General features: G+C 42.8%; 1 long non-coding RNA gene across 3 annotated transcripts; it reads left to right on the plus strand.

Annotated features, from left to right (window-relative positions):
• Positions 1-18,568: 18,568 nt before the first annotated feature.
• LOC132405364 (uncharacterized) lies at positions 18,569-115,348 on the plus strand. 3 transcript variants are annotated; one of them, XR_009515833.1, is made up of 5 exons: positions 60,358-61,766; positions 83,840-83,996; positions 84,873-85,019; positions 86,506-86,671; positions 114,219-115,348. It is a non-coding gene; the product is annotated as an uncharacterized LOC132405364 (long non-coding RNA). The 3 variants fall into 3 exon arrangements; XR_009515835.1 differs by lacking the exons at positions 60,358-61,766; positions 83,840-83,996 and adding an exon at positions 18,569-18,781; XR_009515834.1 differs by lacking the exons at positions 60,358-61,766; positions 83,840-83,996; positions 84,873-85,019 and adding an exon at positions 85,996-86,103.
• The last annotated feature ends 28,831 nt before the right edge of the window (positions 115,349-144,179 follow it).

Below are 144,179 nucleotides of genomic sequence, written 5' to 3' on the forward strand. Positions count from 1 at the left end.
AGGAGAAAGAGGAGGGGACCCAGAAGGAGGTGATAGGTGAGAAGAGGTAAGAGGCCACAGTGGGGAATAGAAGAAGAGGAGAGGGGGAGGGATTTTTTTTAACTGGAAGGAGAAATCAACATCCAGGTTTTGCTCCTGTAGGTGGCCTCATCATGGCACGAGGGTAGGCCATGGACTGACGTGTCAAAATGGGAGTAAGAATCAGAATTAAAATGTTTGGCCACTGGCAAATTCCACCATTGGCGGATGGAGCAGAGGTGCTCGACCAAGTTGGCTCCCCAACTTACAACGGGGGTCACCAATGTAGGGGAGGTTGTATCGGGAGCCCCGGATACACCAGCAGTTTCTGTGGTGAGGTGTTGCCTCACCTGGAATGACTGTTTGAGGCCCTGATTGTAGCCCTCTGGCGGCTTATAGGGATAAGTTTTAATTATTCTGGTTTAAATGGGTTTATTTGGTTCCAAAAGCTGGAAATCTCATTTAAGACTATAAAAGGAAAACATAGAACTAGATCTGAAAAATCTGACTGATGAGATGCTCCTTATTTCAGTCCTGATGTTGTCCTAAATATCCTTTATGCCACTTTTTGCCTAACTCAAAAGGTTCATTTTAATTCTTTCTCCCAGTTGATTTAAATAAAAAAGAGCTGATTTTCTGTGACAGTCACCATCAACACAATTAATTGTGTTACTCAATAACAGTGGTAATGGAACATGGAAACCATTTGATTGTTGTGAGTTTTAGATAGTAGCACTCTTGTTATATCACAGTAACAGGACCTCCATTTCAGTCAAAGGAAAGAAAAACTAATCTTCAAAAAATTATATGTCTATATATGGACTAAATTCAAATGAATTAAGCCTGGTTATTCTAAACAGGGAAATTTACTGATCCAAGTTGTTTACTTACTAAAGGCTGCACAAGTTGACTTTTTCAAAGATATGTTTCTCCAAAGATATGTTTCCTGTTTATACAAAGGGCTCTATTTGTACTAAAGCTCCCATTGTATAGATTATCACCTAAGGATTGGAAAACAGCTGCCAGCTTTAGTATGTACAAGCTGTATAAGTATGGGATAAATTATGCATTATTTTCATTAGATTGGTTCAATAAACAATATGAATAAAATATGTATAGCAACGTTTATGTGTCTTTAGTATTCATAGTATCAGCAGTTTTCAATTTTCATTTGGCTTTGCTTTACCTCAGCTGATTCAAATGATGTCAGATATCAAAAGTGATTTATAATTATTTTTGTTGGTATATGTCTGTCCTGAAAGACAATGGGTGACGATTATCATCATCACAAGCCTGGGCGGAAGGTGTGGAGATCCTGAGATCCAAGATCCCCCCTCCCTCTCTGCCTCACCAGTGTAGTCCAAAGGAAAGCTTGTGGAACAATACATTTAGCACCAGCTCTGCTGCAGGAGCTGCCGGAAGGATGGTCAATGACATCCGGCTGCCTGAGGGGTTCCACTCCAGATTTGCTGTCTAGGTTTACTCCCATAGCCTTCGTCTCTCCTGAGGCTGCCCACAAGGCAGTGGAGTTATATTGCACTTTAAATGCTGCACATTTTCCCCAAAGTGCACCGGAAATGCAATTTTAGAAACATTAATCATGCTACATATGGAGGCAATAAGTAAGTACATACAACTACTTGACCAAAGGGGCAAGTTTGAAGGAGCACTTTGAAGGAGGAAAGGGAAAAAACATATAATTTAAGGAAATACTCCTGGACGCTAGGGTTGTGGCAATTGAAAGATCAGTGAACAGTGATAAAGTGATTGAACTCAAGTGGGCAGAATTGGAGGTTAGCAGATATTAATTTTTATACTTTTATGTGTAGAAGAGGGTCCTAGGATTACAATTACATAATTCCCTGGAAATATCATTACAACTAGACAGGGTGATCTTTATCAATCAGGGCATTGAGTACAGGACTAGGGACATTATGTTGCAATTGTACAAGGCCTTGGTGAGACAGTACTTGGAGTATTATGTACACTTTTGATTGCCTGGTTGTAGAAAGGTGTCACTGAGCTGGAAAGAGAGCAAAGATTTATGAGAATATTGCCTGAGTGAAGGCCTGAGTTATCGAGAGAGATTGCGTAGCCTAGACTTTATCCCTTTATCTGAAGGGTGACCTTATAGAGCTATACAGAACTAAGAGGGTCCTGAGGCATTCATACAGAAGATGGTGCATATTGGGAATAAGCTGCCAGAGAAAGTGGTTAAAGCAGAACCAGTAACAGTGTTTTGGACGCTATTACCTCTTACAAAGTGAAACCAAGCGACACCGGTAACATAAGGCATCGCTCACTAATGAGCTCTATGCCTTCTATCCTCATTTGAAACATCAAAACATGGAGGAGCCATCACAGACTCCAATGGCCTCCGATGACCCTGTGATTTCCGTCTCTGAGGCTGATGTGAGAGCATCTTTTAGGAGGGTGACCCCACGGAAAGCATCTGGCCCAGGTGAGATACCTGGCCGAGTACTAAAGTATTGATCTACTGGCTGGAGTATTCATCAATATCTTTTAGCCTCTCACTTCGGCAGTCTGAGATACCCACCTGCTTGGAACAGGCTTCAATTATACTGGTGCCTAAGAAGAACATGTTAATAAGCCTCAATGACTAACACTCAGAGTACCTACACCCATGGCAATGAAGTGCTTTGAGAGACTGGTGGTGAAACATATCAACTCCTGCCTAAGAAGTGACTTGGATCTGCTCCAATTTGCCTACCTTCACAACAGGTCCTCAGGAGATGCCATTTCATTGGCTCTTCACTCAACCCTGGAATACCCGCACAGCAAAGGTGCATACATCAGGATGCTCTTTATGAAATACTCTCAAAACTTATCAATAAGCTTCAAGACCTAGGCCTCAAAAACTCCTCGTGCAATTGGATCCTTGATTTCCTCACTTGCGGACCCCAGTCAGTTTGGATTGATAACAACATCTCCTGAGCAATCTCCATCAGCGCAGGTGTACCACACAGCTGTGTGTTTAGCCCCCACTCTAATTGTGACAGGGAGGCTTCACGGAGCTCTGTTGCTACATTTAAGCTTGCTGACAAGACTGCTGTCGTTGGCCGAATCAAAGGTGGTGTTGAATCAGAAGGGAGAAAATCTGAGCCACAACAACAACCTCTCACTCAATGTGAGCGAGACCATGGAGCCGGTTATTGACTTCACGAGGAGGAAACCAGAGCTCCATGAGCAAGTCCTCATCGGGGATCAGAGGTGGAGAGGGTCAGCAACTCTAAATTCCTCGGTGTTAGCATTTCAGAGGATCTGGCCTGGATTCAACATGTAAGTGCAATTACGAAGAAAGCATGGCAGCGCCTCTACTTCCTTGGAAGTTTGTGAAGGTTTGGCATGACATCGGAGACCTTGTCAAACTTTTATAGATGTGTGATGGAGTGAGTATTGATTGGTTGCATTATGGCCATCAATACCCTCAAAATGGAAAATCCAATAAAAGTTGTGGTTACGGACCAGTCCATCATGGGTGAAGCCCGTCACACAATTGAGCACATCTACTTGGAGCATTGTCACAGGAAAGCAGCAGCCATCATTACGGGCCCTTACCAGCCAAGCCATAACCTCTTCTCGCTGCTGCCATCAGGAAGAAAGTACAGGAGCCTTAGGACCCACACCACAAGGTTAAGGAACAGCTATTACCCCTCAGCCATCAGGTTCTTGAACCAGAGGGAATAACTTCATTAAACTTCTCTTGTCCTATCACTGAACAGTTCCCACAACCTATGGACTCCCTTTTAAGGAAGATGGAAAAGGGGAGAGGGGGGAGAGGAAATATTTCACCTGCAAGTCTATTGGGGTAGTCTGTGGTATCCGGTGCTCCTGGTGCAGCCCCCTCCACACTAATAAGACCTGAATCAGATTGGGGAACTGCTCTGCTGAACACCTTTACTCTGTCCACCACAAGAGGCAGGATCTTCCAGTGACTACCCAATTCAATTCAAATTCCCAGTCCCATACTGCCATGTCTGTCCGTGCATCTTCTTCTGCCATGATGACGCCAAGCTCAGGTTGGAGCAACAACACCTCGTATTCTGTCTACATAGCTGCCAACCTGATGGCAGGGACATTAATTTCTCCAAATTCTGGTGATTTCTTCTACCTCTTTCCCCCACCTCTCTCTCTTTTCCATTTCCCTGCCCTCATCACCTGGCCTTCACGTCCCTCTGCTTCCCCTCATCCTTCCCTTTCATCCATGGTCTACTGTCTTCTCCTATTAGATTCCTTCGCCAGCCCTTTACCTCTTCCACCTATCCCCATCTAGCTTCTTACTTCACCCCCCACTCCCCCACCCACCCACCTTCCCCCTCAGATAGTCTCACTTACAACCCGCCAATTTGTACTTCTCCCCTACCCCCTCTCCCCCACCCCCCAGACCTTTTTATTCTGGTTACTGTCCCCCTTCCTTTTCAGTCCTGATGTAAGCGTCTCAGCCTGAAACATTGACCTTTCATTTCCCTCCATAGTTGCTGAGTTCCCCAGCATTTATTTTAATTCATTGAAATCCAACACTCCAAGCCACACTGCCCAGCAACCCATCGATTTAATCCTAGATCAATCACGGGACAACTTACAAAGACCAATTAACCTACCAACTGGTATGTCTTTGAACTATGGGAGCAAATTGGAGCACCTGGACAAAACCCACACAGTCATGGGGAGAACGTATAGACTTTTTACAGGCAGCAGTGGGTGTTGAACCCGGGTCAATAGTACTGTAAAGCGCTGTGCTAACCCAGGGGTCACCAACCTTTTTTGCACAGCAGACCGGTTTAATATTGACAATATTCTTGCAGACCGACTGACAGGGGTGGGTGGTGGTGTTGATCTCAACCAGAATACAGCCATACTCGAAGGTGGTTCCTTATGTCCAGTCTAATCTGCAGTTTAGTTATCGTGGCTATCAGCACTTGCTTCTGTCCTGCTTGCTCACGGTTTTTCTGCACAAAAAACTCAATGGGTTTGTCTTTAAGTGCGGGGTGCTTGGAGTCAGGGTGCCAAAGCAGTTTTGAGGGTTTCATTGCCTCATTAGACAGTCTCCGGGCCCGAACTCCAGCCTCCCGCCCGGCCGCTCGCCACCAGACGCCTTGGCCAGGTGCGGCTGGTCGTGGGTGGGGTGAGTGGACAAGGTCAGGGCTGGAGGTCCCTGTGCCGGGGCTGTGGCGGTTGCAGTCTGGAGAGAGTGACTGACCGAGCGAGCAGTGCGACAGGGCACGTGCCTGCCCCCCCCCCCCGTAGGATCTATCAGCCGACAAAAGTTTGGCTCGAGGGGTAACTTTCAGTAGATCGCAGCGAGGTAGCTGCCCTGCTACTTACGAAACCCTGAGCCCGAATTAGGTCCTCTGCAAATATTTTAGCACTGGGTTCCCCATAAATATTCGGTGAGCTAAACAGGTTTAGAGGGGGCGCCCGTCTGTCCGCGCTCCAGGCCAGTACCAACAGCACATCTCACCAGCCCCGCGAGGCGGCCGGTTACCTGAGGCCAACCAGTAATCCCTGGCGCTAGCGAATCACTGCGTTTAGGCGACTGATGACCTCACGTGTGTTCAAGTTCAACAGTGAGCATGACAGGGAATGAGGAAAGGTGCCACTGACTCATATAATTTCATATCACCAAATCGTATCGTTTCCTCGCCGCCCGGTAGCACATGCTTTGCGGCCCAGTGGTTGGGGACCACTGTGCTAACCAAGACACTACTGTGCCACCTTTTGTGTGTTAATGCTTCAGATTTCCAGTATCTTAAGCCTGTCTTGAGTCAACAATGTTTTAAAGGTATTTAGAAAGCTGTATAGATAGGAAAAGTTTCAAGGGATGTGAGCCAAACATGGGCAAATGGGACAAGCTTGGACAGGCATCTTGCTGGGCCAAAGGGGCTACTTCTATGTTATATTACTCTTCAACTTTGCAGTATTTGGAAGTCACTGAGAAGTGCAATAACGTGTTGCCTGTCTCTAATTAACCCGCATCTAAGAAATGAGTCATCCACATTAAGAGCTAGACAGATCTCCAGCCCTGGACGACGTTATTGAACCAAATGGATTTTTTTGATGCCATAAGCACAAGGAAATCTGCAGGTACTGGAAATCCAACGTGACAAGATGAACATGGTTTCAGATTATTATAACTGAAGCTGAGATTCGAGAGACGCATGTTCATAAATAGTGACAACACAAAATACAAAAAAAAGACTAGATTATGGTTCTATTGAAGATTGCTAATATATTAATGCATCAGTATTTTCTGTAGGCTTACAAATTCTCATGCCACCTAGACAAAATAGTTCCATATTGAATTGTCCATTTGGATTCAGAAATGGCTTGCCCATAGTAGACAGAAAGTAATGGCTATTAGCTCTCTTTGAAGATATTTAGGAATGGGTTGTGTCACTGTCTTCTCATTGGTGAGTGGCACATAAATAAGACAAGCAATTTGTAACAGCAGTGTTTGATATGGCTCAGATCTACTTAGATAATGGTATTAGCATTGCCTCCAGGACTTAGCTCCTCAACACTAGTTACAATTGGCATGTGTTACCTGAAAGATAATTTAATATTTAGAGGAGGAGGTTCTGGGGAAAAATAAATGTTTTACTAATCATATAACATTTGGTCATATTTCCAAACACCTTCTTATGAAGATTGATTTCTCTTGGGGCCATAGAGCACAGAGATGGACTCTACTGTATGACCTACTGAAATCTCACCAACCCTCATATACCTACTTACACTAATCCCTGCATTTCCATCAACTATCCCCAGACTCTACCACTCACCTAGACTCAGGCAGGAATTTACAGTGGCCAACTAACCCATACATCTTTGGACTGTTAGAGCACCTGAAGGAAACCCATAGGATTACAGAGAGTATGTATGAACTCCAGGTGGGCAACGCTGGCGGTCAGGACTGAACCTGCGTTTCTGGAGCTGTGAAGCAGCAGCTCTTCAAGCTTCACTCTACTGACTTCAGCACAGCCCAAAGATTTACAGACATTTTAAAATATTTTTTGAAGTATAATCACTGTTAAAATACATGAAAAATGTATGTAACCATGTACAGTAATCAATATTTTGTTTAGGAACCAGGGAGAACTCCTTTGCTATTCTTGAAAGTAGGCCTATGGAATACTTTGCACCCATGATGTAAAACCAGTCTCAGTTTAACCTGAGGAATCAGTTCCTTTTGAGATCTGTGTCATGACTTTGGGCTCAGATCTCTGAAGTGAGATGAACTGATGACTGTGTGACTTGTAATCACTGATCCTGTGCTAACACAATGCAGAAATCCACACATTTTGACTTAATCATAAGAAGGTATTACCGTTTACAAACCAGTGGATAAATCACTTAACTTTACATTCCCGAAGAAATGTTTCAGGATGAGAACTCAGGAATGGACCTTGATCACCTATTTAAAATTCACAGTTTCCATGCCGTGAGAAATTTTCTTATTCTAGTTGTCATAAAAATAGGTCTTAAATTCATCGGTGATCTATCATGCTGTTGATATTGTTACAATTCCCATCTTTCATGTGAATGTTGCAACCTACAGCCGTCCATATGAGTGCTACAAACCGTAATCCCTCATGTTAATGTTACATTCCAAGACCATAAGACCATACGACATAGGAACAGGATTAGTCCGCTTGGCCCATTGACTCTGTTTCACCATTTCAATGGTTCAGTGATTCCATTTAATAGCAGAGAATGTATATAGAATACACCCTGAAATTCTTACTCTTCACAGACATTCACGAAGTAGAAAAACTCCAAGGAATGAATGACGAGCCCCAAAGCCCCCTTCTCTCTCCCACACACACATAGCAGCAAAGCATCAACCCCCCCACCCCCACTTATTCCAGCAGAAAGCATCAGCCACACCCCCCCCCCAACATCCACCATTCAGGCATAGCAAAGCCTCCCAGAGACCATGATCTACAGTCCAACAAAAAAACCACTATCCATCTCAACAGACGCCCCGCCGGCTCTCTCTCTCTCTCACTAACGAGGGAGAGAGAAGTATCCCTTCTGCCACAGTGAGAGGGTCGACCAACAGTTCTCTGTTTCGATGTTACAGTCTGCAGTGTCACTTTAGAGTTCTCCCGACTCGAGAATCAGCAACAAACTCTCTCTCGCCATCGAGAGTGCAATCCAACAGCCTCCAGCAGCCATACCCGCGGTCTCGGTGTTCTGATCTCCTGCGCAGCTTCATTCGGTGGCACCAGCGAGGAATCGATCATCCACAGGGCTGCAGAGCTGCACCCTAAAGGCACGTATCTTCCCGGCCACTCCTGGAGATGTCGAAAATGGTAGGTTCCTCGGCAATCTCTGAGGGAAGGAACCCCCTCCCCCCCCATGAAGAACTGCTGTTTGAGTTCAGCTATAGATCATAGATTCTGACAGGACCCCAGCCACCTCAAAAAGGAAAGAAGAGAAGAATTTGAACTATTTTGCAGATAAACTCAAAAGAAGTCGTCCTCTTGTGCCATCTTTAACTACTCCCTCTCATCATCATAGTTGATCCATTCCTCTCTGAGCCCCAATCTCCTGTCTTCTCCCCGTAATGCTTTATCACCTGACTAGTCAACCTCTGCCTTAAGTTACACAATGACTTGGCTTCCACAGCCACCTGTGGCAGTGAATTCCACAGATTCACCACTCTCTGGCTAAAGAAATTCCTCCTCATCTCCCTTCTAAATGGACGTCCCTATATTCTGAGGCTGTGCCCTCTGGTCCTAGACTTCCCCTAGCATGCTCTCCACATCCAGTCTTTTGAGGTCTTTTAGCATTTGATAGGTTTCAACGAGTTCTGCCTCACTCTTCAGGGTTCCAGATGTTAAAGTGATGATCCATAACACCCATAGTAATGATATTACCCTTAATGCTTTGATTGAATGCAAAAGCCAATAACACTCTATGTTATGTTGCAATGTATGACACTCCATCTTAATATGTAATTCATAATCCTCAATGTTATTGTTATAATCCAAACTACTAAATGTCAATGTTACAATTTATAATCATGGTGTTAATTTTAATTTCTATAATGCTTTTCTTTCATGTTAATGATAAAATCCTGATAAAAATGATAAAGTATAATGCCTCATTTTACTGATAAAATCCATAATGTCTGGTGAAAATGCATATTTATTATGTTGTTGTTCCTTACCGTGCCTTGTGGCGCATCAGGTGGCAACCTTGCCATTTCTTTAGCGATTGTCTGGTTTTTACAAGGCTGAGATGCTCGCTTGACGCTGAACCCTGAATGGATGGAAAGTGTGCAAGGAGCCAGCCAGATTCGAACCCAGTGCAGATGCCACTACACCACCGGCCAGCTATTAATTATGTTACATATCAAATATTATCAAATCACACTTTATTAGTACTAGGATATTGCCCCATTCCGAGTGATCTATTGAAGTCTTCATCCTGGATCTGTCTGTTAAAGTATGCAGTCCACGGATATTCCGATAGAATTCTCTCTAAGGCAGGTCTAAACTTTGAGTATGAAACACCAGTCTTCCCAAGCACCACTAGTTCCCTGTTCTCCTATTAAATTTACAATTCCCATTCAGTTTCAAATCTTTCCCATTAAAGAAGTCCAGGCACATAGCTTACTGTATAAGGGGAGTATTAATTTTTTTCCAGTATTAATGGAGGAGATTGATATTTTAAGATTTGAATAGTCAATGTAAACATAACATTCAATATGGGAATTAACATGTTTTATCTCTACTCTTCTTAGGTAAAATACACACTTGGTTTGAAATGTGTTGATTCTAATCCAGTCGTTTGTGCTAGAATAGGATAGATTGAGCTTTTATTACTTCAGAAGGTCAAGAAAATAAATAACTTCTGCTTCTACTGGTCTGACAGGGAATCTGGATGTTAATATTTCTATTGTTCTATAAATGGATCAGGAAGGGGAAGTAAGTTGTGTTTATATTGGCTTATAGACAGACCTGAAAGGGAGCTATGGCTATGCTTATGTGGGTCTGAAAGTTGAGTTACAAGGATAGAGTTTGTGCTTATATTGGTGTGGAGCCCAGTATGGAGAGTAGGCATTTTGTATTTATTTTGGTTGGGTGCCTGTTCTGGAAAAGTGGGCAGGTTGTGGTGTGTTTGTTTTGGTATTATGTGGCGCCAGTGTGTAATACTTCATGTCAGCAAAATGACAGATATATTACACACCTTGTTTTATGAATACTACATATTAACTGATTCATGACTGAAGCAATGTCTTAATTCAGAGTAGGATTTCATTCCAACACAAAGCACCAGCAGCCATGGATACAGTATAGTTTGAAGATGAACTGAACACTACATTTATTTGCAAGTTTGTACCTTTCAGGGCAGGAATTATCAGCACAGAGAGCCATTAAGGCATAGTCTACTGATAGCAACTCCATCGACAGAGCAGAGAATGGGAATAAGCATTGTCGGGTAAAATTGTTCGACTGTGGCACTGTCCCTACTGTATTAATCCCTCCCCCTCCTGGCTTCTCCTATCATTTCAGATTTCTCCCTTCCCCTCCCACGTTCAAATCTCTTACTATCTTTCCTTTCAGTTAGTCCTGACGAAGGATCTCGGCCCGAAACGTCAACTGTGCCTCTCCCTATAGATGCTGCCTGGCCTGCTGTGTTCCACCAGCATGTTGTGTGTGTTGCTTGAATTTCCAGCATCTGCAGATTTCCTCATGTCTGCTATAGACTCTATAGATCTGCTGAGTATGCCCACAGGAAAACCAATCTTAGAGTTGTATATGGTGATATAAATGTTCTTAGATTATAAAATTTTCTTTGAACTTTGAACTCTAATAGCACTATTTCAAAGAATTATAGGAGGGCATCCTGGCCAATATTTATCCCTCAGTCAACATTGTTAATGCTGATTATTTGGCTGTTTGAGGGTCCTTTTTTGCAACTTGATGAGGAAATGTGGCCATTATTAGAGATGACAGTGTTTGTTGCTCATTCCCTAATTGCTCTTGAATTGTGCAGATCTGCGTCTGTGTGACGCAGGTATTTTTACAGCTCAATTGAGGAGGCCACCCTCGGAGTGGGAGAGCAACACCTTATATTCCATCTAGGTAGCCTCCAACCTCAAGGCATGAATATCGGTTTCCCCGTCACCACCTTCCTTTATTCCCCACACTGACCTTTTACTTCTTGTCTGCTGTTACCTCCCCCTGGTTCCCCTCTTCCTTCCCCTCCTCCTACGGTGCCTCCCCCTCTCCTATCAGATTATTTTCCCTCCAGCTGTTTCCACTTACATGGCTTCACCTGTCACCTTCCATCTAGACTTTTCCCCTACCACCACCCCCCATCTTTTTATTCTGGAACCTCCCCCCTTCCTTTTCAGTCTGAATGAGGATCTCAGCCTGAAACATCAACTATCTATTCTTTCCCATTGATGCAGCGTAAACTGCTGAGTTCCTCCAGTGTTGCTTTGGATAGTGCTAATTTGGGGGTTACTGGGCAGTGTTTTTCTCATGGACCTGCTGCCCTTGTCCTTTCAGCTTTCAGAAGTCATCAGTTTGAGTGAAATTATTGAAGAACCCTTGACAACTTGCTTCAAGGCATCTTATACAAAATGTGTGTTGCAACCATGGTGCACCAATGGGGAAGGGACGATAGAGTGCCTAAGAAACAGGCTGTTTTAACCCAAATGGTGTTGAAGGTTGCTGCAGCCATGATATCTAGTTAAGTGGAAAACATTCAATCAAACTTCAGACTTCTGCCTTTTTGATGCCAAAATGGGGTTGAATAATCAGTCACTGCAGAACATCCAAATTTTGGTTTACTCTTGTAGCCACATTGGTGATATGGCAGCTCCATAGAACTGTAGAAACAGATGCTACAATCTGCCTTGTCTATGCAAACCATCAAGCCTACCTATACTAATCCTATCTTCCTGCATTAATTCCATATTCCTTTTAACCATGTGTAATTCAAGTATCTGTCCAGATTGTTCATAAGTGTTGTTAGCGTTCCTGTTTGTGGTCATTGTCAATCCAAGAATGTTGATGGTGGTTGATATAATAATAGAAATTCCATTTAGCATTAAGGGAGGTGAATGGATTCTTTCTTGTTGGAGAAGGTGCTTGTATCAGTGGTATTGCCCACTTTTCAACCTGATCCCTAAATGTTATCCAGATCTTTCTCTATGTAGGAACAGATTGTCTCATCAGAGGAGCATCGAATGGAATAGAACGCTATACAAACATTAATGAACTAGTGATGGAGGGTAGGTTGTTTTGAAGAAACTGAAGCTTGCTGAGCCAGGGACAGCCCTTAAAACTTCTCTGATGTTCTAGTGTTCAGACAATTAGTACTCAACAACTATAAGTATCTTCCTTCAAGCCAGAGATGATTCTGGCCATAGGGTGTTCTCTCCTGATTGAATATATCTTAGTATTACTATGGCTTTTTCATTCCACATGCATAATTTTATTGATGTCAAGGACAGTCACTCTCAGCTCAACTTTTATTTCAGCTCTTTATTGTAAGTCGTTCAGGGAAAGTGGGCTTTGCAGTATTTAACGTCCTTGAGAGGGTTTGTTGCAAGTTTTTTTTTGCTTGAACGGTTGCAGTCATTGAGGTGTAGGTACACACACAATGCTGTTTGGGAATGAGTTCCAGGATTTTAACCCAGCGATAGTGAAGGAACAGAAATTATTTCCAGGCATTCACCTTTAGACAATGGTCATATTGTGGTCTGGAAGTGAGCAAGTCTCATAGAACATAAACTCTGGTATAATAGGACTTTTATAGAGATAGATAAGGACTCTGGGGGAAGAAACAGGGCCTCAATATACTTGCTTTCTATACATAATTATTTTGTCTGTGTGTGAGCAAAATGAAGTTTAGAAACTATATAAACAATGACAAGGGATACTGTATATAATTTTCTGTGGGTTTCTGTAGAAAACCAGTCTCTTGGGAAAAGTGTTTAAATGCAAGTTTTATCCCAAGTCTTTTGCTTCTTTTTGCAGCTATGTGGATTAAAAAAGTGAAGACACAAACTTCTAATTTACCGTGAGTTTTCTGAGAAAAAAGCACATTTCATATGGGGGATTTGAAATGGATTATTTTGAAGGGGCTCTTCAGAATTAAGGTGATGTTGGATACTAGGAGGAGGGGCAAACGGTCTAGTTCTTCAATAAATGGTTTGTCAGTCAATGGGAGCTGAACCTTGTCATTAAAATTAATCCCTATGGTGGGAATGTTATTGACAATATTGCATTAAATGCAATAAATAAGCATCTATTTAAAGTTTGCAAAAGCTTCTGTTTGCACCAGTCCTGTCTTAAGAGGTGGCCGGTATAATGGTGACCAAGTGGTTAGCATTATATTTGCATTTTCAAAAGACCCTTTGTAGGATGCCTCATAAAACAGTGTGAAAATACATGTTTCATTACATTTCAATTGCATTCAGAGATATCTACAAATTGGTCTAACAGTCTGACACTGTAATCAGTTTAAACAGAGTTGGCTCTTGAAAGGTTCCAGTCCTTATGACTTAATACACCCACGCTCTTTATCAATTGGCATGGCTGTGATCTGACATCAAGGTTATGCCAATATGCATTAGCCATCACTGAAACCAGGAAAAATAGCCAAATATCGTTACTTACAAACTCATGGAAAGAATGTGAATCCAGAAACATTTAACTTTTCGAGGAGTAAATCCTGAAGCAGGAAAATGTACTTAGCCCTGGATGGAATGCCTATAAATTAGTAATTACATTTACATTTCCAAGGTGGTGATCACACTGAGCTTAAGATAGCATTGCTGTTCTAAGACCAACCTGTGGCAAATAATTAGGTGTGGAAGATGGCCCATTGATGTAAATAGCAGTAGTATGCTGTGTTTAACACTGTCAAGGTATCAACCAAGCTTACCACCTGTATGGTAATTAACATTTGTTGTGTTCAGCGGACTTGACTGTTGAACGTTACGATTCCAAACACTTGTTATCATCCGTTTTTAATTTGTACATCAATAACAACCCACCAACTCAACCAAGCTAAACTGCAAAACAGTTGCCCAAACGGAATACATGCTTATGGAGGTTTGTTATAAATTCCGATAACTCCATCTAGATGATGAGAAAACACCTGTCTCTACATTTTCTTTGGGAAATGGTTTTGCAAGAGGAACCTTGGTGTTTCTTTCTGTGAAACTACATTTGGGTTGAATACTCTCTAAGTTGCTTCAGATTCTTTTTTTGAAGCATCATTATTTTTATAGCAACCAAGATTAGCTTGAGTAAGATTGAATGGGGTTAAAGTCCATTATCAAGGATGTGATTTCGGGTACTTGGGGGCACATGATAAAATTAGCCAAAGTCAGCATGGTTTCCTTAAGGGGAAATCTTGCCCGACAATTCTATTGGAATTCTTTGAAGAAGTAGTAGGCAGACAGTGAGACTGCTAAACAAGATAAGAGCCCTTGGTATTACAGGAAAGATACTAGCATAGATAGAAGGTTGGCTGACTGGCGGAAGGCAGAGTGGGAATAAAGGAGCCTTTAAGAGTTGCCTGCTGGTACCTTGTGGTTTTTCACAGGGACTGGTGTTGGGACGGCTTCTTTTCATGTTATATGTCATGATTTGGATGACAGAATTGATGGCTTTGTGGCCAAGTTTGTGAACAATATAGATATAGGTGGAGGGGCAGGTAACGTTGAGGAAGCAGGGCCTTTGCAGAAGGACTTGGAAAGATTACGAGAATGGACAAAGAAGTGGCACATGGAACAGTGTAGGGAAGTGTATTGTCATTCACTTTGCTAGAGAGAGCATAGACTATTTTCTAAACAGGGATCAAATTCAGAAGTCAGAGGTGCAAAGGAAGGTGGGAGTCCTTGGGAAGGATTACCTAAAGGTTAACTTACAGGTTGTGTCAGTGGTAAGGAAGGCAAATGCAATGTTGTATTCATTCTTTCCAAAAGGACTAGAATATAAAAGCAAGGATGTATTGCTGAGGCTTCATAAGGTATTGGTCAGATCTCACTGAAACCTTTGGAGTATTGAAAGGCCTTGATACAGTGGATGTGGAGAGGATGTTTCCTTTCGGAGGGAAGTCTAGGATCACTGGGTACAGTATATTTAAAGCAGAGGTTGAGAGGCTCTTGATTAGTAAGGGCATCAAAGGTTATGGGGAGAAGGCAGGAGAATGGGATTGAGAGAGATACTAAATCAACTTAATTCAGCCCCCATGTCTTATGGTCTTATGTTGGCCACCTGCTGAAACATACAGTCACTTAACAGTTAACATTAGCCTTGTAATATAACCTTAATTATTAGTGGTGATGCGAGCCTACTAACTTATCAGTGCACCAGACATGGGTTACTTGGTTTAACAAAACTTGTGCCCACTTTTAGAACTTCTGCAAATCAGTTCATGTTGTTATTTTGCTTTTTCAATTTCTTGAACACCCCTGACCTTGTCTGCTGGAGACTGCAAGACTGCTATTAAAATGATTTCACTGTTTTAGGCTGGGGTTAATGTATGTTTGACTAAGGAGATATGCTTTCTCTTTGAAAGATTGTTCAGACAAAGAAGGAGACTGTTGTACTATGATATGGTGTTCAGGCCTAGGGTCTTATACTCCGGAAGCAGATTCTATCTTTCCTTCACAGTTGAGTGTTAAAAACATAAACTCCAATGCCTTCCGACAGGATGGGATTAACTGTAGCCTCAGGTTCTATATTTTTAGTGAGAGGCATATGGTATATGGTCTATGCTGTAGACTGTGTGTTTCTGGCAGGTTTAAACATGAGGAGGAAGAAATACCATCTGCTTTCACTGGGACAGCCCAGACCTGATTCACAATGGGACCATCACTGGTAGGGATCTGATCTCGCAGTTAAATTGTCAGATATTCAAAACACATCGCTAAAACAGCATTGACAAGTTCCATGTTCTCACTCTTCACCATTACAGTGATCCTGTCAAAAGCACTGTTAATTACTTTGTTCAGTATATAGCTACGTAGCTATTACACACTTGAAATCTCCCTAACCATCCGCTGCTGTTAGCACACCAAGCTCTTTAATCTGATCACAAAGTAAACTTACTGTGGGTTGAGAATTCAAACGCACCTCATTATTGATATTTGCAAACATTCACCAGGTCATTTCTGTCAGTGTCACCCTAAATATTAGCCAGAGCCGTATTTGCACATTATCAAGTACAGTTTCAGAATCAGAATCAGGTTCAATATCTCCTGTATATGTTGTGAAATTTGTTAACGTAATGGCAGTACAATGAAATACGTGATAAATAAATACAGAGAAACAAACTGAATTATATTCAGTATATATATATATATATGTCTATTAAATAGTTAAGTTAAAATAAATAGTGCAAAAAAAAACAGAAATAAAAAAGTAGTGAGTTCAGGTTCATGGGTTCAACGTCCATTTAAAATTCGGATGGCAGAGAGGAAGGAGCTGTTCCTGAATTGCTGAGTATGTGCCTTCAGGCTCCTGTACCTCCTTCCCGGTGATAACAGTGAGAAGAAGTTGTGTCCTGGGTCCTGGGAGTCCTTAATAATGGACACCACCTCCCTGAGGCACTGCTCCTTGAAGATATCTTGGAGGCTAGTACCCATGATGGAACTAGCTAATTTTGCAAGTTTCTGCAACTTTCTTTGATCTTGTACAGTAGCCCCCTCCCCCCAACTTCCACGGTACATTTGTGGAAGTTTTCGAGTGTCTTACGTTGACAAACCAAATCTCCACAATCTCCTAATGAAATATAGCCGCTGTCTTGCCTTTTTTACAACTGCATCAGTATGTTGCAACCAGGTGAGGTCCTCAGAGATATTGACACCCAGGAACTTCCCCTGTGTTCCCCAGTAAATAGTCATTACTGTCAGCAAATCAGGAATTATCTATTTGGATACTACTTCGAAGTGACAGCGGGGATTGTTAAGCCACAGAATACAACATCGCTAGGTATGGTTTGGTAGGACCACTAATGATTGAGTTCTAAAGGTCATGGCTGCTGTTCTGGATTTTCTTTTTGACGATAGTTGCAAAAAATAAATTAATTAATAAGTAATACAAGCAATAAAATACACATGAACTGCCTTTGTCAATTTACCTAATGCAGATGCATGTCAGATGCAGCTGCTCAACACAGAATTCTCATGAAGTGCTGGGTGCAAACCATTATGTTCTATAGTCCCCGTCATCCAACATGTCTCCTGCACCACTGTAGCCATGAGAGGAAGCTGGTTCAATGAGATATGAAGGAACACTTGTTAGAAGCAGTACCAAAGTGCACCTTAAATTGAAGTTTACTGGGTTTAAATCCAGAAATTCCCCAAGCCCTATTACACTGTGGGTGTATCTTCACCCAATGGCTTATTTCGATTCAGATTTATTTATCATATGTACATCAAAACATACAGTGAGTGTGTCATTTGTGTCAGCAAAGATTTACTGGGGGCAGCCCACAAGTGTGGCCACACATTCCGGTGCCAGCATTCTATATCCACAATGCCTGGTAGAACAACACAGAACACAATGAAACAGAACACAGAAAAAATAGAATATCAACAGCAAAATAATTTTGCTTCCTCTCTCCACCCTCCTCCCACCCACCTCCACACATGGACAGTTCTTCATCTCCAGGTCAGACCTCCATTCTCCAGGCTTCAGCTATTGGGCTTTGACTTCTAGACTTCTGATTGGCCTTTGGGCTTTGGACTTCAATATCGATACCTAGACTAGCCACTGATGAGACGCCAAGCTCCAAGCTCGAACTCCAGACTGGCCCTTGTGCCTCCTACTGGCATGGACATCCAGTCCTGAGAACCATCCACAGATGTCCTTCATTACCCTTCCATGCGGCTGGCCTTCTAGCGTGGAGTGTAAGTTCAGAAGAGCAGCTCACCACCCTTGTTTAAAAGAGGAAGAGGGGGGAGCAATAAATGGTGGCCTTGTCTGCAATGGCCAAGCCCCACAAATGAACAAAAAATTGTTTTCCTGTATTTCCTGTGGTTTGTGGCATGACCGAAGCTTGCACTGGGATTGGGAACATTGTAAGGTTAGAATGCTGTTAGTGGAAATTATTAATCACAATCTATTTAAGTGCAACTGGTTTGAAGTGATAAGGGTCAGAGCTCTGGGCGATGTGGTGAACACTGTAGAACCCCCTTTCATGCAATCCAAAATACAAGGAATCAAAGAAAAAACTAGAGAAAATTGAAAATATAACAAATAAAACCTCATCTACTTGAAAAACTTTTCATTGCAATGTTTGTTGAAAAGGATTCTGAATTTGCGTATGCAACTTGTAAAATGCTTTGTAGATCTCTGAGTTTGTTAATTACAATTGACTGGACAGTTAAACAGCAACAGATTGTTGAAAAGCAAGTTGTATACAGGGCACTGTGTCAAACCTCACCGAATCAGAAAATTCTTACAATAGCATTCCCTTCATTTTATGGTTTATGGCTTTATAACAGCTGTCATAGTTGAATAGGATCAATTCTGCAGCTGTTGCAACTTAATTTGAAACATGCACAGCCCATCTGTCTAACCCTACAATCTGTCTACTTGAAAGCTAGTGAACCCACAACTTGCTGACATAAAACCCAGTGAACCCCTTGAACCTTTCCCACATGTGACCCAATGAAGCCTGCATCCTGTGCAACACACAACCGAATGAATCTATTCACGTTGGAAAAGGAATGCGGAGCTCCGTTTCCTTTCAACATGAGGTAAGTAGGAGTTGATATTTCACGAGTGAAGCCTGATACCAAGCATTCTTTCAGAAAATTTGACTAGTTGCTTCCTGTTGTCAGTCAGGCTTCAGCCTTTATGAACAGACCCAATGAATTACATCATTCCCTGTTAATGCTCCAACTGGAAAGTTTGCAAGGAAACCTGAACTTTGTTGATCTGTTGTTGGGCACTACCCGAACCACTCGGGCTTACTCCTACATGTTAATCTTGGTAGTCGGTAGTGAGTGAGGTAGTTACATAGAAACCCCACACTCTGCTTAAAATTACACCAAACTTTTGCGCCCACTCCACAGTAAAAGTGCTGGCTGCCTTCCCCTCCCCACAATAAGGGAGCCCATATCTTTCCCCAGCCACAGAAAGAGGCAGCATCTCCTCACGTCACCGGGCTCTCTGGCTGAGTGTCTGTGGTCCCCCACCCACCCCCCTCCCCATGGCAGTCACAGAAAGGGAGCTGCTCTCGTCTCACCTGGAGGAGTTGGTGTACCCCCTTCCTGCAGTGAGATGCTCAGCTTCCCCATCACCCTCCACACACATTCATAAAACACACATGCACAACTGCAACACTTAAGAGGCTTTTAGATAGGTACCTGGAGTGAATGGCTTGGAGGATTACGGGTCAAACACAGGCAATGGGGATTAGCAGGGAGGAGACTGAGGTCAGCATTAAACAGTTAGGCAGAAGGTTCTGTCTCTATGCTTTATGATTCTATGATTCTATCCAGTCTCTCACACACGCGGACACACTCCACACACACATGCACCACACACATATACACACGCACACACCCACACACACATGCATCACACATACACACGCACCACACACATGCATCACACATACACACACCCACACACACATACATCACACACACACGCACCACACACATGCATCACACATACACACGCACCACACACATGCATCACACATACACACACCCACACACACATGCATCATACATACACATGCACCACACATACACATGCACCACACACACACACACACACACACACACAGAGTCTCCACTCGCTCAATCAGAGAGCCCTACTCTAATCTCATGACCATCACCCCCCACCAGTTGAAACCATGCAATATATTTGTATATACAAAAATATCCAATGCAAAAAGCAGCTTAAGCCCTTGTTCATAAATGGCTTTATATGCAGTGGGACAACAAAGTGATCATTGGCCTATGAATCAACCCCTTCTCCCACATCCTTCACATTGCAGTAAAATTCCTGGGCAAAAACATCCTGTTCGTATAATATTCACTATAAACAGGGCACAGGTACAAGTGAGTGAATCTCAAAATCTTCCTATAAACCCCACACTCCAATAACAATTATTACAATAAATAGCCTCACATTCCAGCAGCAGAGCTGGTTTAAGCCCAACAGCAAGTACAAGCCCATGGTGCATCTTGGACAAGTGAGAAAATGCACCAGCACAAGATAATACAGTAAGCCTCCACTGATCCACAACTCCTGGGATCTGGCTCTGCCAAACTAGCAGATTTCCTGATGATTGGTTGCTCCTCTTATTAACGGAACGTGCCTTCGTTTCACTTTTTTACTTTACATAGACATGTAAAGATATGGTAAAATATAAAAGGAACAGGATATACAAGCACTCTGAATCCTGGTTCTGACTCAGTCTGCACTGCCCACTTGTGCTCTGGATCCCCGCTCACACTCTGGATTAGTGAGAGAGCCCCCCTCTGAACTGTCAGAATTTCCCAAAAGAATCTGATACCAAACGTACAGAAGTTGCATGGTTCCAATCAAACCCCAATATCTGAAATATGTAAAGCAAAACCATGTATGTCACAACAAATACATTTTAGAATATTAACTACATCTATTGTGATTAAATGGTAACACATCTAGAGTTGGTAATACAATGCCTCTTACAACACACAACAAGAATTTCAGACTTACATAATAAGTGGATTTGAGTGCTTTAATCAGTAAACAGATGTCTCATAGTGACTGTGAAAGCTGGATATTAATTCAATACTAGCTGAGTGTCAAGGGGATGTTGGCAGAGCATATTAAAATCAGGCAATAAATACAAAGAGACAAACAGAATGAAAGAGAAAGAATGTAGGCCTGAAGCTTCGGAAACACTTTGCACTTGAGAAGGCTTGTGTACAGTTGGATTAGGTTATTGTTAGTGTCAGCCCTGTCTATGGCATTCAGCGACACCAAGAGATTTATTAAAAAAAGGAGGCTGCCTGGATAGACCAGTCACAGACAAGAGATTCCATGACCTGCTTGATTTTCCCAGGCTAGTTGACACAATGAAGTTGTACATCTTTCCCAGTATTCTCCTGTGTGAGGAAAACTTCCATTCTGCAGCTTTGGGGGAGGGGTGGAGATCTACAACTCTATTAACTGCAACAATGTTTTCACTTGACATGTGAATGAAAGGGAGGAAAGAAAAAATGATACTCTGTGCAGTGTGATTGATAAAATACGTGATTTGTGCTGGTGTGCAATTTGCAAATTTTGATCATGAAATGACAGGATACATTATTTGACAGGGTTTGTCAGTGGGTGCCAGTGAACCCCTGGTTGTGGGGGAACCTCAGAGCATTCACAATAACTTTGTTGTTCTCAACCTGCCTCAGCCACGCATCTCAACCATCTCCGAGCTGTGATGTCCAGCCTACTGTTGTTCATAAATGTTAATCACTCTATGAGGTTTGACAGAGCAAAGGATTAATAATGTTTTGAAATTTATGTAAATGAAGGTAATGAAATTCACCCTATGGTTTGTAGAATAATGGAGCAAAAAAACAAAATGCTGCAGGAACTCAGCAGGTCAGGCAGCATCTCTGGAGGGTTCCTGAAATTCTCACCTGCTTTACGAAGACCACACTCTTGTACATATCAGGCTGATTGTGAGAAGTTGGCAGTGAATTGATTGGGTCTCCTGCACGCAGATGTCTCTCTTTTTCACGCGAGCTTTGAGCGCACGTGTTTTGGTCTTGGCGGACCTGCTTCATAGCTCCTTCACTGTAAGTTGCTGGCGTGCACCCTTACTAACGTGGCCTGATAAAAACATTTAATCCTGGTACTCCAGTAACTTTCTTGCTCTGCACATATGTAACATTTTGACAAGGATCAAAGCAAGAAGGGCCTCTCTGCCCCAAGCACCCAATCCATTTTGGGCCGCAGCAATGGCAAAACCGAGCTCTGGAACGTAGCTGCAATGGAAGACTCCCTTCCTGGACTAGGTAGGGCTCCTAGCAGTTGTAACACCAGTGGCAAAGCTGGAGGGAGGAATGAACCTCAAGCTGCACCGCATGAACTTGGGAGAACTCAGATGGACATACTTCAATGCACTGCACCTATAGAACGAAACTGAACTGACAGACACATCTGAGGCTTTGGACAAGGTTTACGAGATGCAGGGCAATGTATTTATGGTACACTTCAGGTTCTCACAGTTGTGACAGAGCTCCAGCGAGAACGTAGGTGATTTCATCACCAGACTGAGCCAGCAACGCAGGAATGTAAGTACAAAGATATTCCCCCCAAGCAAATTCAAAGAAGCGATACTCATCCAAGGGTTGATTATTGGAATCCAAGACCAGACAAAGAGAGGCCATGCACAGATTCAGCCACCCCAGTGCCACTGGTTTAGGCATTACTGGAGCAAGAGCCTGCTCTTGAAAACCTCAATACTTGCGGTAACAGATTCCAACCCACTGCCTACCATGTCCACAGAGGCCACGTCCGTCTCTACAAAGACGCTTTCTCTGTGGGGAAAGTCAAGTCCAGTGATCTGATTGCAAGCATCAAAAGACAGCCTGCTGGTTCTGTCAGAAGGTAGGGCATCTCATCAAGGTATGCCTTGCTAAGTATGCACCATGAGAAAATGGCAGAATGCAACCACTATCTCCACGCAAAGAGGCGGCTGGGGTGAAGAAGTGGCCATTATTTTCCAAGCCTATGTCTTGGGCCACTGAAACTAGCCTCCTTACCTGCTCATAATCACAGTTGGCAACTAGACCATGAGACTTGAGCCAGATTCCAAAATTCCGACCACCAAACTTGTTATTCACCAAGGGGATCTGTTTCACTTACTTTTGCATCTGGTTAAGGGAGGCCGACAGCTTAATTTGCTGGGCAGAGATCAGATTAAAAAGATGCCATCAGTGTTGTCCAGCATGAACTATACTGGGGGGGGTACCCTGCATTGAATTCTCCATTACAAAAGCACTGATGGGTTCTCCAAGCTTCCACTTTGTGTTAAAGAGAACTGCCTGCCAACACGTTACAAGGCCCACCCAGTGCTGTTTGCGGTGGCCCCAAAGGTCCAAGAAGAACTTGATCAACTACAGGGAGCAGAACTCCTACAGCCAGCTTGTCTAGGAGATACGATATGCACACCAGGCCATGAAAGTTTGATGCCAGAGACAAAGTTTCCATGTACATCTCGCACGAGGAAAACGGGCTACTGGCTGTTGACTGACATTGTCACAGTCAAGTAGCAGAGCTGGAGCTGACATGTGGACAAATTGTTAGACAACATTTGGTTCATGTACACCAGCGAATTGACGGGGGACCCAGGGACGTTACAGAAGCTTCCCCTGCTGACGAAGCCAGCATCCCAGCAGATGAACCAATGGATGTTTCACTAAGAGATTCACAGCCCACTGCCCTCAGCCTCAGCTAACCAGGAAGGCACAGAGGGGGAGGCTGCCCCACACCCCCACCGCGGAAGTCCATGAGGTTGCGCCGGCTAGTTGTCTGCTACCGAGTGGGACAGGCTTTTCATAATTGTTCTCAGTTTACCTCACTTCCTTCCTTCCTTTGCTCTGCCTACCTATGAGGGAGGGGGAGGGGAGGGATGTACGGTGGCAAGCATGAATGATCATGCAGTGAATCAAATGGGCCTCCTGCGCGTGGCGGGCTCTCTGCTTTTGCGGGGGTTTTCGAGTGCGCGTGTTTTATCTTGGTGAGCCTGGCTCATCGCTCCTGCGCTGTAAGCTGCTCAGCTTGTATCATTACTCATATGACATTTAATCCATTGTTGTTTTTGCTCAGCATTGACATTACGATCATCCCAGTTCCTAGCAAAGGTCACGTGGATTAATGACTAGAGCCTGGTGACACTGCCACCCACCATCAGGAAGTGCCTCGGAGGGCTGGTCTTTGCATGCGTCAGTTCCAGTATCCCAGACCACCTCGACCCACTGCCATTTGACCACCACCAAAACAGGTCAATAATGGATGTCACATGCCTGGCCTTATACCCATTTCTGGAGCTAGTAGAAGGTAAAGGCACCTACATTGGACCATTGTTTATTGACTATATGTAACACCTGTGTAGCATCAGTCTTATCACATATGACTAGTCACTGCACTCTTTGAGAAAATGGAATTACACTAGGTGCTAGTAGGGCATCAGAGGGATGCAGGTACCTGAAGGAGGCAGTAAATAGAAACCACACAATTCTGGAGGTCATGTTTTCTTTATAAGAAGAAAAAAACAATATTTGCAAAATATTTACATGAGCCAGAAGAATTCCAAAATTCCTACGTTCTGTTTAGGTTCCAAATCTTAGATATCAAACCAAAACAAATTCCTTTTTAATTAGAATCAGAGAGATTACTTTATTATTCTAATCTCTCTAACTAAATAGATCTAGTGTTATTCCTTAATTAAAAGTTTACAGACTAAACTTGCCTTTTTACTTATCCCTAGTTAGTTCGTAAACCAAATATAATTCCGATTCTCAGGTATTATAGCTAACTTCAGTTTCAGTTCTAGGCAGTAAATCAACAAGTTGAAATTCAAATTTAAAAATTATATATACACAGTTTAACTCCTTTCTCGATAATTCGCCAACATCACAACTTTTAAATAAAGTGAATCTCATTCAGTCACTTATCAAAGTCTTTGCAAAAATAATCAATTCTTGCAGAAAATCAAATTCAGATTCTTCGAATGAAAATAAACTTACACATCCAACCATATTAAGTCCTCTGCCTCATTACGCATTTCGTTCCCGCGCTGGTTCTTCAGCTTGGGTGGCTCACCATCTTCTTTCTTAGTTTGTTGGAATGAAATAGTTTATCATCCACAGGAAGTCAATTCACAAACTTGTATAAAAACTTGACCAAATCCCTTGGTTTGATTTTACAGAACTAATTCCCAGCTACACAGTAGGGATTTTGGACATTCATCTCTGCCGATATTACCTCGTTATAGCTGCTGCGTGTTATAGCCATAGATTCAATAAATCTCTTATTGTTATTGTCCCTCCTCCAGGGGTTTCACCATGAGGTTTTCAAGTTAGTAGGGTAAAGATACTACTAATTCCACTCTTAACAGTTCACGTCTTCAGCTTCTAATCGTTGCTGCGTTTCTCTCCTTGTCCATCATGTATCCACCCCACCTTGTCCACTCCCATAGCGTTTTGTTCAAATTCTCTTTTTTTTAATTGGTAAACCTTGTTTTTATCCCTCCACAGGGAGAACTTTCTAACATTAACACATTGAGTTTAATTAACTTGGGTTACATATAGCTCTGCCTTCTGTAATTCCAAGCAAACTCATCACCAAACACCAAGACCTGGGAATCAAAACTTGCATCTATATCTGGATCCTTGACTTCCTGATTAGCAGCCCACTGTCAGTAAGTATAGGGAACAACACTGGTGCACTGATCCACAAGGCTGCGTCCTCTCTACCCGCATGACTGCATGGTCGTATTTTACTCTAACTCCATCTACGTTTGTGGATGATACCATTATAGTGGGGTATATTTAAAATAACAATGAGTCAGGGTAAGGGAAGGAGATAGCATGGTAACACAGTGTCATGACAACAACCTTTCCCTCAATGTCAGCAACACAAAAGAGCTGGTCGTTAACTTCGAGGGGGTGGGGCGGTACACATACTTCTGTCTACAGTGCTGACGTCGAGAGGGTTGACAGCCTCAAGTTCCTAGGAGTGAGCATCACCAATTGCCTTTCCTCATCCAAATGTGCAAATACCACAGCCAAGAAACCTCAGCGACCCCTCTATTTCCTCAGGAGGCTACAGAAATCTGACATGCCCGCATCGACCCTCACCGATTTTTACCAATGCAGCAAAGGAAACATCCGATCTGAATGCACAGCTCAGCATGGCAAGAGTTGTGGAGGCAGCTCTGCACTTCACAGGAACCAGCCTCCATTCCATAGGCCCCATACTCCTTCTTGCCTTAGTGAAGCAATCAGCACAATCAAAGACCCTAGCCACTCCAAGCATTCTCCCTTCTCCCCTCTCGCATCGGGCAGAAGATACAAGAGCCTGAAAGCACACACCACCATGCTCAGGGACAGCGTCTACCCCACCATTATAAGACCTTTGAATGGTTCCTTAGTATGATAAGGATGGGCACTCGATCTCCCAATCTACCTTGTTATAACTACTTGCATTGCAGTTTCTCTGTAACTATTACTCTTCAGTTTGCTACTGTCTAACTGCTACCCCAATGCGCTGTGTAGTGAATTGATCATTGTCAACAATGTGCAAAACAAATTTCTCACTGTGCCTCAGTACATGTGACTATATGTATATAACCAATTCCGAAATGGACAACTGCATTTTGAGCTAAGACCTATCATCCAGATACTTGAAGCGTCAACTGCTAACTGCCCTCTGCTCATGCTGCTTGACCCACTGAGTTTCAGCATTTTGTACTTTTACTTCTCCAGATTCCAGCAACTCCAGTAGTCTCTTGTGTTCCCATAGTAATATACTGCAACTCTCTTCAAAGTGAACAGTTGCGATAACTTTATCAGCAAACAAAACTGAACACAGGCACACATAGAGAGAGCAGTATTTGAGTGACATTTTAATAGAAGAGTTACTGAATGAGACAGAATTAGGAAGGGGTGAAGCCATGGTGTAACTGGGCATCAGATTTTGAACTTTTAAATGAAGGCATTGCTTTACCCAGGGACAATATAGATTATCTATGTAGGTCATGGGTGAAAAAGGCTTGGAACAGGTCAGTCAATGCTTTGATGGCCTCACCTTTACAGAAAATAGAACAATAAACTCTAGCCTGAAGCATCTTGAGGTAACGAAAGCATGGAAGGAAATTTTAACGGCAGGTAAACTGGACAGGGATGGAGATAAGGCTGGGGAAAATAGTGGAGAATAGTTTAACAAGATGGTTGGCTACAGAAGGACATTTGAATTATCTTTCTAGATTGATGAGCAATTTCTGCAAATAAAAGCATGACATTACCTAACGTAGTCCATCACAAATGACGGAGACTGGTTCCTACAGCAGACTAGTTCCTATTGTTCCTACAGCAATTCATCCATTGGACAAGTCGGCAGAAATAATTCACCAATGGACAGAGACCGATTAGGAGGATTCGGTTTGGCTTTCCGCATGGCACTCTTTTAGTATTCTTTGATGAGGCAACCAAAAGGGCAGATGAGGGTAGGGCAGATTATCTTGTCGAATTGGAGTTTAGCTAGGCCTGATTTAGCATGGTAAGCTAGTCTGGAAGGTTTTGTCCCGTGAAATCAAGATGATTAGTTATGTGGATTCAAAACTAGCTTTGAGGTAGGAAGCATAGGGTGGCAATTGAAGGGTTCTTCTCAGAATGGAGGCAAGTGACTAGTGGTGTGCAGCAAGGGATGGTATTGGGAACCTAGTTATTTATATAACTGATTTGGATTTGTATATGCAAGGGTTTATCAGCAAGTTTGCAGATGACATGAAGTTTAGATGAGCTGTTTTGTTGATAGTGAAGAAGATTATCATGGATTACAGGGGGATCTTGATCAGTTCAGGAACTGGGCCAGAAAGTGGCAAGTGGTTTTTCAAAGCAACTAAATGTGAGGGGGTACATTTTGGAAAGTCAGACCTGAGTAGGACTTATGCAATGAATGGTAAGGTGCTAAGAAATATGGGAGTACAGCAGCTTCTCCACTTCCTAAGAAGATTGAAGCAAGCAAGGCTCCACCCTCCCCAGCTTAACTGTGTTTTACAGGAGCACCATTGACAGCATCCTGACAAGTTGCATCTCCATCTGATATGGGAGCAGTCGAGCATTGGACCAGAAGTCTCTACAAAGATCTGTGAGAACAGCTAAGAGGATCATATGGGTCTCCCACTGAGAACATTTATCAGGAGCAAGGCGTTCACAGGGCCCTTAGTATTATTACCGATCCTACCCATCCATCCAGCATCTCTTTGACTTTCCATCATTAGGCAATATTTAATATTAATGCATTTTAGTTTGTTATTCATGTGTGATTCATTTGTAGATTTTATCCTTACCTTCATAAATTATCATGCGCTATGTGTAATACTGTGCTTTACCCCCTGGTTCGGAGAAATGTTGTCTTGTTTCTATATACATTATAAACATGTACATAGTTAAATGACAATAAACTTGACTTGACAATTGTATAGTTTGTTAAAAGTGGCATCACAGGTAAACAGGGTGGTGAAAAAGATATTAGCATGCTAGCCTTCATCACCCAGGGCATTGAGTATAACCTCATGTTGCTTTTGTATAAGGGGTTGGTGATTTATGAGCATGTTGCCAGGACTAGAGGTCCTGTGTTACAGGGAGAGGTTGGCCAAGCTAAGTCTTCACTGCTTTGAGCGTGGGGAAATGAGGGGTGACCTTATAGAAGTAATTAAAATTATGAGAGGCATAGAAAAGGTGAATGTTAGCTGTCTTTTCCCCAGGGCAGGGGAGTCCAAAACTCGGGTGAGAGGGGAAAGTTTTAAAAGAGACCTGAGGGGCAACTTTTTCACAGAGAGGGTGAGGGTATATAGAGTAATCTGCCAGATGAAGTGGTTGAGGCAGGTGCAATAATACGTATGTGGACAGAGGGACCTGGAGGAACATGGGTTGAAAGCAGGACATTGGGACCAGCTAGGGCAATGTGGTCAGTGTTGGCTCATTTGGCCATTGGACATTTATCCATGCTGAACTGCTGTCTGACTCCTACTGAACTCATTGGAGGAAGTGGAAGTGAATGATGCTTGATGTTCTGTAAATCAATGTCTTGACACCAATGTGTGTCCCCTTTCCAACAATGTGCAATGAAAATATCCTTCCAGATGTTCTTTCAATGAGAAAAGGAACTGGCTAGCAATAGGCTTCATTAATACATCCTTCACTGTCATCCCATCAGAGTCAGAAGAACGAGCAGCTAACAGTGAGACAGAGACTGAGAAGTGGTTAGCACATTGCTTTACAGTAGCAGCAACCCAATTCAATTCCCACCACTGCCTGTAAGAAACCTGTACGTTCTCCCTGTGACCACGTGGGTTCCTCCTGGGTGCTCCAGTTTCCTCTCACAGTCCGAAGATGTTACGATTGGTAGGTTAATTGATCAATGCAAATTGTCCTGTGATTAGGCTAGGAATAAATTTGGGTGTTGCTGAGCAGTTTTGCTCAAAGGGCCAGAAGGGCCTAATCTACACAGTTTGTGGATAAAAATTTAAAAAAGGAATGACTCTACAAAGGAAAATATTTTTATAAATTTGATCATGAGCGGAGGAATAGTCTTTCCAAATGTTCCTTTGATAAGATTGCTCTTTGAAAAAAAATACAAACCATCTTGAATGTCCATGAAAAGTAAGGAACTTTAAAAATTCAATCTAAACACCTTTGCTAGGATCGTACTGAACATTGGCTGTGATGGAAGACAGTTGAATGTATTCTCGACTTCCCCAGTTTTCATCGCAATATACAGTGGACTGACTCTGATGTATCATTGGCTCTTGTGACTGTGGATAACTCCTGTTCTGACACATTTCTAGCTTGTTGGAAGGACGCTGGGGTGTTCAGCTAGTGAAAAGCAACAGAACAGCATTATCAGTAAGAAATTTTGCACGTAGTGAGTAGGAATCTTTCTGTTTAAGTAATTTAAGCAATTTGCAGATGGTGTCTGGTGTCAGGAAAGCTCTGATGCCCAGCAATAACACTACAATTTTTCATTGCTATAAAGGAAACATCCTATATATCACAACAGTACATCAATTATATGATGAATATTGGCATGCAAGTTCAAAAACAACTCATTATCTTTGCTACAGTCTGAAATGGAAAAGTAGCGTAAGGCTTTAGGAGTTATACTTACTGGGATTGTAGTTGCAGTTTGAATGACACAACTTTGGTGCGTGCCTGCCTTCCTCGGGTACTATAGTTCCAATGATATTTTTAGACGCATCTGCAGCCTCAGATTCTGGAACGAACACTGGGACTTGAATATGTTTATTTTATGAATAGAGGCCTCTCAGAGAAAGTTGATGTTTCTTATTCATCCCTGGTATCCCGTGAGTTTTTTCTTAGTCTATGCAGTGAAGGAAGCTTGAAGAAACTTGCTAGGCCACTCTGGAGGGTATTTAAAAGTCAACCAATTTGAGTGGATTGGAGTTAGATAAAAACCAAACAAGGTAAAGGATGAAGGTTCCTTCGATGAAGGAGATGGGATAATTAATTGGATTCTGACGGCAGTCAGCAAGGGTAATTGCTACTTTCACTGACATAGGCACTATTGAACAAGTTCTCTGAATTCTTAAAATGGCTCTGCAGTCTAAATAGTATTACATTATAATATCCTTTAATGTTACATTATCACATTCTGACTACTGGTGATGGAATGCCACCTTCTACTATGAAACCATGCCGCCCTCCACTCCATAAAGTCATACTGGGAAATTACTTCGGATCTTTTGCTGATTTCCCATCAATGTAATGCCATTGGTTTTCGACTATCCCCTAATATTATCGTTTGAAGATTCCAGCTCTGCATCTTCGTTATCCATCAAAGAGCCAACATCTTAATGGGAGGAGAAAAAGAGAGAAAGAAAGAGAAAGTATTTCTAAAAAGAGAAAATGAGATATTCAAAATATGTATTAGCTTAAAAAGGTCTGGGGTTACGTTGCCCAGCCACTTTATTGTTATTCAATCAATGCAGGGTTCATGTGTGAGAACAAACTCTGTTCACCATAGTTTTGTGATGATCAGATCTGCATTCTAACTTGCTCTGAAGTGAAGGGCACACTGCTTAAGCTAATCAACATAATCTTTTCTTGATTCAGTTGAATGGCAAGTTTGCTCAGTCATGGCTGAACAGACTGAGAATGGGGGAACACTGTCTCACAAGCAGGATAAACAGCGAATCAAAGTGAGAATGCCGGGACCTCTGACTGTTCAGGCGATTCCGCTTCTCTCAATCCCCACCTCTCTTGGAGAGGAATGCTCATTAATTCCAAACAAGAATCCTGTGAGGTCTTAACTGGCAGCATCTCAAGAGCATTCCAGGCATAAAAAGAACAAAGCTGTGGTGTGCTGCAGAAAGGAATGTGTTATTACCCAGCACCGACTGGGTCTGTCAAGGAGATGCTGGGTAAACAGCTCAATCTGTTAAATGAGACACCGACCGCACTTGACAGGTAGATATACTTGCAACACCGGCTCAATTCCAGTGACACCTATTCATATCACATTTTCCTACCATATGAAGATGCCCACTGCTGAACATAACCTTAGGAGTATATATTTGGCTTGGATTGTAAAGGAAATTGGACAACAGTGAATTGACAGACAATTTTATTGCCTTCAAAAGTAAGAAAATTGACAGAGTGAAACAGGCTGCCAATCTACCATCATTTGCACTGACACACAAAGGTGAATATTTGCCCCCTGATGTATACAACCAACACTGTTCAAGTGTGAGCAACATTATTCCCTAACGCACTGCGCCTCCTCTTTCCCATTATTTACATATGAAAGCAGTGATGATCATAGCAAAGAAATCCCTCCATGTATAAAGCACCTCTTTTGGCTATATTTTGAAGTATTGGATATTGAGCTGAGTTTCCACAATGGGTTGCCTGCCATGAGTCATGAAATACAATCAACATGGTGGATCAGATTAGAATGCAACCAAAAACGCCCCAAGAGGAATGCTTCCAAGATAACCCCTCCTGCCCTGTATCCACATCAGTCTCCCACTCCCTCAACCCATCTACCCCACCCTAATCTTAAATCATGTACAACTGATTTTGCGGCTTAATCTGGACTCAGCATGTGGCCTCCAAGCCTCTCAGTTTTCTGTTGCTTCCAATTGATTTGGCTCATTGTTAAGTGCATTCAATAAGTTTTCGGATGAAGTACATTTTCTGTCATTTACCTAAGTATTCAAGACTAAAGGAGCACTAAACTCGCATATACATGTTATAGGATTGCTTGTATCTACTGATAAGTTGCCTACTATTGACTGCAATTTCTCAAAGAAGTATTTAGAAGTTAATTTCAATTGCTTTTCACAAGTCAATTTTAGAACTGGTAAAAGAGCATCCATTGTTTCTGTGTTTTATCTGAACTCATGCCCTCATATTCTATCCCCCTTCGTTCAGTCCCTTCCCACCTACATCCACAAAACTTCTCATCGCCTCGATCTCCTCAGCAACTTTCAATTCCCCGGTCCTGACCACCATATTTTTACCATAGATGTTCACTCCCTATACACTTCAATCCTCCATCAAAAGTCCTCAAAGCTCTCCACTTCTTTCTTGACAACCGAACTCCCCTCCAGCACCACCCTCCTTCATCTTACAGACCTGGTCCTCACCCTGAATAAATTTTGCTTTGGCTTCTCCCACTTTCTCCAAACTTAAGGAGCAGCCATGGGCATTTGCATGGGCCCCAGTTATGCCTGCCTCTTCACTGGCTATGTAGAACAGTCCGTGTTCGAAGCCTTCCCTGTTATACCCCCCCCCCCCAACTCTTCCTCTGCTATATTGACGACTGTATTAGTGCTGCTTCATGCACTCATGCTGAGATCATCAATTTTATCAGCCTAGCTACCCTGCCCTTAAATTCACTTGTTCCATCTCTGGCACCTCCCTCCTCTTTCTCAATCTCTCTGTCACCACCTTGGGAGACAAACTGTCAAAACAACATCTTTTATAAAACAACTGATTCCCACGGTTACCTCAACTATAATCCTTCCAACTACATCGTCTGTAAAAATGTTATTCCTTTTTCTCAGTTTCTTCACCTATGCCACATCTGTTCCCAGAATATCAGAGACGTCCTTCTTTAAAGAAAGAGGTTTCCCTTCCGCCACAATTGATGCTGCCCTCACCTGCATATCCTCCATTTCCTATACATCTGCGCTCACCCCATCTTCCTGCCACCTTCATAGCGATAGAATTTCTCGTCTTTACATACCACCCCATCAGCCTCCACATCCACCACATTATCCTCCCCAACTTGCACCATCTCCAAACGGATCCTACTACTGAACATATCTTTACCTTCCCTCCCCCCCACCACTTCCCACAGAGATCGCTCCCTTTGTGACTCCTTTGTCCATTCGTCCCTCCCCACTAATCTCCCTCCAGGCACTTATCCCTGCAAGTGGCCAAAGTGCTACACCTGCCCGTACACCTCCTCCTGAACCTCCATTCAGGGCTCCACACAGTCTTTCCAAGTGAGGCAAGACTTCACCTGCAAATCTGCAGGGGTCTTCTATTGTGTCCGGTGCTCTCAATTCAGCCTCCTCTCCATTGGTGAGACCCACTGTAAACTGGGAGACCACTTCGTCGAGCACCTCCGCTCCATTTGCCGCAAGTGGAACTGCCCAGTGGCCAAACATATTAATTCCGATTCCCATTCCCATTCTGATGTGTCAATCCATGGCCTTCCCTTGTGCCAAGATGAGGTCACCCTTAGAGTTGTGGAGCAACACCTTATATTCTGTTTGTGTACCCTCCAACCTGATGTCATGAATATCAATTTCTCCTTCAAACCCCCCACTTCCTCTGTTCCCCCACTCAGAGCTTTTCCTTTTCTCACTTGCCTATAACTTCACCCTGGGTCCCCCCCTCTTTCTCTTTCTCCTACTCTCCTTTCCTATCAGATTCCTTCTTCTCCAGCCCTTGACCTTTCCCACCTACCCGGCTTTGCCTATGACCTCCCAGCTAGCACTTTCTCCTCCCCCCACCTGGCATCTTCCCTCTTCCTTCTCAGTACTGAGGATGTGTCTCAACACCAAATGTCAACTATCTGTTCACTTCCATAGATGCCGCCTGACCTGCTGAGTTCCTCCAGCATTTTTTGTGTGTTGCAAATGATCTAGCTGTTTCATTTGGGAAAAAAGTGCAGTCTCTTAAAAAAGGTCAGGGAAATGTTGGAAGCAGGCCATTCCTTTCCGTTGCCTGCTTACCCATTGGGGTGTGATGCAAGGAAGTGGCTGATCATGGCTAATCACTGTGATTACAAGACCTCATGGTAACATTGAAGGAAGCTGCTATGAAGACATTTAGGGAAACAAAGAGGGAGATTGAATTTTGGCACATGAATTGAGTAGGAAATTAAACTAACCAAGAGTGGGGAGTCCATTTGGCCTCAAGGGCGAAAACATTTTAAAAAATAGGCAGCTTGAGTTGTTTCAAGGAGGGAAAACTGTCTGCAGATATGGGAAGGAATCCAAATTGTAATTTACTGATGAGGACTCCATTCTGATTTAGGAGATTTGGTTGAGTCAAATGATGAAACACATAATGATGCACAAGACTCTTCAAAGCAAAACCATTTGAAATGCATAGTATTTAAAAGAGGAAAAGACAAGTTAAGTGTGATTGCTGGATCTGGGCTCTTTTGGCTCACATTCTGAAGCTACTTAAAATTGAAAACTATTTTCTTTATGTACTAAAATCAACATAATCTTGGCTAGGTAATCTGCTCTTTGAATTTGCCTGCCTTGGGGCCTGGCACAGAGACAAACGTGATAATAATCAAGCTTTGTCTTGTCAATGTAGCAAACATATCCAGTTCAGTTTACTGAAGCTCCGTCCTGTAAAACATTTTTGCTCACAGTTTAACATGATGTATCTGTGGTCAAATTCTTTCTTTCAGACATTGGATGAACTCAGTACAGTACTAACTTATTGGTCCTGCCAAATAACCTAATGAAAGCAACTGGATGTTGCTAATTTATAGTCTGATCAATGGAGTCTCTATTGTATAGACTGAAAGAGCCACTGGTATTTTACACAATTTATATTAGGCTTGAAAGGCAGATTTTTATTTAATTCTGGAAATTACAACAATTAAAGTATTAACGTTGTCTTTTGGTGGGACAGGCAGAAATTGATCAGTTACTGAGTTCAGAGTTACTGTTCCACTTCAGAAATTTTTAAATTTTTCAGCATTCAAGTTGCAATTTTGGCCATTTCAGATATTTTCCTTCCCAATGGTGGAGTTAGCTAGATGAAGTTATAACAAACTGATATCTCCTTATCCTTTCAATCTTATTCCAGAAGGCTAAATTTTCACCTTTGCCACCTGAGACAAAGTCTGACAGAGTGAATGACAGGCACTGCATGTAACCTATCTGGGTTTTGTTTCACTGAAATAGACTGGATGAAAATTAAGTAGGTTCTTTAATAGGTGCAAGACTCAGCCTATTTACCACACAGGTAGTGAAGACAAAGCTACTTTTCATGCCTCAGTCTTTTGTATTGCCATTTTTATTAAAGCCAACTCTTAGCTATAGGCCAGCTTTTGCTCGTTGGTTAGTTTGGCATATTTATGTGGTGGGGTGGCTGGTACCAGTGATGGAACTGGTTGAGTTTACATCTTTTGCTGCTGTGTAGGAGCCTCCATACCAGGTGGTGGTGGAACCAGTCAGAAAGCTCACCATGGTATACCTGTAGAAACTTGTTATCATCTTTGGTGGCATCCCAAGTCTCCCAAAGTATTATAACCGCTGTTGTGTCTTCTTCATAATTGCATCAATATGGATAGATCCTCTGAGATGTTGAGGTCCATGACCTTTCCGTAGGCAACCCCTCAATCAGGACTGGTCACTGTTCCCCTGATTTTCTCTTCCTGAAGACCACAATTCATTCCTTGATCTTGCTGGTGTTGAGTGCAAAGTTGTTATTGCAACACCACTCAATCAGCTAATCTACCTCATTTCTATACGCCTCCTTGTTGCCATCAGATGTTCTGCCAACAACAGTGGTCATTGCGAATTAATAGGTGGTGTTTGAGCTGTCCCTGTAGGGAGTAGAACAGTGGGCTAAGCATGCATCCTTGAGATGCACCTGTGCTGGTTGTCAGTGAGGAGCTGTTAGTACTGATCCATACTGGCTGTGATCTCCCAATGAGTAAGTCAAGGATCTGTTTGCTGAGGGCACTATGCAATCAGGAGACATGACTATCACCAACAATAACCTGGCAAACTTAATCTTGGGAAAACCAAACAGTCAAAAGTGTCCTCAAGTTTACAACTCTCTATTTAATTTGAGGCATCTGAAAGCAGGAGGTATGGAGTTGATTTCAGACAAAGGTAGTTTTTGACAAGCACCTAGGATCTGATACAGATCAGTTCATTACTACCTAGCAACTTTCTGAAACTGAACCAGACACTTTACAAACTTGGTGTCATATTAGACACCAAGCTTATTTTCAGTCCACATATCCCACTTACTGAGGCCACCTGAACATAACTTTGTACCTGCTCATTAGCTGCTGAAACTTCATCAATGCCTTTGTTATCTCTAGATTAGACAATTCCAATGGACTCATGCCCGATTTATATTGTCCTAACTTTCTGTAAACAGGATTATGTAAAACCTTGCTGTCCTTGGCATATTTGCACAGGTCTATTTGCTGTCCTTGGCCTATTTGCGTCACCCCTATGCTTGCTGACTGATGCTGGATCTATCTGAAACAATTACTTTGCTTTAAAGTTCTCATCCAAGTTTCCAAATACCCCCAAGGTTTTGCCATCTCTTTCTTTCTCCAGCCCTACGGTATAACTGCACTTTCCCAATGCACAGTTCTTGAGAATTCTTGTATTTAATTGCACTATTTGTGGCATTTGTGGCTAAGCTGCCAAGATCCCAAGCTAAAGAGTTCCCGGACAAAATTTCTCCATCTCTCTAATGCTTTTTCTTTTTCTCTGTGATCAAGTTTATGCATATCACCATTGTTATCTGATGTTCAAGACATCAATTTTTTGTTTCATAATGCTCCGGTGAAATGTCTTTAAATGTTTTTGCTCAGTTAAACATAATGTGCAAATGGAATTCCCTCCAGGAGGACCACAACCTTGTTGAGCTTTGGAGGCTTGTGTGCCTCAAGAACCTGGAGAGCTACATTGGCTGGAATCGGGGCTTTATGCGTTGGCTCTTGGTAGGATCACCCAGGCCAAACAGGTGAAAGGCCAGACTAAGAGTCTATAAACCTGTCCTCCAGGTTTCAGGGTTCAGCACAGGGCTAGCAATCCTGACTGGTCAAACAAAACTGTTATGGAAACAGCAATGAAGAATCCTTCTACATCTGAATGCGACAGTGTTCCTGAGTCTCCACCCAGGATTTGCATGAATGACAGTAAACCTGGAGGAAGCTACTGACATAATGAAGGATGCCATGAATGTCGCTGGACAGAGAGGACCTTCATTGTTGCCCTAAACATCAGTAATGTAACATGCATAAGATGAAAGAGCAAATGGAATTTTTTTAAAGAGAAAAGGAAGTTAACAATACTGAAGTGAGTCCCTTTGTTTAAATTCTCAGTCCTTGTGTTTAAGATAATTATAGTGAATGCACCTGTATCGCTGTGCAGTAAATGGAAAACCAAAATGAAAACATTGGTAAATTAAGGAAAATATAATGTTTGAGGTTAGTCATGTTTAATCCTTCTGTTTTTCTCTCACAAAACAATAATTAAAAAGATGCTTGGAGTTTGAAAAGAATCTTATAATCTGTGTTGAGTTACCCTGCCTGTTCTATTGTTCATTCAACAATTCCATTTTTATATTCTGAAATCCAAAGTGTGGATAGAGAGGGAGTTAACTGGGATCACTGCCGCTTTTTGAAAATGAACATTCATCTTGTTGTTTGAAATGTTTCTCTCCTCTCTCAAAAACAGCAAATTCACTTTAAAATGCAATTCATATTTCTCTGGATCTTTCTACAGTCAGGACCTGAAGCAGTGACTATACAAATATAAGGAACTAAAGATCCCTCCAAAATATCTAGCATGATATATCCAAATACAATGGATTCCGGTTAATTGAAACACATCAGGACCAGTACTTTTTGGCCCAATTAAGCGGCTGCCCCAATTAGGCTATGTTTCATGGAAGTAGTTAAAAAGATGTATAAAAGACAAACTACAGTTTAACTAAGTAACAAATTATGTATTTAAATGAAATGTAGAAGTAATTAAAACACTATCAATACTACCACAGAACTATAAAGCTGGGTATTAGTTCCCTTTGGTTATCGATGGACAGATCACACTGCTGTGTTCTTTTGATTAACTGGAAATGACCAAAATCAATGCAGACACGTAGGGTAGATAATCGACTGTAGATAATTCAACAATTGCATCTCCAAATCTTCATTTTCATTGTCACGTTCAATATTATTGCCAATACTTTCAAATTCTCCTTAGTTCCTTTGACATAGTGAAACCTGTGTGGATTGGTGATAACATCTCCTCCTCGCTGACGATCAACAATGGTGCACCTCAGGGGTGTGTACTTAGCCCACTGCTCTACTTTCTATATACACATGACTGTGTGGCTAGGCATAGCTCAAATACCATCTATAGATTTGCTGATGATACAACCATTGTTGGTAGAATTTCAGGTGGTGACAAGAGGGAGTACAGGAGTGAGATAGCCCAATTAGTGGAATGGTGTCGCAGCAACAACCCAGCACTCTACGTCAGTAAGACAGAAAAGCTGATTGTGAACTTCAGGAAGGGTAAGACAGAAGAACATACACTAATCCCCATAGAGGGATCTGAAGTGGAGAGAGTGAGCAGTTTCAAGTTCCTGGGTGTCAAAATCTCTGAAGATCTAACCTGGTCCCAACATATCAATGCAGTTATAAAGAAGGCAAAGCAGCAACTATACTTCATTAGGAGTTTGAAGAGATTTGGTATGTCAACAAATACACTCAAAAACTTCTACAGATGTACCGTGGAGAGAATTCTGACAGGCTGCATCATTGTCTGGTATGGGAGGTTGGGGGGAGCACAGGACCAGAAGTAGCTGCAGAAGGTTGTAAAGTTAGTCAGCTCCATCTTGGGTGCTGGCCTACAAAATACCCAGGACATCTTCAGGGAGCGGTGTCTCAGAAAGGCAGTGTCCATTATTAAGGACCTCCAGCACCCAGGGCATGCCCTTTTCTCACTGCTATCATCAGATAGGAGGTACAGAAGCCTGAAGGCACACACTCAGTAATTCAGGAACAGCTTCTTCCCCTCTGCCATCTGATTCCTAAATAGACGTTGAACCCTTGGACACTACCTCACTTTTTTAATATATAGTATTTCTGGTTTTTGCACTATTTTTAATCTATTCTATATATGTATACTGTAATTGATTTACTTATTTACTTATTATTATTTTTTCTTCTATATTATGTATCACATTGAACTACTGCTGCTAAGTTCACAAATTTCATGACACACATACAGGTGGTAATAAACCTGATTCTGATTCTTAAATCATTTCATTTTCACTCCCAGATGCTTCTGTCAGCTCCAAGCCTGATAGCTTGAAACCGAAGTGAGCAAAGCAGTTCTGAAATTTTTTACAGCTTATTCCTCTCCAACTAGCAGTGATAAAAATCACTGCTTTTTGAACACGAGCTCATATAGCTGGCGTTATTTCTAAACCGCTTGCTCTAAGCACAACGTCATGTCAAACGGCCAAGAAAGTGCATGCATCTGACGCTCGTTAGAAACTGTTCAGCAGAAGTCGCTGCCCGAATTAAACAACATAGTCTCCTAAATAAATGTAGGGAATTCTGGCTGTTTACTTGATTAGTTTTTGTTCTTTAAGAGTTGTCCCAAATAAGCTGCTGCCCCAATTAACTGATGGCCAAATTAAGCAGAATCCATCGTATTTATAAATCCATTGAAGATTACGGACCAATTGTAGGAAAATGGGGCAGGTACAGGAAAGCATAGTGGCCAACATGGGCATGGTGAGCAGAAAGAGCTGTTTCTTATTGATATGACTCTATGACCTATTTGCTTAAACTTACAGCTATGTACTACATACATAATGAGTCAGAAATGCTGCCAACATTATTCTTAGTTCTGGGTTTTTTTGTAACAGAAGATTTAAGTAAGTAACTTCTATTTCAATTGCTTCTTTAAGAACACAAGAAATAGGAGGGACACCTTCAAAAGGGTGAAATTGTGGTGGCACAGCTCGATGGATACGAATAAATATTCCCCTTTCAGCTGAGAATCACATCTGCATCCAAGGTCCGTACAGTTAATAAAGATGTTTTAATACGATTGAACCATCTATCACTGCTTAATCCCAATGGAAATAGTGCCGATTACGGCCATAATATCCTCGCTAGGAGGACTCCTCGTTAGAAACATGGCTGTAGCTCGTGGCTGCAAGTGAGTTTTTGACTACCATTACTGACTATCTTATTAGCAAACATGCAGTCTCTGGTCTATGAAATTGACGATCTCAGAACCAGCGGTACTACATCAGAGAGACATTAGGACAGGATGTGTCCTCTGCTTCACGGAATCCTGGTTAACCCCTTCCCTATCAGATGGAGCAATTTGAATAGACGGGTTCACAATACATCCTCAAGACAGGTCAGTCAAGTCTCTAAAAAGCAGAGGTGGAGGTGTATGTCTAATGATCAACTCCTCGTGGTGTACCTCATCGGTAATGTCCCAATTTTGCTCACCAGATCTGGAATATTTCGCAAGTAAGTGCCAACCATTTTACCAGCATGAGATATTTTAGTGACTTCTTTGGTAGCGGTGTACATTCCACCTCAGGCCAATGTCAAACACGCTCTAGATGATCTGAGTCATGCCATCAACATGCATGAAACAGCGCACCCTAACACCTTCACCACCATTTTGGGGGAATTTAACCAGCCTGTTTGAAAAAGTCACTAAATAATTATATTCAACAAATTACTTGTAGTACCCGGGGAAACAACACACTGGACCACTGTTGCACCACCAACAAGAATGCCTACCATACTATTCCACACACCCACTTCGGAAAAGATTGATCACCTGGCTGTACTTCTACTCCCTGAGTACAGGCAGAGACTGAAGCGCGCAGCACCAGTAGTGAAGACCAAGAAGGTCTGGACAAGGGAAGCACAGGAGCGCCTACAGGACTGCTTTGAATCGGTGGACAGGACTGGATTCAGGGATTCATCTTCAAATCTGAATGAGTATGCTGCAGTGGTTAACAACTTCATAAAAACCTGTGAAAAGTCATTGGATATTCTCAAACCAAAAGCCGTGGATGAAACAGAAGGTTCATCATCTGCTGATCTGTGGTATTTATCCCACAGATAAAATGTGGTATTTATGTGGTACTTGTTCCATCCCTTCCCACCGATCTCCCTCCTGGCACTTATCCTTGTAAACGGAACAAGTGCTACACCTGCCCTTACACTTCCTCCCTCACCACCATTCAGGGCCCCAGACAGTCCTTCCAGGTGAGGTGACACTTCACCTGTGAGTCGGCTGGTGTGGTATACTGCGTCCGGTGCTCCGGGTGTGGCCTTTTATATATCGGTGAGACCCGACGCAGACTGGGAGACCGTTTCGTGGAACACCTACGCTTGGTCCGCCAGAAAAAGCAGGATCTCCCAGTGGCCACACGTTTTAATTCCACATCCCATTCCCATTCTGATATGTCTATCCATGGCCTCCTCCGTTGTCAAAATGAATCCAAACTCAGGTTGGAGGAACAACAGCTTATATACCAGCTGGGTAGCCTCCAACCTGATGGCATGAACATTGACTTCTCTAACTTCTGTTAATGCCCCTCCTCCCCTTCTTACCCCATCCCTGACAAACTTAGTTGTTTGCCTGTTCTCCATCTCCCTCTGGTGCTCCCCCCCCCCCACCCTTTCTTTCTTCCGGCCTCCCGTCCCATGATCCTTTCCCTTCTCCAGCTCTGTATCACTTTCGCCAATCACCTTTCCAGCTCTTCGCTTCATCCCACCCCCTCCGGGCTACTCCCCCTCCCCCCCACTACTTTCAAATCTCTTACTATCTTTCCTTTCGGTTAGTCCTGACGAAGGATCTCGGCCCGAAACGTCGACATCGCTTCTCCCTATAGATGCTGCCTAGTCTGCTGTGTTCTATCAGCATTTTGTGTGTGTTGTTGTTTGAATTTCCAGCAACTGCAGATTTTCTCATGTTTGCTCTGTGGTATTTAAGTGTAATGACCCAAGTCCGTACAAAGAACACAGGTATGACTTGCGTAGGGCTATTTCAATAGTGAAGAAACAATTCTGAGCAAGGTTGGAGGCAACATCGGATGCACAGTAACTCTGGCAGGGTTTACAGGACATTACTTCCTACAAAGTGAAACTCAATAGCATGAATGTCAGCGATGCTCAATGCTTCACGACCAGAGCTCAATGCCTTCTGTGCCTGCTTTGAGAAGGAGAATATAACTGCAGCTGTGAAAATCCCTGCTGCACCCAGTGACCCTGTGATCTCTGTCAGAGGCTGATGTCAGGCTGTCTTTCAGGAGGGTGGACTCTCATAAGGCAGCAGATCCTGATGGAGTACCTGGTAAGGCTCTGAAAACGTGTGCCAACCAACTGGCAGCTATCTTCAAGGACATTTTGAACCTCTCATTGCTACAGCTAGATGCTCCCTCCTACTGCAAAAGGGCACTATTATACCGGTGCCTAGGAAGAGTAGTGTGAGCTGTCTTAGTGATTATCGCCCAGTAACATTCACATACACAGTGATGAAATGCTGTGAGAGGTTGGTCTTGGCTAGAATCAACTCCTGTCTCAGCAAGGACCTGGACCCACTGCAACTTGCCTATTGTCACAAGAGGTTTACCGCAGATACAATCTCAATGACTCTTCACATGACCTTAATCACCCAAACAATACAAACACCTACATTGACTACAGCTCTGCCTTTAACTCCATCATTCCCACAATTCTGATTGATAAGTTACAGAACCTGGGTCTCTGTACCTCCCTCTGCAATTGGACCCTCTACTTCCCAACTGGAAAACCACAACCTGTGAGGATTGGTATTAGTAACTCCTCCTCAATGGCAATCAACACTGGTGCACCTCAGGGATGTGTGCTTAGCCCACTGCTCTACCGTCTCTACCATCTGTATACCCATGACTATGAGGCTGGGCATAGCTAAAATACCACCTACAAATTTGCTGATGATACAACCATTGTTGGCAAAATCTCAGGTGGAGACGAGAGGGTGTATAGGAATGAGATATATCAACTAGTTGAGTGATGTCGTAGCAACAACCTTGCACTCAGTGTCAGTAAGACCAAAGAACTGAATGTGGACTTCAGTACAGGCAGAATGAGGGAATACAAACCAATTCTCTTAGAGGGATCAGAAACGGAGAGAGTGAGCAATTTCAAGTCCCTGGGTGTCCAAGATCTCTGAGGACCTAACCTAGTCCCAACATATTGATTCAACTATAAAGAAGGGAAGACAGGGGCAATATTTCATTAGGATTTTGAGGAGATTTGGTTTGTCACCAAAGATACTCAGAAACTTTTACAGATGTACGGTGGAGAGCATTCTGACACATTGCATCAATGTCTGGTATGGGGGGGGGGGTGCTACTGCACAGGATCAAAAGAAATTACAGAAAGTTGTAAAATCTTCAAGGAGCAGTAAGTCAGAAAGGCAGCGTCCATCATTAAAGACCCTCAGCACCCAGGGCATGCCCTTTTCTCACTGTTACTATCAGGTAGGAGGTACAGAAACGTGAAGGCACACACTCAGCGATTCAGGAACAGTTTCTTCCCCTCTGCCATCCATTTACTAAATGGACATTGAACGCATGAACACTACCTCACTGTTATTATTTCTGTTTTTGCAATATTTTTGAATTTAACTATTTAATATGCATATACATAGTCACTGTAATTTATTTATTTTTCTATATTGTCATGAATTACATTGTACTGCTGCCGCTAAGTTAAGAAATTTCACGACATATGCCCGTGATATTAAACCTGATTCTGATTCTGATTCTAAATTCACCTTCTCACCCAACCACCGTCTGTCTCTTCAGTCCCTCAGATACTACAATTCATTCAGTCTCAGTCGAAAGTGTAATCAGGGAACTCAGGATTCACAGCTTAGCTCACGAGTCCCTGATGTTGAACATTTCAAAGATTTGTCTCTCCCTTAATGAAGAAATACCTTCTTCTTAGTAGATATCAGTCCCCTTATCCTGCAAGTCAGTGTCCTATTTCTGTTCTCTCCACATAAGAGAAACAACCTGTATCCAATAATTCATCCTGTCCGTCTCCTTTTATTTTTACCTATCATTCTTCAGAGGCACAGTGGTAGAGTAAATGGCCACTGCACATTGCCCCAGTTTGTATATGATGATAGAATCTGGTGTTGCTAGGGAGAATGGAATTAATTATCGTAAATGGGTATTATCGTAAATGGGTGGTTGATATTTAGTGAGGACTCAGTGGGCTGAAGAATCTGTTTCTGTCCCCTATAGCTCTCTGACCCTAAACAACAGAATGCAAAGTCACTTCCCCCGCCCCATCCCCCATTGGCCAGTTCGTATTCGATAAAATTGTGAATCATCCAATGTCCATTTTGCCTCCCATATCATTTAGCCCCCAAATGTTCAAATCTCTGTGTTTCTGAACTTAAAATAAGATAAACAGTTGTGTATCCACTGCCCATTAACTATAGGCACCAAGAATTTACCCAGAGAATATATTTCTCAGTATCTGACCCCATATCCTGTGACCAGCTGTTTCTCCATCAGTTTGAGGGAACATGCACTGCGGATTCCCATGGGTCAATGGAGATACTATGTTTTTTGAGACTTGGAAAACGCTCTTGAGGTATTCATTTTCCCGAAAAAAAATCCACGCACAGCATGCATTATCCCACGACTTATCCGAACTTGCTACTTGGTTGGTCGATATTCCGGCTCATTTTGGTTAAAGTTATTTTTCATGTTTTATACCAAGTATGTATGGCATTTGTTAGTCTCGTGAGACCATGGATCTGCGCCTGGAAAGTCCTCTCCAGGGCGCAGGCCTGGGCAAGGTTGTATGGAAGACCAGCTGTTGCTCAAGCAGTAAGTCTCCACTCTCCATGCCACCGATGTTGTCCAAGGGAAGGGCAAGGGCCAATGCAGCTTGGCACCAGTGACGTCGCAGGAGTTGCCAGAGTGAAGTTGAAGGCAATGTCGGACTGCCTTAGGCACTCCAGCTCCGGATTTGTCCTCAGGGTTTACTCCCAAAGCAGCAGAGGTTTGACATCAGAGTTTTCCCTCTCTTAGATGGACTGCCTTCCTAGTCTGACGAGTTCCATCTACCTGATTTATACCCTACTTATACCAGGTAGGATTAAGAATATCAGTGACCTCGGTGGCTTCTTTTCTGAAGCAATAAGATGCAAAGGATCACAAGACTGTTTTAGACTTGTGATAGGAGGGTGATTGGGGATTGTCAATTAAACTGTTTTTGGTGCTATAGTTTGAGGAGCTCTTTATCAATTTAAAGGATATTTACCATCCTCCTCTGGGTATGAAGGGTGACAGTCACTTAAAGTACTTGATGTCTCATTTCACTGTGAAGAGTACTCACTGTTTAGCCGCTGCTCTTCTCAGTGTGAAATACCTTGTGTGTTGATAACCGTACTCATACCCAGACAGAATTTAAAACACATTTCATTCGTGAGTCCATGGCACTTCACTTTCAACAACGAGCAACATGCATCTCTTAAACATGCAGATGCTGGAATGTCCATAGCAACACACACAAATTGCTGGAGGAACTCAGTGGCTCTGGCAGCGTCTATGGAAATGAATAGATAGTCAACTTCTCAGATGAGACCCTTCTTCAGGATAGAGAAGGAAGGGGAAAGATGCCAGAATAAAAAGGTGGGGGGGGGGGAATGAGGCTAGCTGGAAGGTGATAGGTGAAGCCAGGTGGGTGGGAGAGGTAAAGGGCTGGAGAAGAAGGAATCTGATAGGAGAGAAGAGTGGACCATAAGAGAAAGGGGAGAAGGAGGTGACCCAAGGGGAAGTAATAGGCAGATGAGAAGAGATGGGTTAGACTGGGGAATGTGGAGGTTGGAGGGGGAGGGAGGAATATGTTTACCAGAAGAAGAAATACATATTCATGCTTTCAGGTTGGATGCTACCCAGACGGATATAGGGTGCAGCTCCTCCACCTTGAAGGTGGCCTCATCTTGCTCACCTTGGCAAAAGAGGAGGCCATCAATTGGCACTTTGGAACGGGAATGTGAATCAAAATCAGTATGTTTGACCACCAGGAAGTTCTACTTGTGGTGGATGGTGTTTCTGTGTTTTACAAAGCCGTCCACCAATTTACAACAGGGCTTGCCAATAAATCTCTTGGTGGATCTGGGGTGGGGGCTGCTTGGAGATTCAGGCAGCTTTCTCAGTTTGCAGTTCCACTTTCAGAGGTTTACAAGATAGGAGACAGCTGGTATCTTTCTTCCAGAGTCGAAATGTCCACTATTTAAGGGCATGTATTTAAGGTGAAAGGGGAACACTTGAAAGAGATGTGTGGGACGGTTTTTTACACAGAGAGTGGTGGGAGCCTGGAATGTACTACCAGGAGTAGTAGTAAAAGCAAATACAATAGAAACCCTTAGATAGGCATGTAGAGTATATATGCAAACAATGGCAGGGTATAGACCATTGCAAACAGAAAGGATTAAATTAGCTTAATTAGCTTGGCAGCATTGTGGACTGAATGGCCTGCTCTTACGTTGTCCTTTTCAAGGGTCTACGATGAGAGGTTTCTTTGAACTTAACTTTCTCACCAGCTTTCTCCAAGCCAGATATCATCAGCTTCCCATTGAAATATTTGGCTCCTGGTATTTGATTCGCAAATGGCAACGTTGGCATCTGAGCCTCAGTGGTCAATGTGAAATACCTGACCCACCGAAGGGAACTACAAAACCTCCCACCTGCATATTATACTCAATATGGGCAAATCTTATGAATCTTAACTAAAGGTTTAGTAAAGAAAGACAAAAAGAAAAGGGCCCATTTTAACTAAACAGTCAAACATGCACAAGTTGGAGCTCATCTTGACCTTCTCTGTCACTTACGCACTGGGCCTTCAGTCAACGTGAAAGCTCACACCACCTTCTGAATTTCGCTTGCAATCCATCTCGGACAAACGCGTAGTATCCTATGACCGGTTCTCCCCAGCGTCTTCTCTCTTACCTCGCCTGCCGAACCAGAAAGAAACCAAGACCAACCTTAGTGTCCCTCACCAGAGAAGCCTCCCCTCAGCTCCACCCTCCTAATGGGATGGCATTTCTCCTCATCCCTTATCTCCAACAATAATCCAAACAAGCTGAAAACAGAACTGGCTGCTTTTACAGAACTGCTAAATGAAATACATACAGCATGACAGTAAAAATATGGACCAGGGCATTACGCTTGGTATGGTCTGCGTTGTTCCTTTGAACATTGGAGGTATGCTCTGTCGATGCCAGAATGTGTGGCAACAAGTGCGGGCTGCCCCCAGCTCACCTTTGGGTGTGTTGCTTGTTCACTGTATGTTTTGATGTACATTTGATAGGTAAATCTAGATCCGAATCTGAATCTCATTGAATTTTGTGAGGTGAAATTTAGGGCTGTCCTCTGTCACATTTGTGTGAATCATGTCCAGTATCAGAATTCAAACAATCACTGACGCTGGAAATCTGAACCCTGCTGAAAATACTCGGCAAATCTGTGGTGAGAGAAGCAGAGTCAAGTTTCAGGTCAATGGCCCTTGTCCAGAGCCAGAAAGTTAATAAAGCACGTATGTATTGCATTCCAGAGGGTTGTGGAATGAAAGGTGTAGAGAGGAGGTGTGAATGAGGGGCTGGTTGTCTAGGTTACATAATTACTCTGTGCTGTCCAACTAGCAGGTGAAAGATATGAGATATCCTGTATATCAAGATGGCACCTGCATACAACACTCCTTTGATTGACGTCTTCTAGATAGATCATGAAACCATCTTTTTCACTTCCTTTATGACTTTTACATTTGTTTCTCATCTTGAATGTGATTCTGAAACTGTTGGAGCCTGTATTTTTCTGTTTGGAGATCTTTTGGGGACTTCATTGCTCTGCAGTCTCCAAGAGGATTCTGGGAGGCAGAGGCAAAGTGGCAGGCAGGCTGCAGCACGGGGAGCAGGCCGATGCTTGACTTCAACTTGTCGATTATGCTTCTGTTGTTCACCAATTAAAGCAACAAGGGTGACTGAAACGTCAAGGCAAGTGCGGAAGTTTGGAGATCGTTTGGGTTTTCCAGTGCTCTGCAGCCTCCAAGAGGACTCCGGGAGGCAGAAGTGACATGAGCGAACCTCATGAAGGGCAGGCTGAGGACGGGGTGCAAGCCAATGTTTGGCTCCATCTTGCCAATTAAAGCTTCCATTGATCACCAATTAAAGCGACAAGGGAGATTGAAGCATCGAAGCGAGTGCAGAGGGTGAGAGCCATTTACCTGTCCTTTTGATCAGCTGCTCTGTATTGGAGAGGGGAGAGGCAGCCGTTGCACCCAGAGAGTGTTGTCCAGGTTTCTTCCTGAGTTTTGAATGTGTACTTGGACTGTAAAACCCCATTTTTCAGTCTTACAGTTTTTATATTCTGTTTTATTTTTTGCCTGATCTTCTCCATTTTTTTTGTGCAGGGATGGTATTTGGGGGAGGGGGTCAATGTGCTTGATCTGTTTTGTTTTTTTTTCGCAGGGAGGGGATTTGGGGGTTGATGTGCCTGTTCCGTTTTTGTCATTTCTTTTTGCAGGAAGGTGGGATTTGGGAGTTGGTGATCGGGCTGCCTTTCCTTTCTTTCTTGGTTTAATGGCTACTCAGAGAATTGAAGAATTTCAGAGTTGTATACTTTGATAATAAATGAACCTTTGAACTTAAAGAAACAGCAGAACATGCAGCAACCTGAGACGCAGCCGCTGAGATCCTCAAACCAAAAAAAAACTGGAAATATCCAGTGGGTCAGGCAGCATCTGTGGAGAGAAAACTCATAATGTTACAGGTGAATGATTTTTCTATCAGAAAGCTGGCCAGTTTTGACACATGCTGGTTATCTTAAATCATTGAATCCAAAATTGAGTCCCAAGGGCTACAATGTGTTGATTTGAAAGATGAGGCATTGCTCGTCAAACTTCAATTACGTCGCTTTGTCACTTCCCTTTCTTTCACTGGCCAAGCATGCCTAATATTCCATTACAGCCCAATTTCCAAGCATTCCTTTCTCTATGTGGCTCTGGAATGTTTTAAATCTCCCAGATCTTTACTTTTAACTGGGAACTCTTTAATGATTCTCTGTATATGAATTTTTGCCTTGCCACCAGAACAACACAGTTCTGATTGAAGTCACTAATGACATCTCATTTCCTTCATTTTCACCAACGTAATCTGTCTTTCATCATCTCTCTCAGTCTGGTTTCATGCTTTGCCACAGTTCACCACATCAGCCTCATCCAGACTCCAGCAGAAAGGATCAACACAGAATTATGTTTCCATCCTCAACTATCGAGTTTAGCTGTTCACACTCCTGCAATGTTAACTCCTTCCTTTTTTTAGTTCCTTTGCTTCTGAACCCTCAGCCGTGTTAGTTAATGATTCCAGAGCACTCTTAGCTATCTCCCTCATTTTACCTTCGATAAACTTAAATCATCCAAAATTCTGTTTCCATGTTCGAACTTGTATCAGGTCCCACTTATCATAATTCCCAAGCTTGCTGACCTCCAGGGTCTCAGTTAAGCTACCTTCTTCATCTCATGTCTAGCAGAATTCATGGGTTCTTGCACTGTCGGACACAGAAGTGTTGGTACACCTGGTGGGTGGTGTGAAAGGCTGACAAGCCCCGTTTCAGTGGTATGTCATTTACTACTGCAGCCAGCAATGAATCATCCCATGACCCTCTATGGAGAAGCTGCCCATGACGGATGGTGTTGGATGGGCCAGCGTAGCTGCTCAGCATTGAGGTGCAGTATTCTGAAATGTATCCTGACTGGCATGGTTATAAAAATGCTGGAAGCCTTGTTGTCCCCTCCTTTTAGCCTGGCTCCATGCTTTTCCCCATTCCAGGGATTACTCTTATGCTAATAAACTCAATGGCCAGCACCCACCAGTGAATTTGAAACCAAGTCATCAGATTTGGGCCAGCTGGGACCAAAAGCTTCCATCACATCCAACAGGACTTGATAAGAGAGACTGTGGGATTGAGGACAACTGTTAAGAATGGAGCAGGTGCTGTCAGCCTGCAACAACAGGCCGTATGGGTCAGTGGGCAGTCCTGAGTGCAGCACCTAATCAACCCCACCAATGGTCACAAGTCAGCCTCTCCACATGAACCCGTGGGCAGGATCACCACAGGAGCCCCATCCGGAAACCGTTCACACACTGGCCTCTTGAACATTCCTTTGATATACTGCCACAATCCATGGGCCCTAAGCTCTGGACTTTCTACCTCACTCGCCTAACTTTCTGATCAAGATTTTAGTCCTGTCTCAAGAGTTGCATTTCAAAAAAATTTTTTTTGTTCAGGATGTTAATTTGCATGGAAATGAATTTGTATCTCCACGGGCAAGGCAAATAGTTGATATGTAGCAGGCAAGAAATGATTGTTCATGGGCTTGTTGACAAGAAGTACACCAGACCTTATATAAACTTCAGTATGTGCTGTGGCAGTGTAGGTCTGGGCTGGGTCTTGCTGTTGGTGGGGAAGTGGGATGGTAGGGAGGGCCTCAATCACAGGTTGAACACCTTCTTCCATGCAGACCACCTTGACAGTGTGTTACATCAAGAAAGCTAACACTATCATTATGGATACTTGCTACACAGGCCATTTTCTTTTCTCTCTTCTACCTTCGTGGAGAAGATTTGGCGTATTGTCAATAGTTTTGGGCCCCATGTCTCAGAAAGGATGCAATGTCAGTGGATAGAGTCCAGAAGTGGTTCACGTGTATGATTCTGGGAATGAAAAGGTTAACATATGAGTAGAGTTTGGCATCTTTGGGCCTGTAATCTCCAGAATTTAGAAGAATGCAGGTTTGGGGGGTGGGGTTCTCAATGAAATGTTGAAGGGACTAGGTGGATATGGAGAGGATGTTTCCCATGGTGAGGGAATCCAGAACCAGATGGCACAGCTTCAAAATTGAGGGGTAACCTTTTGGAACAGAGGTAAGGAGGAATTTTTTCAGCCAGGGAGTGGGTAAATCTGTGGAATGGTCCGCTATGGACTACTGTGGAGGCCAGGTCCATGGGCATATTTAAAGCAGAAGTTGATAGCTTCCTGATTGGTCAAGGCATCAAAGGACATGGCGAGAAGGCAGGTGTATGAGTTTGAGTGGGATCCGGGATCAGCCATGATGGAATGGCAGAGCAGACTCGATAGGCTCAATAGCCCAGTTCTGCTCCTATGTCTTCTGGTCTAATCGTCTTATGCAGAAGTTTGAAAGCCAAAACAATCAGTCTCAAAGAAAACTTCTTCTCCAAAGCATCAAAACTAATCACCCCTTTCACAGAGTCAGTGGGTTTTATCAGGAGATCAATGGATGAGAGGGTTCAGTAAGAGTCATATTTGGTAATGCTAGAAGTTTTTGCTGTCAGGGATGGGTCCAAATGTGGGGGTGTGGGTCTGGTGCTGGGAAGGAATTACCCTGATCTGGTTCAGTGCATTAGTGTGGTATCTGCTTAGGAGACTGTTTTTACAAAATGCAGAAGCTCAGTTCTTCAAGAGTGTCTAGAAGATTGAACATCACTTTCAAACACCCAAACTGAGAAGCTTAGAAGCAATATCCAGACATACTTTGGATGTTGTGGGGCACCATTGCTTGTCTGGGTCTTTCGTATGACCTGTCATAAGCACAGATCATCTGGAACAAAGATCTTGAACCAAATTGCATGAAGGACCCTGTTTTCGTTCACTTCTTATTTAGCACACAAAATACAACTCTACACAATTTACTTTCTAAGTAGATATCTGATCAAGATATGAATCTATTGATGAATTCCTTCCACCTACCTTTAGCTTAGTGACTAATTTCTATTAATTGTTAATAGAAGAAATTTTATTTTCACTTATGAGTTTCTTAGTCTTGTTTGTTTTAATAACTAATGTGATCGTCAGAATGAAAATATCAGAGGAAGCAAGCTTATTGCCTGTTCTGTTATCAGCTACACTATGAACAAAAATTAAAGCTACTTCATGAGCTACTGGTCACATGGAAAGATTACATAGGAGGTCACATGGAGAGTTCACTTAGGATGGGATTGATCTAATCTGGTTTGAAAGCACAATGGAATGTGTAATCCTGCTTGAAACTATAGGAATGTGTAACTAAGGAGTTTAATTTAAAGAAATGCTATTATTATTAACATCTACCACATAAAACAATGAAAAGTATTTTCAAGATGCACTGAAGTGGGCATCAGACAGTTGCAAATATTCACAAAAATATCTTCCAATTGTTCCTCTCATTTCAACAGAATTCTTGTCTTCTCTTTTTGGTTTTACCACACCATTTAGCATTGAAAAGAGAAGCAGCCTTCTATGGTTCTCCTACAATCCCCCAAGGACCCTGCATTCCTCCAGCCCTGGCCTCTTGCACATCCACTAATTCCTTTACACCCTCCTAGAGCCTCCACCCCCCCCCCCCCCCCCCCCCCCCCCCGGTGGATTGGAGGTCTTGACTTTAGTTTAGGCACTAAACTCTGGAATTCCATCTCTCTGCTCGGGAAATGAGGACAAAGGACAAAGGAACTTGAATTCATAATGCACCTTTCACAACCTCAGAATGTACCCAACTGCCTCACAAGCAATTAATGCATCTTCTTTCAAAAAATAATCAGTGATGTAATGTGTGAAGTCTAGTGGCCAATTTGCAGACAACAGAATTCTAAAAATACCATTGGGATAATGGCAAAATAATCTTGATGAAGGTTAATGTTGAAGAATAAATATTAGCCAGGATGTTTAGGAGAACTCCAGTTCTTCAAATAGGGACATGATTACTTACATCCACTTGAAGGCAGACAGTGCCTCATATTAATGCTTCATCACAGTAATGTATTTCTGTTAATGCTTTACTCTGAAATGACTGACACTGCATTGGCATCCCAGGTTTTGTATTCAGTCTCAAAAGTTGGATTTGGTTCCATAACTTTTAACTCAGGGACAAAAGTTTTACAGACATTTATAAAAACCACTTTTACCAGACATTTGCTTCCCTTCCCACCCCCCACCCAGATATAATCACTGTTTTTTGGCCTGGTGTCGACATTTGAGTGCTTGTGTTCCTGTAGCGCACCTTGAGACATTTTACTCTGTGAAGGTTTAAAGCAAGTGCAAGTTGTTGCGGTTGAAATCCGATTACACAGATGTGCACTCAATAGGAAAGCGAAGTGGTGATCCATGCGCAGTGCCAGAGAGAAGGTGACAGTGATTTGGAAGCAAAGGCTGCTATTATTAAAGGTCGAGAGTGACACCCAGCTATATCTCTATGAATAACTTGCTAAGTAAGAGCATAAGTGTATGCAAATATTTTTACTTATTTATTGTTTACTCTCAGATATAGCTCCTTGCTGATAGTTTGGATCCAGGGTGTAAATTGTATGCAGTAATATTGCATTGACATGAGGGCCTTTTTGAGTGCAAATTTGTTGTCATGCTTCCCTCTTTACAAAACAACTCTTCAAAAGTACTTCATTGATGTTATTGTATTTTCAATCACTGGGAAGTTGTGAAAGGTACCTCTCCAGCAGTTCTTCATTGGTCTAGTCACACAGATGAAAGGTAGAAGACCATCTTTATGCAGTCCAGTGTAGGTCTGTAGTCTAGTGTAGCTTTCTACGTGTTTTTTTTTACATTGTTCAGTCTAGTTTTTTGTACTGTGTCATGTAACACCATGGTCCTGAAAAACATTGCCTCATTTTTACTATGCACTGTACCTGCAGTTATGGTCGAAATGACAATAACTTGACTTGAGTAGATAACATCCATCAAGGTGGGCACCATCCAGAACACTGAACATTTCATTCCTTCCTGCTGTCTAATGTGACTTCGGTGTGCATTTCCAGTAGCAGCTCCTAAAGACAGGAGCTCTCCAACCAAGAAGGACAATGACTTCAGGTGCATCGATACAGCAACAACTACAGGTCCTCTCCAAGTCAAACACCTCTTTGCTTTGCAAGTATCTTGCTGTCCCTTCACTTCATTGAATTTTAAAATTCATTACCCAACAGGCCCATGGGAATATATTCACCAGAAGCAGTTTAAGAAGCCAGCGCACAACCACCATTAAACAAGGGCCATTAAACATGGGGAATGGATGATGATCTTGTCATGATGTCAAGATTCCAAACGATGAAGGAAAGGTCACTCAGCAGTGGCAGAGAAAAGAACAGAGTTGATGTTCCATGTCGATGGCCTTTTATCATGTTCTCTCAAATCAATGATACCTGACTTGCTGTTTTCATCTCAGATTTCCAGCATTGCAGCTTTTCACTAACTGAAATAGAGACACGAGGGACTGGAAATACCGAAACCTGAAGCAACAAGCAGTCTGCCGGAGAAACTTGACAGAACCCAACCATCGCCAGTTCCTTTCCTCCAACAGATGACACTTGACCAGCTGAGCTCCTCCAGCAGACTCCTTGTTGTTTCACTCAAGTAGAAGCTGTTTATCCTGTTTCAATTTTCTTTCCAAATGCAACCATTTTTATCCTGGACTGCGTCACTCTCAAGAAGGAAGCAGAGAGTTTGCAGAGCACATTTCGACTCAGACCACTTCCATCTGCTGCTGGGAGAAGCTCACTTGCCTGACAGCCCTATCCACGAGGAAACAGTATACTGACATGCCCTGAAATCCAGCGAATTATGAATGCTGCCATCAAAATCATTCCAAGACATCCATAAGCCATTTAAGTCACTCGAGGTATAGAGCAATGCGATGATACAATACAGATGATGATTTGCTAACTGTGAATTAAACTGATCTTTGTGCAAAGCCACATTCTCTTTCCACAAATGATGACTGATTAGTACTTTCTTTAAAGCACTATACACGTAACTGGAACGGTTTTTGCTTAGTTTTAGATTCTGATGACTACTAAGTGGCTACCAGAAAACCATTTTTCTTAAATGTATAATTTAGGAAAATTATAGACTTACTTCCCAACTTGGAAAACTATCCAGATGGTGAATATGCTGAAACTTTGTTAACGAGATAGGGTGATGTTTTGCTTCTGAATATCAATTGATTAAGCTCCCTTGGCAATGTCTCACCTTGCGTCTCTGGCACTTACCTGTGAAGAGCAGTACCGGCTCTTCAGTGCTTGGCTGCCTAATGGACTGTGTCCCACACAATGGTGTTATTGACTGTAACATCTCAATGAGTGAGAACAGCAGAGCCCATTTGAAGGACAGACTAAAGGTTGATGTCTTTGTTGTAGAGGTGCATAGGAACGTTCTTGAGTTGTCGGATCTCTCTCAGACAGTGCGCACAGATATTAGTTGCGGATTATTGCACCTCAATCAGTGTATACATTACTCGCTCGATTCATCTCATTAGCATCTGAATGGTCTTTTGTGCTGGTAGAATGTGGATTAAAGCTGTCTGCGACAGAGGCTGGTAAAAGGAAGGAAATATATTTATTGAATTAATCACTGCTGTCCTCAATAGAGAGGGAGGAAAAAAAACCCTCATACAATGCACTCAGTGCAGACAGACTGTGCTCTAGGGTCTGAGAACTTCACAGCTTCAGATATTAAACTGCTGCACACTGGAATTGTTCTAAGCAGTTGTAGTGCCCACTTCACTGCTGTGTTTACTTCTCTTTCAGTTCCAAAGATACCTCCTCATTGCTGGGGAATATTTCCATAAATGACACTCATCTTGTGACATATTGGCCAGGTGAGATTTATTTGCCTTCGTGCTTTGACAGCAAGGAGTAGTAGGCTCTGCAATCACCAGGTCCGATCCAGTCACTCCCCAATCAGTGCTCAAGTGGCACTGACAGCAACTGCTTTTTTGTCAACCCAGTACCTAAATATTCTAACATGATGCAGAGTCTAGTAACCCCCAATCCCACCTAACTGCTCTTGCTGCACCTAAAACATTTTGCAGTAAACTCTTATAGATATGCAGGTATGTTATGAAGCGTGCAAAAATGGACAAACAAAATATAAGCATAAACAGATTTCCACAAAGGTTCCAACTGGTACACTCCAATATGTTACTGGACTGCACAGATGGGCTCTAACTCAGGACAGCCAATACAGTGCTTGTGGGCTGCATGTGGGGCCACAGAAGCTCCTATTATGGTTAAAGTGCTGCTTTCAGAAATTCATGGCATGTGCACACTAACTAATAATGCAGCCAGATTCATATTGGAAGCAGTGAAGTGCAGTGCAAAGTGCCTCTTCATCTCAGCAGGCACTTTTAGGGAGTGGGAGTGGGGCTATAGCACCAGGACCCATGAACATCTAACTTTGGCAGGCTGGGTACAAAACCTTCACTGTATGTGGCAGCGCGGGATTATGATGTCAGGCAGCAATGCATAGGCTGTTTTCAGCCATTGTGACGATGAAACAAAATGTGATCATTATCTCCCTGAAGAATATTTCAGCCGGATGGAGAGCCTTATAATGCAGGGTGTCCTCTTACCTCATCACTCATAAGGTTTAGGTGTTAGTAGTCGGACGTAGTTTTGCGGAGGACATTGAAGGAAGCTTATCTGAGTCTGAATCAGATTCAGGCTTATCATCACTGGCATATGTTGTGAAATTTGTTAACTTTGTGGCAGCAGTACAATGCAATACATGATAAATAAAGAAATAAAACGTGTGTGTGTGTGTGTGTGTGTGTGTGTGTGTGTATAAAATAGTTAAGTTAAAGGAGTAGTGCAAAAACAGAAATAAAAAGAAGAGGTGAGGTAGGGTTCATGGGTTCAATGTCCACTTAGAAATCAGATGGCAAAGGGGAAGAAGCTGTTCCTGAATCGTTGAGTGTGTGTCTTCAGGCTCTGTATCTCCTTCCTGATGGTAGCAATGAGAAGAGGCCATGTCTTGAGTGGTGGGAGTCCTTAATGATGGATGTCACCTCTCTGAGACACGGCTCCTTGAAAACTTCTTGGATACTGTGGAGGCTAGTACCCATGATGCAGCTGACTAATTTTAAAACTTTCTGCTAATTACTTCGATCACCCCACACCAGACAGCAATGCAGTCAGTCGGAATGCTATCTGTGATACATCTTTATAACTGCATCGATACGTCGTGACCAGGTTAGGTCCTCAGAAATATTGACACCCAGGAACTTGAAATTGCTCACTCTCTCCACTTCTGATTCCTCCATGTGTTCCCTCGAATTACCCTTTCTGAAGTCCACCATCATCTCTTTGTTCTTGCTAGCACTGAGTTCAAGATTGCTGCTACGACACCACTCAACTAGTTGGTATTTCTCACTCTTGTATGTCCTCTCATCACCATCTCAGATTCTGAAAACAATGGTCTGCCAACAATTGGAAGATGATAACAGAAGCTTTAATCCAGAAAAACAGATTTTACATTCACTTAAAGTCATCAAACCATACACTCGTGTGCACACACACACGTGCAAACTAAGCAGCGTATATTTTGCGCCTTTAATATAATGAAGGAAAAGGAGGCACTGATTTGACAAGAATTTGCTGCTGAGCCACATGAACAGATAAATGAACAACACACACAAAATGCTGGTGGAACACAGCAGGCCAGGCAGCATCTATAGGGGGAAGCACTGTCGACGTTTCGGGCTGAGACCCTTCGTCAGGACTAACTGAAAGGAAAGATAGTAAGAGATTTGAAAGTAGGGGGGAGGGGAAATGTGAAATGATATGAGAAGACTGGAGGGGGTGGGATGAAGCTAAGAGCTGGAAAGTTGATTGGCAAAAGGGGTACACAGCTGGAGAAGGGAAAGGATCCTGGAACAGGAGGCCTGGGGAGAAAGAGAGGGGGAGATGGAGATGGAGAACAGGTAAGGAGTGATTGTGAGAGGGGCAGAGAAAAAAAGGGGAGGGGGAATAATAGATAGATAGATAAATAAGGGATGGGGTAAGAAGGGGAGGAAGGGCATTAACAGAAGTTAGAGAAATCAATTTTCATGCCATCAGATTGGAGGCTACCCAGATGGAATATCGGATTTTGTTCCTCCAACCTGAGTGTGGCTTCATCTTGACAGTAGAGGAGGCCATGGATAGACATATCAGAATGGGAATGGGACATGGAATTAAAATGTGTGGCCACTGGGAGATCCTGCTTTCTCTGGTAGACAGAGCGTAGGTGTTCAGCAAAATGGTCTCCCAGTCTATGTCGGGTCCCATCAATTGGCCGCACCAAGAGCACCGGACGCAGTATACCACACCAGCCGACTCACAGGTGAAGTGTCGCCTCACCTGGAAGGACTGTCTGGGGCCCTGAATGGTGGTGAGGGAGGATGTGTAAGGGCAGGTGTAGCACTTGTTCCGCTTGTTCCACCCCTTCCCACCGATCTTCCTCCTGGCACTTACCCTTGTAAGCAGAACAAGTGCTACACCTGCCCTTACACTTCCTCCCTCACCACCGTTCAGGGTTCTGCAGTGGCGTTAGCTGAAGACATTGTACGAGATCTCCTCAAAGTGAAGAGCTAATGCCCTGACACTGATGCTGTGCCAAATCTTGGCTTTGAATGTTATATGCAATAAGAATTATTAAAGGTATCGTACGATTGTAAAGAAATACCCTGGTAATTCCTTACATTGAACCCTGCTGGAAGTTTGCTCAAGTTTCAAATGTATGTGTTTAGCTGTGGCTGAGCATTCTGACAACACCATGAAATACTCATGATCATCAAAGTTGCTTTCCTCTGCATTGTTTTCAACACTCGCTACTCGCACTGATAATTCCTTACACTTTGCTGAAAGATAAACACTTCTGAAAAGGCTGAGTTTTCAACCAAATTTATGCAGATTCCACTAAGCAGGGCATTCTGTTTGAAAAGGATAACTGACATCCCAATAAAAGCATTGAACTGTGTTCTGCATTGTTGTCTTTCTGAATGATGCTGGTGATCATTTTCTTTTGATGATTTCAAGCGAGAATATTTGTTCGTCTTTTCTGATCTTAGTCACAATAGTACCTTGTGCTCTTTCCAGCACAAATGCCCAATCCAGTAAAAGTGAAAACAATCTTTTAAGCAGCTCAAACAGCTTGATATCTTTTTCGTGGACCCTCCATCAGAGTTACTTCGATACCAGCACCAGCCTGCCCGCCATCAAGGACAAATGTACAAAAAGGTAGCAGAAAATGAATGATGCCATCCACCCGGCTAATGGACTGTTTGTTCCATTCTCAACAAGGAGGAGGCTACGTGACATCCACGCCAGTACCACCAGACTCGCAAACGGCTACTTTCCCCAAGCAGTAAGGCTGATTAACACCTCCACCCATTAACCCACTCCTCCACACCCCCAGCTGGCCGTACTTTATCATCTCCTGTCAGTCACCAGATGTACAGACACTCCTGCGCCTACCAGCCCTTTATGGACAAACAATCGATCTGTGTATATAAGCTATCTTATGTACTTACAAGCACAAAGAAAGCAACATACACAAAATGCTGGACAAACTCAGCAGGCCAGACAGCATCTGCGGAAGAGAGTAAGCAGCCTTCCTGAAATAGGGTCTTAGCCCAAAATGTCAACTGTTTACTCTTTTCCCTAGATCTGCTAAGTTCCTCCAGCATTTTGTATGCATTGTTACGTATTTATGTTTATTGTGTTGTTTTATGATTATTGTGTTTTATTATTATTGTGTTCTTAATCTTATTGCATTCTTTTCATGCTGCATTGGCTCTGGAGTAACAATTATTTAATTCTCCTTTACACTTGTGTACAGGAAATGATATTAAGCAGTCCTGAATCTTGAATCTTGATATACATTGTCAGTGGCTTTGTTTTCAACTCTTCCTCAAGATCAGAAAAGATGCATATTGCAGCAAGTTGTTTCAGATAAGTGCGATATTAATCAATTTTTAGTTTTGATTCTTGCCTTGGTAGTTGTACTCAAGTGCTTCATCTACCACATTTTGCATGGATTAAATTATAGAGCTTTTGTCTCTATGCGTTTGGTAGCTGGCGAGTCAATGGATCCTGTAATTTTTCACCTTCATACCTTTATTCTTGCATCACCCATGGTTCCATATTCAGCCGTCATTCCTTTTGTTTTGTAATTTATTTTTTTATTGAAGTTCATCATCAAACGAACATTTCCATAAGATGTATTTCAGACATTGTACATATATATCATATAATCATATATATCACAAATCTCCACAAAGTAGTTATCTGTGGTATACACTTATAGAAAAGAGTGAAAAGAAAAAAATAAGCAAAAGGAAAAAACAATGTACAAGTAGGGAGTGATCTTTTTTTTACAACAGATTCATTGATTTGTGAGAATAAAATCAGACCCATGAGGCATTGAGTAGTTAAAACATTTTTCCCAGTATGAATAAAATTGTTCCAGCTTATGATTAACAGATGCTGTTATCTTCTCCATTTTGTAAATGTCCATTGTAATTTCCATCCATGTATTTAAAGTTGGGCTCTCCTGTGATAACCATTTCCTAGTAAGAGTATTTGATAATTCAGATAATGGTAGTAGGATAATTTCAAGCATGTACAAGGGGATGTCAAATCTTAAAACACATTCGACTTCATACCTTAAAACTAAATGGGAGAATGAAGGAGAGATAATTATATCTGAGGAAGAATGGACAATAATATGGAGGTATCAACGGAAGTGTACCAGTTCACAGAAATGGAGGGAGTTTGGATGGAAAAGCTTGATAAGATATTTTATTACACCCTCTCAGAAATCCCTTTATGATAGTAACCTCCTTGTTTGCTGGAGAAATTGTGGAAATCAAAATGCAAATCATTATCATATTTTTTGGGACTGCCCTGTTATCAAAGACTATTGGAGGGGGATACACGATGCCCTACAAGACATCTTTAAATGTGAAATACCCTTAGAGAGTAAGACCATATATTTTGAATATATACCTCAAGAATGGTTGAAAAGAGATAAATATTTAATGAATATACAGTTGGTGGCTGGTAAAAAGACTCAGCTGTCATTCCTAATCTGCGAAGCCACTTTTCCCAGTGGGACAGGACCAAATAAACAAATGCACAAGAATTAACACAAGGGTAAGGATGACCATTGCTGAGCTATAGTATGCAGATATAGAATTGGTGCATTGAACATACAGAGCAACACTACACAGGTGGCATGGTAGCATAGTGGTTAGCACAATGGTTTACAGTATAGGTAACCGAGGTTCAATTCCTGCCCCTGCCTGTAAGGAGTTTGTACGTTCTCCTCCAGCTGCTCCGGTTTCCTCTCACAGACTGGTTTGTAGGTTAATTAGTCATTGTCCCATGATTAGGCTCAGATTAAATTGGGGGATTGCTGGGCTGTGTAGCTCAAAGAGCTGGAAGTGTCCATTCTGCACCGTATCGTGATAAATAAATAAACATTCATTCAAAAACATATTTTTAGCATTGTTTGGTTAGACTGAGTGTTAGTATTTATTGTCTCCTGCAGGATCAGCTGACAGGGTGTCTCAGTTACAGACATTACTCATTCAATACAGTGGATTAAAAAATACGGACAAAGTACATTCTAGGTGGTGCATGGGAACACTGCCACCTCTCAATCCCTCTCTGTGTCACGCAGCATCCTGTCTTGCACATTACTGTTTCTTCATCATCATGGGTCTGAAACCCTGCAGTTCCCAATCCAATAGCTGGAGCATGTCAAAATCAAAGCAAATTTATGATCAAAGTACTTACGAAAATGAAACTTTCACTACATCAGCAAGGTAGGTGCTACAAAGAACTTGAAGATAGCGACAATCATCTTGAATGTTATAATGAAAATGAAGTTTTGGAGGATGCAATTGTCAAATTCATTGTATGAAGGCAGCTCATTACCTGCACTAGGTATCTGTGCTGATTTTGTTAATTTACAGTAAATCAAAAGAACACGACAGTGTATACTGGATGAATTCCTCCATCGATAAATATTAGGAACTGATGCACTGTTTTATAGTACTATAATAGTGTTCTACTTTTTTCTGTATTTCATCTAAATACATAATTTGTTACTCAGTTAAATGGTAGTTTATAAGTTTTTTATCTATTTCCACAGATCTTCAACTAATTGGGCCAATGGCCAGGGACCATCTGCTCTCAGGATGAGGCTTTTCTTTCCAGGATGAAGGAGATGTCTTCCTTTTTTAAGCAAAGGGGCTTCCCTTCGTCCACCATCAACTCTGCTCTCAAACGCATCTCTCCCATTTCCCGCACATCTGCTCTCACCCCATCCACCCGCCAGCCCACTCGGGATAGGGTTCCCCTTGTCCTTACCTACCACACCACCAGCCTCCAGGTCCAACATATAATTCTCCGTAACTTCCGCCACCTCCAACGGGATCCCACTACCAAACACATCTTTCCTTTCAGTTAGTCCTGACGAAGGGTCTCGGCCCGAAACGTCGACTGTGCTTCTCCTTATAGATGCTGCCTGGCCTGTTGTGTTCCACCAGCATTCTGTGTGTGTTGTTTGAATTTCCAGCATCTGCAGATTTCCTCGTGGTTGCCTCTTGAGCTACTTCTGTCTTTATGAGAAAGGCACCTCCGCGATGCTAAGGGTAGAAGTTCCAGAATTAAGACTAATGATAAAGTCCCAGTCAAAGATTCAAAGGTCATGGAATACAGGTTCTTCGGCCCAACATGTCCATGTTGGACATCAAGAACCCATCTATACTGACTCCATTTCCCAACACTTTGTCTGAAACCTTCTATGCCACCAGGTTTCAGATGGTGTTTCAATACTTCTAAAATGTGAGACAATGTGCCTTGGGAACTGAGTTTCAAATTTCAACCATCCTTTGGGTGAAAAATTGCTCCCCAAATCCCCTCCAAAGCTCCTACCTTTTACCTTAAATCAGTGCCCTCTGATCATAGACCCTTTGCCTAGGGGAAAAGTGTCTCAGTATCAACATTATCTATGCCTTTCATAATTTTGTACACTTGAATCAGATCACCCTTTAGTATCAATTCCATTTCCCATTCCCATTCCAATATATCAATCCATGACCTCCTCTACTGTTGTAATGAGGTCACATTCAGGATGGAGGAGCAACTCCTTATATTCCATCTGGATTGCCTCCAACCTGATAGCATGAACACCTATTTCTTGAACTCCGGATAATGCCCCCGCCCCCCCCCACCATTCCCCATCCCCTTTTCCCTCTCTCATCTTATCCCTTTACCTGCCCATCGCCTCCCTCTGATGCACCTCCCTCTTTTCTTTCTTCCATGGCCGTCTGTCCTCTCCTATTAGCCTTACCCATTCTAAAGAACACACGCCCAGCTTTTCTAATCTCCCCTTGTAACTGAAATGTTTCAAGTGACAGCAATACCTTTACAGTGTGTGAGAGAGGGGACCTGTAGATTGTGGTGCTCCCTAGCTCTTCTGCTCTTGTCTTTCTTAGTGGTGGAGACTGCAGCTGAGCACTGCGCTGTACAATTAGTGCTGTTGAGTAAATGCAGCATATTTTTTAGATGATACACACTGTAGCCACTTTGGAGTGAGTAAATGTGTAGGAGCTTCATATCAAGCAAGCTACTTCAACATTAAGCTTCTTGAGTACTGTTGGAGCTTCACTCATCTATGTAAGTGGTGAGAGTTCCATCACACTCCTGGCGTGCCTTGTGCATGGTATGAAGGCTTGGGAGGTCAGGAGGTGATGTTCTCATAGTACGAGGTCCAGCCACAGCAATTCTGTGTTACTCCAGTTACATTGTTGATCAACAGCAGACCTCAGGATGTTGACTCGAATAACTTCTTATCAAAATCACCTGGCCACATGACCTTCTTTTCCCCTGTTAGCTTTTATTCCATAGGCTTGACATAATCATACTGTATTTGAAATCAGCAAGTCAAAGTCAAAGTCAATTTTATTATCAAAGTACAACCCTGAGATTTGTTTTCCTGTGGGCATACTTAACAAATCTATAGAATAGTAACTATAACAGGATCAGTGAAAGATCAACCAGAGTGCAGAAGACAACAAAATGTGCAAATGCAAATATAAATAAATAGCAATAAATAATGAGAACATGAGATAATGAGATGAAGAGTCCTTAAAGTGATATTATTAGTTGTAGAAACATTGCAACGATGGGGCAAATGATTGTAGTTATCCCCTTTTGTTCAAGAGCCTGATGGTTGAGGGGTAGTAACTGTTTTTGAACCTGGTGGTGCAAATCCTGAAGTACATTCTACAGGTTGGCAGCTGTGAGTTAAGAGCATGACCTGAGTGGTGGGGATCTCTGATGATGGATGCTGTTTTCTAGACACTAGAATATGACAGCACGGTACAGACCCTTCAGCCCTCGATGTTGTGCTGACCCATATATTCCTTTAAAAAAAGTACTAAACCCGCGCTACCCCATAACCCTCCATTTTTCCTTCATCCATGTGCCTGTCCAAGAGGCTCTTAAAGACCCCCAATGTTTTAGCCTCCACCACCACCCCTGGCAAGTCACTCTAGGCACCCACAACCCTCTGTGTAAAAAACCTACCCCTGATGTCTCCTCTAAACTTCCTTCCCTCAACTTTGTATATATGCCCTCTGGTGTTTGCTATTCATGCCCTGGGAAACAGGTACTGGCTATCCACCCTATCTATGCCTCTCATAATCTTGTAGACCTCTATCAAGTCCCCTCTCATCCTTCTACGCTCCAAAGAGAAAAATCCCAGTTCTGCTAACCTTGCCTCATAAGACTTATTTTCCAATCCAGGCAACATCCTGGTAAATCTCCTCTGCACCCTCTCCATAGTTTCCACATCTTTCCTATAACGAGATGACCAGAACTAAACTCAATACTCTCAATGTGGTCTCACCAGATATTTGTAGAGTTGCAACATGACCTCTCTACTTTTGAACTCAATCCCCCTGTTAATGAAGCCTAGCATCCCATAGGCCTTCTTAACTACCCTATCAACCTGAGGGATGTATGGATTTGAACCTCAAGGTCCTTCTCTTCTTTCACCATCTTAAGTAACGGACCATTAACCCTGTACTCAGCCTTCTGGTTTGTCCTTCCAAAATGCATCTCCTCACACTTATCCGGATTGAACTCCATCTGCAACTTTTCTGCCCAACTCTGCATCCTGACTATATCCCCTCATAACCTTAGACAGCCTGCAGCTCCATCCACAACTCCTCCAATTTTCGTGTCATCAGCAAACTTACTCACCCATCCTTCCGCCTCTTTATCCAGGTCATTTATAAAAATCACAAAGAGCAGGGGTCCCAGGACAGATCCTTGCGGCACTCCACTAGTCACTGACCTCCAGGCAGAATACTTTGCTTCCACTACTACCCTCTGCTTTCTTCCTGTAAGCAAAATTTTTATCCAAACAGCCAAGGTTCTACTGATCCCATGCCTCATGATTTTCTGGATGAGTCTCTCCAGGGGGATCTTGTCAAATGCTTTGCTAAAATCCATGTGGACCACATCTACTGCCCTACCCTCATCAATATCTTTTGTTACTTCTTCAAAAAATGTAATTAGGCTCGTAAGGCACGACCTTCTCTTCACAAAGCCATGTTGACTATTCTTGAGTAGACCGTACTTCTCCAAATGCTCGTACATCCTATTCTTAAGCATCCTTTCCAATAGTTTGCAGAGCACCGACATAAGACTCATCAGTCTATAGTTCCCAGGGTTCTCCCTATTACCTTTTTTAAACAAAGGAACTACATTTGCCATTCTCCAATCTTCTGGCACCTCCCCTGCAGTCAAAGAGGATTCAAAGATCATAGCTACTGCTCCAGCGATCTCTTGTCTCACCTCCCACAGCAACCTGGGGTATATCACGTCTGTCCCTGGGGACTTATCAATTTTGATGTTTTTAAGAAGATCCAACACTTCTTCTTCCTTAATCTCCACATTGTCCAGCACACAGGTCTGTTCTATTTCAACCTCACACTGATCAAGTTCCTTTTCACTTGTGAATACTGAAGCAAAGTATTCATTTAGAACCTCCTCAACCTCCTCCACCTCCAGGCACATGTTGCCTTCTTTATCCTTTAGCAGCCCCACCTTCATTCTTGTCATCCTTCTGTTCTTCATTTACATGTAGAACGCCTTGGGATTCTCCTTAATCCTGCATGCCAAGGCCTTCTCATGCCCCCTTCGAGCTTTCCTAAATCCCTTCTTTAGCTCCTTCCTGGCTACCCTATACTTCTCATGAGCCCCTCCTACTTCCTGCTTCTTATATCTAACATATGCTTCCTTTTTCCTCTTGACAAGTTGCCTCACGTGTTTCGTCAGCCACGGTTCCCTTTTCCTACCATTTTTTTCCTTGTCTCAGTGGGACAAACCTATCCTGAACCCAGAACAAGTGGTTCCTGAACTTCCTCCACATTACTTCTGTGCTTTCACCCTTGAACATCTGTTTCCAATTTACTGTCGCTAGTTCCTGCCTCATCCCTTCCTAGTTAGCCCTTCCCCAGTTAAGCACTTTCCCATTTTGTCTGTTTTTATCCTTTTCCATAGCTATGCTGAAGCTAAGGGAGCTGTGGTCACTCTCACCAAAATGCTCCCCCACCAAGAGGTCTGTCACCTGACCAGGTTCATTACCCAGAACTGGATCGAGTATAGCCTCTCCTCTCGTCGGCCGATCCACATACTGTGTCAGGAATCCTTCTTGAACACACCTGACAAATTCAGCCCCATCTATCCCCCTTGCACTCAGGAGGTGCCAGTCAATATGAGGGAAGTTGAAATCACCCATAACTACTGCCCTGTATTTCCTGCACCATTCTAAAATCTGCCTGCTTATCTGCTCCTCAGTGTCCCGAGGGCTAATTGGGGGCCTAAAGACTACTCCCAGCACAGTGATTGATCCCTTCCTATTTCTGACTTCCACCCAGACTGACTCTGTGGACACTCCTTCTGCAGCGTCCTCCCTTTCTATAGCTGTGATACTGTCCCCGACCAGTAATGCTACTCCCCCCAATTTTCTACCTCCCATCCTATTCCTTTTAAAACACCTAAACCCTGGTACCTGCATCAGCCAATCCTGCCCTTCCTCCAGCTAACTTTCAGTAATGGCCACAACATCGTAGTTCCACGTACTGATCCATGCTCTACGTTCATCCCCTTTATTCCTAATACTCCTAGCGTTGAAATAGACACATTTCAACCCCTCTACTGGCTACATTTATGTTTTGTCCCCTGCCTGTCCTTCCTCACCAACTCAGAACACATAGCATCATGCCCTTGTCCTTCTACCCTAATCTCTGCACTCACATTCTGATTCCCACCCCCCTGCCAAACTAGCTTAAACCCTCCCCAACAGTCTAGCAAACCTGCCCGCCAGGATATTGGTCCCTTTCCAGTTCAGGTGCAGCTTGTCCTTTTTGTACAGGTCAGACCTTTCCCAGAAGAGATCCCAGTGATCCAGAAATCTGAACCCCCGCCCCCTGCACCAACTCTTCAGCCACGCATTCATCTGCCATAACTTCCTGTTGCTACCCTCTCTGTCTTGTGGCACAGGCAGCAATCCCAAGATAGCCACCCTTGAGGTCCAGCTTCTTAACTTCTTTCCTAACGCCCTATATTCCTTTTTCAGGACCTCATCCCTGCTCCTATCTATGTCATTGGTCCCTACATGGACTACGACAGCTGGCTGCTCACCCTCTCTCCTAAGATTACTGAGAATTCAATCCAAGATATCGCGAGCCCTGGCACCAGGGAAGCAACAGGCCATCTGGGATTCTAAATCTCTCCCACAGAACCTCTTATCTGTCCCCCTAACTATCGAATCCCCTATCACTACTGCTCTCCTCTTTTCCCTCCTTCCCTTCTGAGGTGAGGGTCCAGTCTCAGTGCCAGAGACATGACCACTACAACTTGTCCCTGGTAGGTCATCCCCACCAACAGTATCCAAAATGATATACTTATTATTGGTGGGAACGGCCACAGGGATGCTCTGCTCTTTCTGTCTAATCCATTTCCCTCTCCTGACAGTCACCCAACTACCTGTCTCCTGACTCCTAGGGGTGACTGTCTCCTTGAAACTCCGATCTATTACTGCCTCTGCCTCCTGAATGATCCGAAGTTCATCCAGCTCCAGCTCCAGTTCCCTAACACGGTTTGACAGGAGCTGCAGCTGGATGCACCTTTTGCAGGTGTAGTCATCAGGGACAATTGTGCTGACCCTGACTTCCCACATCCTACAATCAGAGCACTGTTCTGTCCTATCTATTGCCTCCATTACCAACTCCTAAGTTAATTAAATTAATTAAAGAAACTTACCCCGGCCTTACCTCTCTGGGAGCAAATTTGTCCTCCACCTCGTCTCACCGAAGCCTCTTGAGCCAAAGCCTCAGAGCTCCACTCCTTCACTGGCCCACTCACTCACACACTGGCCGCTCTGCTTGAGCTACCCCTCTTTTTATTTGTTTGAGCTTTTCAACTTTTGATTAACTAATCAAACTGCTTGGTCACCTAACCTCGATTGCCCAATCAGCTGCTTTCTGCTGAGTCTGAGCTATTCAAATCCTATGACAGCATTTCATGTAGATGTGCTCAATGGCTGGGAGGGCTTCGCCCAAGATGTACTGCGCCTTTTGTAGGATTTTCCATTTAAAGGCATTAATGTTTCCATATCAGATTTTGAGGCAGCCAGTCAATATACTCTCTATTATACATATGGGGAAAAACAGCAGAATTAAATAAAGTTTCTGTGAAAACTTTGCTCCTCCTGCTGCAAATTCTGCCTGACCCTCTTGCAGGCAGCCCAGCACAATCCTCACCTACTTGATTTGTTGCGAATGATGCATTTTGCTGTAGGTTTCATTGAACATAGAACATAGAAATTTCCAGCACATTACAGGCCCTTCGGCCCTCAATGTTGAGCTGACCATGTAACCTACTCTAGAGACTACCTAGAATTTCTGTAGCACATAGCCCTCTATCCCTCTATTTTCCTCAGCTCCATGCACCTAAGAGGCTCTTAAAAGACCCTATAGTATCTGCTTCCACCACCGCCGCTGACAGTGCATTCCATGCCCCCGCCACTCTCTGTGTGAAAACTGTACCCCTGACATCCCCTCGGTACCTGTTTCCAAGCACCTTAAAATGATGCCCCCTCGTGCTAGCCATTTCAGCCCTGGAAAAAAGCCTCTGGCTATCCGCATGATCAATGCCCCTCATCATCTATCAGGTCACCTCTCATCCTCCGTCACTCCAAGGAGAAAAGGCCAAGTACACTCAACGTATTCTCATGAGGTACGCCCTCCAATCCAGGCAACATCCTTGTAAACCTCCTCTGAACTCTCTCTATAGTATCCTTCCTATAGTGAGGTGACCAGAACTGAACGCAGTACTCCAAAAGGGGTCGGACCAAGGTAGCTGTAACATTACCAATGTATATATGACAAATAAAGCTAATTTTTAGCTTTAAGAATTTCCAGCACTTAGTATTTATTTCAGAATTCTAATGTCTGTGGTATGTTACTTTGGTAAATCTTGTCCTCGTATCTGAATGGACGGTCCTTCATTACTCAATTCTATTCACAGGCGTATTTCGTTGACCACTACGAAGTTAGAGCATACTGAGGAAATGGTTACGTGCTGTACCCGCAGAAGATGTAGGCTTAGAATAACATTTAAGCTTACAAGGACAAAATGAAATTGTACATTTTGTGGTGTTACTTTGAAATGTCAGCTGTGTGTCAGGACTGAGGCAGGTGGCCAGAATGGTTATCGGAAATATATCACAATACAAGTATACATACTAAAACAGGTAGCTTTGCAGATTATGACTTCTTTGGAGAACAGAAAAAGACCGTTGTAATGCAGGGTCCTTATGAGGATGTTTGGGTTTCTCGGGCAGTTTCACTGAGATGACTATCAGTAGAAAATCTTGTTACTTTTGCTCTTCCATTTTGACATAATTGATAATGAATCAGGGTTTACAGTGTGCTTCACACTTGATAAGACATCACTTTCAAAAAACACAAAGATCTACACCTTTGTGAGAACTCAATACTTCACCAGTTTAACATCTGACTCATTTCCATTCATCTCTGAACAACAAGCAACTCTCTGTGCAAATTGGATAATAGATATCATGACCGCTGAATAGAATAAAAGTCTGCTGAATGAATTTGGATATGTTGAAAGGTCTAGTTTATCCACTAGATGTATATCTGGACAGTTTATAAACCAAGAGGAATTTTTATAATCCCGAACCACATCAGGTAAATCTGATTTGCTGTATCTGACCCCTGTATGATTTGAAATCTGAACAGTGATGGGACAAAACAGAACAGAACATATGCTTTTAAACTACGACCATTGGATAGTAAATGTGTGTGAAGGAGATCATCGGAAGATTAATGACATTATCAGAATTCTGTTACAGAAAGGGTAAGATGAAGAAACACGTACATACTATTTATTATAAATTACTATGATTGCACATTGCACAGTTAGACAGACGTAACTTAAAGTTTTTTACTCCTCATGTATATGAAGGATGTAAGTAATTAAGTCAATTCATTCATTTATTCAATTCATAGTCTAACAACAATGACATTAACTGGTACTTTTGTCCTAGTTAATAATCTAAAGCCTATTTGAGGCTCAAGATACTCACTGTAATTTTCATCTCCTAAATGTAACCTATTCTCCTTAGAGGTGATTCTTCAGCATAAAATGCTCTCCCTCCCTCCCTCCCCCACCCCCTTGCTCTCCCTCCCTCTCTTGCACACTCTCCCTATCTCTTTCTCTCCCTCCCTCACCCCCTCCATTCTCACTCTCCTTCCAGCTCCCCCTCTCTCTCTTTTCTCTTTCTCTCCCACCCTCCCCCCACTTCTTGCTCTCTGACTCCCCCTCTCCCCTTCCCTTTCTCTCTTTCCTTCTCCCCCTCCTCCTTGCTCTCTCCCTCTCTTCTCCCCCTCTCTCTTTCTCTCTCCCTTTCCCTCTCTCTCTCCTTCTTTCTTTCCCTGTATCTCTCTCGTTCTCCCTTCCTCTAGGTATTCCATTTCCTTTAGACTTCCGTGCAATAGCCATCTGCTGTGTGTTGTGTGTACGTCACAAACCAAGATATTAGTTAGAAAGAAAGAGAAAAATTGTACAATGCCACAAAGAAATGAGAATGGGTTGGAATTACGGCATGGCAGTGTTTGTATCAAGACCATCTGAAAGAAAGAGATTGAAAAGATTCATAAGGGAATAGCATTATTGTCTCCACTTCTTTTTACACTGAAAGGTCTCCAATTCTTCATTGTGAACATGTAAAATGTTCTCAGAAATTGGCTTTTAATGATTTGATTACCATAAGCATAGTACATCTGTTCGAACATTGTGAATGGCAGATGTGCATGCTGAAAAGGGCCTTGGGTCATGTTCACACAAGCTGCTGAACAGCAGTAAACAACTCTGGAACACTTTCCTGGAGAATCAGTAGCAAATGATCATTCGTTGAGCAGACTGCTACCCCTATCCCACCAAATGGTGTGATATCTGTCAGCACATCATTAAACACAATGAGGTGCATTCTGGAAAGTAACCGGATGATCAAAATTAGCAGAAAATAGTCAAAGGAACAGCAACATAAAACATACAACCTACAGTTGTTTTTTTTTGACCGCCTGTAGCTTCCTGCACTTTGCAAAAACATAGAAGGAGGCAATTGAGCCCATCATGGGGGTGGGGGTGGGGAATCTCATTGAAACGTATCAAATGTTGAAAGGCCTCGACAAAGTGGATGTGGAGAGGATGGTTCCTATGGTGGGGGAATTAAGACCAGAGGACACAGCCTCAGAATAGAGGGACGTCTTTTTAGAACAGAGATAAGGGGGAATTTCTTTATCCAGAGAGTGGTGAAACTGTGGTGGAATTTGCTGCCACAGGCGGCTGTGGAGGCCAAGTCTTTCTGTATATTTAAGGCAGAGGTTGATAGCTTCTTGATTAATCAGGATATGAAGAGATACAGAGAGAAGGCAGGAGATTGGGACTGAGAAGGAAATTAATCAGCCATAATGAAATGGTGGAGCAGACTCAATGGGCCAAATGGCCCAATTCTGCTCTTATATATTATAGATTTATGGCCTTGTGTCTGTTTTAACTTTGGAAAGAGCAACCCATTTATAATCCCGGTGGCAGCTTAATTTAATTCCTTCCCTAAGCCTCGCCTCTTCCAAGCCTCCCTTTCTTTACATGTTCCATAAAAACTCCAACCACACTTTTGAGCACCTGTCCTGATATTCCTTCATGAGGCCTGATACAGCTTGACATGGGTTCTTGAAGATCTCTTATTGACTCTGTCATGTAATAACATCGGCTGCCTTGTCACCCTGCTTAGTCCTCTAGTCGGTATATGCATTCAATAATCTCTCTGGCAACTTGTTACCTCCAAGGTGAAAAACGCAACAGAACAAAAGTGAAAAAAAAATTAAAACACAGCTGAAAGGTGGTGGAGCTTTAAAGTCCAAGCTATGCAATATGAGGAAGATATATAGAGAGAGGGTGTCAATGCTAAAATGCTGATTGAGGTGCTGAAGTTCCTCTCACTAACAGCCATTGACAGCCGCATGCTGGTGCTGTGACAAACACATGCCAGTTCAGTGCCGTGGCTTGTCTGGGCCTGTAGTCAACGCTCAGCCCGCTGCAATTTTCTTTCACACCCCTCACTCTCCAGCTGGGCTGCCCACAGAATTGACATTTCAGTAGTATTGGTGATACCTCATCAAGAAGATGTTCTCATCACATCACACCTCATCCCATTTCAGCTTTACTTCCTCCTCCTGCAGTTACGTCACTCTTAAGTAGAACATCACTCCCCCCAACATAAATTTAAGACATATCTAACAAAAGCAATTGCTTAAGTGCTTTTTCAGTCATCTAGTGTTCCCGCTGTTTCCTATCCAACCTAGAACCTGGCAAATCACCCTTCAAGAATATCATATATTTTTGCAGGACCACTTCCTACCTCTGAACAAGACTGACCTCAGATTGGTGATAATTTGGATTACCCCACATGTTGTTAAACCTCTGGTCAACGCTGCTATTTTCTCTCTGATTTATTGAGGCACACAACAACATAATCTATGTAATATCTATGCTGTACGATTCCTTTGTTCATGAAACGTGCTTGGTTGTCACCTATTTTTCATCCATAATTAATTAACAATGACTAAACAGGCATTACCCCAACGATGTGGCCTTAGCTAAGGAAGGAAAAATGTGTCATTTAGTGTTCCCAGTCCCTGTTTCAATATAATGAGTTTTGTCAAGTTTTATGATTATTCACTGGGTACAGACAATATGCTTATTACAGGATCAGACACTGTCAACACTCATCATCTAAAGCTTCTATTAAACATAACCATTTGACAGAAGAACCAAGGAATACCTACAAAGCCAGTGAACCATCTAATTCAGTTTCTTCAGTCAAGAAAGGAAGAAATTTGGAACGGATAAGAATCCCTCAATAGAGAATTGGTCCTTCAAAGAATTGGCTGGTTGCTTCTCTCAATTTTTTCATTCTTGTCAATATAATGGCTTAATCATAAACAACTTTAGTATTAGTTTGGGGTTGTACATAAACACTTAATTTCCATGTGCTACTGATGAAAACTAATCCAGTAGGATGTCCAATGCTTGCTTCAAGCTGTACCTTGCTTGTGGCTGTACTTAGCCACATAACCTGAAGTATAAAGTGAGCAGAGCAGGGAGCTAAGCAAACAGCCGAGAGGTCCATTTGTACTGATAGTATACTGATGATGCCATATCCTCGGCCCTCCATTAAGTCCTGGGAGAAGACAATGCCTGATACATCAGGATATTGTTCATCAACTTCCTCTCAGCATTTAACTTGATCATTCCTCAGAGGATGGTGGCTAAAGTGTCTGTGTTGGGATTCAACACCTCTCTCTGTAAGTGGATCTTGGACTGCTTGAGGGAAAGACCCCAGTCAGTTCAAGTTGGCAGCAACATCTCAAGCCCCATCATGTTGAGCTCTGGAGACCCCCAGAGCTGAGTGCTCAGCCCACTGCTCATCGTGCTGCTGCAATGCCAGACCCTGCTCGAATCGCATCATCAGGTTCACTGATGATACTACTGTGGTTGACCTCATTGGCAACAATGATGAGTTGACACACAGGGACAAGGTAGAGAGGCTTTGTCAAATGGTATGAGAACTACAGCCTGAGTCTCAAAGTGGACATGTTAGTGTAGTGGTTAGCACAATACACCTTCTGGTACAGGTCACCCTGGGTGTAATTTCCGCCATTGCTTGTAGGAATTAATACACTCTCCCCATAACCATGTGGGTTTCCCCCAGGTGCTCCAGTTTTCTCCCACGGTCAAAGACATACAGGTTGGTAGGTTAATTGATCATTGTAAATTGTCCTACGATAAGGTTAGGATTAAATTGGAGGGGGGGGGTTGCTGGGAGGCATGGTTGAAAGGGTCGGATGGGCCTCTATTACCTTGCATCTCAATCAATAAATAAATAAATATGACAAAAGAAGTGACTGTGGACTTCAGAAAGGTGCAGGTCTCCTACACTCCATTGCATGTCAATGGCTCTGACATGGAGAGAGTGAGGAGCACAAAAGTCCCTTGTTTGCATATAATAGGCAGTCTAGCTTGGACTCACAACACCTCCTCACTAGACAAGAAGGCACAGCAGCATCTACACTTTCTGAGGAGACTGAGGTTCCAAAGCCCCCTGCACCTGTACTAACAACTTTCTATCATCGATAGTGTCCTGTCTGGCTGCATCTTTGTGTGGTACAGAAGTTGAAAGCGAATAAACTGCATGACCCCGCAGAGGACAGTAAAAAATGCTGAGAGGATTGACGGCATTTCTCTTCTGTGTATTTGTGACATTACCGGGAGTGTTGTATATAAAGCATTGTGGGGGATCCATACCACACATCGCAGAATCTATTTGACCCACTGCCATCAGGAAGAAGGTACAGGAGCATCAGAACTGGGAATGCCAGACTGGGTAACAGCTTCTTCCCCTGGGCTCTGAGATGAACCAATACCTGCCACTGCCGAGCTCTGTCACGACAACAGAGAGCTGTTCACTCTTTAGTGTGCTATTCACTGTAGACCTGAACTGCACACTTCACAACTCACATGCATTTTTAATTTTATTTTATTAACTCATTCGTGGTGATACTTTGTTTTGTGTGCTGTGTGTGACACTGTGAATGCACCATGGTCTGGAGGAATGTTGTTTCGTTTGGTTGTACGAAACAAGTACGAAATAAGTACGGTCAGATGACAATAATCTGAACTTGAACTTAGTAGGTGCGGAGGAAATGCCAATCCATGCTAACTGGAGTCTGCCAGTGAGAAAATAAGGATCCAGTTGCATATGGAGGTACCGAGACCCAGGTCCTGGTGGTGAGATTCAAGGGGAATGTAAAGATTGAATGCTGAGCTGTGATCAATGAAGAATGCTCTGATGTGTGCATCTACATTGACCAGGTGCTCCAGAGCTCAGTGAGGAGTCAATCAGATGGCCTCTGCTGTTGACTTGTTGTGACCATAAGCAATTTGGAGCAGATCCAGATCCCTTTTCAGGCAAGAGTTGATATGCTTTATGACACACCTCACAAAGCACTTCAGCATTGTGGATGTAAGTGCTACTGGACAATAGTCAATGAAACAGGTTATCGTATGTATTCTTCTTGGGCACCAGTAAGATTGACGCCTGCCTGAATTAGGTGTATACCTCAGACTAATGAAGCAAGAGTTTGAAGATGTCCATAAACACTCCAGCCAGTTAATTAGTTCAGTGCTTGGCTAGGTCCGCCACCCATGCCGGATTCACCCTCCTGAAGGATGCTCTCTTGTTGGCCTTAGCGACTGAGATCATAGGCTCAACGGGAACTGTGGGAGTTCTTGAAGATGCCTTTTGTGCATTGAGCTCATCTGGCAGCGAAACCTCAGTGCCATTTAAGTTGCTTGGTTTTGCTTTGTGGGAAGTGATGGCACTCCAGTCCTGCCACTGTTGCCGTGCGTCCCCCTGAGGGTTACATCTCGTCCAGGGTTGCTACTTTGCAAGTGAGATGGCTTTCCAGTGGCCCTGCCTGAACTTCTTTGTTCTCTCCTTGATCGCCCGTCCTTACTTCAGTGCCTTGCTCTTTAGTCTCTCTCTCTATGCAGTAGGAGGACAGCCAGACTTGGTTCAAGAATCAGAAGGCTATACATGTAGTCCAACTCCAGGAAGGATACAGGTCAGATTCCCTAAAATACAGTGGAGGGATGGAACAGTAGTTATTTTTGATGGTAGTGTAGCAGTGACTGAGCGTGTTCGATCCTCTACTGCTACGGATGATGTGTTGGAGGTAGTTGGGCAGAGATTTCTTCAGGCTAGCCCGATTGAATACCCTGCCAAGGACGTGAAAGGTGTCAGGCTAGGCCATTTCTTGCTTATTAATCCTAGCGCTCAATCCATCAAGTGTAAGCATAACATTGACTTTTGGTGGCATGTAACTTGCAAAATCAGTATCATGGCAGAGAACTATCTGGGTAAGCAGAACGGTCAGCAGCGAACCATCAGATTTTCCAGGTGTGGTGAACTACGTGTGCCTGTCTGGACATGCCCCTGCCGACTGCTCCTGTGGCTCCTCCCACAGACCCCTGTATAAAGGCGATCTGAGGCCTATGCTCTCTCTCAGTCTCCAGGACGTAGTATGATGGTCACTCACTCCTGGTTCCTTCTTCCAGTCAATAAGAGCCGATATCTCGCCTTACATCTCAGAGTGAGTTATTGATGGTGCATCAATTTTATTGACTGGAAGTTTTAAAACATGGAAACCGTTTTGCGTCCGGAAAGGTTGGATTTGGACCCTCAAGACCCTGAAGCAGCTCTTGCTTTTGAACTCTGGCTTGCATGCTTCCAATCATAATTGGCGGAGCTTCGTGTGACTGACCCTGCCGTTATGTACAGAATTCTCCTCTCGAGGGTCACCCCAAAAGTTTATTCCATTATCCGGGACCTACCGACCTACGAAGGGGCACTGGACGCCCTCAAAAGACAGTACCTGCGGCCGGTGAACACCGTCTACGCAAGACATCGTTTAGCTACCCGGCGACAGCGGCCTGGAGAATCGAGCGCCGAGTTTCTCCGAGCACTACAGACACTCGTCCGAGCTTGTGACAGAACACGGCAGAACAACATGCGGAGCTGCTAGTGCGAGACGCCTTTGTGACGGGACTGAGGTCAGTGTACATGCGCCAGCGACTGCTGGAACACTCCGATCTTACCTTACGCTCGGCGATCGAGACGGCCAACGGTCCGGAAGCTGCGCTGCACTACGCCGACGCTGTCCAGTCGCGCGATTCCCCTCCGGTTCCATGGACGACTCAGACCCCGCCACCGCCGGCTCCCGCAAGTGAAATCGCCGCTGCCAGTCGCGATTCCACGAGCTCCCCGAACCCGACCACGGCGGTGGCCCATCAGAAGCCTGTGCTTTGTTATTTCTGTGGACTTAAAAAGCACCCTCGAAAACGCTGCCCAGCGCGAGAAACGACCTGCTCCAGCTGCGGAAAGCGGGGCCATTTCGCCAAGGTCTGTAAGTCTTACCTGCAAGCGGAGTGCAGCGCTGCGGGTGAGACATGGGGGCCGCCATTTTGCATGCCCGGATGTGGGCGGCCATCTTTGTCGGCGTCAGCACGCCCCGCCCCCGACCCTCCAATGCTTACCGGGTACCCCGGATGTGGGCGGCCATCTTTGTCGGCGTCAGCATGCCCCGCCCCCAACCCCCCTGATGCCCTATCCCGAGGAACATGTGCTAGCACACAGCTCGACCAGCTGTACACCCTTCATGCACAACTTTGCCATCCGGGTGTCACCCGATTTTACCATTTTGTGAAAGCTCGGAACCTGCCGTACTCCCTGGAGGACATCAGGACGATGACCAGGGACTGCCAAATTTGCGCTGAGTGCAAACCGCACTTCTACCGTCCTGACACGGCGCAACTTGTCAAGGCCACCCGCCCTTTTGAGCGACTGAGTGTTGACTTTAAGGGCCCCCTTCCCTCCACTGACCGCAATGTCTATTTTCTCAGTGTTATCGACGAGTACTCACGGTTCCCCTTTGCCATCCCCTGCCCCGACACCACTGCCACGTCCGTCATAAAAGCCCTGCGCCAGCTCTTCACTCTGTTCGGATATCCCTGCTATATCCACAGCGATAGAGGGTCCTCCTTCATGAGTGACGAGCTGCGCCAGTACCTGCTAGCTAGGGGCATTGCTACTAGTTGGACCACGAGTTATAATCCCCGGGGTAATGGACAGGTGGAGCGGGAGAATGCTACAGTGTGGAAGGCCACACTCATAGCCCTTAAGTCAAAAGGGTTGCCGGTCTCTCGATGGCAGGAGGTCCTCCCTGAGGCACTGCACTCTATCTGCTCTCTGTTATGTACGTCCACCAATGCCATCCCTCACGAACGCCTATTCTCTTTTCCCAGGAAGTCTGTCACTGGGACCACCCTACCAGTTTGGTTGACGTCCCCAGGGCCAGTGCTGCTCCGGAAACATGTGAGGAGCAATAAATACTCCCCGCTGTTGGAGAGGGTTCACCTTCTACATGCGAACCCCCAGTATGCCTACGTGGTCTTACCTGATGGGCGGGAGGACACGGTCTCCATCCGCGACCTGGCACCTGCAGGTGCAGCAGACCACTACCCTGAAGGCTCTCCGGTAACGTTGAACCCTGCACCTGAGGTGACACCATGCTCACCAGGCCCTACACAGACTCCTCACGACACTTATATACCGGGCGTTTCGTACGCATTTATACCAGGCGCCTCGCACATGCGTGAGGGATCACCAGCGCCTAGTGGGCTGGAACAAGCACAACCTCCGTCCCCTGTGCAATCCCCAATGTCGCCGGCATCCGTGCGATCACAGCCGGTGCTACGTAGATCGCAGCGACAGATTCGACCACCTGATAGACTTGACTTGTAAGAAACTTCGCCACATGGGGACTCTTTTAAACAAAGGGGGATGAATGTGGTGAAATATGTGTGCCTGTCTGGACACGCCCCATGCTGACTGCTCCTGTGGCTCCTCCCACAGGCCCCTGTATAAAGGCGATCTGAGGCCTATGCTCTCTCTCAGTCTCCAGGACGTAGTATGATGGACACTCACTCCTGGTTCCTTCTTCCAGTCAATAAAAGTCGATATCTTGCCTTACGTCTCAGAGTGAGTTATTGATGGTGCATCACCAGGTCAGGGGAAGAAGAGTGAGACAATACCACTATGTCCAAACATCACGATGAGTTTATCATAAAGAAGGCACCTGAATTGATACATAAACATCTTAGGACACAAAGAACTTATGTAGCCAGCAGAAGAGGCTCAGTGACTCAGTGTTCTAAGAATCAGAAGGCTGTGACACGTAGTCCAAGTTCAAGACAGACATAGAGTCTAGCTTGACAATGAGTTAGTCCTAATGGAGTACTGTCCTTGAGAGGGGTCATCTACCAGTTGGACCCAGGCTCATGACACTTCTCAAGTGGACCCAAAACTTCCCCTGGCATTATTTTGAAGAATATTAGGGAAGTTCTTCCCAGAATCCAGAACAATATCCATTACTTAACAAATGACACTACAGCAAATTATATTGTTGGTGTTTTGGAAATCCTGTTGCAAATTGACCACCGTGTTTCCTACAGGTGAAATATTTCATGAATATTTCATGGAGCCGTCCTGAGATTGTGAACAGAAGTTAATGGGGTAATCAGGCATTTTGGCTGCTGTCTGTGTGAGTGACAGGATAAAGGACATCACTGAGAAGATGATTAATTGCCAGAGGTCAGACGCCAGTACATCATACCTTTGAGTGTAAGTTTAGTTCTGCACGGTACTGGGTTGGAGGGATGGACCTTCTTTATAACCAGCCCTTAGTTTTGCCTGGTACAATTGTATAAAGTCACTGGCCTTTGTTAGAGAGGTAAGCTTAACTAAGTATTCCTGTTTAGTTTTAATGAATTTCATTGTATATTTATGCTTCTACTGGAAATGAAATGGTTAATGTATGAAGAGTATTTGATGGTTCTGGGCTTGTACTCACCGGAGATTAGCAAAATGAGAGAGGATCTCAATGAAGCCTACTAAATATTGAAAGGACTGGATAGAATGGATGTAGAGAAGATGCTTCCAACAGTGGGAGAGTCTCAGACCAAAGGGCACTGCCTCAGATTCAAGGATATCCCTGTAGAGCAGAGATGAGGTGGAATTTCTTTAGCCAGAGGGTGGTGAATCTATGGAATTCATTGTCACAGACAACAGTGTGAGGCCAAGTCACTGGAAAGGTTTAAAGTGGAGGTTGATAGATTCTTGAATACCAGGGGTGTGAAAGGTTATGGGGAGAAGGCAGAGAATGGGTTTGAGAGGGAAAATAAATCAATCATGATGGAATGGTGGAGCAGGCTCAATTGACTGAATGGCTTAACTCTGTTCCTATGTCTTGGCTTATTTATTTATTCACTCAGCCTCAAATAAATATGTTTTAAAATTAGATAGTATATTTTATTTCAAAATATTTTTTAAAATATTTAAATCTCTCTATTCTATTTTTAAATATCTGTATATCTATTACATTGAAAACCAGCTGAAAAGAGCCTTTGACAGTACAATTTGGTGGAGTGAGACTGAAGGTCCATGTATTACTTCCCACAAATCATCGGGAAAGGGATACAAGAACCTTAAGACCCAAACCACCAGGTTCAGGAACAGTTATTTCCTTTCAATCGTCAGGCTCCTGAACCAATATGGATAATTTGACTTGCCTCAACTCTGAACGGATTCCACAGCCCATGGGCTCACTGTCGAGGACTCTACAACTCGTGTTCTCAGTATTATTGAGTGATTCATTTATTTATTTGTTTGCACCGCTCGTCTTCTTTTGCATGTTGGTCATTTTACAGTCTTTGTGTGTAATTTTTTCTTGAGTCAACTTTCCCTCTGTCCTACTGTGATTGTCTGCAAGAAAGTGAATCTCAAGGGTATGTGGTGACATATACGTAATTTGATAATAAATTTACTTTGAAATTAAATAATTGAAGGACTACACAGAAGAGGAAGTTCAGATATAGTATTGGGGCATTCCCAGAAAGGAGAGATGAAAAGTATCCAAAATTAAAATTCTCCTATAGATAATTCTAAGGCCTCTTTTTGCCAACACACTTCTCTTACATGGTACAACAATATAACAGCAACCCTGACTAAATAAAGAATCTGCAAATATGCATGACAGATCTAAAGAATGGAATGAAACAAGGAAAATGAAAAGGGACTGAGTAGTATTTTATTAAGATAGAAGTAGAACAATATTATTTGATGTAGGTTGGGCCTTGCTAGTGACAAAGTGAAGAACCCTAAGTGGAGGGAAAAGTAAGGTAGATGTCAATTGAATCTTCTTGTCTTCAGAGAAGAGGGGGGGGGGACCAAGATAACAGTAAAAACTGTAGAGGAGATGCTTAGAAAGTTCAAGATAAATGCAACTGTAGGTACTAGAATATTGTACCAAAAAAAACACAGAACACTGGAAGAACTGAGTGGACCAAACAGCACTAATTGACAGTTCTAATTGAGATCTGAAACAGATCTGTGAGGGAAGAAGAATGAGTACTTAAATATCACAGTAAGGTGGAGGAGGGGGGCTGGCTGGGATAGGGATTGTTTCATGATATGTGGAACCATATGGTGAGGGGATGAGAAAGCAAAACAAAGGGGTTTGAATGCTGGCCAATCAGTGAACGGCAGTGCGAGAAGAAAAGGTGACTTCACACAGGTCTGCGACTGAAGATTTAAAAAGCAGTTTTCAGAGTTTGAACTGTGACCAATCAGTGAACAGGATTCATTAACGAGTGAATAAAATAAGGAAGGGGCAAGCAGATCATTCACTGTCGGAGGGGCTATTGTGTGAGTGGGCCAGTGTTCGAGTGGGGAGACTTTGGCTTTAGCTCATCAGGCTTGGGCAAGGCAAGTATCTAGTAAATATCTTCTTCTTCTTTATTCTTCATTCCTCATCTGTTAGGGCATAGACAGAACAGTGAGAATGACTCTAAGGGCAGTGTTGTGTTCTTAGTGTGAGATGTGGGAATTCTGGGAGAACTGACTCTCAGTAACCACATCTGCACCAGATGCACTGAGCTGCAGCTCCTCAGAGAACATGCTGAGGAACTGGAGCCACAGCTTGATGACTTTCAGCTCATACTGGAGCTACAGGAAGGTGGTCACCCCTAGGGTGCAGGAGGCAGGTAACTGGGTGACCATCAGGAGAGGAAGGGAAATGGGTAGACAGTACAGAGAGCCCCTGTGGCCATTCCCCTCAATGATACGCACACTGTTTTGGAGGAAGGTCGGGATGGCTCCCAATGGAGACAGTCAGCAGCCGGATGAGCATGTTCAGCCCCAGGTTGACAGTGTTAGGACCCGGGCTGGTGGTCGCTCTTTACGGAAGGATTGAATTTGTGCAGTTGTTCTCCTTGTAAAGATGCTTCCGATATTCTGAGATTTATGTGGTTATTGGACCGTATTTTAAATTGATTTCTCTCAGTTTTTCGGTATTTTCTTTCTTGTGGCCGATTGACAGGTGGGTGATCTGTTAATTTTCGATGTTTAAGGGGGGTGGTTAGGGGTTTGGTGCTACTGTCGTTGTTCTTTTCTGTGAGTGAGAGGGTCGGGGATTGTTACTGTTGCTGTTCTTTTCTGCGGGTGAGGGGGCCAGGGACTGTCATTGTCTCTGATGTTTTTCTATTGGGAGATGGGGGAGTCTGTGAGTTTAGTTTCTTTTCTTCTTCATGCGGGGCAGATTTGATGTCTTTTCTTTCCTCAGCGCACATGGTCTTTCTGTATTTAATGGCTTTCTGGAGAAGTCAAGTATCAGAGCTGTACTGTACATGCATACTTTGACAATAAAATGAACCTTTGAGCCTTTGGATACTGTTGAGGGGGATGGCCTACCAGGGGGAGATGCAGTGGGTTGGTCTCCAGCACTGAGTCTGGCACTGTGACTCAAAAGAGAAGAGAGTGAAGAGGTCTGGGGTGCTGATAGGCGATTCCATACTTAGAGGAACAGAGATGAGACACTGTGAACATGATGGACATATGCCTCCCAGGTGCCAGGGACAGTGATGTCTCGGATCAGGTCCATGGCATGCTAAAGAGGGAGGGGTGAGCATCCAGAAGTATTGGTACATATTAGCACCAACGACATAAGTAGGAAAGGTGAGGAGATCCTGAAGAGAGATTTTAGGAGGCTAGGTAGAAAACTGAAAAGTAGGACTGACAGTGTGGATTGCTGCCTGTGCCACTTGCCCGTGAGGGTAAGAATGGGAGCATTTGGCAGATAAACGTGTGGCTGAGAAGCTGGTGCAGGGGGTAGGAGTTAATATTTCTGGATCGTTGGGATTTGCTCTGGGAAGTAAGACCAGTACAAGGGGAACGGATTACTCCTGAACCCAAGGGTGATCAACATCCTCGTGGGCAGATTTGCCAGAGCTGTTCAGGCGTGCTTAAACTAAATTGGCAGGCGTTTGGGAATTGGAGTGATAGGGCTGAGACTGGCCAGTTGTTTTATAAACAGAGGCAGTTTGTAGTGAGTAACGGAGCAAATTACTCAGCACATTATATTATACATCCCAGAGATGAAGTAATATGCAGCAGCCTCTCCGGACTCTGGATTGGGGATTGCCAAATGTTATGTGGATTTTCTGGTGTAGTCTGTTTTGTGATATCGGTCTGGAGGAACATTGTCTTATTTTTTATCTGCATTGCACTTGTGGTTTCTAAATGACAATAAACTGAATCTGAATCTGTATTCTAAAGGCAGGATGGCTGACAAGGAAATTCAAAGCCAATGTAAAAACCAAAGAGAGGGCATATAATGGAGCAAAAATTTATGGAAAATTAGAGGATTGAGAATCTTTTAAAAACTAACATAAGGAGCTAAAAAGTCATAAAAAGAAAAAGATGAAATATGAAGGTAAGCTGGCCAATAATATTAAAGAGGAAATCTTAAGTTTCTTCAGATATATAAAGTGTAAAAGAGAAGCGGGAGTAGATGTCAGACTGCTGGAAAATGAGGAAACAGAGAGACTGCAAAAGGACTTAGACAGATTAGCAGAATGGGCAAATAAGTAGCAGGTGAAACTCCTGAAAATAAGATGAAAGTAAGGAAGGGGCAAGCAGATCAGCCATTGTCGGAGGGGCTATTGTGTGAGTGGGCCAGTGTTCGAGTGGGGAGACTTTGGCTTTAGCTCATCAGGCTTGGGCGAGGCAAGTATCTAGTAAATTTCTTCTTCTTTATTCTTCATTCCTCATCTGTTAGGGCATAGATCAACTTCCAGACTTCCGATCAATCTTTGGAGCTCTGATCTTTGGTACTGAACCCGGGCTGGTCGAAAACAGGACCTCAAGCTCCTCCAATCCCTGTCCCTACACCCTAATCTGTCCTCTAACTTCCCCACATCACTGTCCTTACCCTAACCTGACATCTAACTGCCCTCTCTGTCCCCAAAGCCATCCTTACAAACTTAAAAACAAGTACATCTGAGCCACGGTCTCAACAAAGACAGCAGCTCGCCACCGTAATGAAAAAGAAAGGCGCATTGTGTTAGTACAAGGTAGAACAATGACAGCATGCAGGATAAAGAGTTTGTTACAGAGAAAGTGAAGTGCACATAGACAAGATACAAGGTCATAAGAATGTAGATTCTGAGATCAAGAGTCCATCTTATCGTACGGGGGGGGGGACATACGGGGGGGAGGATCTGTTCATTAGTCTTATAACAATGCGATAGAAGCTGTTCTTGAAACTTGTGGTACGTGATTTCAGACTTTTGTTTCCTCTGCTTGACAGGAGGAGGAGAGGAGAAAGAATGTCCAGAGAAGTGCAAAGAGTCCCATGGAGGGAAGACTGATGTGCTGAGCAGTGATCACACTCTGCACTTCCTTGTGGTTGTGGGCAGAGCAGTCGCAATTTCGAGCTGTGATGCATGGAGATAAGGTGCTGTCTATCGTGCATCAATAAAAATTGGTGAGGGTTAACGGGGACATGCTAAATTTCTTCAGCTTCCTGAAGAGGTAGAGGCATTGAAGAGAGAGTTTTCTTGGCCATGGTGTAAACATAATTGGACCAGGACATGCTATTGGTGACGTTTGACCTAAGAATTTAAGTTCTCAACCCTCTAGAGCTCAGCCACATTGATGTAAACAGGACATGTGCATAACCACCCGCCAACCCCCACCTCCCACTTTCTGAAGTTAATATTCACCTCTTTTGCTTGTTGACATTCAGGGAAAAGTTGTTATGACACAATGGATATCCTTGTGTTCCGACTCACTGTTATTTGAGGTATGGCCCATTACAATGGTATCTGCTAACTTACGGATAGAGCAAAATCCTGGCTATACAGATGTGAGTGCACAGGGAATTGAGTTGGAGGCTGAGGACGCAGTCTCCTGGGGTGTTGCATTCAGAACAATCATGGTAGATGTGTCACTGCCAAGCCTTACTGATTGTGGTCTGTTAGTCAAGAAGTCAAGGATACAGTTACAAAGGGAGATGTTCAGTACCACTCTAGGACTTTGGAGATGGATCTGCTTGGAATTATGATGTTTAAGGCCAAGCTACAGTCAATAAGCAAAGGTTGAATGTAGGAGATTTTATTGTCCAAATGCTACAGAGATCAATGTAGTGGAGCAGAGTCTGGACCACTAATCAATATTCTATGATGTTACACTTATGTCTTTCCTTAAAGTAGAAACATGTCTGGATATGAGACATCCTAACTTACAGACTTATATGTAGAAATTCTGGAGACTGGTCACAATCTTCCACCTTAGAAAGGAAACTCAGTCTAATTATATCTTTAACATATTCAGTATGTGGAAAAAATACCTGAATTGCGTAGTTCTAAACTACAGGCTCAATGTCTTGTCCAAGAATTTTCTATGTGTTTGTATTAGCAGTTTGTGTTTAATGATTACACAGTCCTCCAGTTAATCATTGATCAGCCGCAATAATGGGATGAAGGCCTCAGCTGAGTTACTGCCTGCTGAGAACTTTTGGGGAGCCTTGGAATCTTGATGTACGTGTTTTGGTCAATGAAACTATGGGCTTTTACTTTCTTCTCCTGTGAAGGTTGCTCTCAGTTGAATGAGAGCTGGGGGTGGGGGACTTCGTTCAAAAGGGAGAATGCTTGAATTAGCCAGATTAAATAAATCATTGAGATCCAAACCACAATACAATCATTAATGAGTAATGAGCTATATTGTAGCTCTGCTGATCTCCTGATAGCATAGCAGATGTTTTAGAGGCATTGCAATCATGTAATAATATTTCATTTAATAATTATTTGGCTAATGATTAGCGGGACAAGCAATTATTATTTCTAGAGCTGAAGTATGTTATATCAACTATATGGAGCTCTAATTCTTGTTCACAAATGCTGTTTTTCCATACTCATATTTCTCTCCTGTTAAAACCTCAGACCCCTCCTGAGACATGACCTTGGCAGTAAGTTACCTGAAGCTGAGGCAGCACAACAAAGCAGAAGATGATCGCAAGTGGTATCAGTATGAAGGTGAGACTCTGTCTCATAGAGGATTGCATCATGGACACTACTATCAATGTTAAAATGGGCAAGTGTGTTTGTGGTAAGCACATTGATGAGGCTAAGGACAAATTTACCTGCCTCTCATTTATTATTATTTTGGCACGTTCGTCTTCAGGACTCAAGCAGCTTTGGAGATATCTGTGATACCAGACCAGTCTGGATCATTGAAAATCCCCCCAGCTAGCATGTAAATTATCCTCCTGTTCCTCTCTATGTTCAATATGGACTTGATACATCATTTCAGATGTAATGATTGGTGGTAATCAAAAGGAGATCGCTTTTCCTCTGTTTTAAGTGGTGCCATATTATTTCATAGAGACCTCAGGCAATGTTGTTGAGTACTGTAGCCATTTCCTCCTGAGAGTATATCAGATTGTTGTGACTTCCAGTACAGAGTGAATCACTGACACAGAATATTCTCAGAGGTGGTGATGGAGGAGGCTGCAACATTGACTGAAAGGTATGATACTGTGTATATGACTATGTCATGATTGACTTCTCTCTGAGGAATCTGTCCCAATTTTGGCTGAATTCTCCACGTAACAGGATTGTGCAATGTCAGCCCAGATCAGGTGTAGCTCTGTGTTTGACAAATGTGGTAGGGAGAGTAATAAAGGTGAGAATGGATGCACAAGTGAAGGTGAGAGTGAACGTACAAGTGGTGAGAATGGATGCACAAGCGAAGGTGAGAGTGAATGCACAAGTGAAAGTGAGAGTGAACGTACAAGTGAAAGTGAGAGTGAATGCACATGGTGAGAATGAATGCACAAGTGAAAGTGGGAGTGAATGCACAAGGGAAGGTGAGAGTGAATGCACAAGGGAAGGTGAGAGTGAATGCACAAGGGAAGGTGAGAGTGAATGCACAAGTGAAATTGAGAGTGAATGCACAAGGGAAGGTGAAAGTGAATGCACAAGGGAAGGTGAAAGTGAATGCACAAGTGAAATTGAGAGTGAATGCACAAGGGAAGGTGAGAGTGAATGCACAAGTGAAATTGAGAGTGAATGCACAAGGGAAGGTGAGAGTGAATGTACAAGTGGTGAGAATGGATTCACAAACGAAGGTGAGAGTGAATGCACAGGTGAAGGTGAGAGTGAATGTACAAGGGAAGGTGAGAGTGAATGCACAAGTGAAATTGAGAGTGAATGCACAAGGGAAGGTGAAAGTGAATGCACAAGGGAAGGTGAAAGTGAATGCACAAGTGAAATTGAGAGTGAATGCACAAGGGAAGGTGAGAGTGAATGTACAAGTGGTGAGAATGGATTCACAAACGAAGGTGAGAGTGAATGCACAGGTGAAGGTGAGAGTGAATGTACAAGGGAAGGTGAGAGTGAATGCACAGGTGAAGGTGAGAGTGAATGTACAAGGGAAGGTGAGAGTGAATGCACAAGGGAAGGTGAAAGTGAATGCACAGGTGAAGGTGAGAGTGAATGCACAAGTGAAAGTGAGAGTGAATCCACAAGTGAAAGTGAGAGTGAATGCACAAGTGAAGGTGAGAGTGAATGCAGAAGTGAAATTGAGAGTGAATGCACAAGGGAAGGTGAGAGTGAATGCACAAATAGTGAGACTGGATTCACAAGTGAAAGTGAGAGTGAATGCATAGGAAGATCAGGAATCAAGGAAGGAAATTTGAACTTTAAAGGCCATAGTGCTAAAAAGACAAAACATTTTTTAAAAACATGGCAGCAGAAAAAATCACCAAGAAATTTGAACGTGATAAATTGATAAATTGGAAGAATTCATTCACAGTTGTCAACCTAGCGGTTGAGTTTATTGTCATGTGCACACATATGATGAGGTTCAGGTACAATGAAGAACTTGCTTGCAGCAGCAACAAAGGCATTTAATGACAGACAGCAGACAAAATAGAAATTATATAAGACAGTGGAGAGAGAGAAAAGGAAAACATAACCATACGAATCTGTGGTAATAAAAGGAGTTGTCCTATTGCTGTTCTGTTGTTGAAGTACAATTAGGATTATACAAGTTGGATCAAAGACCTGATGGCTAAGTTCAAAGTTCAAAGTAAACGTATTATCAACATATTTGTCACCGTGTACAAGCCTGAGATTCATTTTCTTGTGTACATACTCAATAAATACAATAACCGCAATAGAATCAATGAAAGCCGACACCAACAGGGAGAAAACCAGTGTGCAAAAGACAACATACAGCAAATGCAAAAAGAAAGTAAAAAATAATAACCAATAAATAAATAAATATTGAGAACATAAGATGAAGGATCCTTGAAAGTGAGTCCATAAGTTGTGGGAACAGTTCACTGATGGGGCAAGTGAAGTTGAATGAAGTTATCCCCTCTGGTTCAAGAGCCTGACGATGGATGTTACTTTCCCTGCAACAACGCTCCATGTAGATGTGCTCAACGGTAGGGAGGGTTTTACCCGTGATGGACTGGGATGTATCCATTACTTTTTTGTAGGATCTTCTGTTCAAGAGCATGAGTGTTTCTATACAAGGCTATGATGCAAGGATTCAAAGATTCAAAGTACATTTATTCTCAAAGTATGTATACAAAATATAACTCTGAGATTCAACCCTTTGCAGGCAGCCTCAAGACAAAAAAACACCACAGAATACATTCAAAGAAAACATCAAACGCCCAGTGCATGAAAAGAAAGAAGGAATAGTGCAAACAGCAGAAAGTGAGCGAGCAATGCATAGAATATCAATATCAGATCAGGAATCCAGGAGTATTCAGTTTAGTTCAGTTCTGCACCATGCCACTAGCCCACTGTAGGCTGCAGAGCTGGTCTTCGCCAAAGTGCCCCAGTCCTCACCAATCACCCTGATCAAACCACTCAAAAGCAACAGAACCGAGTAACCAGAATCCAGAACATGAAGCTCAGAGTCCCCCAAAAAGAGTCCATAGCTACAAGCTGATCAGCCCTTGCAACATGGAACCCAAGAGTGCTGTGCTTTCCTCTGACAGCACCTAGTGGGAGCGAGGGGAAGACCAGTCAAGCATTGGCAGATGGTGCTGATGCAGCCAGCCAATATACTCTCCAACAAACATCTATAGAGCTTTCTCAAGGTTTTAGATGTTATGCCAAATCTTTGCAAAGTTCTAAGGAAGCAGAAGCACTGCCATGCTTTCTTCGTAATTGCACTAATGTGCCGGGCCCAGGCCAGGTCCTCTGAAATGATAACACCGAGGAATTTAAGGTTGCTGACTCTCTCCACCTCTGATCCCCTGATAAGGACTGGATCATGGACCACTGGTTTCCTCTTGCTGAAGTCAATAATCAGCTCCTTGGTCTTGTTGACATTGAGTAAGAGGTTGTTGTTATGACACCATTCAGCCAGATTTTCAGTCTCCCTCCTATTTGCTGATTCGTCACCACCTTTGATTTGGCTAACAACAGAGGTGTCGTCAGCAAACTTAAATATGGCATCAGAGCTGTGCTTAGCCACACAGTCATAAGTGTAAAGCAGGTAGAGCAGGGGGCTAAGCAGACAGCCTAGTGGTGCACCTGTGCTGATGGAGGTTGTGGAGGAGATGTTTTTGCCAATCTGAACGGACTGGGTCTACAAGTGAGGAAATCAAGGATCCAATTGCACAAGGAGGTATTGAGGACAAGGTCTTGAAGCTGATTGATTAGTTTTGAGGGGATGATCGTATTGAATGCTGAGAAGCAGTCAATGAAGAACATTTTGATGAGCAGATATTCCAGGGTTGAAGGAAGAGCCAATGACATGTCTCTGCTGTGGACCTGTTGGGCCAGCAGACCAATTGGAATAGATTCAGGTCACTTCTCAAGCAGGAATTGATATGCTTCATCATCAATCTCTCAAAACACTGCATCACTCTGGATGTAAATGGTACTGGACAATAGTCATTGAGGCAGGTTACCACGTTCTCCTTCGAGACCAGTATAATTGGAGCCTGTTTGAAGCAGGTGGCTACCTCAGATTGCCAAAGTGATGGGTTAAAGATATCAGCAAATACTCCAGCTAGCTGATCCGCACAGGTCTCTTGGCCAGGTACCCTGTCTGGGCCGGATACTTTCCATGGATTTACCCTCCTGAATTCAGCCTCAGAGACAGATATCACAGGATCATCAGGGGCTGTGGAAGTTTGTGATGGTTCCTCCATGTTTTGATTGTCAAAGCGAGCCTGTAAGGCCTTGAGCTCGTCTGGAAGCGAGCCCCGTCTGTCACCTCTGTTGCTTGATTTCACTCTGTAAGAGGCGATAGCATCTAAGCACTGCCACAGCTGTGGAGCATCCTTCATTCATTCCAGATCAGTCCAGAGTTGCCAGTTTGCCCATGAGATGGCCTTCCAGAGACTGTGCCTGGACTTCTTCTAACTTCCTTGGTCACCAGACTTGAGTGCCTCTGATCTGGCCCTCAGCAGATTGCAGATCTCACGGTTAATCCGCCGCTTCTGGCCAGGGAGGGTTCCAAATGATTTTGTGGGGACACACTGGTCTACAACTGCTTTAATAAAGTCTGTGACAACCGTGGTGTATTCATTCAGATCCACAGATGAGTCCTTGAACACGGCCAAATCCATTGGTCTGTGGCCTCTCTTCTGCCTCTTGTGACCACATCTTTGTTGTCCTAATCGCTGGATCCTTGCTCTTTAGCGTCTGCCTGTATGAAGGACAGCCAGGTGAGCAGATTTTTCGATATTCATGGAAGAGTAGGCATTCCTTACCTTAGTATAGCAGTGGTCTAGTGTGTTGAGACCTCTGGTGCTACAGATTATATGCTGATGGTAATTGGGCAGAGATTTCTTCAAACAAGCCTGATGAAGTCCCTGACTATGATATGGAAAGTATCAAGGTGGATTATTTCTTGTTTGGTGACAGCATCGTGCATTCTCTCCAGTGCCTGATTACAGTTGGTCAATGATAGCATGTAATCTGCCGTCCAGGTCATGGAGGAGAACTCTTTTGGTAAATTGAACCATCAGCATTTGATCGTTAGGTGTTCAAGGTTGGGGCAACATGAGTTTGACAAAACTGCCACATTGGAGCACCACAGAGAGTTTGTCATGAAACATCATCGTGGCTATCCCTCGAGGTCGAGGATGATGGTCTTTGTTCCATTGATCTGGCCCACAGAGTGAAGACGTGTACTTGATGTTGCACTCCAAGAAGCACACGATACTTTACAAATCAACCAACTGATTCCAACGGCATGGAAACCACAATGATTGGAGCTGATGAATTTGTTGCAGCCTTCATCTGCTTTCACAGCCATTGAGTTCGAAGTAACTTCCTCCGCCTGTTCCACCGTTGAGGTCTTGGTTGGATTGTTCTTTGTCAGGGACCTCACGCTTGACCTTACCGCCATGGGTGATACTACCAGGAGCATAGCTCCAGACAGCATCACTCTCGGGATCTCAGGGCCACACAAGCTTCTCCACCACGACAAGGTGACGATCCACAGGGAAGTACGAAGCATACACCTCCACCTCCATCTTTTGCCTTTTCTGAATCAATAGTTCAGTCCATCCTGTGTATTGTGAAGCCTTCGGGTCTGCTCGCCGAATCTGGTGTACTCTGAATAAGCCATGTATCAGTAAAACACAGAACACAACAATTTCTCATTTCCCATCTATACAGCAATTTTGCCCTCAGGTCCTCAATTTTGTTCTCCAGCGACAGCACATTTGCTAACAAGAGGCTGCATAGAGGGGAGCTCATCCCTCTGCATTTCAGCCTGGCTTGGCGACCACCCCCCACCTCACTTCCGGCCATTGCAATGAAACTTCATCCACGTAAAGGACCTATACCTGGCTTGCTTGAGAGTTATATCGACTGAGTCCTTCAGAAGATCATGAAATCTGTAGATCACTAAGTCAATTCAAAAGTACATTGCTTAAAAGGAAATTACATGTGAGAGTATTTCAAGAGGTATATTTAGAAAAGTTATATGTAACCCATAGTGGTTCAGCAGTGCCACTGTGGAAGCATATAGAAAATAGGGTATATAGAAAAGTAACAGTTCTTCAGCCTAGTAGTGTGGGTCTTAGGCTTCTGTACCTCTGCACTATGTATGGCTTGTCAGAACCAAGAAGGTAGAGGATATGATCCAGATGCTGGGGACGCCTGGTGATGGGTGTTCTCTTCCTGAGACAGTGCCTCCTGTAGACAACGTCTATCATAAGGAGGGCTTTGTTGTGTTCCTGAACATTGGAATTGCTGTGCTAGGCCATTATGCAACCAGTCAGTGTGGACAATGGAAATAGGGAGCTGGAGGGATTTACTATGCTGAACGAAATAATAACTTTTTTTTTACATAGCACCTTTAAAGAGGCAAGAAAAATTTGATCACCTCTATTGACAAATTATGACTACACGCACACACACACACACACACCATATGATCAAAAAGTGCAGTTTTAAGAAGGGTCTTAACAAAGAAAGAGGAATAGAGAAACTAAGGGAAGAAAGTTGTTGGACATTAGCAACTGAACACATGTACTTCACAGATGACAAACTACTTACATTTAAGATAGATCAAGAGACTACAAATGAAGCTACATCACTACCTCAGAGTTGTGGGTTGCCCGATATTAGAGGGGAAGAAAATGAGAGCAGAACAGGGAGAGAGAGAAAGATGGGGGAGGGAGAGGGAATCAAGACAATAGAAGAATTTGAAAACAATGATAAGTATTTCAAAGTCTGAACGGGTTCTAACCAAGATATATCATAGGTTACAAACACAGGGATATGGAGTGAAAACAACTTGGTGCAGGATAGGACATAGGAAGCAGAGTTCTGGATAGCCTTGTTTGCAGAGAGTTAAACGAGTGAGGCTGACCTTGTGTGGACTGAAATGGCCAAGTCTGGTGTTAATAAGAGTGTGGAGACAGATTTTGGTAGCAGGTGATCTGAGCAGCCATACTTGCAAAGAAAAGCAAGATAGATAGTTGGGATCACAAATAAAATACTGGAGGAACTCAGTAAGCCAGGCAGCATCTACGGGAAAGAGCAAGCAGTCTACATTTTGGGCCGAGACCCCTCATCAGGGCTGACAACTGGAATACTAGAGGAAATGGTGCAGGCGCAGGTGCAGGAAGAGAAGCTATTCCAGATGTTTGCCTGGGTATGGCTGGATGGATAAGGATGGAAGAGGAATTGTACAGCCCCTGGGCCATACAGAGTAGAAGTCAAGTAGAAAGGAGAATATGTGGAGACACAAGAGACTGCATATGCTGGAAGCTGGAGCAACAAAAAAATTACTTGAAGAGTCCAACGGAAGGTGGAACTGTTGATGTTTCAAGCCAAAACCCTGCATCAAGAGTGTGTGGAGGAGGTGCCGTGAACAGAAGGGATTTTATTTTCAAAAAAGGAAAAAAAAATCAAGGTACATGTAAAACCAGTCTATCCATACATTCATCAAATGTCCATCTTATTTCCTGCTTCAAACTTGGTATTACTTCCCAGCTCCTTTGCAACATAGTTCACCTGCATCTGTAACCCGGATCTTTCTTAGTGGTCTTTCTAGATGCACTCCAGCCTGTACCCCCATCTTCCACCCTGTGTGACCTCTACTGAACATGACTTCACTCTCACCAGTTCCTGCTCTCCAACCATTCCTGAGCATTGCCTGCTAGTTAAGCAAAACCTCAAAGTTAAAATTTATATTGTTGATTTTTAAATTCCTCCATGGCTTCAAGAATACACGAATATAGAAAGGAGTTGACCATTTGGCCACTCAAACATGTTCTAGCATTCAATAAAATCAAGTCTGATATGATCTTGGCCTTAATGCCACTTTCATTGATTTAACCTTTTAAACTTTTCATGGTTCAAAATTCTGCTTACCTCTTTTTATGATATATTCAATGCACCCAAAGGTAGACAACACCAAAGATCCATATCAATTATCTCCCTTTCTTCCAAACTCCAATCTGTTAAATTACTCCTCATAAGACATCCATTCATCCCAAGCAACCTTTCTACTCTTGGTACCCTTATAATGCCCCAAGTTATCTCTGCTACTTAAATTCTGGATCTTTGTGAATTACCATTAGCAGAAGCCTTCAGCTGCCAGTGCCCAAATTATGGAATATCTTGTCTAAATCTTTCTGTCTCTCCAGCCCTCTTTCTACAAGACCCTACATCCTACCTCTCATTTCCCCTCAGAGGTACTTTGGGTTGACCATTGTTTAGCAATGTTCCTGTGAAGCATTTTGTGCCACTTTTCTATTTGAGTGACACCACAAAACAGTTCATTTTTGACCGATAAAATGAAATATTGGTAGTTGAAGAACAGCTCTGAACAACCTCAAAAAATCACACAAAAATAAGAACAACTGGAAATAATTTGGAAGATGTGTAGTTGGGGTGGTTGATGGTTGGATTGAGTTGTTCTCCAACCTTGGCAGTTTACTTGCAATTGTTTTATCACTATGCCAGGAGAGATCACTAGTGCACCTTTCATGTGCATAACAAGGCACCAGCAATGTCTCCTCGCATGATGATGAAATGTTTGCAAGTAAATTACCAGAATCAAATAAGACCTCAACCCAACCAAGAGGACTATTGTTAGAATGAGCAACAGCTTGACTGGTTCAATGCATTTTAGCTTCAACATTTTTACAAGCACTATTAATGCATTCTATTGTCTCTTTTGTTAGCATTCTCACCATATGAGGGGAAATTGCAATTACTTCAAGTTCATATTTTATGCTTGGCAGCCTCAGTTTTTATGATTCAGAATCCTTGTTACTAGATACATAACATTGACTTGATGTTTCCTGATTAATTTTACTAGGATGGGCTATTAATGGTTTCCATTAACTGGAGGATAACCTGGTCCTGTTACTTCCAATCCTTCCTGGTGCTGAGACCCCGATCTGGACAATTACATGTCATTTAAAATGTGCTGAATGCTTTATTTGCTACAATGAGTTGATGCCAAAAAGAATAAGTAAATGTGTGTACACTTGTTAAAGTTTCTCACTGCATACTGTTAGCTACAGGTTTTGGATGAAGCTGTGCTTTCTTGTTGCAGCATGTGGTGGCAATCCTTCCTGATTCTAGCTAATCCCTTAATTATTGAAGGCTGCATTCTTTTGTTAGTGAACTCTGACTGTGGCAACGATGGAGAGAGGGTTAACAATTGTCACCTGCTGCCTGGCTTTGAGTCAACAGAGAGGCCCATCACTGATGGAGTGATAAGTGTTATGCCTGAGTTTATCTGTGGCAACAAAAACACTCTTTGTTTGGGCAGCTTTATATTCAAACCTTCCTTTGTTTGTAAAGCTTTTAGGATAAACAATTCCTCCCCTGACTTTGATTTAGATATGGAACACTTGAACTTGTGGCTGTCTTTGACTGTTCGATGTAGGTTTGGTTCCTTGCGATTAAACTAACACCTGAAGTGGCAGCTATGAGTCAGAGATCACTTTACACAAAAAAATCAAACATTAGACCTGCAGTGATAATCATGGTAAATAGAGCAATAATACTGAATCATAGATGCATACATCAGAAAGAGATCACCGGGCCCATTCTGCTTGTAGCAGCTTTTATTTAATCTTGTACCCTTGTTCCTTTTCCTAAATATTTCCCACTGACGCACACAGAACCAGAGAATAGTAGAAAACTGAATTCATAAACAAAATACTGGAGGAATTCAGCAGCTCATTCATGCTGAAAGATGAGGAAAAACTGCAGATGCTGGGAAATCCAGGCAGCACAAAGCGCTAGAGGAGCTTGGCAGCACTGGCATGATCAATGGAACAGAGAAACCAGTCGACATTTCAGGCCAAGACCCTTCATCAGGACTGGAGAACAAAGATGAAAAGACAGAGCAAGAAGATGGAGGGAAGGGAGGAAGAAGTACAAGGTGATAGGGGAACCTGGAAGAGGGCGGAGGAGAGAAGTAAAGAGCTGGGAAGTTGATTGGTGAAAGAGATAAAGGGCTCAAGAAGAGGGAATCATATTGGAGAGGGTAGAAGAAAAGATAAAAAGGGAAGGGGGTAGGAGTACCAGACGGAGGTGCTGGGCAGGTAAAGAGATGAGGTGAGAGAGGGAAATGGGAATGGGGAATGGTGAAGATGTGGGGTGGGGGAATAACGGAATGTTCAAGAAATCGATGTTGGGGGTCCAGGTTGGGGATTACCCAGATAGAATATAAGGTGTTGCTCCAGCCACTGAAGTGGGCCCTCATCGCAGCAGTAGAGGAGGTCACGGACTGAATGGGAATTGCAAGTAGAATTAAAATGGGTGACCACTGGGAGATCCCGCTTTTCTCTGGCAGATGGAGCGTAGGCGCTCAGTGAAGCCGTCTCCTAATCTGCATCCGGTCTCACCAATACGCAGGAATCCACGCTGGGAGCATCGGATACAGGAGATGACCCCGACAGAATCACAGGTGAAACGTCGCCTCACTTAGAAGGACTTGTTTAGGACCCTGAATGGGTGAGGGAGGAGGTGTAGGGGCAGGTGTAGCATTTGTTCCGCTTGCAGGGTTAAGTACCAGGAGGGAGATCGGTGGGGAGGGATGAATGGACAAGGGATTTGCATGGGGGGAGATTCCTGTGGGGTGGGGAAGGGAGGTAAAGATGAGTTTGGTACTGGGATCCCAGTGGAAATGGCAAAGTTTCAGAGAACTATGTGCTGAATGCAGAAGCTGGTGGGGTGGTAGGTGAGGACAGGAGGAACCCTATCCCTGGTGGGGTGGAGGGAGGACGGGATGAGAGCAGACATGTGTGAAATGGAGGAGATGCGGGTGAGGGCAGCGTTGATGGTGGAGGAAGGAAAACCACTTTCTTTGAAGAAGAAGGACACCTCCTTCATTCTGAAATGAAAAGCCTCGTCCTGAGAGCAGATGCGGCGGAGAAAGAGGACCTGAGTGAAGGGGGTGCCATTTTTACAAGTAACAGGGTGGGAAGAGGAATAGTCCAGGTAGCTGTGAGAATCAATGGGCTTATAAAAGATAGCAGTAGATAAACTGTCTCCAGAGATAGAGACAGAAAGGTTGAGAAAGGGGACTGAAGTGTCGGAAGGACCAGGTAAATATGAGGGCAGGGTAGAAGTTGGAGGCAAAGTTGATGAAGTTGATGAGCTCAGCATGGGTGCAGGAAGCAGCACCATCAATAGGATGCAGAAATGGGCAGATGGACTACAACCCGGATAAGTGTGAAGTGTTTCATTTTGGTCAGTCCAATTTGAAGACAGAGTATAATACAAATAGTTCAATCAGTTCAATTTAATGTCAGAGAAATGTATACAATATACATCCTGAAATGCTTTTCCTTCGCAAACGTCCAAGAAAACAGAGGGGTGCCCCAAAGAATGAAAGACAGTTAAATGTTAGAACCCCAAAGACCCCCGAGCTCCCCTTCTCATGCATAAGCAGCAGCAAAGAGACAAACCCCTCCCCCACCAGCAAAAAAGCACCGTCCCCCCCACCGAGCACTCAAGCGTACAGCAAAACATCAATAAAGACGCAGACTTGCTGTACCCGAAAGACTACTCATTTATCCAGTAGTTTGACAGACCACAGGCTCTCTCTCTCTCCCTAATAAGGGAAAAAGAGGTGTCCCCCTTTCACAGCAAAGGGGAGATATAACAAAACAACTCGCTGATTTATGGTGTTAAAAGACTGTTGCATCGCTTTTCCCAAGCGCTGTGCCCAAAGATCTCGGGCCTCTGGGCACACAGCCAGCAGCCGGCTCACTGCTTACTGACTTCCGTCCGCCACGACACACCAGTTTTCTGCGGCAGCACAGTCTTCAAGTCCACCCTCCTCCAGACCCACGAAAATCCAGCTCCCCAGAGGCATATTAGTCTTCTAGGCTGCGTCCTTGGCATATCAATAAACGACTGGCCGTGAGGCCCTGAGAGTGGGTCCCATTCCCACAAAGGACTGAAGTCAGCATGTAACTCCAGGTCAGGGTCTTTCAAAGGAACCCTGAAAGGGAAAAATAGAGATATTAAAGATGGAAATAGAGCTGTTTCTGAAGATGCAAGCAAAGGAGTCGCCGTTAGGCACCGTCATCCTAAGCTCCGCCTTCAAACAATGGTAAGACTCTTGGCAGTGTGGAGGATGTGAGAGATCTTGGGGCCCATGTCAATATGACGCTCAAAGCTGTTGTGCAGGTTGACAGTGTTGTTAAGAAGGCATGTGGTGTATTGGCATTCATCAACTGTGGGATTGACTTCAAGAGCCATGAGGTAATGTTACGGCTATATAAGACCCCACCTGGAGTACTGTGTTCAGTTCTGGTCACCTCACTACAGGAAGGATGTGGATACTATAGAGAGAGTGCAGAGTAGATTTACAAGGATTTTGCCCAGATTGGAGGGTGTAGCTTATGAGAATAGGTTGAGTGTACTTGGCCTTTTCTCCTTGAGAGGCGACCTGATACGGGTGTATATGATGATGTGGGACATTGATCGTGTGGATACCAGAAACTTTTTCCCAGGGCTGTAATGGCTAACACAAAAGGGCAGAGTTTTAAGGTGCTTAGAAGTAGGTACAAGGGGGATGTCAGGGGTAAGTTTTTCACACAGAGAGTGATGGGTGTGTGGAATGTACTGCCAGCGAAGTTGGCAGAGGCAGATACAATAGGTTATTTTAAGGGCCTCTTAGATAGGTACATGGTGATTAGAAAAATAGAGGGCTATGCGCTAGGGAAATTCTAGGCAGTCTCTAGATGGTTACATGGTCAGCACCACATTGTGGGCCGAAGGGCCTGTAATGTGCGGTAAGTTTCTATGTTCTATGTTTCTATGTAGCGTAGGAAAAGTTGGGGAGTGATACCGGTGTATGCTTGGAACATAGTCTGTTCCACGTAGCTGACAAAATGGCAGGCATAGCTGGGACCAATGTCAGTGCCCATGGTTTGGAGGAAGTGGGAGGAGCCGAAGGAGAAATTATTGAGAGTAAGGACCAGTTCTGCCAGACAGAGGAGAGTGGGGGTGGAGGGGAATAGGTGGGTCGGTTATCTGGAAAGCAGTGGAGTGCTTTAAGGCCCTCCTGACGGGTGATGGGGGTGTATAGGGACTGGACATCCATGAAGAAAATGAGACAAGCGGGGCCAGGGGACTTGAAATCATTGAAAAGATGCAGAGCATGTGAAGTGTCATGGATGGAGGTAGGAAGGGACTGAACCAGGGGGGTGGGTTGGAATAAAACAGACCTGAGGTAGGCAGATATGAATTCTGTAGGGCAGGAACAAGCAGAAACAATGAGTCTACCTGGCTGGATCTTGGGTAGGAGGTAGAAACGGGAGGTACAGGGTAAGGGAATATGTGGTTGGTGGCAGTGGATGGGATATCCCCAGAGTTAATAAGGTCAGTGATGGTGCAGGTGACAATGGCCTGGTGCTCCTTAGTGGAGTGCTGTTCGAGGGGTAAGAGTCTGAGAGTTAGCACCTGGCTTCAGCAAGGTAGAGGTCTGAAGCCAGACTACTACAGCGCCCCACTTCTCCGCGGGTTTGACGGTGAGGTTAGAATTAGTGCAGAGAGAGTGGAGAGGAGACCGTTCAGAAGAAGTGAGGTTAGAACTGGAGACAGGAGTGGTATCTCTCGTTGGCAGTTAGCAATGAAAAGATATAGAGCAGGTGGAAGACCAGCGCAGGGTGTCCAGGAAGAAGAGGAAGGCTGAAGATGGAAGAAGGGGTCATCGGTGCAGGTTGGAGAGTATTCATGTTGCCTGACCTGCAGAGCCCCTCTAGCACTTTGTGTTTGTTGCTCAAGGTTTACAGCATCGATGGAATCGTTTGTGTTTGTGATTACATATTCAATGATCTGTTACATGATGTGAGTCAAGTGCCTGGCATTGTCCTCTATACTTTCCTTGGATTTCTTACGTGCTGAAGATTGTTACGCTTTGTAACTTCAAAGTATTAAACTAATTCAAAGAAAGCCACAGGAGTCTGGGAATGCGGGTCTAACTTAATTACCTCAAGCGAGGTAGACATGAATCACATTGTAGTGTGATGACATATGCAATTCACATCTTTATACATAGTATAACCCATAATGAATTATCAACACAAACAAGAATGCTTAAACAAATATATTGACAAGATTACTCGAATATTACTGAAATATTAAGTACACAACCCTCCTCCTTGCTTAGCTATAAACTCCAAATCAATATAGAAAGCATTAGCTATATACACAGTATATTATTTAGCACAATTACTATATACACACATCCACAGCATAGTAAATTTCAAATTGCCCCATTCAGCCCTAAACATTTAATCGCTCTGTAGGATTTCTTACTCTTGTGGGAGAACGTCTTTCCTGACAAGGGTAATCACTGTGCTTGGCAGGTGAGGCTTATTGCTGTGAAATATTCTCAGATACTGCGGAGGTTCTGAGACTACAGGAAGTGGTACTGATGGCCACTTTCTTCCCCTTCCTTTTCCGTCTTCTAGTTTGTGCACCTCGATCTTGGGAAGGTGTATTTAGTTCACTGGACTATTCTCTTATTAATCCTATTGCCCCCTTTACAATCTGGTTTCCTTATCCACAACATCACCTGACGAATCTTTTGTTCTCGTGTCTCCATGGACCTCAATTCATCCAGCTGGGCTTTGGTTTTACGAGGAATATTTTGTCTTCAACTTGAAGTTCATGCAATGACCTTAATGCACACAGAGCAGATTCTGGTTCTTTATACTCACAAAAATTGGAACGCTTGCAACTTTCCTGAAGCCCCTTGAACTCTCTTCCATTTAAAACCAAGCCACATTTTGCAAGTAACTGCCTGCTTAACATATCAGAAGCATTCTCAGATACAGTACGTTGCCTTCAAAAACCATTGTTTTCAGGTCACTGCTTTCGTCACTTCCTCTGAGTAGCATCGTCATTCTTTGGTCCAATATGCTTTCCAAGCAGAGGCACAGAGGTTGGCACCAACACCTGCTTATCCTCTGTTGGGCAATGGTTCATGGTGTTTGGCATGGAGACCGTTCTGGCATCATCCAGTACCTTTTTTAATTTGCTTTCTAGTGGTTTCATTGCAGGGGTCGTGACATGCAAATGGTGGATGGATCTCCAATCTACTTGTAGCTGTCTCAGCCAATCACATCCCCAGAATGCTGGCCCTCTTGTTTTTATCACATACAAGCTCAATGTGGCTTATTGGTTGTTGTATTTCACTATTACAAATGTCATTCCCACAGGAGTTATCATTACTCCAGTAAAGGTTCTTAGTTGAATATCTGCAGGTTTCAGTTTAGTATCTTTGAAATGCCTCTCAAGTTAATTTTGTGGAATGACTGAAACAGCTCAGCCAGTGTCCAATTCCATTTTACTTGCTGTTCACTTCTGGCATAAACTATATTGCTTGTCTATTGCTAATTTACACACAGTAAATCTCAAGGTTACGTAGTCCTGTGCCACTCTCATCATTATCAGAGTTTCCATCAATAGCTTGCAGATTAATGCTTTTCTTAAAACTGCAACTTGACTTTTAGCATTTTCTCTTCCCTGTGCAGTCCATTTATTTTTGTCTGCCCAACATGCTCTTTGTATGTGTCCTATTGTGTTACATTGTCTACATGTTTCACTTTTAAACTTGCATTTGTTTGGTGTATGTGAGCCCCCACCACAATGGTAAACCAATTCATTTAGCCTGGCCAGTTTTTATTTTAATTCACATTCACTTTCATTCCTGTCACAACTCATTTGTGTCTCTGTCAGCAGTTTCAATTGAAACAGTGATTTAAACTGCTCTTTTAAATATAAATCATGCTTCAGTTAGGAGATGTTTTTGAATGCTTTCTTGTAAGATTCCATAAACTAAACAATCTCTCAGTGCATTATTAGGACCGTTACCAAATTGACAATTGTCAGACGATCTCTTCAGTTCAGCCACATATGCTGAAATGCACTCTACATCTTTCTGATTCTGCTTATGAAACCTAAAGCATTCTGTAATGAACAATGGCTTCTGGTCTAAATGTTGTTGCATTACTATGACAATATGAGCAAAGCTCACCTCTGCTGGTTTGGTTGGAGCAGTCAGACATCAAAGCGAACTATACGCCATAAAACCTAATGCACTTGGTAAAATTAGTACTTGCTTCTCATTGGCTATTTTATTTGCTTCAAAATATTGTTCAATTAGCTCAGTATACATGAGCCAGTTACCCACTGTGTAATCAAACTCATCAATCCTTCTGATGCAGGCAGTCATTTGTGCTTTTGTTTATTATGATTATCACCCAGTATTTACTCTTTAAGAACCCATGAATTCTTCCATTTTCTGTTGTTTTGTGAAAAGCTCAATTATGTCTCCCCTTCCAAAGAACACATGCTGTGCTACTTTTTATTAAAACTTGACTGTCTCTCGCTGTGTTTCTTAATTTTAGCTTGAACATCCTGCTGTGCTTCAAGCCAATAGCCATCTCAGGTTTGATTTTAAAAATATCTTTGTCATTAAGGTTACAAAACTTCAAAATATTAAACTAATTCAAAGGAAGACATGGGAATTTGGGAATGCAGGTCTAACTTCAAGTTTATTTTAAGTGAGGCACACATATATTAGGTGGTACCATGATGACATATGCAATTCATGCATTTATACATATAAACCATAATGAATATTGAATTTTTTGTGTGCAGGGGAGGGGGATTTGGAGGTTGATGTTTCTGTTCCATTTTTGTTCATTTTTGTGTGGGGATGGGAATTTTAGGAATGATGATCGTGCTGCTGTTCTTTTCTTTCTTGGCTTCATGGCTATCTGGAAAAGAAGAATTCCAGAGTTGTATACTTTGATAATAAGTTAACGTTTGACCCTTTTAAACATGTTCAATGTTTTTTTGGGGTTTGCAAAAAGAAACAGAGTTTAATTGCTCTTTGAGTAGTAGATTGTAACACAGAATCATATGGGCTGCATCTCCTCGTTTTACAGTCATTGTTAAGGAAGCATTCTGGTTCCTGCATTGATCAGGCATTTTCCATTACTGGGAATGAGAAGAAACCATATTTTGGACCCACGCTTCTATACCCTTTGCAGTACAGAGTGTGATATTAGCAGCTAAGAAGGAGTCAATTTCATTTGGCTGTGGCAGTTAATACACCAAAGCCTTCCAACAGCCAAGAGAGTGAGAAAAACTACAACCCAAAGAATAGGTTATCAAACCAGCAACTGGCATCAATTCATGAGTTTCATTTATTGATAACTTTTCTTCTGCAAGTCTGACAGAGAAAACTACAGAGGTAAAAGATTCAATAAGCAATCTAGAATGTTTCTGCATTGAGAAAAAAGAACGGAAAAATATGGTATCAGGAAGAAGGGTGGGGATGAGATCAATAAAAGAAGGATTGGTCTGTTTGATGAATCATTTCCTGTTCCTCAATGATCTTCTGTTCTTTTGCCATCGTTCTTATAATTAACCCTCTTTTCAGAATTTCAAAGTGAGGATATTTGGAAGAATTCAATCAGATTGCTGCTCAGATAATATGCCTCAGGCCTGTTTGGGAATGGAAGCCAAGTGTTTACCTGTCTGATAGCATGAATGTATCATCAGGGCAACAACGGTCTCTAGAGATCTTTGAACAAAAGTGTTGACGCTGTGTTAGTCTAATTTCCCTGGTTTTACAACAGATCCCAGTTGCTAAGCTGATGTCAGGAGTCTCTGTATCTATTTTAACTAAACTTCAAACTACCTTACAAATGAATATGCAATTGAGGTTGCATGAATGAGTTACAAGAGAGAGGAAGGTGCAATCAAATGGCTGATCAGAATTACACAGACCTAGCAGCAGAATACGACAATAACATGAATTGTACCTGTCTTTGTTGTGAGGAGATATGCCTGCATTTTGTGCTAAAACCCTCAACAGGAAATGTAATGTGTTGGTGTTCTGCACTTAGGAGGAATGGGCCATGTGTTTGCATTATGCTCTTAAAGAAAATGAGTTCTCTGCAACCTGAGTTTTGTATAACTCGAGCAGTAAATGCTTTCCTCCTCTGCTTGACTGGAAGGTGAGGTTGTGGATTCTGAATCCAGCAGTCTACCTGCTCTTGTTGTTCAGCCAGTTCCATTATGGATACAACCTTCTCAGTCACGTAGGGCATCGCCAAGAAAGGGTTAATGTGTGAGGAGTGCTTGGTGGCTCTGGAGCTGTTCTCGCTGGAGTTTAGAAGAATGGGGTGAGATTTCATTAAAACCTATCGAATATTGAAAGGCCTTAATAGAGTGGATGTGGTGGTGGGGGGTGGGGATGTTTCTTATAGTGGAGGAGTCTAGAACCAGAGAGCACAGACTCTGAGTAGAAGGGCATCATTTTAGAACAAAGATGAGGAGGTATTTCTTTAGCCAGAGATTGATGAATCTGTGGAATTCATTGCCAGAGGTGGCGGTGGAGGCCAATCACTGGATATAGTTAAAATGGAGGTTGATAGGTTCTTGATTAGTAAGGTCATCAAAGGCCATGGGGAGAAGGCAGGAGAATAGGGTTGGGAGGGTTAATAAATCAACCATGATGGAATGGCAGAGGTGCCTCAATGGGCCGAATGGCCTAATTTTGCTGCTATGTCTTATGGTAGTGCCTCAAGTAGGTGGTATCGATCACTAAGGACCCACACCATTCAGGACATGACCTCTTGTTATTACCGTCAGGGAGCTGGGGTAGCAGACTATAGACCCACACTTAGTATTTTATGAACAATTTCTTCCCCTCCACCATCAGAATCCATGAACAGTAACTTGTTATTCATCTTTTGCACTATTTATTGTTGTAACTTATAATAATTTTTGTCTTGCAGAACAACATATTTCAGAGATAATAAACCTGATTCTAATTCTTCTTACTCCTTTCACTCCTGCTTCTCTTCAAGCTCTGCCTCATGGTCCTAGGGATCTGTCTCCTTGTTGATCTTTCTCTGGCCAGCTGGTTTGCTGGTTTAACAGCCCCCCAATTATGTCACCACCCACTGTGTTGGACATTTCTGCAGCGCACTCAAACGCTGACATGGGGAACATCTCACATTGAGGAGACCAATGGCAATTCTCATTGCAACTAAAGTGCATCTCATTGTATCAATGTTCAGCTGCTGAGTTTGGAGTGTGTGTGAGCAATCCAGGATGTAGGAAGTGCATTACTCTCACACCCCAGTGCCCTTCTCTTCAGACAATGCAGGCTATTAAAATTGTCCCACAGTGAAATTCCTGAAGGACCAGTGAGTCACATGTGCAGTTCAGAAACCTGATATTGACCTGGAGAAAAAGAAAGCAGCGCAATTGCTGGAAACCTGAAATGCAGGTCAGGCAGCATCTGTGAAGAAAGATCAGGTGTTAACATTTCAGGTGGATGACCCTTTATCACTATGAAGGAAAGTTAGAATATTTATATTTTAAGTTGCAGAGAAGAAGGGGTGAGGTGGAAACACAGAAATGATGTTTGCTCTATTTGTAACATCTTTTTCGTTTCTGGTGTAAGATCATCAACCTGAAGTGTGAACCCTGTTTCTCCCTCCACGGATGCTGCCTGACCTGCTGGATGCACTCTGTTTTTATCTCACCATGAGAAAATTCTTCTTGTGATCCACCATCACCTGGACACTGAGGAAGTGGAAATTTTTCATGATATTAAAGGGTCCATGTTGTCAAGGGGAGAGCCTGTTGGCTCAGCAGTGCAACTGATGCAAACCAGCAATGGTAACATATCTCTGTGCCCAAGTTGCTACCTGTTCTTGAAAGAAATTAAAGTAAATTCTTTCACAGTTACAGTGTCTGGGTCACCTCTCTGAAACAGCCTTGAGCCACAAATTGGGAACCTTTGCACAACATCGCTGTAACTGCTTGGAAAGATCCTGAGATGTGGAAATTGGCTGACAACTTGGCCTTGGCCTTCATATGGGCAAGGTCTTACTGCAGGATATCACATACCTTCAGACATGACAATCTTGGGAAAAATGGAGGCAGGGAATCAATTTTTCATCACATATAAAGTAGTTTTCCTGAAAATCCTGAGGCAGAGAGTTTTTTTTTTCTGATGGTCTTGTTTAGCTTTGTGCCCTGAGGTTCTCATTCTGCCATGAAAGATCAGCCATGGCCATAAAAATGTCTCCACTGTTGTTGCTCAGGTGACCATGGAATGAGTATCTTAGCAAAGGGTGTAAATTATTATAAATGATTGCACATTGCACATTTAGACAGAGACATACAGAATTTTACTCATGTATGTGAAGGATGTAAGAAATAAAGTCAATTGAATTCAAAACATGGAACAGGAATAGGAGTGGGTTGATTGGTCTCTCCCGTCCTCAACACCATTCAATAATATCATAATCTTAACACCACTTCCCCATACTCCAAACCCTTGTGTACTAAATGTCTGTCAATCTTCATCATGAATATACTTGTAGATACCATCTCCATTTTCACCTCCTGAGCTATCTTGGAAAGAGAATTCCAAAGAGTCATGACCTTCTGGGAGAAGAAACTCCACCCTATTGACATCCAAAATAAGACTTTAATCTGAAGTTCTACCCCCTTGCTCTAGTTATTCCCACAAGGAAAAACATCCTTTTATCATTATATGTTTCAGTAAGATCCCCTCTTATATTCCAATGACCATGGGCCTAACTTACTTAACTTTTCTGTATCTATCAAGCCCTTCATCCCTGGAATCAACCTAGTGAACTTCTAAGGAAAGGCTGAACAGGCTGGAACTTTTCTGGAGTGTAGGAAGCTGAGGGGTAACCTTAAAGAGGTAAATAAAATCATGAAGGATTTAGAAAAGGTGGATGGTCATAGTTTTTCCCCCCAGAGTAGGGGAGTCTAAAACTAGATGACCTGGATTTAAGGTGAGAGGAGTAAGATTTAATAGGGATTTGAAAAGTACGTTTTTCACAGAGAATTTGGTGGGTATATGGATGAGCTACCAGAGGAAGTTGTAAAGGTAGGTACAATTACAATGTTTAAAAGACATTTGGACAGGTATATGGACAGAAAAAGCTTGGAGGATTGTAGACACATGCAAGCAAATAGATCTAGCTCAGGCAGACATTTTGGCCAGCACAAACCATTTGGGCTGAAGGGCCTGTTCCTACGGTTCTATTCTGAATTTTGATAGGTAGCTGAGCAGTCTGCAATCAATTCTGCAGATATCCATTCAGGTCTTCCAATACCAACAGAGTGACCCATGAAATGCGGTGGGTGGGAGAAAAAAATGTGCTCCTGATTGGAGCAAAAATTTCTTGTGATAGTCAAAGACTAGAGCTTCATGTCAGTATGGGTGCCAAGTGAAAATTGACATCATTTGGTGTGTGCCTGACTCCAGAGAAAGATTGTTGCAAAATCAGTGGTGAACAGGAGTGCCCAGTCAAATTTTCCATCTGGAGCAATTTCATCTGAAAATGCTCTCCAGTGTGATCTAGACTGTGTAGAGTTGAAACTGACCCATAACATATGCTATGCAATCCAGCTTCTTGTCTATGGTTTTCAGGACATTTACGTACATTTCCTCAGATATTCTCAGAAAATTATATTATTTTTCTCTGCAATAATAATTAAAATGAATAATGGTAGTGATGGATGATTCACTCGTGGTTAATTTAGCAAATTCAATAAACTTTCAGATTTGCAGTGAAATGTATATTTTAAAGTGTCATCTTTGTGAGTATAAATATTGGTATTTTTAATGTATTCACTCACAGTCACTGAAAATTTGTGAGAAGGGAGCAAGATCCCCTGAAGGCAGTCGATCAACACATTAAACACTAGGCTCATTGACTGGCCTGTTCTCAGGTTTGAAGTCTCAACTGTGCTGAGCTGAAGCCTATTTGCAGCAAGGGTGGTACAATTAGACTTGGCGTCCTAACAATTGACAATAGAAAAAAATCAGCAGAGTTCCTGTGGGTGATTATAAGCCAATAAAACGATGTCTCTGATACGTGTGGAACAACCACAAGTTCATTGCAAATGTCCCCACAGAAGTCAAGATGTTTTATTTTGCTCACTATCACCGTTTAGGTTAGCTGATCCCCAGTGATTATTACATAATGCTGACTTACATTAAGATATGGTTGTACGTGGAGCTGAGCTCTGTGATCTGCTCTCCCTTTTTACTGTGTGTTGCTGCAAAGGTTTTCTTCACAGTTGAGACTTTTCTCAAATAAGATTTCAAAGAGATTTTGCTCTGTTAAGTAAATCAGAGCAAGGCTTATGGAACACAATGATTGGTAGGAACCCTTTCACTATTTCTCTACTTACTTTAAGGACTCTGGTCGTGATCCCCCTTTAGGACAGCAGAAGAGGGCATGCCGAGCTGGCTTAAAAGTTTGTCTAAGAAAGCATGGATTTCAACTCTCAATACCAACCATCTTGCTGGCAAACATCCAGTCTCTGCTGAATAAAATCAAAGATCTCAGAGCTGGAGTGCTGCACCAGAGGGACATCAGGACTGGTTGTGTTTTACGTGTTATGGAATCTTGGTTAACCCCTTCCGTTCTGGACGCAACGACTCAGATTCATGGGTTCACAACACACTGCCAGCATAGGACTGCTGAGTCTCTTGAAGGCAAAGGAGGTGAAGTATGTTTCATGATGAACTCTTCATTGTGTGCAAATGTGGTGGCTCGGACACAGACTGGGTGACAGTCTCGTTCACCCAACCTGAAACATCTCATGATCAACCGTCGTCCATTTTATCTGCCGCAGGAGCTTTCAGCCATCTTCTTGGCTGAGGTATATGTCCCACCTCAGGCCAATGTCAGACAGGCTCTAGGTCAGGGGTCAGCAACCTTTACCACTGAAAGAGCCACTTGGACCCGTTTCCCACAGAAAAGAAAACACTGGGAGCCGCAAAACCCGCTTGACATTTAAAATGAAATAACACTGCATACAACGTTTTGTTTTGCCTTTATGCTATGTATAAACAAACTATAATGTGTTGCATTTATGAAATTGATGAACTCCTGCAGAGAAAATGAAATTACATTTCTGCATGCAACAAAAACATTTTGAACTCCGAAAAAAAGACGTTGGGTTGAAGGTTACTTTTAAGTAAAATACTCAACGTCTATTTGAGTCCTTCTTGTATTTATGAAAAACGCCAAACTTAAATTTGCCGCCAGCAGCAAACCAAAAATAACGTCAGCCAGCTGTCAACCTGAAAAATAAAAGGACTATTTCACTGAACAATGAAAACATATGAATATACGTAAAATAATAGGCAATTAAAATATTTATCATACTTGTTCAGGTTGACTCACACCTGACAATGCAGTCGTATTTAGTAGGGATGGATCGATGCTTAGGGGAGTGACCGGGAAGGATAATGTGTTTTTTTCCTCTCTGAACTCACAGAAGCGTTTCCCAAACGATGTTTGCATTGCGATGATTGCAGAATGTAAATACTCCGAATTTATCATGTCGTGACCTTGTTTGAACTCTCTCAAATTGGGGAAGTGAGACAATGTGCCTTTCTGTAAATCTCTGGCAAGCAACGTCAACTTGCGCTCGAATGCCAAAACATCCTCCAACATGTGCAGGGCTGTACGTCCTTACCCCGTTGAAGAGCTGTGTTCAGCGTGTTCAGGTGCGCTGTCATGTCTACCATGAAGTGTAGCTTTTCCAGCCACTCTGGCTGTTCCAGCTCAGGAAAGTTGAGCCCTTTGCTGCCCAGGAAAGTTTTCACTTCTTCCAGACACGCGACAAAGCGTTTCAGCACCTCCCCCCTGGACAATCATCAGACTTTGTTGTGCAGCAGGAGATCAGAATATGCAATTTCCAGCTCGTCCAGTAACAAACGGAATTGACGGTGATTTAAACTTTTTGCCATTATTTTATTGACAATCTGAATGACAACATCCATTACTTCTGTGCATTCCGGAGGAAATGTTTGAGCGCACAGTGCCTCTTGGTGCAAGATGCAGTGAAAAGTCAGCAGCTTTCTGTCCAGCGACTTCTGCAGTAAAGCCACAATTCCCTTGTGCGTTCCCGTCATATTCGGTGCCCCCATCAGTAGCTACTGACACCAGATGGGTGGTCTTTATTCCTTTGGCTCTTAAACAATTCAAGACAGCCTCACAGATGTCCTCCCCACGTGTTTGGTCTTTTAGAGGTATCAACTCAATCAGTTCTTCCTGTGGCCCGGCAGAGTTTACATACCGGCAGAACAACGCTATTTGTTCAATATCACCTTTGTCTTTAGACTCGTCACAGGCAATCGAGTAGGCCACAGCTGAATTGATGTCTTTAATTTGCTGTCTTGTGATGTCTTCTGCCATTTTTATGGTTCTGTCTTTGACAGTCTTTGCAGAGAGGGGCATATCCCTGATTTTCTGCACAATTTCACTCTTGTTTTTAAAGTCCGTGAATAGATGTTCTGAAATCTTAATGAAAGATTCTTTTATATATTCACCATCTGTAAACTGCTTCCCGTGCCTGACTATTTCCTGAGCGGCAATATAACTGGCGTATGTCGTTGATTTTCCAGACTTCATCCATTTCTGGAAATGATTTTTGCTCAGATCAACCTTCCGCATCAGTTCCGAAACGGCTTTTTTTTCTCTCATCTCCATCCGGATATTTTTGAGCAAAGGCTGCGTGTTTATTCTGGAAATGCCTTGCGATATTTGACTTTTTGTTGTTTGCTAGTTTCTCATTGCATATTAAGCATACCGGTAAACCAGTCTCGTCAACAGTGAAAGCAAATGAATCTGTCCACGTATCATTAAACGTTCTGTTTTCTTCAGTCACTTTTCTTTTTTTAGAATTCTCCATAGTTGGCTTACCTTGGATCGAAAAATTAAAGAAATCGCGCACTGCGGGTGTCAGGTATTGGCAGTGGTGACGTATATTAATAGCGATAAAAACACGTTGTAGCGGTGTGCTCACGCAGTCAGTAAACTGCAGTCGAATAACTTTATTCGAACTAAACAGCCTTGCTTTTAAGCCTCCCTCAACCCAGCCCCCATGGACGCGGATGCTGCAAAAGACGCGTACTCACAAACCCCTGTAGGCTATCTCCCTTAGCCGGAATGCTGGCTAATTGTGAGGAAATGTGTCGCCACACTTAGATTGTACAAGATCACCATAATCTTCAAATTTAGAATTACATTTCAAAAGCTAACAAACTAACATAAAATACATTTTAATTAAATACTGACCAATTATTTCCCAAAGCCACAGGGAGCCGCAGCACAGAGGTGAAAGAGCCACAAATGGCTCGGGAGCCGCAGGTTGCCGACCCCCGCTCTAGGTGAATTGAGTGATGTCATCTTCAGGCATGAAACAACTCATCCTGATGCCTTTCCCTCATTCTGGGGGTTTTAACCAGGCCAGCTTGAAAAGTTGCCATCTGATTACTGAACGGTCATTGAACCCATGAGGACTACCCCACTATGTTTTTATTTCTATTTTTGCACTACTCATTTGATTTAACTATTTAATATGTATATACTGTAAAGCACAGTCTTTTCCATCTATTATTATGTATTGCACTGTACTGCTGTCACAATATCAACAAATATCACAACATATGCCAGTGATATTAAATCTGATTTTGATTCTGGTTAGCCAGATTAAGGTAGTCTAGTCAAAGCAGGTTAATCATCTGTTGTGTGGTCTAATATGTCTCATGCTAGGGTTTGTCATTAACAAATTTGACTATGCCAGAAGCCCAGTGCACGCACTTAGATACATCTTACTTACAAATTACAACATAGAAGGCTATTCGGTCCACCATCTTCATGCCAGAACAAACCCATCAATCTCTATCCCACTCTTTATTTCCCTGTACTCCAGTAACTATCATCTCTCACTCATGCCCATTGATTCCTCCTCGTTATTCTTTAGCCACTCACTCATGCTAGAAGGGAATGAAGAGTGGTCAATTCATCCACCCGCTCACCTTTGGGAGGGACCTGGAGCATGGTGCGAAAGCCCTGTGATAACATGGAGAGTGTGGAGACTCCACACAGACAGTACCTGAGGTGGCCATCCAAGCCAGGTTTCCAAAGCTGTGAGCAGAGTGCACTCACTGCTGCCCAGACACGTTAGTCAGCTGTGCTCCATAACTTTAGCAGGACCTGTACACACGTCTCTTCTCTTATGTTGGAATAGAGGAGCAAGTGAAGGGAAATTGCTGGGTTTTGGATTGAGTCATAGGCATCCATTGGCAGTCAGTTCCTGGTGACCATGTAAACAAACTAAAACTGTTCAAAAAAGTCCCGTTTATGTTTTGCTGAAGCAGCCTCAGATATGCATTGAGGGAGTGGTTCTGTATCATGTCGACCATCAACATTCAGGAAAATGTGCCCCCCCTCCCATTTCCCTGGAGCCCCCACCATCGGTGAAGATAGACACCATTGCAGATGCCTTCATTGCACCAGCACTTCCTTTGGTCATTTGGAGATCAAAACATCGTAGCAGGCACAAGACTCGTGGCCTCTACTGGACAAAAGTGATCTCTGTTCTCAAATGTGTGTCTGAGATTTGGACCGCCTGCAGAAGGCATGTCAAGGTCCTGGAACAACTTTGTCTCCACAATCTCTTCACGTTCACTGGAAGAATAAGTGAAGCAATGACACCGTCCCTTCTTCAGTATGAGGCCCTAGTACACTCAGTCAGCTCCACTGGGTGGGCCACGAAGTTCATACCTGGCAACAGACTCCGAAAACACTTTATCCCAAAGTGGGAAGGGATTACCAGGTGGACAGAAGGGAAAAAGGAGTGCTCAAAGGAATGCAATATCCACACTGACTTATGGGAACTTTGGCCCATGACTGCGAGACAGATGCACTTAGGTTGGTATTGGTTGGCCTCGGGTGGATGCATTGAGAGTACACAGAGGGCTTATATAAGCGGTGGCTGGATTAATCTGCCTCAGGAGCTAAGTTTGGCCAATATCTGCTCCATTCTAAGGATGCTCTTGTGGTTCCCTCACTGGTCAAGTCAGTCACCTGAAGATCCACAAAACTGGACTAGAAGCAAGTCATCCTTGATACTAAAGGGCTGCCACAAATGTTTGAGTAAACGTTGTGGGAGTGGTGTGCACTGCATACCATTGAGTATGGCTAAGCATCTCCATACATCAGCCCATCATGGCATGGAGCAGGCGAGAGAAATCTCCTGGATCACATGACTGGTGCATAAGTCCCACTGACAGTTCATTATGTTACACATACGAGCTTTCTACTCTGAGGAAACATTTCCAGGTCAGCACGACTTGCACTGAAATCAAGGAGTAAGAAGAAATGAGTATATGATTTTAAGCAGCAATCAATATTCAAACTGCACGAGATAAGATTGTAACACACATAAAATGAAGGACTTGGCCCAAAACGTTGTCTATTTATTTCTCTTCCTAGGTGCTGCCTGACCTGCTGAGTTCACCAGTGTTTTGTGTGCGTTACCCTAGATTTCCAACATCTTCAGAATGTCTTGTGTTTAAGATAAGCTTGCATTCAGCGTGACAGTAAAAGTTTTTTTTTGTCTTCGGTTATTCAATGAATATGAATCCATAGGTGTAAAAGTGTCTGGGGTTTAATACCAACTGGAAAATCTATCAACAATATTCATTAAGGGTACTAACATCTGGATGGTGCTCAACAGCAACTCCTTCGAGCTCATCTGTGGAAACAGCCTAATTTCTAACTTTAATGTCTCTCTTCTTCCTTTTCAAGGTGGATGGGGTTTTGTCAAAGACCCTGACCTAGAGCTACTCTCAAACTTCCGTTCTTTGCGGCAATGGGAGCTGCTTCCTCGGGCTCAAGACTGCCATTTTTCGTTATCCCAAGGATGAAGCCTAGAAAACGAGCATGCCTCAGTCTTTGCGGCCCTGTGGACGAGCCGATTCTTTGCCGATGTCACCAACTGAAGCATTTCAGGAGAAAACAGAACATCAGGAACAGCTGTCGGGGGTTCTGTACTCAGATCATGCTCTCACTCTCTCTGTCGCTCTCTCTCTCTTTCTCTCATTGCTAGGGGAGAATTTATTCTGATTCTTGAGTTGGAGAACTCGGGGAGAAAAAGCGACACCACAGACTTTAACACAATAATCAGTGAGTTGCTCATCTCTGTTGGTCTCCTCTCTTGCTATGAAAGGGGATCATCATCTCTCGGGGGCTTTGCTGTTACTTGTTTGGTGGGTGGAGGGTGCTAATGCTTTTTTTGCTGAAGTAACTGGGGATGGGGGAGGGTCATTGCTTTGCCGCTGTATGGTATGGGAGAGGGAGTAGGGAGGGCTTTGGGGTTCTAACGTTTTTATTGGCAATCATTCTTTGGGGTCCTCTTCTGTTTTCATGGACGTCTGTGAAGAACGAGAATTTCAGGTTGTATATTGTATACATTCTCTGATATTAAATGGAACTACAGTATTGAACTTATGGAAACCCCTAGTACTAGGCAAGGCCCAATAAAGTCTAACATACTTGTGCACATTTACTCCTATGAATAGTTGAACTAACTTCCACTCTCTCTCCACTTTTACTGATTGTTCTTTCCTACCTTTCTCTGGTGCTTTTGATGCTAATCATTACAATATGGTGGCGGTGTGATTACCATACTGAGAAATTTTTGGTTACTTTCTGACCTATGGACAAAATGAAGGTATGGGCATCTGTAGAAGTTGAACCCATTTGTTACCCAGAGATGGTTGGCATATTTATATGCTTAGCACAAAATTAATATCCAAGTAAGTAAAATAAATTGGACAGACTTCCTTTTTGAGTATCCTTTTCCTCTGCAAGACAGTTCTAACTAATGACAAATATAAAATTAACCAATAGTTTATTTTACGAAGCGTGAGGGGGCACAGGCTAACTTTCTATCTTTGGAGGCCTAATGCTTGGCGTGGAAAGGAAAATAGGAATAAAAGACAACTCTTGTGCAGCAACCTCTCAGAACCACTGCAGGAAGCCTGGGGGACAGAGTGGTCTGTGTGAATCATGGTTGAATTTTACTTTTCCCATGTATTAGTAGATCAACGTCATTTGACAGGTTTTAATGATTGTACTGCAATCGTAGGGTTTTAGTAGGAAATCTTCCCAAAAGGTTTGATTTACAAATAATCAGATAATAAAACAAACAAGATATTAGGGAGATGAAATAAAATTACTTAAAAGTAGTGATGAAGGTAGTTTTTTTTTTAAAGAAGGTCTTAAGTGAGCTGAGAGGTAAAAGGAAGGAGGGGCAAATATTTTAGGGATGGAAATCCAGGAGTATGGAAAAAAGCCACTGAAAGAAGTGGGTGGAAGAGCAAATGGGAAGCTGTCCAGCTCAGGAAACTAATCTCCAGAAGCAATACAAACCCAGCCTCAGTAGTTGAGCTTGCAGTTGTGCACAGTTAAGGGCTAAACTCCAGGGTACATTTGACTTTTTCACTAAAGTACATGAAAAATTGGACTTTACACTCACATCTGCAAGACCAAGATCCTCTACTAAACTGTCCCTGCTGAACCATGCTTTCCTCTAACAATGAAGGTTCATGGAGAGACTCTTCCTATATCCCAGGAGCCCCTCTCCTCAAAAACTGACATTGATTATGAAATTACTCACTGCCGTCAATGTGCCAGCACAGCTTTCGGTCAATTAAAGAAAAGGGTGCTCGATGATTAAAACATCAGACTTTTCTTTCAGGCAGTGATGCTCCTTGTCCTCCTTATGCCTCTGAGATCTGGACTACCTACAGCAGCCCCCACCCACCAAGCACTAGAAAAATACCACTAAAACTGTATCTGAAAAATAATGCAAATTCACTGGGAGGGCAAGCAAACCAACATCAGTATCTTTTTCGAGGCTAATTTTCCTAGTACTGAGGCCCAATGTACTGTCAGCTGGCTCTGTTGCATAGGCCATACCTTTCATGTTCCCTACACTGGACTCCTGAAGCAGACACTCTATTCTGAGCTCTGTTATGGAAAGAGATTCCCAGGTGGAAAAAGGAAAAGGTTCAAGGACGTGTTCAAAGCTGCTTTGAAAAAAACACAACATTCCCAACTGATTCTTGGAATTCCCTATCCCAAGACTATTGAAAGTAGAGAATGAGTATCCTAGATAGTATTTGGAACATCAACACAATGCATTGAGATTACACAGAGACTCTGTGCTAGCAGTGGAAGAAGTGTTGTGCCTCATAACTCACTCCATCTACATGGTCTAAGAAGCAGTTCAGACCTCAAAATTCAAAGTCCAAACCTCAAAGTAAATTAACTATTAAAGAACATATATGTGACCATATACTAGCCTGAGATTCATTTTCTTGCAGACATTCACAATAAATGCAGAGAAGTCCAATAGAATAAACAAAAGAAACTGCACACAAAGATGGACAAAAAACGAATGTGCAAAAGACAACATATTGTGTAAACAAACAAACAAAACATAGAGATAAATAGATGATAAATAAATAGATAGATAGATATTCAGAATATGAATTGTAAAGTTGTTGAAATCGAGTCCATAGGGTTGAAATCAGTTCAGTCTTGAAGTGAGTGAAGTTATGCACTCTGGTTCAAGAACCTGATGGCTGAGGGGCAATAACTGTACTTGAACCTGGTGATGTGGGACCTAAGGCTCCTGTATCTCCTTTCTGATGGCAGTGGTGAGAAAAGAGGGTGGCCTGGATGGTGGCGTCCTTGATGATGGATGCTGCATTCCTGTGCTGGCATTCCTTGTAGATGTGCTCACTGGTGGATGGTTCTTTCCCTGTAATGGGCTGAGCTGTATCAATTGCTTTTTGTAGGTTTTTCCATTCAAGAGCATTGATGTTTCCATACCAAACCGTGAAATAACCAGCATACACTTGTAGAAGTTTGTCAAAGTTTTAGATAATGTGCCCAATCTTCGCAAACTTCTAAGAAAGTAGAGGCACTGCCATGTCCTCTTTGCAATGGGACTTACATGGGGAAGTTCCTAAGGGGCTTCATTTACTCTCAGAACTCTCAAAATGAGGGTAAGAGTAAGCCATCCTCAATCTCAAGGCATTGCCCAAGAAGTAAAACAAAAGGTTGTGTGATCTCTTTCCCTCTCTACCCCTCTCTACCCCTTTTTGCAGAGATCGTTCCCTCCGCGACTGCCTGGTCCACACGTCCCTCCCCACCGATCTCCCACCTGGTACTTATCCCTGCAAGCGTAAGTGCTACACCTGTCCCTACACCTCCTCTCTTACCACCATTCAGGGCCCCAGACAGTCCTTCCAGGTGAGGCAACACTTCACTTGTGAGTCTGTTGGGGTCACCTATTGCATCCGGTGCTCCCGGTGCGGCCTCCTCTACATCGGCGAGACCTGACGCAGATTGGGGGACCGCTCTGTCCGCCACAACAGACAGGATCTCCCGGTTGCCACCCACTTCAACTTTGCTTCACATTCCCATTCAGATATGTCCATACATGGCCTCCTCTACTGCCAAGATGAGGCCAAACTCAGGTTGGAAGAGCAACACCTCATATACTGTCTGGGTAGTCTCCAGCCCCTTGGTATGAACATCGAATTCTCCAACTTCCGGTAATTCCCTCCCTCTCCCTTCCCCCTTTCCACTTCCACTCTGCCTCCTCTTCTAGCTGCTTATCACCTCTCATGATTCTGCCTTCTACTACCCATAGTGCTTTCCCCTTACATTCCTTCTTCACCTTTCCTGCCTATCCCCTCCCTGCTTCCCCCTCCTCCACCCCTTGATCTTTCCTCTGATTGGTTTTTCACCTGGCACCTTCCACATTCCCCCCACCTTCTTTATAGGCCCCTGCCCTCCCCTTCTTCAGTCCTGACGAAGGGTCTCGGCCCGAAACATTGACTGCTCATTTCAACGGATGCTGCCCGACCTGCTGAGTTCATCCAGCTTTTGTACACGTTGATTTGACCGCAGCATCTGCAGTGTACCTTGTGTGATCTCTTGTTGTCTGACTAAGAGCAATGCAGTTTCTGAAAGTTATAGGTTGAGGATAAACATTTAGGGAGCAACCAGTGATTTGAATTATTAAATTACATGGATCGGCCAATAATGAGATCCAGTTGACCTCCCTTTCCATTAGCAGACACAAAGAGTTGGATAGCTATGACATAATGCATAGGTCAATCCATCACCTAGGTGAGTGTACACCTCCACTCATCCAAATCTCCCATTTTCAATTTCACATCAAGCCTTGTTTGCTTATAATCCTCGTCCCTACTAGACCTTGAGGTACAGGAGTAGAATGAGGCTATTTGGCCTAAAGAGCCTGCTCCACTATTTCAGCAAGGCTGGTCATATTCCCTCTCAGCCCAATCTCCTTCTTTCTCCTTGTATTCTTTCATACCCTGACTAATCAAGGATCTATCAACCTCTGCCTTAAATATACTCAATGACTTGGCCTCTACAGCCACCTGTGGCAATGAATTCCACAGATTCATCACTCTCTTGTGTAAGAAATTCCTTCTCATTTCCATTCTGAAAGGACGTCCATCTATTCTGGGGTTGTGTCCTCTGGTCTTAGACTCCCCCACCATAGCAAACATCCGCTCCACATCCACTCTATTGAGACCTTCCAACATTCGGTAGATTTCAGTGAGGTCAGCCCTGATCAGTTCAAAAGTGTCCAGTGCCTCAAATGGAAACATGTAGTCATAGTGAAATCACAACATGATCCGTTTCTCCTTAATTCTGCAGCTTCTTCCAGATCTCTAATTCCAGTCTTTATCCTTTTCAACTCTCATACCAGTACTCTTGGATATCTTTTAGGCTGACAATGCCCTCTTACTTGGAAAAATCGGGTGAAATAATGTTTGGTGTTGATCTGAATATTAATTCTGCCACCTCACAGCGTCAGTGACCCAGGTTCTAAGGGTGCCAATTCATTGCAATTTCACTGTGGTTTTAAGGGTTACACGGGTGTGCAGAAGATCCAGGGAACATCAATGAAGGCGCGAGTTCAGAGCTTCCAACTTGATTCTAAGCTGACTCTCCATCTTTTCTTCTTAAAACAGACAGAGTCTTCTCCCCTGGGCAGGGTACTCCAGGACTAGAGGGTTCAGGTTTAAGGTGAAAGGGCAAAGATATAAACAAAATCTGAGGGGCAAGTGTTCGCGTGGAGGGTGGTAGCTATATAGAATGAGCTGCTAGAAGAAGTGATAGAGGCAGATACAAGCACAAGATGTAAAAGGGCACTTGGACAGGTACTTAGATAGGAAAGGAATAGCAGGATATAGGCTTAATTCAGGCAAATGCATTTAGGCATTCAGGCCCATCTTTGAGCACATTTACAAGGAACTCTGTCAGATAGAAAGCAGCATTCATCATCAAGGACACCCATCATTCAGGCCATGCTCTCTTCCTGTTACTACCATTGGGCGGGAAGTACAGGAACCTTATGCCCAACACCACCAGGTTCAGGGACAGTTATTACCCTACAACCATCAGGCCCTTGAACTGGTGTGAATATCTTGACTGCACAATGTACAGACTCACTTTCAAAGACTCTACAGCTCATGTTCAGTGAGTGTTGTTTATTTATTTATTTGTTTTCTTATTTTTGCAGATTGTCTTCTTCTGCACATTGGTTGTTTGTCAGTCTTTGTTTATGTATAGTTTATCATAAATTCCACTGTATTTTCCCCTTTAAATGCCTGCAAGAAAATTAAACTCAGGGTAGCACATAGTATTTAATTTCACAATACATTTCACTTTGATGCTGAGGTTAGTATGGATGAGGTGGGCCAAAGGAGCCCATTTCTGTGTTGTACTCTTCTATGATTCTTCTGCCTCATTTAACCAGTGACATCAGCCCTAAGGCCCTCACCACACTCCCTCTCACTCAGCAGTCCTTTTCCCAGCTGCCTATATGCATCTTCTCCATGAGTCTCACTGATCGCTTCTATGATCCCCTAACCATTCAGCTCCTGCAGATTAATAATCTGCTAATGATCTCCATATAGTTCACCTGTTAAAAAAGTCCTGATGAAAGATCTCGACCAAAATGTCGACTCCTTACTCTTTGCCATAGATGTTGCCTGGCCTGCTGAGTTCCTCCAGCATTTTGTGTGTGTTCCTATAAAGTTTTATCCTCCAGATGAAGTAAATTGCAGACAAGAAGGTAAAAGTTATCCAAACGTCAACATGGGGTGGGGGGAATTTCAATCAGTTAGGCTGATTCTTTTTGTAAACTTTGAATTTTTTGTTGGATATTCACGCGAACCAGGTGCCTTCCAGAATCTCAACTAACTGGCATTATAACTTCATTGTGAACAGGATATTTAAATGTACAACATGCTAGTCAGTATCTAACTAATTTTTATCGGTTAAATACTGAATATTTACAAGGTCTCAGTGACTGAGGTTTGACACAAAATATATTAGAATGGCCAAGTAAATTAATGCTCTGCTTGTATTGAAGTGCTGGCATGGGAGTACGTAAAATACGTGTTTAGAATATTAAGAATTTCTGTTTTATAAGATAAATAATCAATGCTGAGTTCAAGAATATATGGTTGAAGTGAATGGTACTGAAAAAAGAAAGTTAGGTCCTTTGAAAATTCTTCATTAAAAATGAATGGGAAGACAATATTGGGGATAGATTAGGGATGTTTCTAATAAAAAGTTATTCAACATTCAAAGTAAATTTTATTATCAAGGTACATATATGTCACCATATACAACCCTCAGATCCATTTTCTTGTGGGCATACTCAACAAATCTATAGAATGGTAACTATAACAGAATCAATGAAAGACTACCCAACTAGAGCATTCAACCGGAGTGCAGAAGACAACAAACTGTGCAAATGTAAAGGAAGAAACAATAATGATTTAAAAAAAATAAATATCAAGAACATGTGATGAAGTATCCTTGAAAGTGAGTCGACTGGTTGTGGGAACATTTCAATGAGGGGGCAAGTGAAGTTGAGTGAAACTATGCCTTTTTACAACATGCTTGAAAATGCTTTTCAAAGGATTTTCAGAACTACATGTGTAATCATGTATTTTATTCCCATGAGTAGATCTTGTATTGCTTTCACGGTGGTGGTTGCTGGCAATCCAAACATAAGACAAACAGAGGCCTCGATGACACAAAGCTGCCCTTCAAGTCCTATATGTGGTGAGGTGGAGTCTACATTTTAGTTAAAAATATACTTGCAAGCATGTAGTCGATTTCAAGTATTTAAACTAAAACAGATTCATTAGAAAAATATAACGACTTTGGTTGAGAAATGCTCTGAGAAATTTAACAACTGTATATCTGAAAACATCTTCTTTCTGTTCCAGTAATAACAACCCTACAATAATTAATTGAACTCTTTCTTTCAATTTTTACCCTTTCATCCCTAATTCCCACAGTTCTTGCTGGATATTGCTCCTCTGATGCCAGCATTCCTGTAATATTGTGCCGAAGTGACCATTCTTAATCTGGAAGCTTTTTCTGTGTATATCCCTAAGGCCATAAGACTTGGGAGTAGAATTAGGCCATTCAGCCCATCAAGTCTGCTCTGCCATTCAACCATGGATGACTTATTATCCCTCCCAAACCCATTCTCCTGCCTTCTCCCTGTTACTGTTACAACACGCACCCAGCCAAGCAAACTCCCAGGGTTTAGTTGCTCTAACTCACCAGTATAAGAATAGCTGGCATGGCCCCTTGAAAGATTCAGGATCATCCTGCTAATTGACATTGGTGCTTTGGGCACCAAGAATTCAGTATTTAAGAGCACCTGAAAGGAGCCTCAGTGCTCAATCGTAAGCCCAACCAAAGATATTGTCTAGCATTCTGTTTTGTGCCCAGTTCTCGATCCAATATTATTCCATGTCTCGATCCTAGCCTCGGATACTCCAGCACTGGGATCAAACCATCCTCGTCAAGGACTCTCTTCACTGTATAATTGAGCCAGTATGGACCCAGCGGGGTATCAGATTCTTTTGTCTGCTGTGGCCAGCCACAGCGAGACAGAGCCTGGAGATACAAGACCTCCAGACAGCTGTTTGCCAACTTTTGCAAGGAGGAAGCCAGAGTGGCCCAGGAGAACCAGTTGGTCACTCTGTGGAGCCAGTACACCTTCCAACCCTGGAGAGATTTGATGATGACCCAGGTTCTTGCCATGGTTCCTCATTCAATACGCATTAGTGTTTGACTCCAGCCATCCCGGTTCCCTTCGAAGTGTGGAAAGGTGGCCTTCATTATCTCACTTCTAATTGGAAGAACCATGGCCTGGGCCACCACGCATTGGGAACAAAGGTTGGCAATTTGCTTGGATTCAGAGGAATTCGTGGCCACCATGAGTAAGGTGTTCCATTACTCCTCTGGAGCCAGCCAAGCCTTGGACCATCTGATGAAGATTTGACAAGGGCAGACGATCAGTGGCTAATTTCACTATCGAGTTTCATACCTTGGCCAAGAGAGTGGCTAGAACAGGGAGTCCTTGGCTGCGCAATACCGCCATGGACTCTGAGACAAACCGAAGGATGGCTTCATCTCGGGAGAGCCAGCAGAGGTTCTCATCAACCAATCCATTTGTCTTAATAATCGTCTGGCGGAGTGTAAGTGGGACTACATCAAGAGGTCAAAGGGCCCTACCCCGAGCCTGACCTCATCATATCATAGTTCAACCCTCCGATCTCAGACTACGACCAGCCTGTCTCCTGTCAAGCCCATTCAAATCAGCCACACAAGAACCTCTGCTGCTGAGAGGTTCCAGTGTTGGAGTCGAGGTTGCTGCAATTACTGCAGGTAAGCAGGTGACCCGCGAGCCAAATGTCCAAAGCCGCAGACATCAGAACTGTAAGGACCGTCCGGTGTCGGGAGGACTGTGATGGTAGCAGCCACTGCCCCCACCCTCATGGATTTTGGTGTCATACTGTCAGCAATCTCCTGGGGTATGCACTAATGAAAGATGAATGCTGTTTTGGACTCTGGGGCAGCTGGAAAATTCCTGGACATGGGGACCACCCATTGGCTCGACATACCACTGTAGGAGTTGAGCCAGCCAGTGTCTTGGATGCCTGATCCGGCAGCAGACATTGGTCTTGCAGATGAGGATAGAGGAACATGCAGAGGACATTGGTTTCTATATCAGTGAGTCTCCTCCTGTGCCCCTGATTCTTGGGCGCCTTTGGCTGTCCCGGCATAACCCTTCCGTGAACTGGAAGGAAGGGAGAATCATTGCTTGGTCCAGTCGCTGCAAGAAGGTATGTTTTTAGCCTGGTGTCCCAACTCCCAGATTCTCCCAAGACCACCGGCCGATGGGTGGGCATCACCTGTTCAGGATAACCTGGAGCCTTCAGGAAACCCAGTCCTGCCTTCAAGGGCAGACAAGCCGGCTCCAGCCAACAGGCCAGTGCGAGTCCCAACCCTATCCACAGGGGTGCCAAGGAGGTGCGCAAGCAACCTGGAACTCAAGCAGCTAAAGTCCCCAGTTGCCAAGTCCTGTCTTGGGGGAAGGTTCAACAATGAGGACTCTTGGAGCCCAGACCCAGAAGCACGAGACCATTTGTCGTGCCTCGCTGCCGATACGGGCAGGATTTGGACTGTGATTTGGCCCATGTTTTCACTAAAGACTCTTGTGAACATATGGAGGAGACTTTGGGGTCGGCCAACAACCCCCCCCTCTGCACCCCCACTGTTACTTAAGGATCCTCAGGTTCTCTGAGGAAGGTTCAGGAGTAATTGCAGCACCCAATCCTGTCTTCAGCAAGGGAAAGGCCTCGACTCTTCCACTACAAAGACTTTAGACCGTGCTATATATCTACTGCCTGGTACTTGTCCTCTAGGGTGAATTATACGTGCTCTCAGGCCGGGAGAGAAACGCTGTGGAGGAGTATATAAAGGAGGCTCTTGCCCTGGGATTGTTCGGCCCCTCACTCTTCAGCTGGTGCTGGCTTCTCCTTCATACAGAAAAAGGAAGGGAGTTCAAACTTGCATTGATTATAGAGGGCTGAATCGCATAATGGTCAAGAATCGTTACCCATTTCCACTCAGGAACACTGCCTTCGAGATTCTCCAAGGGGCAAGCGTATTCTTAAAACCAGACTTGCGAAGTGCATAAAATATGGTTTATATAAAGGAGGGTGAAGAGCAGAAGACAACATTCAACACACTGACAGGACACTGTGAGAACCCGGTTACGCCCTTCAGTCTTGTGAATTTTCCAGCAGTTTTCCAGGCATTTATAGACAACACGCTCCGGGCATCTACTTGGGCAACATTCTAATTTTCTGGAAGTCCACGGAGGGCCATGTCACTTATGTCAGATATATCCTAAAGATGCTTCTTGATCATGGACTTTACATCAAGCTGGAGAAGTCCGAATTTAAAATAACCATCATTTCATTTGCATTTCATCAACTCTAATGGCAATTTCAAGATGGACCCTAGTAAGACGAAGGCAGTTGGAGAATGGCCACATCCATTCAGGGTAAAACAAGTCCAAAGATTCCTGGGGTTTGCCAACTTTTACCAAAAGTTCATCAGAAACTTCAGCTCAGAGGCGGCTCAGCTGACAGCACTAAGCACGAGACCTTCGGGTTTAGATTACCAAGGTGGAGGCTGCTTTTACAGAACTCGAGCAGTGGTTCACGACAGCTCCCATTTTGGTCACACCTGATGCACCATCAATAACTCTCGGAGATGTGAGTTGAGATAGGCTTTTATTAGCTAGAAGAAAGCACAGTCAGCAGCAAGAGACCATCACACGACATCCTGGAGACTGAGGGAGGAGCAGTGCCTCCAATCGCCTTTATACAGGGGTCTGTGGGAGGAGCCACAGGAGCAGTCAGCAGAGGGGGGGCGTGTCCAGACAGGTATAGGTAGTTCACCCCAACACCCAACCCGGAAATTCCCTTCATCGTGGAGATGGATGCCTCTGATGTCAGGGCGGCTGCACTGTTGTCCCAACAGACACCTTGCAGCTCCCCAAGACCGTCAAGATCAATCCCACTTTCCACATGTGAACACGAACCCTTTAGCCCCACATATATCAGTCCTGCCACTGCTCCGGTTTTTCAATAGGGAAAAGGTCTTCACTGTGTGAGAATTTTGGGAAGAAGCTGTGAGAAGAAACACCAAGGATAATTCCCTTCTAATCCTGAGCAACTTAAAATTTCATTAGTGACTCTGACATCACCTAAAATTGGCTATTGCAACACGGAATATCTATGCCACTGAACGTGATGAGTCATAATGAGTTATGAATATTAGGCTGAATCATCCTGGATTTGCTGCCAGGTTTGGAAACTGAATTTGTTTCCAAGTGTTTTTACTGGACTCACTAACTATTATATTCTAGACAGACATGTAGGCTTCCGGGTTTCACTAATATAATATACATGATGTTGAGAAAGGATTACATGCGCTGGACAGCTGGATGGAGTTACTCACTCAAGTCAATGTGGGTTAGAGTGGGTGTCAGGTTATTGAGCAATTTCAGTTATAAAGTTATTGATCCATTCAGGGTGATGACTATTAATTCCACTGCACGTCCTCCAAAATAATTACAGAATGGTTTCTGGTATCGAAGGATCTGAAATTCATATACAAACCACAACGGTACATCAGTGTTGAAAAGTTGGTCAGTGTATGCAGCTGAAGTGTTATTGATCTGGTTAAAAATTAATTTCATTTAAATTGTCCACAAGGGACATCCAGCTTTGTTTCTTTTGAATTCGGAACAAAAAACTGGTCCTTTTAGGAAGGGTCACAAATCCCCCTTTCATGGAGAATTAAAATACCAATGAAATTGATCCAAATTAAGCTGCTCTGGTTTACTTTCTTCTTGACCACACAACAGTGCTTCGTCATCTGAAGTGACAACAACACGGCAGCTGGGTTTAAAGAGATATGCATGGAATTTCCACGGGGAAACTCCTGATCAATTGTCATACTTTAATTTCCCCAGGGGCTCTGTTGACTTACATCGAATTAATTGCAGGAGATCTGCAGAAAATTCCTGAGATTTTTCTCCTTTTCCAGAATGTTTGGAACTCACATCCTCTAGAGTTGAAGAAACCACGATAACATGATACGCGAGATTAATTATTTTCTTCTTCGTGAATTCTGTCTTTTTGAAGAAAAGTTAAAAACAGGACAACATTAGGAGCAGGTGTAGCCCATTCGAATTGGTTTCTCCATCGAACGAGACTGTGGCTGATCTGCACCATTCTCCAGCCTGTTGCCTACCTCTATCTCTTCCCATCTCCATTTCTCAGTATCTGGTGTAACGCATACTGTAAGTAGTTTGACATCCTGACACTGATCCCAGTGGAATATAGCTGGCTGCATCTTGCCAGCCTGATTCATTCATCCCATCTCTGTTTGCTTTTGATTAGCTGATTACTCCCACCTTGTGAAATAATGTTTTTAATGTATTGGTGAGGCCAAATTTAGAGTTCTGGTCACAGAATAATAGGAAACATATCAATAAGCTTGAAAGAGAGCAGAGAATATTTACAGTGATATCAGGGACAGAATTGAAATCAGGTTTAGTATCACTGGCAGTCATGAAATTTATTGTCTTGCAGCAGCAGGACATTGCAATACATGATAATAAAAACTATAAATTATAAGAAATATAAATGTACAAATTAAATTAAATATGTTGGGCAGGAAGAGGAGAAGAAAATACTGATGTAGTAGTGCTCATGGATTCATTGTTCATTCAGAAATCTGATGGTGGAGGAGAAGAAGCTGTTCCTGAATCGTTGAGTGTGTGCCTTCAGACTCCTGTGCCTCTTTCCTCATGAGAACATTTTCTGGGTGGTGGGGCCCTCAATGACGGATGCCATCTTTTTGAGGCATCGCCTTTTGAAGATGTTCTGGATGCTGGGGAAGCTAGTGCCCATGATAGAGATAGCTGAGTTTACAACTTTCTGCTTCTTTGTCCAATCCTGTGCAGTGGCCCCTCGATATCAGAAGTTAATGCAACCAGTAAGAATGTTCTCGATTGTAAATCTTCAGAAATTTGCAGGTGTCTTTGGTGACTTATCAATTCTCAAATTCCTAATGAAACGTAGCTGCTGTGGTGCCTTCTTTGTAATTGCATCTATATATTAAGCCCAGGATAGATCCTCAGAGATGTTGACACCCAGGAACTTGAATCTGATCACCCTTTCCACTGCTGATCCCTCAGTGAGGACTGATGTGTGTTCCCTTAATTTCCCCTACCTGAAGTCCACAATTACTTCCTTGGTTGCTGAGTGCAAGGTTGTTGCTGTGATACCAATCAACATGCTGACCTTTCTCATTCCTGTACACCTCCTCGTCACCATCTGAAATTATATGAAATTCTGACAACAATAGTAGTTGCGTCGTCAGCAAGTTTAAAGACATTAGAGCTGTGCTTAGCCGCACAGTCACAAGTATAGAGAGTAGAATAGTAGGCTAAACACACATCCTTGAGGTGCACCAGTGTTGGTTGTCAGCGCAAGGAGGGAGGAGATGTTATTTCTGATCTGCATCTACTATGGTGTCCTGATGAAGAAGTCAAGGGCATAATTACAGAGGGAGGTATAGACGTGCAGGTTTTGGAGTGTCTGTGGGTATGATTATGTCAAACGCTGAGCCTTAATCAGTAAACAGGAGCCTGATTTACATATTGCTATTGTTCAGGTGAGTGGAGAGATTGCATCCGTTACAGACCTATTTTGGTGATTGCAGTGGTCCTTGCTTAGGTAGGTGTTGATTCTCGCCAAGACCAACCTCTCAAAGTACTTCTACATAGAACATAGGACATAGAATAGTACAGCACATTACCGGCCCTTCGGCCCACAATGTTGTGCTGACCTTCAAACCCTGCCTCCCATATAACCCCCCACCTTAAATTCCTCCATATCCCTGTCTAGTAGTCTCTTAAACTTCACTAGTGTATCTGCCTCCACCACTGACTCAGGCAGTGCATTCCATGCACCAACCACTCTCTGAGTGAAAAACCTTCCTCTAATATCCCCCTTGAACTTCCCTCCCCTTATCTTAAAGCCTTATATTGAGAAGTGGTGCTCTGGGGAAGAGGAGCTGGCCGTCCACTCTATCTATTCCTCTTAATATCTTGTATACCTCTATCATGTCTTTTCTCATTCTGCTTCTCTCCAAAGAGTAAAGCCCTAGCTCCCTTAACCTCTGATCATAATGCATACTCTCTAAACCCAGGCAGCATCCTGGTAAATCTCCTCTGTACCCTTTCCAGTGCTTCCACATCCTTCCTACATCTCTGATATCAATGTGTTTTGTTTGGATAACCTGCACTGTTGGTGACAAAAGTTAACAAGTATGCCTTGAAATTGATTTTAATTGAAATGTTTATGTTTAGAACCTTAAGATTTGGAGAAGGTATTTGCATAAGGCAGGCTAGGGATGTTTGCAGTTAAAGCAAAAGTAAGACTTGCATTTTATAAAGTGACTTTCACTCTGAGCAGCCATTGGGGTACCTGTTTCCACAGACAAGGACCTCAAGACCCTGCCTTCTGCCTGACCTCTGGGATCCTTCTGCCCAAACTCTGATATCCTGCTCTGCCCGCCTGACTAAGACTCTCTGTCTGCCTGAACCCCAGCATTACCCCTTGCATGCCATGGCATCTCCCTCCTGTCCTACCCCTATTACTTCAGTGCCTTCGTCCTGCACTTGGGTCCATTCCTGTCCCCGTTCCTGACACATATTCATTCTGACTCATACATGAATCCATGAATATTGTCCAGTCCACCACCTCAAAGCGGTCCTGAACGTGCTCCTCCATCTCTCTTGACTATACCTTCTTGGTCCACACCACTGGTGTTGCAGTCTTTAGTCTCTGCCTATAGGCTGGGAGTAGAGGTACAGCCAGGTGATCGGACACTCAAAGTGTGGGTGTAGGATGACATGGTAAGTGTCTTGGATTTATGGTATAACAGTGGTGAAGTGTGTTGGTTCCTCTTGTTCCACAGTTGATATGGTGGTGGTAGTTGTTCAGACACTTTTTCGAGTTGGCAAATTATATTATTTGCCATTATTGAAAAAAATTCAAGAGGATCTTGATAAATGGATGATGTTACCAATAACATTAGTAGGTAGAGTTAATGCTGTAAAAATGAATATATTTCCTAGATTACAATATCTATTCCAAACATTACCAATACAACTGCCCCAGAAGTATTTTCAAGAGTTGAATAAATGTGTGAGGAAGTTTCTTTGGAAAGGTAAGATGTCAAGAATATCATTGGAAAAATTGACATGTAAATTTGACCTAGGAAGGTTACAACTCCCAAATTTTAAGAATTATTATAAAGCAAATCAACTTAGATTTATTGCATCTTTTTTTGATGAAGAAAAACTGGCATGGATTAGAATAGAGTTAGATAAGATAGGAGAAAATATACCAGAAGATTTTATATATAAATGGGATTCCAAATGGATACGGGAAAAGAAAGAATCTCTTGTTTTAAAACATTTGATCAATTTATGGAGTAAGATAAATGTGGATGATGAGATAGAGAAATCTTTATTAGCAAAGAGAACCCTAATTCAAAATAGACTTATTCCTTTTACAATGAATAACCAACTTTTTTTGGTTTCAAAAAGGGATCAGATATATAGGTGACTGTTTTAAACTCGGTATATTGATGTCGTTTGATCAATTAAAGAATAAATATAAAATATCAAATAACACTCTTTTCTGTTATTTAAAATTAAAGGCCTATTTAAGAGATAAACTGGGTCAAACAATGTTAATGCCAAAACCTAATGAAATAGAAACTTCAATTCAAAAGGAAAAATTAAAAAATTTACATCTTGTGTGTATAATTTGATTCAAAAACAGACAATTAAACCAGGAATTAATAAATCAAGACAAAAATGGGAAAATGATATGAATATTAAAATTGATGAAAAAAATTGGTCAAGACTATGCCTTGACAGTATGACAAATACAATAAATGTCCGACTTCGATTAGTACAATACAATTTTTTACATCGATTATATATAACACCACAAAAAATAAATAGATTAAACCCAAATTTATCTGACCAATGTTTCCAATGTAATCAAGAAATCGGTACTTTTTTACATTCTACTTGGTCTTGTTTTAAAATTCAACCTTTTTGGATAAATCTAAGACTTATACTGGAACAAATTATTGGAATACCACTTCCACATAGCCCAATATTATTTTTATTAGGCGATATTGAAGGGATAATACCGAAACCTAAATTGAATAAATATCAGAAAAAATTTATAAAAATTGCATTGGCAGTAGCCAAAAAAGCTATTGCAGTTACTTGAAAATTGGATTTGTACTTAACTATGGACCATTGGAATAATGAATTATATAGCTGCATTCCACTTGAAAAAATTACTTATAATTTAAGAAATGAATGATATATTTTTGAAAATTTGGCACCCCTATCTACAAAAGATAGGATTAAATATATAGGACCTTTGAAGATAAAATTATTAGTTATTTGGGGAAAAAAGTAAGTATATATACTAAAGTTATTTTGAACTCCATGGAGCATGTGGGGATCCTCCGATATCCAGGCACTCTTTCTTTCTTTCTTCTTTCTTTCTTTTTTTTTTCTTTTTTTTTAAGACAGGGATGTTAAGGGGGGGAGGGTTAAGAGGAAGAGAGGGCTAATATTAATTTTCATTACTTTATTATTCTATTCATTTTATGTAATTCTTTTAAAAATTCAATAAAAATATATATTTTTTAAGAAGCTGGCCTGGTTGAAATTCCTTGCAATGATTGGGAGGCCATCAGAGTGTGCAGTTTTGTGCCTCCTGACTATACCTCTCGTCTCCTCCAGTGCTTGTTTGATGTTGACCTGAGCTGGGATTTATACCAGTATAGGATGATGGTGGAAAATACCTTTGGCAGATAAAATGGATGATATTTGACTGCTAGATGTTCCAGATAGAGTGAGGAGGACTGATACAGAACCACCATGTTCGTGCAGCACAATGAATTAATCATAAAATATACTCCACCTCCTCTGCCTTCAAAAGACTGAGATGTCCTGTCTTTACAGAGAATGGGGAAGCTATTAGACTGCAGCGCTGTGTCCAAATTTGCTGGTGTGAGCCATGTTTCCATAAAGCAGAATGTACAGCAGTCTCTGATGTCCCTCTGGTACTGCAATCTTGCTCTGAGCTCTTCCGTTTTATTTTCCAGAGACAGTACATTCACCAGCAGGGTAGTCAGGAGTGGAAGTCTCAGGCCTCTGCATTTCAATTGTTCCTGTAGGCCGGCACAGTGTCCTGCTCCTATCTTATCTTCTTAACGGGAAACTGCATCTGTGACCCAAGCCAGCCATCCAAGGTTCATTCATTTTGAGTATCAACAGAGTTTTTAAATGTCTTAAAATCATGCTGCTTACTGAAGTTCCCATGGCTGCGACTGTGGATTTTGGCTGTAGTAATGATAAACGGTTTGATTTCCATTGGAACTGCATGCAAAGAGTTATCATTTAATGGTGCCATCTTACCAGAATGTTGCTGGGACTTAAGAATCTGAGTTTAAGGGAAAGGCTGAATAGATTAAAACTATATTCCCCAAACAGCTTGAGAAGGAGAGGAGACCTTGTAGAGGTATACAAAATTATGAGGTTCAGTTAGGGAGATATGTGCAAGATTTTTCCCCTCAAGATGTGTGAATCTAGAACTAGAGATCAAAAGTTTAGGGTAAAAATTGAAATATTTAAGGGGAATTTGAGGGAAAATATCTTCATTCAGAGCGTGGTGTGAGTGTGGAATGAGTAATAGATATGGTAACATATAACAGAAGCTTGGATAGACACCAGATTGGAAGGGGAATGGAGGATTATCATCTGGCTGCAAGCAGATGGGACTGGCAGGAAATCAGGTCAACATAGATGAGATGGACTGAAGGGCCAGATTCTGAGCTATCATACTCTACAACTTCATCCTACCTCTTTGGACATTCTTTGGTGATTCAAATACATTATGTTAACTGACTCCCTTTTATCTAGCCAGCCAGTTATATCTCAAAGAACTTTAATATTTTATGCTTGTATTATCAGCTGAAATAATATCAAGTTTTCTCTCTCCACGAAGGCTCCTTCTTCAATTTTATCTCTTTCATGAAAACTACATTGAATCTGCCTCCTTATAGACATTTTAAATAGTTTAACAACGGCTTGCAGCTTTTTCACAGTGACAGATGTTAGGCTAACTGGCCTCGAGCTTTTCTTAAGAGGGGGAGCTTTCCAATCTGCTGAGGAGTTTCCAAAATCCTAGGAGTCTGGGGATCTGTGGAAGGTTGCAGTTACCACTCCCTCTGCAGCTATATCTTTTATCAGGAATGCATCACATCTTGGGACGTGTCAGTCTTGATTCCCACTGGTTTTCCGAGTGCTGTTCTTCTAGTGACAGTGATTAAGCTTTTGCCACTTCATCTTCAGAACCAGAAACAGAATCTGCACTACTATCACTGGCAAACAGTATGTCACGAATTTCTTTTGGTTTTGCAGCTGCATGATAACAAAAACTATAAATTACAATAAGTATATACAAACAAAGAAAATAAATAAGTAGTGCAAAACGAGAGGAGGATAAATACTGAGGTAATGTTTATGGGTTCACTGGCCATTCAGAAATCTGATGGTGGAAGGGAAGAATCTGTTCCTAAGACATTGAGTGTATGTTTTCAAGCTCCTGTACGTCCTCCTTGATGGTAGCAATGAGAAGAGGGCATGTCCTGGGTGATGAGGGTCTGTAATGATGGATGCCGTCTTTGTGAGGCATTGCCTTTTGAGGGTGTCCTCGATGCTGCAGAGGCTCGTGTCCATGATGGAGCTGGCTGAGTTTGCAACCTCTGGAGTGGCCCCTCCATACCAGATGATGATTCAACCGGTTAGAGTGCTCTCCATGGCTCATCTGGAGAAATTTGTGGCTGTCTTTGGTGACGTACTAATTCTCAAACTTCTCCTCCTGCCTTCTTTGTAACTGCATCAATATGTTGGGCCCAGGATAGATCAACAGAGATGTTGACTCCTAGCAACTTGATTCTACACATCCTTCCCACTTCTGATCCCTCAATCAGGACTGATGTGTGTTACCTTGACTCCCCTTCCTGAATCAATCCCTTGGTCTTACTGATGTTGAGTGCAAGGTTGCTGTTGGACACCACTCAACCAGCTGATCTATCTCCCTCCTCTATGCCTCCTCATCACCATCTGAAATTCTGCCAATGATAGTTGCGTTGTCGGCAAATTTGGTAGATGACATTTAAGTTGTATGTAGCCACACAGTTGTGGATATAGAGAGAGTAGGGCAGTGGGCTAAGAATGCAACCTTGAGATGTGCCAGGATTGATTGTAGGTGAGGAGGAGATACTATTTCCAATCCGCACAGATGGCGATTTTCCTTTAAGAATGTCAAGGATCCATTTGCAGAGAAAGGTACAAATGTCCAGGTTTTAGAGTTTGTTGATTAGAACTGAGGGTATGATTGTGTTGAACGCCAAGCTGTAGTCAGTAAACAGCAGCCTGACGTAGGTATTGTTATTGTCCAGGCATTCCAAGGCTGAGAGGAGAGTCAGTGAGATTGCATCCTATTGTGTTGGTAAGCAAACTGCAGCAGGCACAGGTCCTTACTGACCAACCTCCCAAAGTATTTCATCAACATCACAGTAGATGTGAGTGTCACTGGGTGATAGTCATTGAGGCAGCTCACCTTCCTCGTCTTAGGTACTGGTGTGATTGAGCCCTCTTGGGAGCAGTTAGAGCTATGTTTTTGATGTCTTCTACATTGAAGGTGGATACATAATATTTGTTCAATGTCTTTGCCACTTACTGATTTCTCAGTCTCAATTTTTAAGGAGTCAGGTACCTTAGCTACTTTCTTCTTTTTCATGTCAATATAGAAAATTTTACTGATTATCGTTATACCTATTAATAGCTTGTTCATAATCTGATTCCTTATTCATTATCTCTTTAATCATCCATTATATAGTCATAGAAAAGTACAGCACAGAACCAGGACCTTCAGCCCATCTAGTACCTTCCAAACTATTTAAACTGCCTTCTCCCATCGACCTGCACCAGGACCATAGACTTCCATACCCCTACGTATCTAAACTTCTCTTCAAATGCAAAATCGACCCGCATGCTCCACTTGCACTGGCAGATCATTCTGCACTCTCATGACCCTCTGAGTGAAGGCGTTTCCCCTTAAACCCCAGTTTTCATCCTTATCTCTCAATGGGCTAAATTATATTCCTTCTATTGGCTTTCCTTAAATATCACACTTGCATGTTGCCTTCATGATAATTTTTGGGCTGGCTGCCATCACAGACGTCTCAAATCATTTTTGTACTGAACTTGGCTTCTGCAGTGTGTTAAGTACACAGAATATTTCCTTTATGATCATTTCTGATGCTTTGATTACATCTGTCATTCTCTGATTCCCTCCTTTCCTCCCTACTGTCTGTTCTGCTCCATCTGCTTCTCTCTTTTATTTTTTCATTTGCAGTTGACCTTATCAGCACTGGGCCTGGGGAAGAGGAGGAGCTGTTGAGGTTCACTCCTGATCACTTTATGGTGATCTCTTCTGCAAAACGCATATCGGAAAGAATTTGCAATACGGTTATTCAAGGCAAATTACCCTGTCTGCAATTATGTCTCCCACGCATTAAGAAGAGCTACTTGAGTTAGGATCTGTACACTAGCAAGAGCCACTGCCTTGAAGTGAGAAAATCTGAGGCAAAAACAAAACCTTGTGATCCACTCGAAATACATTTGAACGATCTAATTCACGTCTGCTCATGTGCCATACCCCATTCACTTTTCCCTTTTATACGCAACTACTTCATCTATCCCCTTGACTTATTTGAGGAAGTGGAACCTCAGTGTACTGTGCAAAGCCTTTCGACTTGGCTTACCTAGACTTCCAAAAGGCATTTGACAAGCTCCACACAAAAACCTATTAATTAAGCTGAAAGCTGTGGGAAATCTGGGGATAGATACAAAATTGGCTGAGGAGTTGAAAACAACAGGTACTTATCAGAAGAATTACTGCAGGGTAGGAGGTGGATTAGTGAATGAGGTATCCCAGGGCTTGTTGCTGTGACTGCAATTGTTTCTAACTGACATCAATGACTTGTCCAAACAATACATAAGCAGCAATCAACAGAGACAACAAATAGAATCCGATCTACATAGCCTGCATAGTTGGATATGAGTCAGAAGAAATCATAATCAAATTGCAGACGTTTGATTAGACAGTATTTCAAGCATAATGGTTGCCAAGATACAAAGGGAGACATTCAAACATTTGAGGCAGCACAGATAATAATCTATCACCTCTAACTTAACCCTTCATAATCCTGAAATCCTCTTTTATGGAGGAGAGAATTGGCATGGAAACAAGATTGTTAGGTATAGGGTTACTTTCTGTTGGCTGTAATAATATTAATGAAAATCTCAGTGTTTGAAAGGAATAGATTTCTCTTGTCATATCTGCACAAACCTCTTCACCATCTGGTGACCCATGGAGCATACATTCAGTTGAAATCCTCTGTTGTTAATTCTGACCCAGAACTATTAGTGTGCTCCACAGGATGGCTTGCGACTTGCAATGTTTTTGATAACACTACTCTTGGAATAAAAGTGAGAAAGTTATCTAGCAAGTGCTAAGGCCAAAAATGGGTTCCTAGTGGTAAAAAATTGAATTAACAGATCACTTGAATGGAGCAACTTTGAATTACAAGGAACAGACTAATCAAAGTGTAATATTTTCTTTTCTTCAGGAGAGCCACTATTGTCAAATTGATTAATGTTCAATCTGCTCCCAGAATGGAGAATACTCAGTAAAAGTTTAATTGTCATAAATCTGCTAAATTAGTCAGATCACCAGAAAGCAAATATTTCTAAGTGTTTTTCAGATTAAGGAATTATCCTTTTCCTCTGACATCCAAGTCCAATAGAAAAACACTAAACCACTGATGTGTGAAAAGCCTTCATACCAGTTTTGCTTTCCCATGAGAAAGTTAATTTTTAATAGGCTGTATAAACTGACAGGTCCAGAGCCCTGCAGCTTTGGGAGCAGCTCAGCCTTGTTCTTTCAGCTGCACTTCAAGCAGCATAAATCTTACTCTCAAACAAACCCATCTGACACCAAAATTGAGACCTCTCTTGTATTCCACCAATTAAAATGATGTGCCTTTCCATGAATAGGCCTTACAGTCCATTCTTAATTAACAGTTGATTAAATTCACTGACTCTCTTTTAACTACAACTCATGCTTTCCTAATATTAACTTAAAGGCAATAACTCAATTTTCTGTGCAAATTCTGGATATCATTAAGAATTAATACAATTTCATTACTTATAAAAAATAGAAGTCTTTATTTACCATTAATACTTTTGAAAGTTCCAATTTGTGTCTCTGTGACTGCATGATCTTGACTGAAAAATTCCATGATGCTGTGGTATTTCAATTATATTGTAGGATTGCTAATAATAGAGTTACTATTAATTGTCAGCTTTGCCTAGTAGTTTAGATGATACGCTGAAAGCGGCAGGTTAGGCATTCAAGTCCATTCAACGTACAAGGATGAACTAGACCGACATGCTCAGCATAGAAGGAACATGGCAGTTGCAAAATGAACTTTCCAGATGAGGCTGTACGATACCTAACTAGAAGTAAGACCAAACTGCATGATGCTATTTGAAGCAATACTGCTTGATTAGAATCATAGAGTAATATAGCATAGAATAATAAAGCGCCTTTGGCAATCAAGAATCCCGTCTCAGCCAGCTTCATTTGCCTGCATTTGTCCCAGATTGCTTTATACTTTCCTGTTACATTTTGTAACTCCAAAACATAAAATTAATTGGAGGGAACAGAAAGAGTCTGAAATACACAACTACCTTCATGTTTACTTTCAGCAAGGCAAGAATGTATCAGGTGGTAATGTCATGACATATGCAATTCACTTATTTTTACATATAATCTGTAATGGATTATGTAAATAAACAAGAATGCTTAATTAAACAATTTATTTACAATATTACACATTTACTACTGAAACATTAAATACACAACACTTTCCTATCCATCTACTTGTTTATTATGTTGTGTAACTCCAAAACATAAAACTAATAAAAAGAGCTGTGACAGAGAAGGAGGGATGAAAGGGGGAGGGGTGATGTTACTAGACAGGGAAAATGTCAGGACAGACTGGAGAACTCGTCTAGTGAAGCTTTATGGGTGGAACTGAGTAATAAGGAAGGTATGACCACATTAATGGGATTATATTATAGACCACCCAACAGACCTAGAGATTTAGAGGAACAAATTTGTAGAGAGATCGCAGACTGTTGCAAGAAACATAAGGTTGTTATAGTACTGTAGGTGATTTTAACATTCCACATATGACTGAGACTCCCATACTGTCAAATGACTAGATGGGATAAAGTTTGTCAGATGTGTTCAGGAAAGTTCCCTTAATCAATACATAGAAGTCCCAATGAGAGTGTGCTATCATCTAGGTGCAGGACAATGGAACTAGGCAGTTTAAATGGTTTGGTGCAGACTAGATGGACCGAAGTTTGCTTCTGTGGTGTACTTTTCTATGACTCTATAACTTTAATAAGTGTATGTTTAGTTTTCATTTTAGCGAGGTGCACACATGACATGGTGGCATGATGTCAAACGCAATTCAGGTACTTTTACATATAATACATGATGAATTATGTAAACAAAGAATGCTTAATCTAGCTATATGTTTACAACATTGTTCAAATATTACTGAAATATCCTCTCTGCTTAGCTATAAAGTCCAATTCAATGTACTATAGAATGCATCTTGACTTCTATACATACATACAGTATATATATACTTACTAACTGCTCTCAATCCCCAAAGAAAGCAACATCTGTCAAGGGCAACTTCATCCCAGCACCAGTAAAAATGGATTACCTGAGATTTCTGCTGCACCCTCCAGCCATTTTATGTTGCAATGTAGATCTGAGACAGTGTGGGGTCTTTTCTGGTTTCCTTTTGGTATTGGTACAGGAACCATGGTGTACAAGGGCTGTTGTAAATCTAGTCAAGAAGAAAAGAAGAGCTTACAAAAGGTTCAAAAAGCTAGCTGATGATAGAGAGCTAGAAGATTATAAGTCTAGCAGGAAGAAGCTTAAGAATGAAATTAGGAGAGCCAGAAGGGGCCATGAGAAGGCCTTGACGGGCAGGATTAAGAAAAACCCCAAGACCTTCTACAAGTATGTGAAGAGCAAGAGGATAAGATGTGAGAGAATAGGATCAATCAAGTGTGACAGTGGAAAAGTGTGTATGGAACCGGAGGAGATAACAGAGGTACTTAAATGAATACTTAGCTTCAGTTTTCACTATGGAAAAGGATCTTGGTGACTGTAGTGATGACTTAGAACAGACTGAAAAGCTTGAGCATGTAGATATTAAGAAAGAGAATGTGCTGGAGCTTTTGGAAAACGTCAAATTGGATAAGTTGCCAGGACCGGATAGGATGTACCCCAGACTACTGTGGGAGGTGAGGGAGGAGATTGCTGAGCTTCTGGCGATGATCTTTGCATCATCAATGGGGACAGGAGAGGTTCTGGAGCATTGGAGGGTTGCAGATGTTGTTCCTTTATTCAAGAAAAGGAGTAGAGATAGCCCAGGAAATTATAGACCAGTGAATCTTACCTCAGTGGTTGGTAAGTTGATGGAGAAGATCCTGAGATGCATGATTTATGAACATATTATACCTCTCCAAACGTTTATATATATATATGATTAGGAATATAATATTAATATTATATTAGGAATACTAATATTATATGATTAGGAATAGCATAGTTTTATCATAGTCAGCATAGTTTTATCAAGGGCAGGTCATGCCTTACGAGCCTGATTGAATTTTTTGAGGATGTGGCTAAACACATTGATGAAGGAAGAACAGTGGATGTAGTATATATGGATTTCAGCAAGGCATTTGATAAGGTACCCCATGCAAGGCTTATTGAGAAAGTAAGGAGGCATGGGATCCAAGGGGACATTGCTTTGTGGATCCAGAACTGGCTTGCCCACAGAAGGCAAAGAGTGGTTGTAGATGGGTCATATTCTGCATGGAGGTCAGTCACCAGTGGTGTGCCTCAGGGATCTGTTCTGGGACCCTTACTCTTTGTGATTTTTAAAATGACCTGGATGAGGAAGTGGAGGGATGGGTTAGTAAGTTTGCTGATGACACAAAGGTTGGAGGTGTTGTGGATAGTGTGGAGGGCTGTCAGAGGTTACAGCGGGACATTGAAAGGATGCAAAACTGGGCTGAGAAGTGGCAGATGGCGTTTAACCCAGGTAAGCGTGAAGTGGTTCATTTTGGTAGGTCAAATATAATGGTGGAATATAGTATTAATGGTAAGACTCTTGACAGTATGGAGGATCAGAGGGATCTTGGGGTCCGAGTCCACAGGAAACTCAAAGCAGCTGCGCAGGTTGACTCTGTGGTTAAGAAGGCGTAAGGTGTATTGGCCTTCGTCAATCGTGGAATTGAACTTAGGAACCGAGAGGTAATGTTGCAGCTATATAGGACCCTGGTCAGACCCCACTTGGAGTACTGTGTTCAGTTCTGGTCACCTCACTACAGGAAGGATGTGGAAGCCATAGAAAAGGTGCAGAGGAGATTTACAACAATGTTGCCTGGATTGGGGAGCATGCCTTATGAGAATAGGTTGAGTGAACTCGACCTTTTCTCCTTGGGGTGACGGAGGATAAGGGGTGACCCGATAGAGGTGTGTGAGATGATGAGAAGCATTGATTGTGTGGATAGTCACACAAAAAGCCCTGGGCTTTTTCCCAGGGCTGAAATGGTTGCCACAAGAGGACACAGCTTTAAGGTGCTGGGGAGTAGGTACATAGGAGATGTCAGGGGTATGTTTTTTACTCAGTGAGTGGTGAGTGCGTGGAATTGACTGCCAGCAATGGTGGTTGAGGTGGATACGATAGGGTCTTTTAAGAGACCTTTGGATAAGTAAGTGGAGCTTAGAAAAATAGAGGGCTATGGGTAAGCCTGGTAATTTCTAAGGTAAGGACATGTTCGGCACAACTTTGTGGGCCGAAGGGCCTGTATTGTGCTGTAGGGTTTCTATGTTTCTATGTTCCGCTGTTTTTTTACTATCTTGAACATCTCGCTGCATGTCAACAGGTAGGTAGTTGTCCCGGGTTTGTTTAAAACTTCCTCATTGCCACTGATACGTTTTAAAATTCCAAAACATAAAATTAATCAAAAGAAAAACACAGAGCCAGATATAGCTGTATATGTTTTGTTTTTACTTTGGCAAGGCGTGCACATATGATGTAATGTATGCCATTCTCATAATTTTATATTTAACCTATAATGAATAATGAAACGATACATTTACAATATTACTCAAACATTACCGAATATTAAATACACAAGAATGTATTTAAATGTGTTATTGTACCAGTCCCAACCACTTTCTCTGGCAGTTTTTTCCATCTATGTACCACCCTCTTCATGAAGAAGCTACCTTTCCAGTTCCTTATTAATCTTGTCCCCGTCTCCTTAAATTGTGCCATCTACTTTTTGACTTTCGCTAGGAAAAAGAACATTATATGCTTTCACACTATCAATTCCTTCAGCACTTTTTACATTTCTATATGGTCACTTCTTTGTTCCACAATTGCAGCTCTAGCCTGCCCAAATTTTCCTGACAACTTAGGCCCCCAAGTCCTGGCAACGTTCTCAGAAATGTTCTTTCTTACCTGTTTTAGGATGTCCTTCCTATAATAAAGTAACCAAAACGGTACACTGCCTCACCGACACCTTGTACAACTGCAGCATAACATCCCAGTGCACTGCACGTTGAACACCAGCATCCAAATACTTTCTTCTCCTCATGTCTCCCTGTGACACCCCTTCCCGGGAACTAGGTATTGTACTCCCAGTTACCTTTATTCTATAACACTCCTCAGGTCTCTACCATTCCTGGCAAAGCTCCTACCATGGTTTGACCTTCGAAAAAGCATTACCTTGCTCTTTTCTGGATTCAGTCCCATTTGCCATTCCTCGACTCACTTACGTAGCTGATCGAGATCCCCTTTTATTTTTTTAATAACCGACTTCAATTTCAGCAACATAATCTATTTAATGACAATTATTATTAACCGTGCCTTGTACATCGTCATCCAAGTTGTGTATATAAATGACAAACAACAATGGGTCCAGTACTGATATCTGATCTATGTTATTAGTCACGAGCCAGGCCATAATTCACCTTTCACCCGAATACATTGGCCCGGAAATTCATTTGCATAATACTATTTTAGTGGTTGAAAACAGACTTTATACAGGCTAACACGAGGAAATCTGCAGATGCTGGAAATTCAAACAACACACACAAGATGCTGGTGGAACACAGCAGGCCAGGCAGCATCCACAGGGAGAAGCTGACGAAGGGTCTCGGCCCGAAACGTTGACAGCGCTTCTTCCTACAGATGCTGCCTGGCCTGCTGCGTTCCACCAGTGTTTTGTGTGTTTTGTTTACACAGGCTAAAGTGTGATGCATGCCATAAGCAACCTGTTTTGCTCTATCCTGTTTATTTAACCGGGCACTTCTTGCCAGGTATTTGGCTCTATTTGTTACATGGGTTTCCATGCCAGTCACACACGAGTGATGTCATTTCCTGTTCATTCTCCTTTTGCAGTATTGTTGGGACGATTGACTAAATTATCCCAGAAGGGGCCATCATTGGTTACTCCCAGGACATATGGATTTTAATGAGTCAATGCTGGATTATGACCCCTATCGTGTGAGCCCCATTCTGATCTCCAGTCTCCCTATCCACGGAGTAAATAAAAATTCGGAGAAAAACATGCTAGAAATATAAAGCAAATTTTTTTTTTAAACTCTCAGCAGCTCAGGCAGAATCTGTAGAAGCTTTTCGGATCAATCTTACCAATCACACTTGATGCTTGTGACCAAAATGTTCTAAAGAACAGCACCAGATGAGTTTAGGTGTTTCTGGTGCAAAGTTTCAACACAATAAAAAATTACTGTCTTGTTCTTAATGAAAAAGTAATTCATTTAGGTAAAACATCACCCATGTAGAAGTAGGAGGGTGGATAAGCTGATATCTACAATAAATTCAGATCATGACAGTGTGATGTAAGTAAGACCTGGGTATGATTTTATCTACGCAGCTCAGAAAGCAAATCACAAACAAACTCACCGTGTTAGCACTCATGGAATTGGCTTCAAAGGTTAAATGATTGATTTCATTGGCCACCTTATCTCCTTGCCCTTCCATCGCCTCCTTCTGGTGCTCTGCCCCCCCCCCCGCCACCCCCATTTTCTTTCTTCCATGGCCTTCTGTCTCTTTCACCAATTGACTTCCCATTCCTCCCCCTCAAGGTTTCACCTATCACCCAGTGGTTCTGTATCTCCTCCCTCTCCACCTTTTAAATCTCCTCAGCACTTTTTCTCCAGTCCTGCTGAAGTTTCCTGCCGGAAACGCCAAATGTACTTTTGTCCATAAATGTTGCCTGGCCTGCTGAGTTCCTTCAGCATTTTGTGTGTGTTGTTCGGATTTCCAGCAAATGCAGATTTTCTCATGTTTGTAATTTCATTGGATGTTGCCTTTTGAAGGTGCTGTCAACTGTAATGCTCAGATCATTAAAGATAATAAGCTGTTCTCCCTCGTGCATCCATGCTGAGCTCATCAATTTCATTAACTTTGCCTCCAACTTCCACCCTCCCCTTAAATTGACCTGTTCATTTCTGACACCTCCTTCCGCTTTCTCAATATCTCCATCTCTGGAGACAAAGCATCAACCAACGTTTATAAACCTACTGATTCCCACAGCTATCTAGACTATATTCCACCTTCCCTCACTGCCTCCTTTAAGGATGCTATTCCCTTTTCTCAGTTCCTTTGCCTCTGCCAGATCTGTTCCCAGGATGAAGCTTTCCTTTCCAAGACATCAAAGATGTGTTTCCCTTCTTCCACCATTGCCGCTGCTCTCACCCACATCTTCTCCATTTCCCGGGCATCCCTGCCTACCCCATCTTTCTGCCACTTTAACAGGGATAGAGTTCCCCTCCTGTCCTAACCTACAAGGGGTGATTGATAAGTTCATGGCCTAAGGTAAAAGGAGTCAATTTTAGAAAACCTAGCACATTTATTTTTCATAATTTTTTATTGAATTTCATCATCAAACAAACATTTCCATAAGATGTATTTCAGACATTGTACATATATATCATATAATCATATATATCACAAATCTCCACAAAGTATTTATCTGAGGTATACACTTATAGAAAAGAGCGGAAAGAAAAAACAAGCAAAAGGAAAGAACTATGTACAAGTAGGGAGTGATCTTTTTTTTACAACATATTCATTGAATTGTGAGAATAAAATCAGGCCTATGAGGCATTATGTAGTTAAACCATTTTTCCCAGTATGAATCAAATTGTTCCAGCTTATGATTAACAAATGTTGTTCTCCATTTTGTAGATGTCCATTGTAATTTCCATCCATACACTTAAAGTTGGGCACTCCTGTGATAACCATTTCCTAGTAAGAGTCTTTTTACCAGCCACCAACAGTATATTCATTAAATATTCATCTCTTTTCAACCATTCTTGAGGTATATATCCAAAATATATGGTCTTACTCTCTAAGGGTATTTCACAGTTAAAGATGTCTTGTAGGGCATTG

This window comes from Hypanus sabinus, chromosome 15, assembly GCF_030144855.1.
Source record: "Hypanus sabinus isolate sHypSab1 chromosome 15, sHypSab1.hap1, whole genome shotgun sequence".
Taxonomy (NCBI): Eukaryota; Metazoa; Chordata; class Chondrichthyes; order Myliobatiformes; family Dasyatidae; genus Hypanus; species Hypanus sabinus.